Genomic DNA, 144,179 nt, shown 5'->3' on the forward strand with positions numbered 1-144,179 from the left:
ACATTAGGAAAGTAAATTAAGCACAATGAGATGGGGAATGACTCCGTAATAAGAACAAATGTAACTGCAGTCAGGAAATCTTTCCCCTAAAGGAATAACATTCATACCAAGAATGCAAAACAAATCAGCTCATGCAAAAGTGGAGCAATCAGCTCATTCTGCAGCATACAGATAAGTCCAGTCCCATAAACTAAGGCTGTGTGACCCTACTGCATCCTCATGGCTTTAAGCACTTCTGCGTGAGGAAGGAGAACCATCCGCAAGAGACGAGGAGGGTCTTGGACCTCTCGCTAGGAAACACTGAGTTCAGTAGGAGTTAACTCGGCATGTCATCCAGTTCATGGCTGAAATAGGGCAGGGTACACCTGTACACACAAGTGGAAAGTCCGTCCTTCCTTCCTTCCTTCCTTCCTTCCTTCCTTCCTTCCTTCCTTCCTTCCTTCCTTCCTTCCTTCCTTCCTTCCTTCCTTCCTTCCTTCCTTCCTTCCTTCCTTCCTTCCTTCCTTCCTCCTTTCTTTCCTTCTTTCTTTCCTTTAAGAAACAGAAAATCCAGCTTCAGCTATCTGCTCTCCTCCAGTCAAAACGTGTTTCTGTTATTGCCTTCAGCACAGGACCTCGTGTTCAATCACAGCCGCTACCCTTCAGGTGTGTTAATCAAGAGGTAAGCGGCTCAATGCATCTTCCCGTTGTTCCCTTCTTTTCTCATTGCCCCCCGTCACAATGGAGACATCTGCAAAAATTGTTCAGAGTTGTCCAGGGACCTTGGATCCTTTCCTCCCTTTAGTTTTGCCAGGAAATATTTGTCCGATCGGGCGGTTTCACATATATCATTTCATGCCTTTCATCTGCAACAGCAGCACCAAGGATTTGTTCGGACAAAGCCTTTTGTGTGCAAAGCTCCCATGGAAACTTGTCGGCTGCAGAAGATTTTAAGACAAGGCACTTCATGAACTCTATACAGAAATAGAAGCGAAGCGCACAGAAAAGAAGAAAAAGCTCGTTCTAGATGGCTCCAAAAGAAACATTCCTATATCTTGACTCAGTTTGAAAATAATTAAGATAATCTGGAAATCAAATTCAAAGTCTAGCAGGAAAGAAAGGCTCCCACTGCTAAGAGAAACAGCCTTGCAGGAGACACTGGTGCATAGCACATAATAAGGTGTGATGGTGAGCAACGGGGTTGTTACTGGGACATTAAATTCAGCGTTAATAGACAAACCTTACATTTTCACACATTTACAATTCTGCTTGCTTTCTTTTTATCCTTTCCTGGCTCGTCTTGTTCTCCTCATACACATTGCAGACAGCTCTGCTGTCATCCTTGCCGACGTTTCAAGGACGTCTCATTGAAGACATTGAGAAAAGCAGCCCCTCGCAGCCTTCCAGGAAGAAGCATCAGCGACTGGCAGTGGCCGAGCTCACGGCATCCCATCTCCAGCTGGATCCAAACCCTGAGAAGCAACATCTGGAAGCAAGATTGCAGGAAAACTTCTACAAGCTACCTCAGGCCGTTTACTGCCTGGGCCCTCCTTGGTTTTACCCTTCCACCTTGCAGTTTTGTTTAGCCTTTGTGCCCCTTGTTCCCTCCTCAGCAGCTTTCCACAGGTCCTCCTCTTCTGTTGCTGTTCACACCACAAACTTGCTTAGGGAATTGCATTAAAAACATATTGCTTCTGTAAATTATCAGTGTCAGGGCCTCACTTGGTGTCATCTGTAGTAGTTCTTGAAAATTAATCGCTCTAAAGCCACTTAAGGCCCTGGAGGATATGAATCGTTGTTCTTATAGTGTAAGTCCTTTGAGATAGGGACTACACCAGCAGTAGTAAAAAATACATCTAAAGAGATGAAAACGTGTTGGTAGAGGTTATATACAGTTTGAATGTTTAGGAGGAAAGAGAAAACTTTTGGGCCTTGAAATACAAGACACATGGCTAGGAAAATAATCAATCGTGGCCCCTGGTAATGGAGTGTGGAAAAGGAGTGTGTGATTTGGGATTTTAAAAGGCTTGCAGAAGAAGGTAGAAGCAAAGGGAAGGATCTCTGTGGCTGACAAGCAGAGAGAGACCAACGCAAGTGTTGGAGGGAAGGGAAGGGAAGGGAAGGGAAGGGAAGGGAAGGGAAGGGAAGGGAAGGGAAGGGAAGGGAAGGGAAGGGAAGGGAAGGGAAGGGAAGGGAAGGGAAGGGAAGGGAAGGGAAGGGAAGGGAAGGGAAGGGAAGGGAAGGGAAGGGAAGGGAAGGGAAGGGAAGGGAAGGGAAGGGAAGGGAAGGGAAGGGAAGGGAAGGGAAGGGAAGGGAAGGGAAGGGAAGGGAAGGGAAGGGAAGGGAAGGGAAGGGAAGGGAAGGGAAGGGAAGGGAAGGACAGCTGCTCTCGTGTGGGCTGGGCGGTGGCTGCGGCACCGTGCGATCCTTCACGAGCTGATGGGTTTGTCATCTGCTGCTTTTGCTGCTCAAGACATACCACTCGCGAAGCAGAAACGCAGTATGGCACAGAGTAAAAGCCATTATTCAGTTTTAATCTGCTGGAACATCAGTGTTTGGCAACTGCGAAGGAAAAAGAGATCAAGAAAAATATACTGTAGGCTGCGTCGGATACCTGTGACACTACTCATTGTTTCTCCATTTAAAAACAACAGCCCAAGTGCAGGATTCAGATTTTTTTTGGTCTGCTCATAAGTCTTTTCCCCGACGATGTGTTTTGCTTTTCCATCTTAGTCCTCTTCTGGGTGAATCCTGCCTGTGTGACAGATCAGCACCAGCCGCTGTTGGTATCAGGAGGGACCGAACCAAGGGCTCTCGTCGTTCCCTTGCTCTCCATCACCGTTCTCTCTCTTGCTTTGTTTCTCTTTATGGTTCAAAAAAGAAAAATCACACAATCAATGATATGCCAACACGAGATTCACTTTACTACCCACCCTCTGGAATTGCAATGAAATTGCAAAATCAGCCTTCAACAATATTTGATTGATGGCCTTTGAAGGCTGGATAAAAAAGTCAATAAAGTCTCATTTCTTACGAATGTCTTCTCTGCTGCTTTTTCATATTTGCCCTGTGGGATATTTGGCAATTTTTCACACAGCACATAACCGAGTTGACTTATCACACGCAGTTCTTTAAAATAACACTGGAGGAATTTGAGGATTTTACTTAACACAATATGGTGAAGAAATACATCTCGGTTCTGTTTGCATTAGCGATAATCCCCTAACATCCCAACGGGTCTGCTCGGCTGCAGCTGGTAATTTAGCTGGAGTTATTTAGGCAATAATGAAGGTTTTTAATCGTGGAATTGTATTTGGAATTCTTTTTGGAGAAGATCATCCTTTAAGACCCTCTATCAAGATGAGCAGTGCCCGGAGTTAGAGAAATGTCTCACGAAGGGGCTGAGAGGGTTCCCAGGTCATCTGGCACTGGCGATTGGCACTGGTGCCTCCGGTGGAGTCACAGTTTGAGAGGAGGGAGCAACTCAAGCCACAATTATCCAGCCTTTTGTGGTCAGCAAAGACATGAAAGGCCCCGAGGATGGCCTTTACCATCTCTATGGGACACTACAAAGCCCCTCGCTTCTCCCTGGGCTTCTCTTCTGGAGGGAAGCCAGGAGCTCGGAGCAGCTTTATGGCACTGACTCTGCCTGTGCAGCAGCAGCCACGTCCTCAGCCCTGGCTCCGTCTCTGTTCTGGGCTCGTTTGAGGGATTGAGTGCTGTTTACAGTAATAAATAATGAGCAAGAGGCAGCCTGCAGGGCAGCCGGCGCAGAAGCAGCCTGTGCCCTGCCTTTGAACAGCATGTGGAATCACAGCCTCCTGGCCCTCCCTCCCGGAGCTGGTGTGAGCCCAGCTAAAGTAATTATCCTAATTGCTCGCTTTAAATACTCCAGGTGCTGATCATGGGTGTGTCTTACACATGGAAACATGACATGAAAAAAGAGATGAAGCAGCTACTGTTGTAATGAACGTAGGTAATCCAAGCATGAACCCCCCATCACAGCAGCAATCCACGAGGAAGATGGACCTACAGCAGCATCAGCCCCAACACGGGACAGGTCTTTGTCGAGGACCCTCCCGAAGAAAGCCCACGTGTCCAGACGAGGACTTTCAGGGTCCACGTGCTGAATGGAGCTGGATATAACGCAAGGGGCTCCCTGCACTCAATGGTGAGGGGAGCTGGGGGCAAAAGGAGGGCAGGCGTGGTGATCCAGAGCAGCCCTACAGCCCTCAGTTTCCCCGTTGCATTTCTACAAGGGAGCAGAAGTAGGGCTCATTAGCCCAGCCTTATTTATACCCATCTGAATTCAGACTCGGTGCCTTGCTGCTGGAGGCCGAGCACCGTGCACGTATCTTGCAGGGAGCCCCTGTCTGGGGCAAACTTTAGGAGTTCCTAATTAAAGCTCAGGTTTGTGTGACTTCAGCCCTGCCAGCTCATTCGTGCTTCTCTCCGTACCGTGTCACCGAGATCCAGCAGTGTAACAATAGGGACCCTAATCTGAATTTTACTCATTATGACAATTTCGGGACATCGTGTATCTCCAGGAATATATCACTCTGTGTGACTGGCAATGGCCTGATATGAGTCAGTCTCTGAATCACAGGAGATAAAACTAGAAACCGAAGTAAACTGTTCTCTGTTTTTCAACCATGTAAAATCACTTTTCTGACAAATCACATGAATTTATTCTTTTATTTCATCATTTTCCCTCTTCCCTCTACCAGCTCTTATTAGACCCAACTGGAGCACATCCTGCCCCAGGTGTGGCTGCCGGTGCCTTCCCCTCATCCTTGGGCGCTGTGGCTCAGTGGTGCAGAGCAGAAGACCTGCGTGCAGGACCAGCAGGGGTGCTCCCGAAGGGCACGACATGCTTTGCTCTCCCACGTGCTGCAGCACTGCCCAGAAGGGTTTGCCCACAACGCTTCAACCTCTGCCTGTCCCACCCACACAGGGCGAGATACCTGGGATGGGAGCTGTCCTGGACATTTGGGAGACACGGATGTCCAGGTAGAGAAGAGAAATCATAGAAATAGAGCTACAGAAGGGCTGAGGCTGGCAGGACCCCCTGATGCCCCCCTGCCCAAGCAGGGACCCCCAGAGCAGGCTGCCCAGTAACACGTCCAGGCGGCTTTTGGAGCTCCCCAAGGAGGAGACCCCACAGCCTCTCTGGGCAGCCTGTGCCAGGGCTCCGTCACCCGCCCAGCACAGCAGTGCTGCCTGGTGCTCAGAGGGAGCCTCCTGGGTGCCCGGCTGTGCCCATGGCCTCCTGTCCTGGCACTGGGCACCACTGAGCACAGCCTGGCTCCGGCCTCTCTGCACCCAGCGGGAGGCACGGCCTCTGCGGCCTCACCTCAGGGAGCCCCGGTGAAACGGGGACGGTGCAGGCAGGAGCACAAAGCCCAGGCAAGAACCAAGTGCCGTGTGGGAGCTGGAATTTCCACCTTGCAGGGAATTCCCCGGTTTTGCAACGGGCTTTTAGTCTACGCTGGAGCGAAACCAGCAAGTTTTGGCAATTCCTCCAAAACCCGACTTTGGAAAGGCAAGCAGATCCTTTGATGCCTGTCAGAGTGTTTGTTGTCATTTCAACAACCGACAGGTTTTTTTTACATTAAATGAATTTCCAAACAACGCGCTGCCTCACAAAACGCTAAGCCAAGCATTTCGCTTTGGAAGGGCTGAAGCAGAGCATTTTATTGCTTTTGTGCAACTCTTCCTTCCTGACTTCCAGGATCTTATTCAGTTTTATTTTAGCTTATTTTTTTTTTTTCATTTAGTTGTTCCCTTAAAAAAAATTCCCTTGATGGGGAAATCATACTTTTCCTGGAAAAAAAGAGCGGCCCATCAGCTGCATTGCTACGGCTAAGAAATAAAAGCAATTTTATTGCCTCTGCGGCCACAAGCCCACCCACAGCATGCCTTGAATGCCTGAAAAACAGCTCCATGAAACTTAAAAATCCCTTTTTCCTTTCTCCTAGGTCTTCCTGAGTACTGAAGCGAGATGAGGTGATTTGCAAGGCAGAAGAGGTGCCTCATTCAGTCACGATTTGTCCCGGCTGGGCACCAAGCAGCCCTCGTGCACCTGCCCCAGCTCCCCTGCCAAGGGGAAGGTGGTGAGGGACCGCAGCAGCCAGTCAGGCTGGGATCGCCTCAAAGTTTAATAATGACAGAATTCAGCCTCTGAGCAGCTGCCTTTGACAGGCAGCTAAGTCCTGGGCACGAGCAAGCCCCGATGGCTCCACCAGTCAGAGCCCTGCCAGAGGAAGAGCATTCCTTCAGCCACGTAAATCAAAGCTCTCGCCTTTCTTGCCTGGGTTTGTTATTTCTCCTAAGCCAGACCAATCTGGATTCCTGAAAGCTGTTCTTCTGACCCGCATAAAGAAGGTGTTTTATCTCTAAGAGGATGGTGATGGGCTCCCTTCTCTGTACACCCATGCTTTCCCCTTTGTGCCTGCACTAACTGCCTCTGCTCGTTTCATTGTTCATTTAATACCCGCCGCCCCTTTGCTGCTACCTGAAGTACACTTCAAAGCTCCTAAACACGAGCTGGGTGCACACAAATTTCGATGCAAATCAAAGCGGAGAGGAATTCCAGAAAGCCATCAAAGAGCGGCAGAGAAAAGCCTCCCGAAATGTCATCCCTCCCGGCAGGCAACCACGATGCCCCGTGGTTTCCCCAGTGCCTGACCTCAGGCTGCTCCCAGATCTTTGGGTGAGCCAAGTCATGGTTAAAGCCTTCTGTGAAGTAGGAGAACCAAGGAAAGTGAAATAGATTTTTTATTATTATTATTTTTATTCGTAGTCCATCAGCTCGGCGCAAAGGTTCTTTTTTCTCCTGTTGGTCTTGGAGTTGCTTCTCGTGTCTCCAAACCCTTTCGCTTGGTTTTACTCTTGACTCTGCCCGTCCAGCGCTCAGCATCCTTCTATTTCTAGTGTCTCGGGCTCTGATGTGTGGCCATGTAGGGAATCCTTTAGGGGCCATTCCTGACACACGTCCAAGCCATCACAGCTGTCCCTCTCCACTCTTCACTCGCAGGGCAGGTCCTTGCCTTAGCTGTTTCCCTCATCACATCATCTTTTATTTTCTGCAGCCCTGGTCCTCAGAGCCCTTTCCAGGCTGCTCGCTTCCCCATCGCCGCCTTTCCTCCTGCACCCTGCCCCGTTCAGCAGCCTTGTCTCAGGTGTGGGGGTTCCTGGCTTCAGCAAAACTTTGGGACTATCTCCCATTTCTTGAAAGTTTCTAGCCCGGTGTTTCTCCTGGTGCCCATTTCACAGCCTTGTGTGTACTCCAGAGCCCTCAAGGTTTCCAGATGAATCCTGGAACGTTTTTCATCTCTCTTGGTTGGAGAGAGGAGCATTTGCAGGGTGGACTATTCATGGCAGGGGGGTGGAACTGGGTGGTCTTCAAGGCCCCTTCCAACCCAAACCATTCTGTGGTCCTATGCTTCAGGCTTTGCCTCTTCCCGTTTTCGTCTTGACACGATGTCTACTTTTACACCAGTTCTCCTTCCAAACTTTTTGTTCTTTTGCCCCCACCTCATCAGGTACTCACTCTAGACCTTTCTCCATCTCCTGACAGGAGGTCAGGAAGAGCTGAGCTGGGAAAACCACGATGTACCTGACCGGCACAGCTCCTTTGTGTGCCGTGGCAGAGCCGTGACCACCTCGTGCCTCCCTGGCCTTCATCCAAGCCCCAGCCACATTTCAGGAGCCTGCTCATCACCGCCAGCTCCATTTCCACAGGCTCACCAGCCCAGGGGCTTTGGGGGGCTTTGGGGGGCTTTGGGGGGCTGCTGGAGGCACGCAGCTGGTTCCCATCACGGGGTGAATGCCTTACACAGGCTTCTCGATGAGGAGCAGCGTGGGCTCGCAGGTAATTTTAAAATCCAATTTCGGCATCGGCTGAGCGAGTAGGAAAGGCTGTCAGGGAGCTGAAAGGCTGGGGAAGCGCTCTGACGCTCAGAAATGTCAGGGATTAATCGGGGGAAACCTGCACGCGGGACGCTTGCTTCCGAGTAATCCTTTTAATGAAAACTGGTTATATAAAGTAATCCCAGCCCTTCCTCCGCCCCTGACCCCGGTCACAATTAAAAGACAGGCAGAGGGAGCGAATGCAAGCCAGCGAGCACTCTGCGCATCACTAATGGGTCATCCTCCTTTAGGGACTGACCGGGCAATCCCGCTCCCGGCTCCCCTTGCCACCTGCCGCGATGATTAACGGGGAGGAGAAACCCGCTGACCCAAAGCTAAGCCCGTTACGGTAAATGGGAGCTGCTCATCGATCTCCCCCGGCCCTTCCTCCGGCAGCAGCGCGGCCGCCCAGGAAATATTTTTGGGCTGGGAAGGTGGGAAGGGGAGGGTGTCTCCGGGAGCTCCTTCCCGTAACAGGCCCCGTGCCGTGGGTGCAGCGGGGTGATTAAATGGGTGATTAAACTCCCCTGAGTGCACGGAACAGGTTTCACCCTGCTCCACTTCTGGGGAGGGCTCAGGAAGGGAAAAAGGCTCCTGGAAGAGCTGGCAGGTTAGGGGCCAGAAGGACCCGGTGCCCAGGCACATGGTGCGACCAGCTGTGCGCCGAGCTGGAGGCCAAAGGTCTTTTAGGGTGGCAAAGCTGGATTCTGGGGCATATCTGCACCAGGTTTACATGGACGTGAGCTCCTTCCTTGCAACATCAGCACGAGGCCCAGGCAGAGGGCTGGGCACACAGGGGGTAAGCGGTGGAGCTGCTGCCTCTGGCTGCACGCAGCAGAGCCCCTGCTCCTGCTCACTGGGACTTCGGGCAGAGTGCAGCTCCCTCCGAGGCAGTACAAGCAGTGTCCAAGGTCATTTTTTTAATAAAAATGTGACTGCACATGATTAAAGTGTTCCTTGTCCCCGTAAAACCAGCAACGTAGCAAAGCAAGTCCATGGTGACCGTTTTAATGCATGAGATTGGGAATTATTTTAGGGCATCTCAGGAAGATGTTTTAAAGCAAGCTTGCTTGTTTCAAGGACTAGAAAAATAGGGTTTACTGATAGCTATGCAAAATAGCTAATGGAGTGGCAGAGGGACCAGGACTTGATCTCTCACTGAGCTGGACCCCAAATCTCCACCCCTCAGACCACTGCCCACCCTCCCAATTAATTCGGGCTGATCGGTGACATCAGAGGCTGTGGTAAGCAGGGTACGGGCAGACGCAGATGGCTGGCTGGCGAGGCAGATGGACAGACAGCAAGTGTGAGCTGGCACGCCTCATTTCCTTTAAAATCTGGCTTCAAATTAGGTTTCTGTGCTACAGCAGCAGTGATTTCTGCGGTGACGTGAAAAGGGAGCTCTGGGGCTCGCTGCAGATCTGGGATAACTGAGAGCAAAAAGTGCCGCACGTATCTGGCAGCATGGGCCCGTGCCCAGCACCCAGACACCATCCTGGCTCCCCTTTGACACAAATCTTGGTCCTCAATCACCTAATTGGATAATTATGCCAATTATGAGGGTGAGGGAAACCTCTCAAGCTCATAGGTGTCAGAGCGGCCTCCTGGAGCCAACCGGTCGTGGCACAGACACCAGCTCGGGAAGCCTTCTGCATCAGGGATGAGATTCACTCCTGGGACACACACCCAGGGGGAAATGCACGGAGCTCAGCGGGGTTTTCCCCAAGGAACAAGGTAAGGAGGAGCCAAAACTTGCGGGAGGAGGCAGTAAAATCATCTCTGCTCCCTGCTGGAGGATGGGGACGCAGTGAGGCAAAGTGGGGGGCAGGACAGGGATCTGGCACTGCCTCTGCTCACCCAGCCATCCCCAGCAGTGTCTCAGTTCGGATATGAGAATACGTGGGACGTGACATCAAAAGCCCTGATGAAGTTGAGGTAAATGACAACGCTTGTTCCACCTTCATCCACAAATCCAGGCACTGCCAGGAAGGCAGCCAGGCATGAGTTCCCCTAGGGAAAGCCCTCCTGACTGCTGGCTGCCACCTTCTCCTCTGCACACCCAGAAATGCGGCCCCAGAGAGGTCACTCCGTGATTTTCCAGGAGCCAGAGCAGGGTGGCCAGCCTTTGGTCCCCCTGCTCATCCTTTGGGCCTGTTTTTTTGCCTGCTTTTCTCCCCGTGTCCGTAACCTCACAGGACCTCTATCACCTGGGGCCAGCAGAAACCTCTACATGAGCTACGGTGGGGATCAGGCCAGGCCCTGCTTCTCGGTGCCTTCTTCCTTGTACTGCTGCTGGCCGGTGGGGAGCCTTGGGGACAGGCCAGGTCTGCTCCCCATGCTGCCCATTTATCAGCACACTCCTTCGATCAATGTCCTTGCACTTCAGCAGGTCAGGCATGTTTGTACAGATGCAGCAGTCCCTTTTGTGTGCCAGCATCGTGTAATGTGAGCTTCGTGTACTTACAGAAGGACCCACCCCGTATTTAAGAGGTTTTTTAAGACAGAGGCAAGGGGACCAGCACAAGGAGTGAAGCAAAACAGGGCAACATCAGCACAGCCTCCTCATCCACCTGCCCTTTTCCTGCAGGGATGTTTTATCAGGTTAGACTTGTAGTCACGACAATCTCCTTTCCCTCCTCATCCCAGCCGAGTGTCGTCCTGCAGCTCAGCATGACGCAGACCCAAAGGACCCACATGAGAAGATGCACTGGGAGAGGAGGCACAGTGAGGCTGTGAGACTGCTGGGAGAGCAGAAGCTGCTCTAAGCTGATTACAAGGGTTTGCTTCAGCATATACTATCTAGTAAGAACTTCTTTTTTGCATTTTGACGATCAAATTTCATCCTCCTCTCCCTCAGCAGGCAGTGAGCTTCATCTACCAGCTGCAGCTCCCACCACCCATCCCCAAGGGAAGACCTGGCAAGGCCGGGGGCATCCAAAGCCACCAGGGCCCACAGAGTTTTTGTGCCCCCGGGGTTTTATATAAATTATCTCCTCCTCTCTCCTCTTTCCTCTCTCCCACACCCCAGTTAAGGTCTCAGAGGCACAGGGACAGAAGCACTCACATTTAAATACCTACCAGCAGCTGAGGAGGCGAGCTGTGCGTTAGGTGCCGATGATGCTGTGCCCTCAGAAGCTTCACCACGTCAATGCCCTTGCATTTTTTCTGTCTCTCCAACAGAAAAATCACTTCTGTCTCTGTTTTTCTACCTGAGAAAGAAGGGGAGGCTCTCCAGGTTTGGCAGCAGCCTGCAGGGCCCAGAGGATCCCTCCAGGCTTCCCCAGGCAGCAGCTGCCTGCCAAGGAGGGCGTGAGGTTGGCTGCACGTTGGCTTTCTCTTGGCCAACTCTTGCCAAGAGGAAGAGAGGAAAGGTCTTTGCTAGACCAAAGCAGAGCTGAAGGCTCACATCCCGCTGTGCCAGCCAACATTTTCCAGACCACACTTCCTGAAGCGAGCCATGCAAGCACGCCTCTCCGCACGGGATCCTCCCATACCCGCGGGGATCAGGAGCTGGCAGGACAGAGCTCCCCGAGGGCAGGGAGGCTGCTGGGCACCTTCACAGGCAGCAAGTCACCACTCCTTCCAAACGCCTTCGTTCCCAGAGGCAATGAGGCGCTTTGTAGTGTTCAGCCTCTCTCTCTGAGGCTTCACCACTACGCGAAGGCCCTGGAGGCCCGAGCGGCCTCGATCCCATGGGTGACAGCTGCACGTCCAGTGGTGATCACTGTGATCTGCCTGCTGAAGCACCAGGATAGTGGAAAACCAGGATGATGGGGAGCTCAAAGGCTTCGGTGGCGAAGTAACAGCTTGCCAGAGGACAAAAATAAAGTCTGAGGCAGACCTCGTGTCTGTTTGTTGAGGGAAGACCTTTCCTTGGGGTGTGGGCAGTCAGGAACCAGAAGATTCATCTGACATTTCTTAGTGTAAAAGCTGTTGCCTACTTGCTTCACAGAACACCCCCAGGTGCTTATTCCACTGCAAGGCAGGAAACACGGCTGCTGGGACACCCACAGGGGGCTGGGAGTGTTCCCCTTGCTGGGTCCTCGTTGCCTCGCTGACATTTCACCAGGAGCCGCGCGCTGTTAATCCCACATGGCTGTGTGCTGTGGTGGCCCTCTCTTTTGCCAGGTAACATCTGAGAGCCTCATGAAAGAGCCAAATACCAGCCCCTCCTGCCCCTCTTTCATAGCTATGGCTACTTGGCCATCAGCGCTGGCCATCAGTCAGGAGCTGTGAAGTATTTTCTGGTAGAAGAATCAAAATATTTCCTACCTATAAAGTCAGAGTCCTCTGGTAACAGCAGGGTACTTCGATCTTGCCCTGTGCGTTTTTAGGGCATTAATTTCTGCCCTAATCAACTGCAGTTCACGTTCCTTGCCATCTGAACACAGTAACTTGCTCCTTCAAACTTGCTCCAGGAAAGCACAAAAATCACCGTAACCAAAAATCACCCGAACTGACCAAAAGTTCTCCTCAGGACACAGCAAGATGATGAACTCTCAGCATGGCATGCGATACGTTGGCCTGGTACTGGCAAGGGCTCACATTTTGCTGTCGCTTGTCCATAACGGAGGTGGTAACATGCCAGGAACATCCCCCCCAAGAGCTGGGCTCTCATTAAAAGCTCGTGCACCGTCTGAAGGAATTAATACCCTGTTGAAAAAAAAGCTTAACGATAATCATGAGTACTCTGAAATTTCGCTCTATCCTTACAGTGATTCATCCTTTTAAGTCTTGCTCATCTTTTCTCCTCCAATTATTTCAGGTGGAAATCTCTTCAGTCGTTTTCAGGAAAAATATTTCTATCAGATTTGAATGTGACCTCTGCTTTAAAGAGGAATTTCAATTTGACGCAAAAGCTCTCCAACCATTTTCTCTGTGCTCGTCATCGTTGTAGATATTTTAATCCCTCGTTCTCTTCAGTCTAATATTTCTGCTGTCTAATCGTTTTTGTTATCATTTTCCAAACCCTAAGGAGCTGGCAGTACAACGCACTTGCTGTGAAGCCCAGAACTGAGTTCCCGATGGATCTAGGTGATTTTAAAACTTATGAGTTGTGCAAGTACCTTGCTTCCTCCAGCTATGCCTTCCTCTACATTAAAAACCAAACTTCATTTCTCATTGATATCCATTCAACGTGCTTGATCAGGCACAGCCCAACTTTCCAAATTTTGTCTAAGCTTCACATTAACAACCTTCACAATTTTCCACTTCACTGGTCATTCCTTTATCATTTAAAAAATTAGAAAAAAAATCAATCATAACTACAGAAAAACAGCAGAAAGGTGTTTTTTTTTTTTTTTTTTTTTTCCCTCCAGGTTTTAGTATAGCATAATAAATTGGTCATCAAATTAGCTATTGCATTGTAAATTTTTTCACAATCATGAAGGGCACAGGGCTGTTCCTCTGAAATATGTTACTGTAGTACGAGGACTTTAATAATGTATCATGAACCACATATATTCTTGGCAGCCTCTTGAATAACAAAGGCCTTTTATTTTGCTCTGCAAATAAGCTTGATACAAGTAATGGCCAAAACACGGTATCTAGAGGAATAGAGCTATTTTAGAAGAAACAAAGATAAGAAGTCTTTAACACTCCTGAAAGATCTTGATATTTCCTCCAATTTAAGCACAAAGCCCCATCGGTTTCAGTGGTGCAGCTGTTAATGGCCTACACATACATTTTGATAGGACGTATAACCTAAAATCTGCCTAAGTTTATCCATTTCATTAGTACAATATTACTGAGAGGTTTCGATTGAGAAGTCTATCCGTCTTCCTATCCACTTCTCCAAGTAGGGTTTGCAAAATGGATCTCATCAGAGCACTCGCTGAAGCATGAAGCATCCAGGCTTCACCTCCCCAAAGAACAGCAGCAGCAGCTCCTGACTTTCAGCCCGCCTAGAAACCGCTGCCTTCCTTCCTACCTACCTGCAAGGGAGGAAGAAAGCTTTCTCAGAGTGCTATATACATTTTCCTCTAAATTAAGTTAAATTAAATCACTGCACCTCCTGTTGTAAACACGGGGTACTAAGGAAATGCGTTCAGACTTCAGAGATCACCCCTGGGTTAATATCAATGCTGAATATTAGTAAAGACTTTTTAAAAATGAACAGTGGTGATACTTTCTCCCTCCTTCAGCAAGACGAGTCCCTCAGACTGTTGAAACAGCTGTATTTATTCTATCATTTAAGTACAAGTCGGAGTGCTTTCGTTGTTATCAGATACGATCCTTCACATGTGCTAATATTAACTTACGACCGATAGCGCACAGGGGTGTGGGAGATGGATGCGGTCCCTTTGTGCTATTTCAGAACACGAAGGGTTCTGCTTCATCTGCTGCTCTCATCCTCATGGCCATCTATTACCTCCGAGAGAAAATATCATTTCTGTCGAAGAGTGAAAATCAAATGTCAGCCTCTCCAGTGCATTAGCAGACTGTCCAACAGCCTGACCCTGCAAAGAAGCATCCTCTTGACTCCAATCAGCAGAGAAGAGAAGCACACACATAGCAAGGCTGGGGAATCTGGGATTAAGAACCTGCTGCTTTTTTTGTTTTTGACTAATATGCACTACAATCCCCGAGACAAGGCATCCCAATTGCTCTTTAAGCAATTCTCCTCCGCAGTTTTCCACTACCCTGACACAACAGAAGTGTCCTGGAATGGACTGATGGAGCTCCAAGAATTCGCATGGAAATTAAGGCAGCAGTTCTGCTTGGCTTCTGCAGGACTTGCATTTTGACAAGTTCACATTTTAAATGCCAAGCAGTATGCACAGATTTGCTTGGACAAGCACGTACGTGTACATTATTCATTTCAACAAGAGGGAACTCTACATCACTATTCAAGCTTGCCAAGTATTTTAACCAGAAGCTACTGGATTTTCATATATTCATACAGTATTAAGTACCTAGCTGCTTTTAGAAAACGTGCTTACGTTTAAAGCATTTTCAAAAAAAATATATGTATTTTAGAGTGGTTTAACTAATAAAAGGAGTCCTGCCTCAGCCCATTTCGTTTTCTTGTATTGTCACAACCATTCCCCATCTGAGCCTGCATTACTCAAGCGGCCAGCGTTTTGGAAAAAGGGAAGCTTCATTTTGTGAATAAAGATGACAACACGCTCCTCGTAGCTGTCTTAAGTTGATGGCTTTCAAACACTTTAATTTTAATAAAAAAATTGTTTCACTATAGTTGCCTATTTATCAACTTAGCAAGAAAGAAGAAAATACCCAACACCCTAGGCCACTTCTTTTCACAACGCAGACAAAATGGAGGTGCAGGAGTTACCTCGTGCTTACTCTGAGAGCACACCCAGGGCCCCACACACGTTTCTGTGGTCACACTCCAGGAACGCTTCCACTTTTCATTTAAGTATTTGGTACAGACAACTGCATCCTTCTCAGAAGGGCTGAAGAGTAGTCACTGAGCATTTGAAGAGCTCAAAATCTGAAGTCAACATGCTACTGAATCAAAACTGAAGTGATAAATCCCACTAGGAGTTTTTACTCCCTCCCTCCTTTTTATTTTTTAAGTAAAATGGAGTCCTTATTAGCTTCCAGATTAAGAAGTATTAATAATACTGGTTACAAACCCAGTCACAACCCTTAACACACCACCGAGATGCACTACAATATTCTTTTATTTAGTTTACAGAGGAGTCTATCAGTACAGGTTGCAGAAAGAAAATGTTTAGTGCTATTTACAATTTGTTTTAAAACTCTGCTCTATACAAATTTAATTCTGATCAGTATGAACAATATTTTTGTAAATCTACTGCATATAAAGCATTTCATCAAAGCAGTAACAATGGGTAAAATAACCTGATTACATTTGAATGATGCCAATCATTCGAAAAAACGATTACACGGAACATCTGTAGGAGTTGTGGACACTTAAGTACAGAACACAATGTCAACCTGTGACTTTCTTTAAAGGCTAAAGCTATTTATATGGAATATTGTTCTATTATACTACACGCCAATCTATATTTAACTTCTATAGTTATGTATTTTATAAGATTTTTATTAAATATATTCTACACATATTTGTAATTTCAGCCAGGAAGAATTCCTCCCCAGTGAAAAAAATATAAAATCTTTTATTTTTTAATTTTTTTATTATTATTTTTACAGGTTTAGATGAAACTAGCTCATGCTTTAGTGCTGTGCAAATTTCTTTAGCATATCAATGTTTAAATTATTGATATGAAATGAAAGAATGGCATCCTTTTTTAATTACGTATGCCTTCAAAACTCAGCTTTTGATTTTAATACAATTGCAAGCACTAATACCAAATGCAGATTACATAAAGAAACAAAACTAGTACTATGGCAGAGGTTTTTCTTTTTGCTTTTTAAACTTTAATAATTCTTTTGAAGTCTCTAATGAGTAAGCATGACACTGGACACTAAGGTACAGATGAGAAAGTGACTGAAAAACACCAATTGCCAATATTCAAATACATAAAATTGATTAGTAAATGATGTTTTCTAACATTTATGCACAATAATAAAAGCCTATGAACTACAGGAAATTACCCCTCCCATATTAAGGCTAGGAAATGCACTCTCTGCACTTGTTTGTGCTGTCTGAATTAAGCACTCACCTAACGCACGAGATAGAGTGCACGCAGTAACGAAAAAAATTAGTTTCATCAGCCCTCTACAGAGTGCTTTTAAATTACAGGCACATAGTTTTTTTGTTTGTCGTAGTGAAAATATATATAGTTAGACTCGGTTTAGTTAGTATTCTGTGCCAGTTCGGCCACCAAGGTTGACTCAGGTAGAATGGACTTAACAGTTTTTCCTTTGATTTGGCCAAAAATGAGATTTGTTTTAATTATAGATATACTATTTTCCAGTGTTGCATTGTAGGTTATTACTAGGTGTCTCAAATATTGTTAAAGATTGTTGATAAGAAATATACTGTCAACCATATTTAGTGCAAATTGCATCTAGAAAGCTTGACTATAGTTAGACCCGGTTAATGGACATTTCTCTGGCAGCAAAATGATTCCTGCTATGGAAAAGAACACATTAATTTTTCTGGAGATCAAATTTGTTCAAGAACCGATGTATTATAAGATTATTCAACAAACAAAAAGCAGGAATTAAAAAAAAAAACAAAACACAATGAAAGTGTTCATAGATCTTTCTCCTTAAAAAAAAGACTAATGAGACAGTGTTCGTGTAATATTTCAGTTCCATGGATTTACAGACAGGCTCTTCCTACAGGTGTTTGAAGCAAGGTAGGGCCTCTTCTATTCCAGCAGCATGAAAGACAAAGACTATATTACATCACACTTAGCAGGTAAAGCTAACAAGGTTTACAGGATTACACAGCAATTGCTTTCTCCAGTTTTTTCACGGTTCCTTTGACCTGCGGAACAAGAAGAAAGTTTTGCTTAGAAGCCGTTTCTAAAATGATTAGGTGGTTTTGTGCATGAATAGACTTGATTGAAGAATGTCTTACTATTTTTAGTGAAGATATTTATGTATTTATCATTATTATCCCCATGCATACATAAAATAACAAAATGATGAAAGTAAATCAAGAACATCTTTTTAACAATAAAAACAGAGCTTTTAAGCTTTGAGTAATTTTTTGATATATATATATATTTATTTATTTTTTACAGAAACGCTAAAAAAGAAAAGTAATTTCTTAGTCTTCTACAAGGAACATGTACAAAAGCATTCCAATACATGCTTCACAAGACCACAAGGACTTTTCTCTACTATGAAATACTCAAAGCCTGTAAGATATTTGACTATTTTGCCACATAATTGAGTGAGAAGTACCTCTGTTGCACAGCGTACCTTGAGAATTTGGTTCTGGCAATGTCTCTCTAGCCACCAAATGCATCACTGTTGTTTTGCCAAAAGGAAGTTTTAATGCTGCAAAAGGAGAAAGGGAGATTTACTAATATGTTACAGTAGATTTCTTTCTTCAAAACACCCAATTGAAACAAATGTTGATTGGATTAGCATCTGTTCAAAAAGTTCATACTGTTAGGTTTGAATTGCTTATTAAATAAATCTATAAAAGCATTCTGACTAAAGCTTTGCAGATTAGTCTTAGAACCTGATAATAATCACTTGAAACGTGGTGTTCTTGGAGGTCTGAGATCCCTGTTATGAAGTTTAGCTTCCTTCTTCTGAGTAAAAGCAGAAGGCCAAGACTCAGGTGCTTTAACGTGCCCTTATTCATAAGGATGGAAAAAACCAGCTAGGTCAACCAGCGAATTGTTAGTTCTAAGACACCCAGAACATAAAAACCACTGCTGAAAAACAGATTCTCCTAAAACATACTTAGATCCATGATGTGGATTTCTGAATGTTTGTTTTAATGAGTTCTTTATTTTAGTTACATTTCCTCGTGCCTCATCCTAAGACTAAACAACTTTCTTGATTATTTTTCTGAGAAATGCAATGTAAGGATGCATTCTTTGAAGCTTGTTCCCCCATTTATAAGGGAAAAAATGATAAATGTAACAAGAACTTAAGCCTAAGCACACAAATCATTTTGCCTCGACTAGAATTTTTCCTCTTAAATTCAATTTACAACTAATATTTTCACATATGGTGCACCAAATCATTTTAAGTGAATAAATGAATAACGAAAGCCCAATAAACCTGAAGGTAACTGAAGAGAAAATCCTTTTACTCATTTCAATCACTACAGCATACATCCAGCATTCAGTAGTAAAATCCACAACGTAGTATTTCCTTACTTCTTACGTTCAATACAAGCCCAGCTGCAACAATGCCACTAACTCATTTTTATGGCCTATGTCTTTGAAAAAAATCAAGTCACGATTACAGTACTGGTGTAAACATGGAGGGACACACAGATAAACTTCTCTCACGTAGCTGTGCTGTGGGAAGAGCTGTCTAGGAAAAAAAAAAATCAGATCTGAACGTCACTTAGTTTACCTGAAGGACTGCCCTGTGCCTGCAACTAGAAGCTATTGATAGCTTAAAGTTTGGCAAGGATGAAGTATTTTGGGTACTTGATTCAGAGTTTCCATTGTATCACAGAAAAGAATATGTTAAGAGCCTGTTAAACTCAGTATAAAAAGTATTCTTTTCATTACAGAAACTCTTAGACCCAGGACAGACCAAGATTTTATGAACTAATCACATTAGGGACATCTTATATAATATCAAGACACTCAAGGAGACTTGATTAGTGAGCTGTGGAGATTAATTATTTACAGTAATCAAGTAAAAAGTATGCTAATATTTTAATTAATTCATTTCAGCTAATAGTTTGCATAGTTCACACAAGTTCTTATTAGCAATTTCCAACAGTTGCTTTCTTTGGAGCAAGAAAGAGAAAGACAGAGAGCACCTTAACCTATGCTCAGTAACCCTTTCCTTCTATCATCTCTGCTCTTTCATCCCTTCACCTTACTTAAAGCAAAATTATATTTAATTCCTTTCTCATCTATGTAATCCTGCTTTTATTTCAGAGTTTTTACCATCAGAATTTTCTTTTCACCCTCTTTTGGTGTGTGCATGCCATGCAAGTAAAGCATTGCCTACTGCCACTACCTAACAAGACAAATAGGGCTGTCACCTCCCTCACTATTTCAGATGTATCACTTCAGGCACAACCTGCAAAGCATTTAACTCAAGGGTAAAATTTCCTGTTGGAGGCTGAACAACAAACTCTGCCCCGCTTCCTCCCCAGCCCTTCGCACAGGCAGGAGGCAAGTGGTGGCTCCAGCACCCCAGGCAGAGGCACGGCAAGCTCTGCAGAGACATCTCAATCTCCTTCCCGCTCGCAATGCCATTAGCTCAGCTCTTCCTGTAGTGACAGCCCATTCAGAAAGGTGGAAAAAGAAATGGTTTCTCTGAAATACGTTTTTTTCCACTCAAAAGCCAGTCTTTCCTGTTTACCTGTCATTTTTTGAGGCGTCTCCCTTTAAAAGGGTCTCAAATCCTATCCACGTGTAAGGTTACGACTAGAGCATTACAATATCATTTTAAATGGGATTGAAAAGGGTCTCCTCTTTAAAAAGCGCACAACAAGCTGTTTCCTTGGAAACTCTTGTTTCGCTGGTTGATAAAGCGACCTTCAGTACACAGTAAGTCCAAATTCCAGTCAATATTTCCTAATCACCCAAAGCAAATAAAGCACTGTGTGCTACAGCAGTTACACAGAGCTGCAAACAGAAAAGCCTAATGGAACTGTATGATGACAACACAAGAAACTAAATGTATCTGGTATTTAACAAGAAAGTTTTTTTTCCCCTTTCTTTTAAAAATAGCCAGCTCACTTGGGGTTATTGGCAGTAACTTTGAAGTCCTAAAGTCTTTTCAGGCAATCATGAATCGCCGTTGCCCTTTCAGCTGTTATCTTACTCCAGATAAATTTGTTCAAACTGAAGCCAGTGTTTTAGGATTTATTTTTTTATTATTATTAAAGCAATGCAGCAACAGAAAGATCTTTGAGAAATATTAACATACATGTCTGATCCTCGGGGTAAAATCATGATGATTAAATTGCAACGCATGAATGATTAACAGTGAACTAAAAAGCCCTGAACTCAAGTAAGTGTCCAAAATGCGGGGAGGATCTGAGCTGATGCAAGAGTCAACAGCACGCAGCTATTATTTTTCAGCCTTACTTGTTAAACAAATATTCAAGATTGCTTCAGATTTAGACAGGTATCAGTAAAGGAAACAAGCACTGGTAGTCAAGAACAACACCTAGAGATGATTAGTAAAGAAAGTCCCATTTAGCTGTACTTGCCTGGAAAAATGTATGATAAATCTCATGTCTGCAATCCCAGAGATGAACCAAAATTTACAACACTTGTCTCAACTGCTTCCTTAACTTCTACTAGCCGTGCTCATTGGCACCAGGTAATTGAAGAGATAAGAATTACATAGTTCTCTCAGCTGAATTGACGATGATCTTGTCAGTATATACAGCAGGATTAAAAATTGATTTATATGGAGAGTAAACCCATTTAAACCAGCCAACACCAGTAACATCAGAAAGAAAATCAAGGGCTGAATCATTCCAGTCATTCCTTAAGGGAAAGGCCACCGTAAGCAGTCAAAAAATACTCCTTTCAGGTTCAGTTGGACTTCAGAAACAATTCATTAGTGATCCTATAATGGGCAGGGACACCTCCCACCACACCAGGTTGCCCAAAGCCCCATCCAGCCTGGCCTTGAACACCTCCAGGGATGGGGCAGCCACAGCTTCTCTGGGCAGCCTGTGCCAGGGCCTCACCACCCTCTGGATGAAGAATTTCTTCCTTATACCTAATCTAAACCTACCCTCTTGGTTTAAAGCCATTCCCCCTTGTCCTGTCATTATCTGACTGAGCAAAAATACGCTCTCCATCTTTTTTATAAGCCCTCTTTAGGTATTGAAAAGCTGCAGGGAGGTCTCTCCAGAGCCTCCTCTTCTCCAGGCTGAAAATCCCCAGCTCTCTCAGCCTGTCCCCATGGGAGAGGTGCTCCAGCTCTCACCATCTTTGTGGCCCTCTCTCCCCTGGACTCACTCTAACAGCCCCATATCCTTCTGGTGCTGGGGGCCCCAGCCCTGGATGTAGCACTCTAAGCAGGGCTTTATGAGGGCAGAGCAGAGGGGCACAACCCCCTCCCTCCACCAACAGAGACAAATCCCTCATGGTGCTCATGGCTGGGATTGACTGCCCCAGTGCAGCACCGTCCACTTGGACTTGTTGAACCTCATCAGCCCACACGGGCCCACCTCTCAAGGCTGTCCAGGTCCCTTTGAATAATTTGCTTTTGAAATTGCTCAAAGGAGGCAACTTTGATTGATAAAGGGAAAGATTGCAACAAATTTGTGTCATATTTCCATCCAAGATACCCACCAAGGAGTGTAATTGCATGAAAACACTTGCCACAAGGGGGCATAATTGAATTGTATTTCCTTAGCATCCGAAGCGAAGCCATTTACTTTTGTTTTCACATAACTATGCAATTGTATCCCTGGGAGAGCACTGGACATCAAGAATGCTTCCCCTCATTCTCATTCATAGGGTGTCTTTCTTCATTGCACTACGGTTTGAAGCATTGTTTAGCCAATTACCATAATCTTTAGAAAATATTTTGAAGCACTTGAGACATTTATGTAGTAACTTGCCCTCAAATACAGTGTAAGAGAAGTGGAAAAAAATATTCTATTTAGGAAGACAACAGATAAAAGCAACATCACTGCCTCTTAATGCAAGAGGAGACTTGACTCGCCAATTGGTACATCCCAGAGTTTAACTAGTCATAACAAGATGGAAAAATATGCAAGATAAAATGCAATGTCATCCTGTGCCAAAGCAAAATAGCACGCAGCAAGGCACATTGTGATCTTCAACACCAAATTAGTATTTACTGCATCGTACAAAAAATCCCCTTTGCCTGGCTGTAACATGGATAATGGAAATCATTTTCATACCTCCTAGTGTCACATTGCCATGAAGAAACCTCCCTTGATAAATAAGCCGCAAGATATTTGGACTGCTGACTTGCTCTTCTTCCCAGTCTGAAAAGGAAGAGAATTTCCACGGTTAGGTTGTAATGGCAACATCTTTGGTTATTTCTCACCTTTACTTAAGAAGAAAACCTGGGAGAGGATTTTCTTGCATGGAACACTGCAGAGAGCACAGACTAAAGATACAGAAAGACAATTCACTCCTGAAAGTTATTCTTAAATGTATTATTTGACACTGAGCATTGGAATCCCCTAATTTTATGCCTATAAATATTACGAACTCACAGATCACATGAGCTATTTAACATACACACAAGCCCGCACGAGATACTTTTAAGAGCAAATTGCTTCCTGTTTACACCGAGGCTGAACGCCCACTTTGCTAAAATTGCCTTGATTTCTTCCAGTCCAGGGGCTCCATCCTGGAGCCACACTCATCCTCCCCAGTTCCCTGCCTAGCCCGAGCCTCTCTGCAGCCACACGCAGAGCCGAAGCGCACGTGATCGGTCGTCTGAAAGAGGATTCCCAGATCACAGAGCCCCAAGCCCGGCATGGGCAGCTCGGCGGTGCTCGATGCCGACCAGATTGAGCCAGCTCCGTGTCCAGAGGCGGCAGAGAAATGAGCAGCCCCCGACCCGACAGCGGCTGCGGGGAGGCCGAACAGAGGAGGCTTTTACGGGCGTATTTTTAAGGAACTTCTCCAAGAACAAGCTGGATATGGTTTCATGGGGAGAACGGTGATTCGGGAAAAACAAGCCTGCATTTTCCTATAATGCGTTTCCCATAACGCCTCGGCTGCAATAAATCATTTATAAGCTGAGATGATCGCTTCCCACTCCTTCGCTGCTCCCCGTCACAATGTGAAAAACAAATACATCTGCACTTTGCTTTCAGAATAAGTACCATAAAAACCTTTAAATGCTGAATTTAAATGGCCTCTCTCTGGGAGTAGTGTCTTCTGCTCTGTAGCTGACCAGCTACCTGGTAACAGCTGCTCACAGACGTGATTTTTTGCTGCTTTTGTAGTGTTTTTATATAAAAATGAATATTCAGCAAGGGATCAGGACAGACAGACACCGACCTGCTTACTGGGAACATACAATTAGCACACGGACAGCGGCAACCGGCCCCACAAAAGGAGAGGAACTGAAAAGGGGAGACAGGGAAGCATTTAAAACAGAAGGCAGTGCCGTGGGGGGCATACGAAGAGGCCCTGGTGTGAAGGAGAGCATGGGGGAGGCTGAGGAGAGGCCAGGGGGGGTGAGGCTGCTGCAGCAGGCCTGGGGTAGCAGCTGGGGTAAAATTCGGCAGCCAAAGCCATCTGAATTGCAATTATCTCCACTCGTTGCCTGATGCGACCGTCTTGCACGAGCCATTTTTGCTGTGCTGGGAAGACAACCAAGGATCGGAATTACCACACTGCTAGGACAAACTATTTATTTTTTGGAAGGTATTGGTTTCTTTCTTTCTTTTTACTCTATCGCATCTGAACTCCACAGAGACGAGGACTGTGAAGAGAAGCCAATTTACAGGACCGTAGCGATATAAAACAGCAACCAGAAGACAACAGACTGTTTTGGCACAGGTATTTCCTCACTGTTAACCTGCCAATTTGCCCATTCTTTTAATTTTTGCTTCTTGGCTCACAGTCTGAAACATTTCTTTCTGACACCTTTTCCATTTCCAAATTCCACCGATGATGACTAAAGGAAAAAATATTTACCTAGGCTTTTAAAATTTTTTGTTGTTTTTAAAAATATAGCAGATAACCACTGTACAACAAATATCTTTTAACACTGTCTAGAAGGAAGGCAGGGAAGAGGAATCCTACCTAGATTTGTACATGAAATTAAGTCAGCATTCCCCACTACCCGTCAGGAAATCCTTAATTAACAGCTGCATTACAAAAATTGGAGGAGAGTTTGGCCTTAAGCTTGCTAGGCATATGACTGAGGATCTCTCATGAATTTTCTTCCTCATAAGATCATGACAAGTCAAAATGACACTAAAAACAATCATTTCCTCTGTTTGACATAAACTTTTGTCCTCATTGGGATTTCTCAGTGCTGTGGTACAGAAGAGTGCTCTCACTCTGCAAATAGCCTGTAGGCAAGTAACATGTGAAAACCTACATACTTTTCTCAAGTAGTTTTTTCCTGTGTCTTTTACATTGACGTTATTCTTCTTTGCACAGGCAATTAAATATTCATCAAGAAGATTCAGAGCACTCCTGGGGGACACCAGGTATTTGAACCAATGCTTCTACGTCCAGTTCTGCTTTTTGTTTTCTTTAAAGATGAGACGTTGCAGACTGGGTTTCCTCCCAGACAGAAACTCCATCTGCAACCTTCAAGCTCCTCAGGTTGCAGTAGGAGCAGACCACATTAGAAACAAACTCACATAACAGAACACTAACCTGGCAATACTTTCATCTCTGGTGCTGTTCTGTCAACCTGTATTATGTCCACCAAAATCAGTGACTTTACTGGCCTTAAATCTTTACCAGCATAAAGGAGAGCTGAACCGAACCCACAACGCACGCTCATTCCAATGCTCCAACCACCCAATGCATCTGTTTTGCTGTAGTGGATTGAAATCATCTTTATTATTACTATTGCCTTCAGTATTCAGTATCACGTCACGAGCCTAAACTACTGAGTTTGCCAAAGGTTTCCTCATCACATGCTGCAGCACAAATCAAACTCATGAAATAACCCCTTGCTTCCGAGCTTAATGCCCTGCACACGAAGAGGTAGGATGCAGATGTCAGACTGCAAGATCACATGCTCAGGAATAAACTTGGGTAAGAGAAAAACAGCTCTGTCTTTACTAATTCGGACAAATGTAACCAAAGAACAACCAATGCCAACCACTTTCCAGGCTTGCATTAAAACATGTGCAGCAGCTCCAACAAAATCCTTCACCAACCAGATTTCTTGCTATAAAAGTGCTGAACATCTCTATCTAATACTTAGGACTACAACTTCTTCATTCATTACGTGTTTTATTAAACATGTAACGCTGCATCCCACCAAAACAAACAAACAAGTCACCCAAACCCCTGTTCCTCCTGATCTCAAAGATAGCAAGTTTAAGGCCTAAAATACAGCTTATCAGCACTAACTTTATGGCATAGATTGTCTGTCCTACCTCTTCGAGGAACTCACCACAGGAACAGATATCGCAGTGTTGGAGTTTGTGTAAATAGCAGGCTTTTTCACATCAAAATAGTAACCCAGATGAAGTCCTCTACCAAAGGAAGCATTTTCTTTCATCATATATAAGGCTATGCCTGTGCTTTGGCTATTTTCCCACGAAATCATACTCAGGGAAAACAGAAGGACTTTGTTTTTGTGGAACCATTCACATATGTGAATAAACATCTTAGTTTTCAATTCCATTTTCCTGGTTTGATATTCCCGCATAGCACCAAATACATTTATACAAACACCTTCAGTCTCCCGTCTTTTAATGCCTCTTAAAATCTTCCTTTACATAACACTTTTTTTCCTGGGAAAATATCATTAACACAGATCCTTTCCAAGATAAGGTAGTAAGTGAGAAGAACTTGAGGCTGAATACCATTAACGTATTCCTGTGACACGCCATGCTTTCCACTAACTGTCCTCACATAAAAGGTTTTGTATCTCCAACACTTCAAGGTCTTCCACTTATTACATCTGCTACCAAAACTGACCAAGAAAAGAATCTAAAGATAGAGAGAAAGTAGTAACTTCACTCTGAGAAAGCAAGTTTTAGGGGAAAAAACAGGAAATAGTCAAGACACCTACAAGTCTACCCCACCTAAGACACAGGAAGAAGGCAGGATGGCAGCTGTATTTCTATGTAAATCTCTGCCCACATACACAACGAGCGTACATAATCTGAATGTTGGTAACAGAGGCAGGTTTATTAGGACTTCAGCCTGAAAGCACAGGGAAGCTTTGAACTCGCCAGTAAAATGCCAAAGGCACACAGCTACTCACCCATCGGCCAGTTGTCATACACGTGCTTCGCAATATCTGCAGCAGAGTCATTTGGTGAGAACAAGAACTCTTTCGTTTTCCCGCTCACCAAGATGAGGCGCAAATTTATCTGTAAAGAAAACGCATTATTAGGAAGGTAACTGAAAAAAAAAAAAAGACTATTTGCTTTTTTTAAATGTTATTATAAGCTGTCATGTTTTGGAAAAAAGATTTTTCTAAAGTGATCTGACAATACACTTTAAGATGGTGTTAAATATAAGGACAAAGAGGTCAATAAAATGTTGTTTGTTTATGCCATCTAGGAAGATTAGATTCTTACGGCTGATGTTTCTGACATTAACCACCAGAAGATTCCAATAGATAGTGATCAAATCAACTGCAACATTAAAAAGCTTTCAGCAGAGTATAAAAGAAATTCCAGCCAGAAGCACTAGCAACATATCATCTTGAATAAAAACGAACGTGAAGAATTAACCTTTACACACAGCACTGAAAAATATACATCTGCAAAGTCTGTGTGCTCCAGAGTCAGTCTCCTCTAGTATGACATTTATCAGCCCAGATCTCACCCACTGCTCCTCCTACAAAACACCAAGGAACTGAACATCTTCCCTTGGTCCCAGCCGCCACAGATCTCTCTTTCAAACCCAAAACTTTATTCCATTGCTGCCCTGATGCTACAAGTAAAACTGCTGAGATCCACATGCAATGAAGTTACAGCACATCGCAGTGTATCAGCAACTTCCTTTATCTAACCATCAGCATCTTCAGCTACAGTTGTCCTCCCTTCTATCTGCAAGTTACTGACTGCTTTTTTCCATATAGCATCAAAATAATCTGTATAGAGACACTATGACACGAGTTACAATGCAAAAGAGATTAGATTCCAGTTCTCAAGCAACCACAAGGCCACACGATGTCTTTGGGTAGGCAGCGCTTCCCAATGTCCATGACAAGGAGTCTACGTACCTTGTGTTTTGGCCTACAAGCCTAAATCCCATCAATTTTTAGCAAGACTTGGGCAACCCAACTGCTTGGATGCTTTTTTTCTAGATCAGACTGGGAAAAAAAACCTGCATCCCTCATTCTAGAAAACTTCTAGAAAACATTCTCACTGGAATTTGGGAAATTCTTTGTCTGGGTCAAATACAAGAGGAAAAATGTACAGTGATGACCAAATTTTCAAGACTTTTGCAGGGTTGAATACCTTGGTGCTTCATGTCCACATCCCAAACAGATCATTTATTCCCTCTTAAATGCTTTGGCTTGGGTTCATCCCACCTATCTTTATGAATCTAGTGGAGGCATCCAAAATTAAGGTCTCCATCATCCTGCACATTTCATCAAAGAAAATGAAGAGAACGATCCCTCCAAAAAACAATTCAGCATCTACTTCAAACACAGCAAGGGTAAATCCACATGAAAGGGCTCAGTTCCCCTCCCATGCCCCTGGTAACCTCCATCAGAAAACAGAAGCTGTGCCGTTAGCCCAGGGAAGATGCCAGGTGGCTGCTTTTTTTCAGAGGAAATGCTGCCACCACCGTCACATCGTCCCACCGCGTTATCCCTGCCTGTCACGAGAAGCCTCCGAGGACTGAAGCTGCAGGAATGCTGTTTGGTCACAGAAACTCATTCAGAAAATTCGGAACTAGCCCCACCGACTCCAAAAACCCAACTGCAACTTCAAATTTTATGCCTAAATTTAGTGGCAGCCAGAGGATGCCCACTTGTTGCTTTGCTTCTATTGTGTTTCAGCTGAAATAGCTTCCCCCCCACCCTCAGCAGTCCCCACCTGTGTATTTACAGCCAACACTTCCACAGACGATTTCTTTGGTCGGACTGCCCACGAGGAGCTCTTCAAGCTTTCTCTAACGAGATATCCATTTTCCCATTCACCCCAGCTGCCTGTCTCTGCATGTTTCAGTCTTTTTTTTTTTCCCCTCCTCCAAAGAGATGACTGTTTCGGAAGCGTACCCAGCGATGTCTCACCAGCTGCTTGTTCCACCACCACCAGCATCTACTGGGAACACCCCCTGTGGCTGTGTCCCAGGAGGGCACACACCTCCTTCAGAGCTCACCACACCATGAGCTTGGCTACTTCGTACCCTGACCTACCTTCATCCACACGATTATTTAGGCTCTGAGCCTGTAACACCCGAAAGCTCCAAATTTCACCCCATTCCTACTGCTCCACGTCTCCCAGAGAAAGGAAGGAGGAGTCCAGGTGGAAAGAAGTTGGCAAAACCTTACGCTGCAACCACAAAAACGGTTGGGATCTCCCTCATGTCTGGGCCTGAACCCTACAAAATCACCCAGACGTTTCTGCGTCACGCTTTTCCTTCTATAATGAGAACATTTTTTGAACTTCGCATCATCCACAGGTTTTAGCAGCAACATCCCTTGATGTTTGCCTTTGCCACAGAGTCAGATGAAGCAAGAGTGATCAGAGAATTAATCCACAGCGACTCCAATAATGAGTTCCCCCTCCTCTCAGTCAGGCCATTTATGTTCGCCCCTTTATACACTCATTTTCTCTACTAAATCCCAGTTTCTCCTATTTAACCAACAGTCTACAATCTGGCATCGCATCGGCTGCTATGCACATACCCAGATGAAACTGTAACAATTTCTATTTAGAAAATCACTTCTTTTCATCGAAAGTCAGCCTGCCATCATCTGGCTTTCAGAAGTGCAGCGCGCTGCCTTCCCACTTCACTTTCTCTATACCTCATTATCTTTAATTATCCTTTAAGCGTCAATGCATCTCATTACAACTCCGATACACTGCCAAAAATTTCGGAGGTTTAGACTGCGTCACAAGCTGTTATTGTACTTGGGAATGGGCTGCCTGTTTAACAAACAAACAAACCAACCCCAAATATTCAGCAGCAGCGTCTGCTGTACACAGTCGAGGATAAAACGAGGAAATTTCTTCTCCAGCAGCTTGCCTTCCTCTTCCCCTCCTCCCCCCATGTCTGTGTCCCCGCTCTAACTAGCTCTTCATCCCCCCCAGCTTGCTCCCTGTCGCCCAGCTGTCCCCCAGCTCTGATTTTCTGCAGGCTACCTGAGGATTTGATCTCATTTATCAGGGCGGAGCTCATCTGTGGTGGGGATTACATGTTTTGAGGATGAGAACGCTTTCCTAGGCAGCGAATGTTTCTATCACCAACCTATCAGCTCCTTAGAACTGCGGGATCTGCATCCTACAAGGAGATGATTAAAAGAAAAAGGCTATTAGTAATGCCCAACACTTATAATTATGGCAGAGCACTGATACAGAACTGAAGTTATTCTCCAGCTAGCACAACGTTAAGGAGATTTCTTTTCTTTTTATTCTCGCTACCCTGTTTTGAAACTGGCAGGCACACTAAAGTAAACACAGAAAGGAAAAGTATATCACAGAACTAGCCCAAACTAATGCTGCTTCCTGGGAAGTTTGATTAAATCATACCTCCACAGTTAATTAAAAATACAAAAATCAATATAAGCACCAGGAAAAAAGTGAAAAACTTTAATTCCTTCCCACCCCCACAAGATGGATAGCCCAATAAGTGATTTTTTTTGTTGCTGCAGACTATATCTAAAAGACTATCATCTTTTTATCAAATGTAAAGGCAAATATCAACATGAACAAATAATTTTACAGCACACACCACAAAGTATGTCTAAACCAGGGGAAGAATACATTCATTAAGAAACAAGAAGTCTCACCAAATATCAGAAGGAGCCCAAAATAAATCCTTAAATCAGTCCCGCAGATGTTGCATCAAGTGCAAGGAAACAGCTGCTCCAATAAAAGGTTAAAGTATTTTCTTATTTATAGTACAGCATGCCCCTGACACGTTTAGTCTGCATGTTTGTCTATATATATGCATATATATAAGATATATTTATCTCTGTATTTATATTTCTTAATCTTGGCTCGAAGGAATCTTAATCTTCAGTTGAACATCACGTTACCTCAAAGGGTTTGAAACACAGAATCCCCAAACTTGCCTTTAAATTTAGAGCCTAATCTTATTTCCCCTCGAGAGCACTGCGAAGTGAATTGCTTGTAACTGCTGCACTTCTCACCCCGTACGCCTGAGAATCCCACTTCAAACAAACTAGAGGGGATCTGAAACAAACCTTCTGGCACAAGGCCACTGATGGAAGTCCATATCTAAAAGGAAAAAAAAAGAGCACGTGCATGTAATGGAAGGAAGGAACAGACAGGTCTTGGTTTGGCAGAGAAGTTCTGACTCAGAAGCAGCCAATTTCAAAATTTCAAGTTCCAAAATGACTCCTAGGATACAGAGTAGCTCAAACCACTACACCTTATGTTAAAAGTCTGCAAGGAACTTGTGCCTGTATCATCTGAGATCATATGCCTACAGCCCCTCTGCCTTCCTTACTGTAAGAGCCTTGGTCTGAGATACTCGTCTGATTCCCTTGGCCCTGACAAGTTTCTTCTCTACAGGGGATGTAACAAGAACTGTCCTGATTTATTTATTTTAATATTTTCTTTAGGACACCAAAGGGAATTCCAACCTTTTGCTACAGCAAGCTGCATAAGGGCCATAAACTCATATTTACGCCTTACAGCACCAAATGCAAAGATTATACACTACAAACTAAAATAATAGTAATAAAAAATGCTTGTGCACAGAAGGGTGTATTAACAAATGCTGTGCAATTGCATCTTTTGGAACAAAATTTGGGTCATGTAGATGCAGATGTAGAAGTTGTGTTTTGTGTTACTGAGTTTGTGCAACTGAGTTTGTTCATGTCACTGTGCTTCTAACTTTGCAGCCCAAGTTAAAGAAATGGAAAGCCTCTTAAACATCAAGGAATGAGGGATTTACAATCATCAGGAAATAGTCTGTTGGCTAAGTGGCTCCCATCTACTCAGTTAAACAACTTTTATCAGTTTTATGCTGCAGCAGCAGGTTAAGATTCCTCCCATCTTACGATTAAAACACAGAGGAGGAAGAGCATCATATCACCGCATGCTATACAACCCCAAGTTTAAACTAATTGCTTTTGTTCAGCTGTTTTTAAGATTGAAATACATACACAAGACAATTTTTCCTCTTTTTTTTTTTTTTTTTTTAAGATGTAAAATTTAATTAAAAATTAAGAATGGACCAGAGGGGGAAAGGATGAGAAAGCAGCACTCAGAAGCTTCACTTTTTAAAACCCAACACATTTACTTCCTAGCTCAGGTTCATAATTGTACAAAAGCAGCTTGTTCTCCAAAGGTGAGCCGAAATTTCTTAGTGACTGCAGCCCAAAGAGCTGCCTGCTAGCTCCCTACCGCATAGCACCATGCAGCACCCTCCACTTGCTGACTTCCACCCCATCCACTTCAGGGGCTGAACCAAGCCTGAACTGGAGCCTACGTGAAGCAGCAGCGTTACACGGGCCGTGTCAGGACAATCCTGCAGGTTCTAGACTCCTGTTCACTTGTAAGGTAGATACCATCTCATGTAACCCCATCCATAAATTGAGAATTTCAGTTTTTACGCTCCAGATCCTGGCTGTCCTATTGAGTGAAACTTCCTTTCCGTTCCCAGCACAACTTTATTCTTGGCCAGGGTACATCCACTGACACCAGACCTACTTCAGGCTTCAGTTATAACAGCGGGGTTTTGTCCCCTTAGGGTTTGGGTGGTTTATTCTCCATCTGCAGATGAGGACACCTTGCTAAACCAAACAAGCAAAGGCTTTCCTCATTAGCAGGCGGGCTTGGTGTGATCACTGCCTTCAGGGCTCCGAAGCACATCAGCAGAGGTTTAGGAAACAGGGCTCGGTTAGCCCGGAGGCTTGGCGGGCACCTCTGAGCAGCTTTCAAATACCTATGGGGAAATCGCTGACGTGATGACCGTTTGACTGAGGTACAAAACAGAAGATCAAGAGACAAGAGTCTTGGGAACAACAGGTTTTCAAATGAGATAAGGAAAAAAAAAATTGCCCTGAGGACATCGAAGCAGTGAAAGAGGTAACCTGGAGATGCTCTGGAAGCTCTGGCTTGGGGATTTTCAAGACCTGAATGACAAAGCCCCAGGCAACCTCCTCTGAATTCAGTCCACATGCAGAGGTGACCTTGCTTCCAGCAGCAGGCTGGGCTGGAGACCTCTCAAGGTCCTTTCCACACTGAGTGCTTCTACAATTCACTTCCATCTGCATCTGCTTCAGCTTTGATTCATCTTCCTTAAGTATGCACGATTAGAACTGTACACAGCGTTTCAGAGAATATCATCAAGAATTTATGAAGTGGTAAGAAACCTTCCTAAATCTATTGCAAATGCCTCTCCGTTTTCTGCACGAAGACAACAACTGCTTCACATTTGTATTTCAGTAACTTTGCAATACTCTTCTCCAGTCCAGACAATCCCGTGACACAGAACTTCTAATCTGCATTACACTACCTTAACCACCCGTTATGTACAGGATATGTTGATATTAATGCAATTAATTTTGTTCCTATTAATTCAGCCTTTGAGATAACCCAATCTTTTCCATATGATGGCACGATCCTCTCTGATGCCTCCAAGTTTTCATCCTCAGATTTCATCAGCATCTTACCATCTTCACCCAAGTCACACGCTCCATCAATCCGTCTTCCCAGACTAATCCTCTCCTACACGACTTCAGCTACTCACTGAGTTCCAGACTTTTACCTCTTCTGCGTTTTCCTCATCTGAAAAACAACCTTTCCAAAGAGAACTGGATGATGAATCTGTCATCATCGAACTTTGGTAAGTAAATACACATTGTGAATTTGAGTTGTTTTACACTTCTCTGCTCCTTCTCAACGTCCTGCTTGAAGTGGTTATTTACCTGTCAACTTCGAAGGCTCTCCCTCCATCCTTTTACTCACTTTGCATGCAGCTATTTTATACCTTTAATGGCTTTGACTTGAAACAGCAAGCCTGCAGCTCTTCAGACAATGCTCCTTATACTGACCCCGCACACTCAGCCTAATCAGCATTTACACCCTTGGAATCCAAAGCCTTGGTGTATCAGAGATGTATTTGCTCCTGTTTTGTTTATTCTTCCATTTGATATGAATACGAACTGTATCAGCTCGTGACCGTTGGATCTAATGTCACTTTGCCACGCAGTCTGCTGAAGATTTCCAGAGCTTCTGGGAAATTTTAAGAGACAGACATCTAGAATAATAATGTTTGGCTAAGAAACTGCCTGGCTGTTAGACTGACAGACAGGCACACGAAGTGAGAAGAAAGTACAAGAGCAAGGAGGAGAACGAATGTGCTGCCTGGCGATGCAAGAGCTCTCAGGAAAGGAACAAGAGATCCTTGATTCTGGACTCGACTTGAAGGGTCTCCAGGCAAAATGAACAACTATTTCTACCCTTACAATTATTACCCTGCACCTACATTAAGTTTACTTCATATCAGGGCAAAGAAAACGACATATGTTATGGGAAGTGACATAAATTGACGTAAATTGTCAACGTGGCAGAACAAAACTCTGAGGTTTCATTGCCAGCTGGCAGACAGACCCGCGTAACTCATCCAAAGCTGTACCACTTGTGATGGCACGATGGCTCCGACACGGGGCCGTAGAGGTGTGAGAATACCCTGCATCACCCTACTCAAGATTAACGTGAAGTTCATAACCAGCCCCAGTGACACACTCATCTTCACATCACTGCGAAGAGAAGCAAATACATTTTTATGGGTAAACACTTGCACATCAAACAAGCATTGACTAAGACAGCTTTGCACTGCTAAGAACTAAGCAAATTTCAGAGAACGCTGAAGTGATGGGAAAGGAAACCAACCCGAAGCATGATCAAATTTTATTTAAAGGAGGAAAAAGCAAAACCCTATCAGCATTTACCTCGGGAGCTGTGACAGAGCAAGCTGTCTCTATAGAAACTGTGGCATTCTTGAACTAGAAGTCACAGTGCTCGGACACACTACATCCATGCCCTCACTTCAGCTCAAGTAACACTGGAACAATGGCAATACATTAACCAGCGTCCTCCAGTGAGTTCAAGGGCTGCCTTTTAAGAAGAAATATATAGGACTGTTCTTCAAATTAAGTTAATGTGGATATTGTCACAAATAACCAGTAGAATGCAATGGATTCCAGTGGAAGATGGAGATTTCTACGTGCACTTTACCAGCTAATACTTCACAGGATCACAGATGGTTTGGGTTGGAAGGGACCTTAAAGCCCACTCAGTCCCAACCCCGTGCCATGGGCAGGGACACCTCCCACCACACCAGGTTGCCCAAAGCCCCATCCAGCCTGGCCTTGAGCACCTCCAGGGATGGGGCAGCCACAGCTTCTCTGGGCAGCCTGTGCCAGGGCCTCACCACCCTCTGGGTGAAGAATTTCTTCCTTATACCTAATCTAAACCTACCCTTTTCTAATTTAAAACCACTCCCCTTGTCTTTTCACTCGACCCCCTGGCAAAGAGTCCCTCCCCAGCTTTCCTGCAGCCCCCTTTAGGTACTGGAAGGCCACCGTAAGGTCTCCCCGGAGCCTTCTCTTCTCCAGGCTGAACAACCGCAGCTCCCTCAGCCTGTCTGCATAATCCACTCGCACAGGGAAGATGCAGATAAAGACCTGCTCTGATAACTCATCAGCCAGAGACAGGGCAATTTCATCGTGCTCATGCAAAACAGATTTCTATCGTGTTATGACAGAATTGCCTAATTCCACTGCAGTGATAAGATGTACTTACAAGATACAAAAGACCACGGTTTAGAATTAGGCTTCAGTATAAGTAGGTAGAAAACCAGGCACAGAGAGTCAACCACACGGCACCCAAGGCTGCTGTTTTCAACACTCATCCTTTCGGGGCGCTGTTGGAATAAACACATCTGCACTTTGAAATAAACTGCCTAAAACACGGAACGGAGAAACCAACGCAGTGAAAATTACCATGAAATTCTGGTAGAGATCACTGCAGCGATCCCTCCAGCACAGTGAACCAGGCACTGCAAAACACTGGAAGTAATAACGCCGCATCCTGTCACGATGCATACGAGAAAAGCTGGTGAGTAGGAGCGAGAAGACAAGATGCTCGTTTCTTTTTTTTTTTTTTCCTGATCTTTATCTCCCTAAAAATGCCTCCTGGTGACACACATCCCGGCATTTGACTCCAGGCTTCAGAAGAGGGATCAGTGCGTGCCATCTGTGTGACCTTCCTGCCGTGCTTTCTCAAGAGCTGCCACTGGATAAGGCCATCACCTTGCTTTCACCTTCTGCTATCAGCTGGCGTTCAAAGCTCACAGGTTCGCTGCAGGTGAATAATGATAACACTACAGTTTGGATTTAATTCTCGTATAATTCAACACTTCGTAGATTTAAGGAGTGTTTACATGGTACTTTTAAACATTATCTAGGACAGCTCAATCTCTTCTTTAAGAGGAGATCTAAGCCTGAATGCTTATTTTGTGAACTAACAGCTCAGATTTGCAAACAAATATTGCTCTAACCAAGGAAGAAACACAACTCAAAGGAAAGCCCCAAAGACAGCTGCTTCTTCAAGTCCAAGGGGCAGACGGGTACCTTCCACCCTTCTCAATCCATTATTTTCTTCCCATCTTTAACCAATTTTGTGGGTCTAAATTTCCATTTAACTCACGTTCCTAGAAGTTTCAGATGCAGCTGTTCCATGGTTACAAAGGATAAAGAAAAGCTAATGACGGGCTGGGGAAAGCATATTAAATGCTCTGTTTGTGCGCTGTGAGAAAACAGAGGCAGAAATCTGAGTTTCCTGCTGCTGCATAATGGGAATTTGACCAAACCATGCACGCCATAACTGGATTTGGAGGTATGAGGATTTTATAACCAGAATCGGTCAAGAAGACAACACACACAGCTCAAAGTAACCTTTCGGTTACAGTCAGCTACAGTCTGAGCAGAATTTAAGTTCAACAACAAAAAAAAAAAAAAGTGAATGTGAAGAAATCATTCCAAAATGTCCCCCAAAATAAATTGGACATTTCATGGGAAATGCTATTAACTGGAGGCAATCAAAACAACGATAATAGCCAGCAGCACACGGCCATGGACAAGGGCTAGCTCTACATGCTAATTTTCAGGAGAGAAAAGTGAAGCTCTCCGAGCCAACTTCATTATTTCTGAGAGGAACGCTCACTCATCTGAATGCAGTATCAGGGAGACGGATTGACAAAAATAATAACCAAAGGAGGCAGGCAGGCAATTTACCAGTAAAAGGCAGTATTCAAACTTCCCGTAACACCCCACTGATCTTTGCACTACACGCTGGAGTAAGCACGGATGTGTATATTGAAGCCTGCCACAAATCAAGGGATTAAGTTGTTGGTCTTGTGCTTTCCTCCCTAGACGCAGTTTAAAGGGGTATAGTATATGGACTATAATCCCTGTACTTAATCACAGAATGGGTTGGGCTGGAAGGGACTTTAAAGCCCACCCAGCCCCAGCCCCCTGTCATGGGCAGGGACACCTCCCACCACACCAGGTTGCCCAAAGCCCCATCCAGCCTGGCCTTGAGCACCTGCAGGGATGGGGCAGCCACAGCTTCTCTGGGCAGCCTGTGCCAGGGCCTCACCACCCTCGGAGGGAAGAATTTCTTCCTTATACCTAATCTAAATCTCCAGAACCTCCAAGTACTTCTCACAGGGCTGTTCTCAGTGAGTTCTTCACCCCGTCTGCATTCATGGCTGGGACTGTCCTGACCCAGGTGCAGCTTCACCTGACAGCCAGGACTTTTCAGATCTGACAGGGAGAGGCTTGGCAACTCCATCTGCCAGCTCCCTCAGGACCCTGGGATGCACAGCATCAGGCCCCATGGGCTTTTACACATTTAATGTATTCTTATATACAATAAACCATGTTAATACAACAGGTATTGCAAGAGGAAACTGAATTTTAATTTTAAAGTTATTCAAACTTTAAACAAACCCGTTGGTTAATCATTATTGCAGAACTCCTAAACCTTGCTCTTCCCCCCCTACTCCTACTCCCCCACAGGAACAATGCAAGACAGCAACAGCAATTAAGGATCACTTCAAAATTAGTGTCTTTTTGTGAGAATACACAACTAACTAACCAATTTACAGAATTCTTCGGAAAAATCTTTAATCTCCATTTATTGAAAAAGAGAAGTGAGGGGACCACCCCTTAGATCCCTCCACGAGCATGAAGATTCCTGCCGTGATAGTTCTCCTTGCAAACAAATCAATCTCCATGCAAAGCCTAATAAGATTTGTTACTCTTCAAGCCTCAAAAAACAAAGCATAGTGACAACCAAGTGCAAATCTGTTCCAAACCAGACTATAGCAAAAAGACAAAAGCCAGAAAACGATCTTCTGAATCCAATTCTGTTTCCTGTTGTGTTTTTTCTCGCAGTACCTGTTGCATTACATGGTTTTGACGCAGCTCACTGTACTGTACATAACACACTGTGACTAAACACGGAGATTACAGCTGATATAGGTGCTACAGCTTGAAAATTCGAAGAAAAAAACATCACTTCCTAATGACAAATAAACAGTGAGGTGGTCCCCTGGAAGTCCAGGCGAATATCATTCCCAGAAACCAGCACTAAGTTATTAATAAGACCAATGAATCAACGAAAACCATCCCTAAGACTATCAGGACCTACATCCCAGTAACGACGCCAGTAACAGGAGACAAGTTTGCAGTTTATCACTGTGAAGTCCTTCGGGGATTCTGCCGACTCCTCCTTGTGTGATCCCGCATCTTGGACAGCCTGCACCTACTAAATTTTTCAAGCCTTGGGAGCGAGCATCAAAAATAAAATGGAAAAAATCTTCAGTATTTTTAAGACAGGACAGAGGTGAAGAGCTGCACCTTGAATTAGAGACGCATTACAGCTCACTCGTGTGGAAATACCATAAAATTAAATTTTTATTATTAGCTACTGATTCCTAGTTTCTCTGGGCTGTGTATCGTGGCAGTCAGCCAAAGTTTTGTCGTTCCAAAGCACTATCTAAATCACTGAGCTGTGATAATTTAAGACAAGAGATAGAGCATTACATATATATTTTTTTCTCTCTGATGCAAAAGATGGTTTAAATTTTAATCAAAATGGATGTTTCACTGACTGTACATCTTGTTTATTCTTGCAAAAGCAATCACCTTAGATATGAATGAGAACACAACCTTTTCTAATTGTTTTCATCCTAGAATAGCCCAGAGAAAACACTGAATCATGTGGTAAGAGATGAAGGATTGCGATGCTGGTGCCAATTTATTCAGAATAAAACTCTTCAGGAGCAAACAGCTTGACCTTGACCTACGTCTGCACTTTTCAGCTCAGAGTGATGACCGCTCTATACCTTCGATTTTTCCCTCCTCAAGGAATTACCCTTAACCTTCAGCAAAAAGGTAAAACACGGTTATGTAAAGCTTAAATATTGCTGTTCCATTTAAACATGGTGGCAAAACTTCATCCCCAAGCTACGCCTGTTGAAGTCAACTGACTGAAATTAATGGCAGATAACACAAATCAGGTTTGATCCAGTTATTTATTGTGTTAAATACTAAAAAGCACAGCTTATCCACCTTGCTGTTACTGCCCTCCCGACCAGCTGGCAGCCTAGGAGTAATTCTTTGCCTGTTTCCATCACGGAGAGCACTTGCTAGTCCAGACTATCCACTAATGACTGGCCAGTTAAAGCTGCCCTCGCATTTTGGCCTCCTCCTCTAGTATCATTAAGCCTTTTGTGGAGTAAGAACCACACAGTTCACCAGCTGTAAACTTATTGCCCAACTTCCTTGGTAGATGCAGTTCCAGATGCAGTACCTCGGTGTGGCTCTGGGGAGCTCTGCCCACCACAGCGGCCAAGGACATCCAAAGGGAACTGGATCCGCCTTGGCCAGGTGCTGTGAAGTCGCAGTAGGTCTAAACCAACCTTTTTCTATCTGGGAGAAGACTTTTCACCCAAAGATAGTTAGATTTCAAAGAGGGAAATAAAATAATATTAATAATAAAAGCTTTTTAGAGCACACATTTAATATCTTCTTAATATCTTCTTCCTTCCTCCATTTGTCTTTTTAACCAGAGTCTACGCAAAAAGCATCACATCACACAAAAAAAAAAAGCTTGGTTCCAGCCCTCCAGGAAAAAAAATATCTATAAAACCCACTAAATTCAAGAACCGACTAATATCCAGGCATCTTCTAAGCACAAGTGTCATTGTGGTCTAGGATCTCACTAAACCCTTCGCATGAGGGGAAAATAGCGATGCCTTCTTGAAGACATTACAGTCTTAATTGGAAGCGATTATAAGCAACACCAGTCAGGGCTCTTTGTTCTTCCTGCATCAACAACTACATTATAACGAGCCATCTGCTCTGTGTCAAAGCAGTGAGTAAGGTTGGTTTCTGCGAATCTGGGGCAACATGTGTTCTAGCTTGCATCTTAATTACGGCTTGCAAAACCCTATATATGGACAACTACACAGGCATGTTATTGAGAGCTCCCCAAAGTATCTGTGCCTCTTAAAAAATATAGTATTGCTTCCCTGAACTAATTGGTTTGAATCTAAATACACAAGCACCTGGAGAATTTAATAGGCTTCTTTCCTCACACACTATGAGAATAAAATCAATTCAGACCCAAGTCGTATTTACAAACCCTTAACCCTCCCCTCCATGTTTCTGTGGTCAATACCGCCAGCAGATGCTACTCACCAGATGAGGACTGGTTGCAAAACAGCCAGCGCTCACCTACGCCAGAAGAACATTTCCTGGCCTCTTGCCATGGCAGGTCACTTGGCCTCCACAGCTTCCCTGAGGTATGGAGATGATCCGTCTCTCTCTCTTGTTTCTCATTTACCCAGATTGTCAGCTTTTTAGGACAGTTCTTGTTTTGCTTTACACATAACACTTCTAAGCTATAGCTCATTTACAGAGCAAATGTTTTGAAATTAAGGGTGTTTCACACCCTTTTTTTTTTTGTTCCACAAATCCTATGGTGGGTTTCCAAAGAGGCATGACTGTCTGGCAAGATACAATCAATAATGGACCACGTTATGAAAAACCTCACTGCTTATGACTAACAATAGTTAATGGAGAATTACTGCCCCAGACAGTTCCTAAACTTTCGTAATTATTTGAAATAAAACATGACTTTGATGTTACAAGAGAGAGCACACACACACCCCCAAAACCAAACAAGCCAAAATGTCTTTTCTTACTGGGACTCTGCACGGAGCTGTGGACAGATGAGTGTTTCGGCTATGATGACTAATCCTTAACAAAACCGATCCTTAACAAAAAGGGTTCAGAAAAAAATCTGTACTTGTCATTACAGCAAAGAAAGGTGCCATGTCGTCACTGATGCTGTCACAACCTTATGAAGGTTGCTTCAGCTACGTGTTGGGCGAGAAAAGGCTTAGCAAGCTCTCTGCCAGGAGATGCACCACCCTTTAGCATGAATCTTTCAGGGCAAGAAGCACGTAGGTATTATTGACTGACTGACAGCGCTGTGTACACAACCTGATGTTAACACTCACGCAGCTCAAAAGTTTCTAGTTATCAGCCAAGGGATTTTCTTGCTATTTACTAAGCCGTAATTACAGCACAGTAGCAGAATTGTTGATGTAACTATTTCTTACAAACTTTCAAGAACATCCTCACGCGACAGCACAGAAAATCCAGCTGCTCTACGCGAAGAGAAGGCAAATCCACGCAGTCAGAACTATTTCATTCTTCCCAGTAGTTTGGGAGACAAATCCTTACACAAAGCTGAAAGGAGGATGTGGCATTTAGAAGAAAAGTGCGTTTGTCACACAAAACAGCTATCAAGACCACTATTGTCTTAAGCTACCCTCGGCCTGGGCAACTATTCAGCTGAAGAGTCAATCCGCATCAACCTGCGACTAGCGATACTGTCACGTAGTGGTGCCAGCGCCAACCGTGCCATCATCTGCCTTTCAGATCAACATCCTCGCTCATAAATTAGTTTTCAAATAACATAATGAATTCTCATGTGCATATAACTGTATTTCATTGATTACCTCAACAGGCAAGACTGTTTACTTAAATAAACAGCCTCTCAAATTATACAAAGTAAGCGTTGCGTGAATACTGTGCAGCATTTATATTACAAGCCAAGGATTTGTATGCTAGATGAGCCTACGCTGTGCCAGATACTGTCTGGAATCTGAACATCCCCACGTTACAACCCCGAGCACCACCTGGCACAGTTCAGTTCTTAGTCTAGTAACTGTAACCAGTGCGCAACAATTCATTTTGTTAACTGAAGACACCAAGAGAAAGTTTGAAACCACTACAAAAAAAAAGAACTAAACAAGGCAGCCCAAAGAAGAAAGACAAATTAAACCAGAAGATGTGGAACAAGATGACAGGCTACAGAAACCTGTGGAGCCTGGAAAGCGTCTCCCTCAAAGAATAAAACCAAGAGGAAACCAACAGAAACAGCTCCAGTCTGCGAAGACCACAGGAGTGCGGGAATCACAGCAAATAGAAGAAAATGAAGTACAATGGTGGTGAACATGGCCTGAGACTGATGGCAGGCAGCTGTAAGGTTTGTAAAGTTTAGTGAAGCCTACAAGGCTTTAAATCACAGAATCATCTAGGTTGGAAGAGACCTCCAAGATCACTGAGTCCAATCTCTGAACTAGCACTAACCAGTCCTCCACGAAACCATATCCCTAAGCTCTACATCTAAACGTCTTTTAAAGACCTCCAGGGATGGTGACTCCACCACTTCCCTGGGCAGCCCATTCCAATGCCTAACAACCCTTTTGGTAAAGAAGTTCTTCCTAAAATCCAACCTAAAACACCCCTGGTGCAACTTTAGCCCATTCCCCCTCATCCTACCACTGGGCACATGGGTGAATAGACCAAATCATGGCCAATTGGTTATTAAATAAATAAAAGGTACCAATCATCTCAGCATCTCGAGTTGCAGACCTGTTAGAGAAATATCAGTTAAAGATACGTAAGACACCATGTCCCTAATAAAAGCTACCCTAAAATGCCCCTGTGCCAAAGGTTTTGAAACTTTAACAAACACCCAAGATTATACTCGATCCTTACAAAGAGGAGTTTCATGTTTTAAGAACTGCAGCAGAGAACTGCAGAGATGGCAAGCGCAGCTTGTTTTCAAAACCCATGGTATCTCGGATCTTCCCGCTGCACGCCTCAGAGGTAGGATTAAGAAGTTTAATTAGCTATTCAGGCAAGTCCTGAAGCAGCTGATCACCTTCACCTTCCTCCCCAAGTGCGTCAGTGAAGTCATCAGGGTGCTATTTGCACTCCAAAGGCGAGACCATTACTGTGATTACCTGCAAATTCTCAAATCACAAAAGCCTCGGTGTCATGTTCTCAAAACCAGATGGGAAAGGACCGCATGTGTGCTCCTATGTTAAACAGCACCAAGCTCACCGCCTTCACCCATCCAAATTCTGGAACAGAGAACTCTTCCTTACGACTTCCTCCATAATCCATCTCCCTTTCTTTAAATGTGAAGAGAAAGGCATTGTTCGTAGTAAGTAATATTACATTAAGGAACGTAAGGACTTCATTCCATTACTTACATTGCACTTACACGACCTACAGTGGGGTTAGTACCAGACAGAACAGAACAACGTGCTCAGTATCGGAACAAGAACAGGCCTCTGGAAAGTCTTTTATAAAAAGCAAAGCAAGAGATGATCTGAAACTTCAAAACAGGAATTGAACACAGGTGCTTGTAAGAAAATAGATTAAGTAGTGGAAAAGTGACTAGTTCGAGCACTTTTTTTTTTTTTTTTTTTTAAGTGTTACCTGGAATCGATATATTTAGTCATCAGACTGCAGATCCATTATAGAAAAATAATTCACATTCAACAACCCTATGAAAAATTTAGGCACGCTACCTCTAGAACTGAGCTTTATTAATAGTGTGATTCTCCCTACAATATTACTAATTTGCAGTGTCCTAAAAGGAAAAGAAAGCCGAGACAGTTCTTCAGTCCTACCTTCTAGCTTGCTTGTCAGTTCACAGTTCAGACTTCTGAGGCTGCTGCTGTGCCTCCTTTGCAAATTATACCTCTACCTTTCCTCATTAAAGGCTCTGCAAACTAATATTAAAAATACATAGAAATAAAAAGGGAATGGTCATACACTATCAAACACTTCATAATTCTTAATTACAATATTACTTCTACCTCAGGAAGAAAACTCCCTGCTGATGAAACCAACTTGCAGGTGGATCTCTGTACCATGTATCTGACCATACAGCAAAACAAGTCAACCTGACCACATCTCCCCTGAATATGAAAGTTTGCACAAATTTTAGTTTTGCCAGGCCTAAATTTTTAATGCAGATTTTAAAATTAGAGTGAAACAGTATATAGAAGAGTACCGCATCAGTTTGTGACGTAGAAATGAAGTTAAAGAAACAAAACTGGTGAGAATATGATCAGAAGTTTAGAGCTTTTCCTTCCTCTTTACATTAAGCTGAAGAAATACAAAACACCATTGAAGGTCAATCCAAGAACCTACCACAGCCAGAGTCTGATCTGAACACAGCCCTGCTCCGGATACCTCAGAGAAAGGAATAAATCCTGGACAGGCTGTCTCAGTTCCACACTATCACAACTGGAGGATGTTTTCCTGCCATTAATGACTATTTTTTTTGCTCTTGAAAATTAACAGCCCTGTTTGACACTGACGTGACAATCATTTGCACAACGATTCTTATTAAATTACATCTTTTGCCTCATTAAAACAAGCCAGTAAGTTCTACCAACTACTTCAAACTTGACATCTTCTCAAACTTCCCTTGTACGGCGAAGCACTGTAGGATTAAAAAGCTCTTAGAGGTTAACTCCTACAGCACTTTCCCATCATTTTTCTTACCTCTAATGAAGGATTAAGCTTTTTTTTAAAATGTCCGCTAAGGTAATAATTCAGCATGTGGCCAACTCACGTTTGATCTATTTTAAAAGACTGCATTTAGTCAATAAAGTGTCATTTTACCCCCCAAAAAAACAGTATTTTCACCCTTGCATATATATATACACATCTAAATTTCATGTTTCTTCTTGAATTTATTGGCTAATAATTTGTAGAAAATAATGTGCTCTGAGTAGTTAGCATTTAACAGTAAATATAATTCACAGTGAAATATTTCCATTAGAGACAAAGTTGAAATCAAAGCGCACAAAGTCTAAGCTGCAGGAGTTTTTGAAAGAACCCGACTTTGATCTTTAATAAAATCCTCATAATCAATACAGCAAAACATAGGGAAGGGGGGAGGGAGGGCAGGAACAAACACGTTTATTCAGGACTGTCCAAATTGCAACACAAAACCAAATGTCTCTTGCCTACTAATTATTCCTTTTGTGGTTTGGTAACAGCACTTTCACAGAGGGATGGTACTTGCGGTAAGCTAAATGAGTAGCAGGACATAAATCAAAAGAGTATTTTCGCCTGCTTCTTCCTTCAGAGAGAGAGCAGACGCTCCTCAGCTGAAGGCTTCCAAAGTCTCCAAACAAAAATACAACGGTGATTAATCCTCCCCTGTTATTACGGGTTGTTTCATCAAGGAAGGAAGCGTAACTGACATCACGAACCGCAGAAGAGACACAGCCAGAGTGATTTTTAGTTCTTTTCCCCTCCTCAATCAACCAGCTACACCAGGGACGGGTACGACTGCAGACAGCGCTTCCACCAAAAACGCCCGCGGCTTTCATGCGATTTCTCACCTGCACAGAAGCCAGTGGCAGATAAATGCTATGAGGTACAAACGGGGAGAAAACATCATCCTGTAAGCAAGGCAGCAAGATGAATAGGCTTAGTTGGACATACCACCCCTAGAAATGGGTACAGAAGGATGCTCTTACAGCTTGCAACCAAGAGAACAACCTTCGGTTACTCAGTGGTACTTCAAGAACCTGGACATATCTCTGTGCTGGCCTTTTATTCACTTCTTCCTATGTCAGAGCACGCTTTGTTACTAGCCCAAACGCTTTATTTTTTTCCCTTTGCACACATCCAACATGAAAGCAGCACCAAAGGCAGAACAAATATTTAATTTCTTGAAATAACACGGCTTTCCTCCACAAAGGCAGGCATGAAGTTTGTGAACTATAAATAATTAATAGCTTTTCACAGGTCAGATCTTTTTATGTACAATAAAGGGGTAGCAGAGTTACTCTATTTTTATTTTATTTTATTTTATTTTTTTTTATTTTTTTTTTTTTTACTGTCACAATGATATCAGCTGCTCTTGAAACAATTTTAGGGTTGTAGCCAATGCTGACATGTCCAGAAAAACATTTTTAGGCAGGACAGACCCAGATTCACCGCACTACTAATATATAATATTACCAGGAAAGTGCTGGTTCACCTGACCAAGGCTTCCCTTTGAAGCCTTCTGCCACTGATCACACAATGCTCAGACTCCCACCTCTGAAGCTGAGATTTCCTACGCTGGCTCTCACTTTAGATAGCACTGGCTTTGGTTGTCAAAAGCAGGACCAGAATGAAATGACCACTTCTGAGAGCAGTGAAAATACAGGCAGAAAGGAGGCACACGTCCGTGTATTTTAACCAAAAAGGCTCATTTTTATCAAGTTTAAATAACTGTATCAAGCCAAAGAGAAAAACAGAAGGTCTAATGGTAAGGCTTGAGTGATGTACCACGTGTGCAACATTCAGAGGTTATAGATGCTCAGCCACCTCCCAGTCCGAGAGGAAAATTCATCTATTTCCAATTATCTTGGCAGTCACATTAGCCCAAGCTTAACACATCATTCAGTCCTTCCTGGAGATGCTGGATCTTCAAGGGAAGCTTCACGAGTTGCTCCTTGCGGATGGCATTTCAGCTGATAGGTTCCCGATAATTAATTTGCCGGGCAAGGCTGCTGCCTGCAGATCAGGTTTATTCCCTCCTTCAGCTCGCCGTGAATTAGATGCAAACGACACAAAGAAGGAAAACCAACTGAAGGAATCAACCAGCCACCCACAGCAACACAGCGATGAATGCCACGCCGGGGAAATCTCGGTTTGAGCTTTCCACATGGCATTCAGGTTCCCTCGTGAATCACCCTATGCCATTAGCTGCGTTTCTCCCCAGGTGGGTACGTTCACACTTTTTGGGAGCAGAAAGCACAGAGCGCTAGAGAACGCATCACATCACCTCCCCTGTACGACTGCGACTTGTCAGGAAGCCAGAAACTAATTTATTTCTGAAAGGTGAGCAAGAACTGCTAATAAAGCACTCGGATGACTCCACTTCATCCCTTGTCTTCTCTCAACTGCTGTGATCCTGGGTGCTCTCTGCCCTCCCCGCCTCTTACAACACTTCAGCCTCTTTATCGCTGCTCTTATCTATTTGCTTACTTTTTCCTCTTTTAGCAGCGTTTTCTGCTTACCAACACCCAGCCCTGGGTGACTCATTTATGTTCATATATCTACCTGACATTATCCATCAATTTAGTCTCCTACATACCTGAATACTCGTTCCACCTGCCCCTAGCTTGGTCCAAACACAACCCAAAGCAGGCTTGTATTTTATTTCAAACTCTTGCCCTCTCCGTTCTCCCACTGCTGTGAGTACCTGCTAACCCTATTTTCATCTTTCATGTCCATTTTGCAATTTTCAGGTTGCCTTGAGTATCTAACCCCTCATGAACAGACACTGTGCAACTCCTCGTTACCAACCTATTATTGTGGTCACAGAGTATCACCTACGTGCTGTCAAATTTCTTGCAAATATCACAGAAAAATTCAGGATGGAAAACGTTAACCTTGCAGCTGGCGTACACAGGACTCTTTCTGAAGAGCACAGGCAGCACGGGATAAAGGCCAAACCTTCTCACTGGATCATGAGGTGCATATGCAGGAGCAGCTGCCACTGAAAGCCAAACAACGAAGTTGAGCAACCTTTTTTTTTTTTTTCCCAATGAACTAGGAAAGAAAGTGACAGTGAGGGACAGCATTACGTTTGTGTCTTTGCTGATTGGTTTGGAAGCATGCAAGAGGGGGCAGAGATAAGGATGCTGCAGTGACTGGAAGATGAGATGAGGGGAATTCAGCTGGAGGAACAAGTAAAGAGAACGTAAATTGCATGTAAAGAGAATAATCCAGGAGAAAAACCTGGACTAGAGAGGGTTTTGTACAAAGCAGGCAGCAGATTGTTGTGCCTGTGGGTGAGGAGGAGCTGAGTGAAGCCATAGCAGGAGAGATGGAGCAGAGCTGTGTGCGCAAGCACGGCTGAGCAAAGCACCCAGCACAGCGTTGGGAAATCTCCTCAAGAAAGCTGGGAGTGGAAAGAGTGAAAAGGAGTTCACGAGTCAAAGGAGGACGCAATAAAGATGCTGCAGGAGGAACAGGAAAACAATGTTAGAGCATCCCTGAAGGACAGGCTACCTCAGGTCCATTATCATCCCGCAGCTGTCATTTATTGCCATGTCTGGTCCCGAATCTACAACCAACAGTGAAACAGACCCCTCAGCTCATTGACAGGTTAGTAACAAGCGTGTTACTCAGCGAGTGCTGGACAAAAGTAAAAGCAGTTGTCATAGAGGATATTTCTCTCAATCTGGGCACAAGGAGGAGGTCTTCCAGATCCAATCTCACATCGATCAGTTCACTCTAACCCCTCTCGGTTCTGCATTTATGTTCTCTCTATCACATTTTCTCCTTGAAATATTATCGTGCGGTTTTGAATTTTACCTCAACCTAGATTTAGCTGGCGATTATTTCAAGGTAGCTTCCCAACAACAAAGCAGTCCTTCAGCTTCAGAACTGGGCAGGTTTATCAAGCATCTTGCCTTTCCAGCGCGTTGTGCTGGCCAGCCAACAGAGCTGAAACATGCACCTCACTGAAGTCACAGCGGGTGGTTTGGTTCATCACGGAGCAGCAAAAGGAGGAAACTCCTTCACTGACTTCTGGCAAGGTAATTTCCCAAGCAAGGAACACAACAGACAAAAAGAAACTTGAACACAAAATGGGTTGCAAATTTAGGAAAAGGATAGATTTTATATGGAAGATGAATGCAAGAACAAGCTGGGCGCTATTCCAGATGCATACCAGTGCCAAGTCAAGGGGCCCTCGGGCAGGCCAACTGCACCTCCAGCTCGGTGTGTTCACAAATTTGACAAGCGAGCCTCTGCTTCCTCCTCTAGGTCACCGATAAAGATATTAAACGAGCCAGGTCCTACAACAGAGCCCCGTGATGGACCAGCCTTGTGCTTAGCACAGCTGGAACCTGCAAAAAGCCCCGATGAAGCAAGCTCTGAAAAGGGAAGCTTCAGCACTTCAGCGAGGGGCACAGCACAATTTCCAGCTGGCGCTGTGGTAATCTACAGAATCTGCACCATTATCTGAGAAAAAAAACAAACAACGTACATCTGTTTCTCGACCAACACATGGCTGCCTTCATTACACCTGAATTCAGGCAGCTCTGCCCACAGCTGGACTGTGGAGTTTAGGACTCTAAGGCCAGGCAAAAGTACAAGGAAGAAAAGCATGTCTTATCAGAAGATCTGCAACAGCTGGTATATAAAAAACACTCAAAAAAAAAAAGAGATTCTTTTACTCAGTCATCCCTTGGCAATGGAAATTAATAAGTTCAATAAACCATCCCCTGGATCCGTTTACAAAGAGAAAGACATTGCAGGGAATAGATACCTGTTCAGAAAATCATCTGGGGTTTCAAGTTTTTGTTGTTGCTGTTTTGCTTTTGTGTGTTTTAAATCATTTTGCTCCTGTGACTAATAAGATAACTAAAAGGTCAGTCTACAAACTCATTAAATCAGCATCATCTTTCCCCCTCATAGTTTATATTTATAAAAAATATATAATACTGTTTTCATTAAAACGTGGATCTTCTGAAACTTTACTTCCCCAGAATACTACCCAAACCCTTTATCGAGCCTATAAAGCTTTACAGTTGGTCTGGGTGTTTTATGCTGTAATTTTAATTTTATTTCCAGTGCTGAAATTCCACCTTTGAGCAATAAGCATGGATAATTTTTTCAGTAAATCTGCAAGGATTGAAAAAGACAGTTATAAGCAGTCGTAAACATTCCCTTAACACGGAAGCACTACAAGGCATGCTTCTCTTCATTCACTCATTGCACGCTTACACTTCGTACTAGAAGAGAAAAGCAAAAGGGCTGCACACAAGCAGTTATAAACCGAAGAATATCACCTAAAATGCTACCAAATCACTGAAAATACTGGTCAGTAATTTCAGAACCTGCTGCAAGGATGACCCTGCTTGTGAACATGCACATGTAGGCACTGTACATTTCATGTGGTGCTGTTTTTACGTGAGAAGCACAGGTCTCTGCGCCTGGGCTTGCAGGGTGAAGCTAGAGAACGGCAGTTTTATTTCACCATGCTTCAGAAAACTGAAGTGGTTTTGATAAAAACAAAGCCAGGGGAACTGATATTGAAATAAAAGACTATTTGTTAGACAGAACTAGTGAGGTATACTGATAGGCTGCACATCCTTGGAAGTGAAGCACAAGTTGAGCATTTGCCCAGCCAGGGACAAGCCCACAAGCGATGCCCTCTCCTCTCTCTCCTGTAACTAAAGCAAAATGCAGAAGCTGGTTCCAGCAGATCATCTTCCCTTCTAGCAACTACCACCAAATCCCACCGGGATGTGTATTTTAGAGATGAGAACCTCTCTCATAATACACATTTTCAGAAGTTTATCAAACACAATGCAGCTTTTTAGAGAACTTAAGGACATTTAAGTTCTCTAAGCTTAAGCACGAGACATTTTGGTAGTGCCTATGGATTTCCCTTGTTCCTTTTTTTGTTGTTGTTGTTGTTGTTTTCCTTCATCACTCTGAACGCCTAAAGTTAGGAACACCACCAACAAAAACACATTAAACAGAGCATACCAGTACACAAGACAGAGGTCAATACACATGCAAGGAACTAAAGGTTAACTTTTGGCCCCAAAAGACCAAAGGGAGAACATAACATTGTGCATACATTGTTAAACTACCTTTTTTCCTGCTACGAGTAACAAGAAAAGATCAATCTTGCCCTTGTTTGTTATTTTTGCCTTATAGAAATCTCATCACTCACCCCTACCCAAAGTTTCAGCCATACAAGAGGCTGATCAGCATTTGGGGAGAATTCTGTCCTTGTTCAGCTGTGTGTTTGTAACTGAAACATCTTGCTATTTTATAAGTGTCTCTTAACCCCCCAAATAAATGCATCTTTCATCTCATTTAGTTATTTAGAGGTGACAGTAGGAAATACACAGACAAATTGTCCAGCTAAGCCAATTTTTCAATAAATATTTAAACAAGCAAAACTGTTCCATCTACAGTGGAATGCAGAAACACTGGGTTATTTTAATAAAACTTCACAGGTTGCTCTTCAAACTACTACGCACAGGCCGACTTGCTCTACACTAAGAATATAAAATCACTTAGTTACTTACAGACTAAAGTGCAAGGAATCCTGAAGCAGTTTGGTTGAAAGGTCTTATTCAAAGAGCTAAACTACCAGTGTTTTGAAGCATCTTGATGTTCACAAGCTGCAGCAAGGGAAATTCTGCCTGCACACACAGATGAAGTCTTCGGGTAGAGCTGGTTTAAGCTTAGCACAGGTTGCCCCAAGGGCAGTGGGACTGGCATCCTTGGACACACAGAATTCAAGTGGATGAGGCTTGAGCAACTTCTCCTGCCCCTGAGGACAGCCCTGCTTCAGGCTGCTCTTCTGGACAGCTCTACTTCAGGCTAGAGGACCTCCTGAGGTCACTTCCAACCTAAATTGCTCTATAACCTATAAATATGGACTAGTCAGACCAAAGTATTTTTAGTACTACAGATTTTTTCAGTGTTCCCCCGATCCCCTATCCTTCCATACAGCAGCACTGGTAGGAAGATGAGAGTCTGATAAACATGGCATGAGGAATGTAAGAAAGGATTGATGGCCACATTTACGTGTAAAAACTGCATCAAAAAGGCATTAAGGTTAAATAGCTTTGTTTCCTTAATTCTCTCATTGGTTGTACCATTTCATCTGAAATTTACAACAACCAGCAACAACTATTTTAAAGTGAATGCTTGTTTAGGCATTCAGGTGGCCTTTACTATAAACAACCAGAACAAAACAACAACAAAAATGCTTTATTTCCCTGACAAGCAACTAATCCTTTAAGCCACGTTCACTGTCGCTGTCCTACTTGGAAATTAGTATTGTCTCAGTACGTCGGCGCTTACATAAATGCAAGCACTTGGGCACCTCCAGCATTCAGCAAGTTTGGCTTTCTCTAGAGAGCATCTTTTATATCTACACTTTTGTGACTGCAACCGATTGACAAAAAGGGGCAGTCCCAATTTCTACCATTTTTCTGGGCTCATTGGATGAGTGGTTTTAAGGCAGACAAGGAAAAGCTTTGGGAGAATTTCTGCCAGATTGCTTCTCCATCAAATCATTCGTGACCCATTCTTTTTTTTGGCTGCACGACCAACAACTAAATCCTACTTTTGAGGATATGGTGGAAACATGGCCATGGGAGGGCAGGTGTGATGTGGCTAGTCATGTCTATGTAAGGGCTAGATGGAAAGTGTGCGTGGGGTGAGCTGACATCACAATTTTGTCCCTGGTTCATTAAAATGTTTGAATGAAGACATTAGTGCTTGCCGGGGCTGCCCCCCTGCCAGAAAGACAGATAAACGGGCTGTCTTGCAATGACATGATATTGGCAGGTTTTAGCTACAAAGCTTCCAGGGAGACTTTGAAGACAGCGGCTGGGGCAAAGGAGATTTTAAAAGCATAGATTCGAGGTCCTTGATCTTCCTAGAGTAAGCCTCTGCTGAGTTGGGCCAATAACCTTAAGCCAAAGCCAGCCACGTCCAAACAGCTGAAGCTGGATGTGATTAATTCAAGCGCAGGTTATCCAACCGATACGTGAGTATAAGAGCAGGCATTTCGAGTATTTTGATACGACAGCTTGATTAGTATCCCAGCTGCCCTCATACAATAGCTTCAAATTCTTGTTCCCCCTTCTTGTTCATATCTACACGCCGGAGTCACTGCAAACGCCCCTTCACCAAGCTGCCCCGAGACAGAGCAGAAAACAAAGCTCAACGGGACGAGAAGAGGCTGGAGCCTGCATAAACGACACCAAACTCAGGGGTTTTGTGCTTTTCAGCAGTGCAGATACCTCTTGCTAACTCTGCAAGGCAGAAGAAACACACAAGGATTCCCAAATCCAGTGGAGCCAAAAACTTTCCCAGCCCAGGCTCAAACTGACCGCTCCTGGAGGGCCAGCAAAAGGAGGTTTGTCATCCTAAGGGGGATGAATCAGACCCAGACGCAAGGTATCTGATGGAAATCCAAGCCAGAAAATACAGCGCCTTGTTGCCTTGGGTAGTTTCCCCGCTAGAATCTCTCCTTGATTTTACATGAGCTTTAGTTTGCAATTTTAAATGAGCAAAACTCCTGTGGGAGGCAGGAGGATGAATTTCCAGAATTACATTTTAAAGCCAGCTCTAAGCGGCAGTCAGCAAAGAACTGGTTTCTAATTTTAAGCAATTTTCTGCAATTGATGATTTTTTGCCTCAATACAGTTTATTTTGCTGCAAACTGCTCAGCAAAACAGAATGATTAACTGACCTGCAGCAATTGTCTTCCCAGATTTTTTGCAAATACCGATTTTTTACATAAAGACCGAATCTCGGTCTTATTTATCACAAAGCCAACTTTTCAAAAGGAAGTCAGTAAACCCAAAAAAACCAGTCAACTCTACCGGGCTGTCATTATCATCCCAAAACACTCATCCGAAAGACTCGAAAGTTACAAAAAGCTGCACCATCTCGCAGGGTCAGACGAAGTAAGAGGGATGCCAGACGGATTAAGGCGGTGCTGCTTGGGTTAGATGTCAATAGGATTAGAAAGGCCTTCGGGTTGCGGCTAGCAGGCAGACCCACGAGAAGGCACACGTCCCATCTGGGGGAGCAGCTCCAGCCCTACACGGCAGAAGATGAAAGCAGTGAGGCAGAGGAAAGATCTCAAATACACTCCTCGGCCAAAGACTAAATTTAAGGAAGTGTCAAACAAGCTAAAGGAGTCAGATTAAAATGAAAGGGAAAAAAAAAAAAAAAAAGCTTTTGTGTCAACTCACAGAAAGGCCACTGTGTTATTCTTAAATGCACGCCTCCATCCAGGCAACAGAGCAAAATGGACAGCTGGCTAAAACCCATACAGAAAAAAAATAAATAAGCTCCTCGTGCATTTAACAGATGGTGGCCCAGGTTATGAAATTGGTCTTTGCTTCAAGTCTCTGAAAATAGGCTTTTAACTAAACCAAGCTACAACATTTAAATAGCCTGAGAATACTTCTCAAATGAAAGAGAGCTAAGTGTGTATTGTAGTGCATACACTAATACTGGGAATAACACCGTGTTTCTACAGATTATATCCTAAACTACATTTCTTGTGTCTGAAATAATCCGCATCCTCTGAAAAACGAAAAGTTTGGGGGTTACCGTCTTGTACGTCCAGCCAAATGAGAAAACAGTAATTGCAATACCTTCACTTTGCATCACAGGGTTTGGGGTGGGGAGGAGATTTGTTTAAAATAATTCTCTGCAACTACTTTGCAAAACATCTTTACTTTATCACACAGCACAGGAAAGAGCAAAGGTATCTGCCTCAACACAGCCCTCTTCAGCACTTCTCGAAGCCTTGCAGGGTACGGACAAGGTTTTGCATTTCATATTTTGATGTGGCAAGCTGAATGTGTGCAGAATGAAGTCCTAGCTATTTTCCATCACCTGCAGCAGAACTAAATTACAAGCTACCTATGACAGGTGAGTTGACAAAGTAGAGAATCACTTCAAAACAGATAAAAACCCGCAAAGTGCCTGTGAGTGTCCTAGCTACAAGCACGCCTCGCATCACCTTCACTTTGGAAAACCACACTCAGACAACCTACATCCTCCAAAAGACAATTTCAAGAAACTTCTACTCAAATCCGGGCTTAAGAAGCAGTTCTGTACATTTTTAGATGTCCTCCAAGTACCCACACAATTAATAAGTTGGGTGACAAACGTCTCAGAGCTTTATTATAAAATCACAGCAACTCCAGCTTCTGTAGCCTAGAGAAGATGTGCACATCGGAGTGGACAGCAACCTTCTTCCCCCAAGTCTTTACTGACATTTTTGCTTCACACTGGTGACACGCCAAGCTAAGCTATTAGTTATTCGCCCCCCCCTCTGGACCTGCTCTAACAGCCCCACATCCTTCTGGTGCTGAGGTTCTCGTGGTTATTTTCCCTTCTACTCATTAGAGAAAGCAATCTGCTCGTCTGCTTGATTACAAAGCTCCAGGAAGGAAGAAACAGCATTAATTCTTGAGTTTTATTTCCCTAAAGGAAAAAAAAAAAAAAGCACAGAGCCACCAAACCCGAAGTGTTTCAGCAGAACGGCCCCTGCTTGGTGGCCACCTGACAAATGTTTGGAGCCACAGTCACGGAGAAGTAGATAATTCCCCAGAAAAATAAACCCCTAAAAATTAACATTGAATAGAGCATTATGCACATTCTACTCAGAGAATATGTTACCACTAACCTAAAAATAAATAATTCATCAGTCTTCAAAAAGGAGGGAAGGAATCAAACAAGGAGATACACATGTGTGGATTTGGCACTACAATGCTTTCCAAGGCACCGAAATCCAGAACTAGGGCACGGCTTTATCCCCCAGATCATTTTCAGCTTAGTCTGAACAATAAAAGTCTTTTGAATAAACTGCCTGCATTCAACAATCGTGACACACGCATCCCCAAACACCAGACACAAATGTAAGAGCTCGTGTCTCCACAGCAGAAAACAGATGGACTCGAAGGAAAGGACATGCCTGTGGGCTGCTACCTCTGCTTTAGTCTTCGGGGCACAAGACAGCAGGTGGAGCATTGCTTCCCATCCATGCCACACGCTAGAGCTTTCAAAGGAACACTGTAAATACTTCAGCAAAGTCTCCTGGCTCTTCAGGTCAAGTATTATTTCCAGGGTTCCCGAAATAGCAGTTCTAATTCGCAAATTTTTGATTGATCCCTCGGTAATGAAATCTAGCCATCCAAAAGAGGTCTGCCAGAAGCCCGAGCCCAGCGATTAGTCTTGTCATACGGATGGAGGCTATATTTAGATGAGTGCCTATTTAGGTAGGCACTATATAAAGACTCCTCCACTCCCCATGAAATTCCTCCAAAAATGAAGCGCCGCTGCAAATATCAGGCACTGCCTTCTAGCACACGCACAGCAACGCGTCTTGTCTCAGCACTCGTGACGTAGCTTGGCCACGTCAAGGCTTTCTTCTTCTCCAAATACTACAACTACTTATGCTGGAAAGGCTTTACGTACAGTCATTGGGATTCTCCTGGACCTGTTTTTGAAAAAAACAGAACTAAACAAGTGTTTCAAGGATTAAACTGGGCCAAGAGCGAAGTGTTAATATGAGACACAGCACAAGGGCTTCATTCACACTGTGACTTAACTTTCACAACGCACAACTCTCAAAAGCAGCCCTCCAAAACAGAAACATACCATGTACTCCTCAAGTCATAGAAAAGAAGTTTAGTATACAACAGAAATCTTGCTAGGGAAGTGATAAAGTTTTCCGTATTCGTACATTACGTAATGCTGAAAAACCTTCATTATTTAACCACGTATGCATTAATTTCCAAGCTACTCTTTCTCTTCTGCTCTGAGGATATGAAATATCTTGCAAACATTTCAGGCCAAGTGTCAAGAGAGACCCGTCAAGCTCCAAAGAGTGAGCTGCTTTCATTTAATCTAGCATCCAAAAAAATTTGTGACTTTCAGAGACTATTATAAAACCTTCAGTATCATTAAAACAAATTTGTACAGATATCTTTTTTTTTCTCCTGCCACACAAGCATGATTACACTCTTATGTACTGAAGACATATTGCATTTCTGCTGGGATATTTGGCGTAGACCATTCAAGTCCAATTTTATACCACAAATTACAAAGCTGATGGATCAGACTTCTGACAATTTTCAAGATTAATCCAGTAGCGTGCAAATTCTTGTTTGATAACTTAAATTACTTTTAAATTCATTGTAATACCATGTCTCAGCTTCCTTTTTTTTTTTTTTTTTAAAGGAGTATTTCTTCTGTGCTAAAAGGAAGGAAATGGAGTTTGAATACTGGAAAACTTCCTTTCTAGCACTGTACTCACAACCATGGATACAAAAGTTATTGTAGGAAGTAACAGAAGCAGTGGAAGTGTGATTTACTGTAAAAAAAAAAAAAAAAGTTTATTGATTGTGAAGCATTACTTAATGGACACGAGCTAGGAGAAGGCAGCCTACCAACCAAACAACATGAAATTGTTGCAAACAGGACTGCAGAGCCCCAGCAGCTCCTATGAGTTACCTGAACACACACCTCTGGTGTTGCTTTCAGGTGTTGTGAAGTCCCCATACACTGCAGCTGCTCCTCCACAAGGGCACGGGTCTCCCCCACACATGGGGCTGTCTGGACACATCCATCAACACGTGCTAAATGGCACTAAAGGCCACATTGAGGCAACTTCATCAAGTGGTGGAAACCTTACTGCTTTAGAGACTGGATTCAGTAATGCTAGATTCACTTCTACCAAAAGGTGAGAGAACACTTACACATTTTTCCACCCAAAGTAACGTACTCTATTATCTTTCTCCGTTCAGCACCGATACTGAAAATGCAAATGCAAGTTAAGGGATGGGTTTGGGCACACTGGTCTGTATTTGGCATGCAACAGGTAGGTGAGGATGCCCATCAGAAAACTGCTCTCACCTGACACATTAAAAGCAGCACGTACTGGAATTTAATCACTAAGAGTACAAACCTATGCATGGTAAGAATAAAAATCATGAGCTGGTTGCTGGCCAGCATGCTTGCATGGCAAACTACTGCCCATAAACAGGCTTTTACACTGTGGTGTGCACTGCCTCTGAGCTCACTGCTAGAAGGTTGTGTAGTTGTGATTTGGCTCCCCTCTGCGCTGCTCTCAGCTGCTACCACCACCCATCCTACCAGCTACCACGGCAGCTCAAAATGCCTACAACACCAAGCGAGTGCCATCTTCTGCAGCAATCCAGCCAGAACGGTTTCTAACAGCTCAAAACGCTTCCTCTTCCCTATCCCAACAGCCCGAGGGACACTCTAGGGTTAGCCAATACAGCTTCTGGCAGAGCACAGCGAAACAACTGCTGTCTTTCCCCCAAAGTTAAAGACAGAACAAAAACGGGAGGTTACTTCCTGTAAGACTCTGAAAAAAAATATTTTTGTAGATGAAATTTAGATTACCACAACAAATAGCTATGGTTCCTCCTGAAAACTGCACCACAGTTTTCATAATGTTGTACATCTGATTTCGCGAGAAAAACTATTATTTGATACAAAGACTGCAGAAAATGATGGATTTATTCAGGAATAATCTGTATCTTAGGCCTCCTGCAGAGCAACATTTAGCAAAAGATAAAAACTATGAAACTATACTGTTGATGGCAAAAAAGACCAAAACCTTAAATGATCTCCCTGTTAAGCACAGTAATTTTCTTTCCCTCTGGGCTTCACCTCTATATGCTGAGAACTAGAAGATAAAACAAAAGCAGGATTTTAGTTTTTTTTGGCAGAAGATAACAAAGGGAAAGAAAATATCTCCTAAACACATGCTTATTATAAATAAAATACATAACCTAGGATTTTTTTTTTTTTTAAGGCATCAAAGTCAGGACTGATATGCAGCAGCAGAATCAGCTGCAAAGGCAGGAAAGTATTTACCTTCACTCCACCTTATCTGGCATTACTCAGCACTCTTTAACTACTCACTCAGGCAAATTTCAAACCCAGCTGAAGAAAAAGCAAGCACCAACCAGCACATCTGCAGATAAAGGCACTGACCGATAATCACCCCTTTCTCCGTCGATAAATCTAGCAGCCTTTCCTACATGTTGTTTTCTAAAAAGAAACTTAACGAAATCAAGGGAGAAATTAAGAATGAAACTAAAACCTCACATCACTGAACACAGGGAAGTGCTGCATATCACAGAAGTCTCAAGGTGAATTCGGACTTCTCATCCAAAACATGTTAGAGCAGCACAAAACAGCAAGGCGCTGATCCAGGCTTTGCACAAGGAGTGGGTGCTGAATAGGAAAGGGATACTGCGATGGAGAGATGCCCACGGTTCTCGAAGAAGAGCTGATTATCCATTTATAAAATACGATAAATGGATAGTTAAATGCGGTGATTTAACAACCAGTGGGCAGCTAAGCACCACCATGCCATGCTCTGCCATCTTGATCCTGGTATTTATGCTTCTGTATTTCATTTCAGAAGTGGGACAGTTCTCTCCTAATGCCAGTTTTCCGTGTATGACATAATTAGCACTACAGTAACTCCACCATACAGTTTATTATGCACATTTTGCCGGCGTTATCCGCTTAAAACACAAATTGAAAAAGACAACTCAGCTTAGAAGCGCTAGCCTCCTTCTGGAAAGAGTTTTACACCCTTTATAGCCGACTGAGGGAAAGAGAGAAGGCACGCAGAAGCCCCAGCACCCCAGCAGACACGAGTGGTGAGAGTTCCCTGCAGAACCGTGTGCTTCAAGCCTCCTTTTTTACAACAAAGGTGAAATGAAGGTGAAAAAGCAAGCTTGGAGGTCTCCCCCACCCCGACTTTCATGGATATCCCTGCTAGCAAAGCAGCACTGAGCCCATCACTGGAGAAGCATACTCCTCTTCTACCCCTGATAAGGGAACCACTTCCAAGCTACAACAATTCTGCAATACCCGCTGCCACCTTCCCCGGACCCCTCACTGCGATCCCACTGGATTTCACCTAGCATCCCAGCCACTGCAATGGATATTTTAAACTCCCAAATAATTTCAAGCATATGGAACTGGAAATGAAAGATCCCCATTTCCAGATTCGTATGAAAGCCGGATTCTTATGGAACTGTACTGGCCAGAAGCAACCAGCAGACAGAAGCGTTGCACTCTCTCTTTGACACGAGCACCTGGTCATTTTGCCATTACTCATGAAAAGAGGATCCTGAAGATCCTACATGGCTCGGTAATAAGCTGTTTTCTTGGTGCCAGGATCTGACATATTACATCCTGAAGCTTTGTTCCGGTGTCTAGATGGCTAGAAATACTCATTAGTGTCGTTTGGAAAAAACCTTCTCTTCCTCAGTATTTCACATTTGAAGGGGACTGGCTGAAACTCACCTAAAACAGTTACCAAACCTTCAAAGTCAGTTGCTAAAACAGCGTTTCTTAGAAACCGCCAGCACAAAGGATACACATTACAGCATACTTGGGTAGAAAACCTACCAACATTCAAGTCAAATAGGATACATTTTTATGGCCTAAGGTAACACGCCTGGCAAGCGCCAGCTTATGAGCACGGGCTTCCTGACTGCGGGTACGGGCAAACTACAAGGACTCAAAGAGGTATTGCCAAACCATCCGCGTAAAGGGGAAAGCAGGGCACATCCGTAGCTGTTCAGGAGAGGGGCTAAACCACTGACCCCACTGTTCCCACCATGCTAACCAGCGACAGCCTCTGGCAGAGTTTTACCCCCTGTGCTCCCCACACTGAGTGACCGACAGCCAGCCCCAGCCCTACACTTAGCAAGCCAGAAAATTAAAGCAAGTGAGAGCTTCGGAAGCCTTCGTAACAGACAGCACAGCGCTCTGTTGGGAGAAGAGCTTCTTAATCATCCTTACAAACATATGATTATCCTGCTCTGCCCTGCGCTGGTGTGGCCTCACATCAAGTACTGTGTGAGGTTTTGGGTGGCACGCTAAAAGAAGGACATAAAACTATCAGAGAGCACCCAAAGGAGGGCTACAAAGATGGTGAAGGGTTTGGAAGGGAAGGTGTATGAGGAGGTCCCTGGGTTTGCTCAGCCCCGAGCAGAGCAGGCTGAGGGGAGGCCTCATGGCGGCCTGCAGCTCCCTCACGAGGGGAGCGGAGGGGCAGGCGCTGAGCTCTGCTCTCTGGGGACAGCGACAGGACCCGAGGGAACGGCATGGAGCTGGGACAGGGGAGGGTCAGGCTGGGGGTTAGGGAAAGGGTCTGCACCCAGAGGGTGCTCGGGCACTGGGACAGGCTCCCCAGGGCAGTGGTCACAGCACTGAGCCTGCTGGAGTTGTTGAAGTGCTTAAACAGCACTCTCAGACACATGGTTTGGTTTTGGGGTGGTCCTCTGTGGAGCCAGGAGTTCAGACTCCATGACTCCTGTACTCCCTTCTAGCTCAGGATCTGCTATGATCCTACACAGTAAGATATGACACTCATCACCACTGACATGCTATAATACAGCTATCGGAAGCTACTAATTGTGTGTGATTTTACACTAATTCCAGTATTAGGGAATCATACTGAACTAGTGAATGGGGATTTCCCCTTCCCCCACTTTAAATCTTTCAGTAAAGCTTTCTGAAAGTTTTGAGTTTATTTCCAGAAATACCTGCGCAAATATAAACCACTGAAACAAGTGAGCCCAGTGAAGTCTGTTTCCATTGGGGATCAGTGCTTCAAAAATGAGAGCTAAGCTCTTGTTAGCCCACCCCATGACCGTTATATCTAACGTGCTCGTACTGATTAAAAGTATATTCACGCACAGCCAAAGCGACAAATATTCAGAGTGGATAAATCCTAAGCAATGTGTTGTACATCAGTTACAACCACAGAACACTACTCCAAGAATTAAGTTTAGTTTTATGTTCATACAAATAAGACCTCTATAATCAAAAAAATTATACTAAAAAAATGCTGCAACGAGGCATTACAGGCTTTTAAGAAGTACACGGCCTTCTAGCCAGCCACTTACAGTATCTGACAGATAAGCATGTCTGAAGAATTGGACAGTATTTTATCTTAAAGGAAATACTGTGAAGTGCAACTATCTTCGAATAATTATGTTGAAGTAACATAATCTAAAATAACTTTCCTGAGGCTTACTAACACACACCACGTATATCCACAAGCAGACTGACACTAATCTACTTTTAAAAAGGCGATTTTTAAATTTATACCCCCAGCTACGGAAGGTTTTTGATTAACACTGAACTTCACTATTTTATCACTAGCCCATTATTTCCTTACATTCAAAATGTGAGCCAGATCCCAGAGCCAGATTCAGTAGTACCATCTAGAATATATGGTAAGTATCAGGAACAGATTATAATGCCGTGGATCTCTGCCAGACCACGAAATATTACCGTATCGTAACTCCACTGAGGAGATAGCAACCAATGCTACAACATAGGACTTTGAAGTACGATTATTTTTGAGATGAAACACTTCATTCTCTTCAGTCCCTGAAAGAGAAGTCACATTTAGTTTCCTTGTGTTTATTTTGAAGTTGGGACTGCACTTTTATCAAGTGCTCCAAGTTTCTTACGCAACGCGAAACAACGCGTGTTGCGTAACGAAGATCACAGCAAAGCTTCCACACGAGCTCAGGACACCACTTTATGAAAAATAAATTAAAAAATAAATAATAAGGAGGGGAAGAAAAAGGAGCTAAGCATTCATTCCCAGGCAAACTGCCCATCGATTTGTAGATTCAAGTCCAGATCCTCAGCTTCAGCTAGAGTGCTCCAGCACACAGCCACCTTGGCTTCTCAGCAGCGGTGCAGGCCACTGACAGAAATCAGATCCCACTGAGGCCCTGAGCTGGTGTTTTGGTGGTTGAACAAACCCATCAAACCACAGGCAGGAGCCTACTTGGCTAATTTGTATGGATACACACAACTCAAGGAGCTCCTTGCTTGTTTCTGTCTCCATAACAACAGTATTATGGAATAAAATCTCAGCTCAACACTGCCACAAAGTCTCCTTTTAATGGAAAACTCAATCACACAAATAGGTTTCATTTAAGAACAGACAACAACAAACACACAAACCCCCAAATGTGGGCCCTGCCACCGGCAAGCTATTTTCAGATGTCTTTAGCAGAAAAGCAGAAAAGTTACAAGACACCGATGGCAGTGTCACAACTCTACAATCAGCTGAATCTGCACTTCACAAAGTTTCTAGCTGTGGAAAATGCACACCAACCACACTTCCAAGCCAGATTTCAACACACTTGCGGAGTCTTAACACACACAGAAGGGTCTTCACAGCAGCTGCTTTCCGAGCAGCAACTAATTTAGCCTCTGTTCAGGAGCTAACCACAATCTCTATTACTGACTGCAAAATACCCCAATTTCCACAGACATGTCAGAATATTCAAAAGCAACAATGCGTAAGTATTTCTGCAGGACTATACATTGTAGGCCCAGTACTCCTACAAGTCAGAAGGTCTTCACTTGCTCTTTAAACGTTGCCCCCCAAATAAAGACCTAAATAATTGTCTCTACGTTCTTAGAAAGCCCGTTTCACAAGTTATCACACCCAACAAATTTCCCTTCAAATACAAAAAACATAGTATTGAAGCACAGAAAGCTATTTGCAGAACCTCAACTGATGTCTCAATCGTATTTTATTTTTTTTTGTGGGTTGTTGATTCTTCATTTTCCTCCAGTATCATTTCCTCAGTATCATAGCTTGCAATAGTCAGTGGCACATCTGTGAATTTGTATTTCTTTGGAGGTATACCCAGTGAAAAATGATCTACTCCTTGCTTTAAGATATTCTGCAAAGTCTGTATATCAGACACCATCAAAATGAATAAAGCTGTCCTTCTAGCAGAGTTCATAGGGTAATTTTTAACAGTAATTCAATTGTTATTATTAACTGCTAACTGAAAACCAGAGCTCTAAATTAAGCTAAAACTGGTGAAGAGCTGGGGTCTTGAAGTTCAGATCTGACACGACAGCAGCGACATTAAAATTGCTCATTGACATTCTGCTCACCTCTGACGGCTTCTAAAATGAAAGCATCTCCCTCAGTCACAGCCCTGTAATAACTATGGGGAGCTGAAGTTTATGCATGCAAAATTGTGGCAGGGAAGGCTCGCTCCTTCTGTGGGCTCGGTTAATTGCTGCAAGACACAGACAACATCGAGGAGAGTATTGATCTGCAGCTCGGCCTGGCCCCGTACTTGGGCTGAGAAATAACCAAGTCAGTAGACCCAGCACTGTACAAAGCAAGGGCTGAAAATAAGCCATCCGATCACTTCCACATAAAACCACAAGAATGATTAGTCACATTCCAGATATTTCTGGATTCCTGCAAAGTAGAGTAGCACTCGGGCTGAGTCACAACTGAGCTCTCCTTTCTGCTCAGGATTGCATAAGCATATGCAGGGACATCACCAAAAGTTTGCATTTTGACTTCTACTCAGAACCGACGCCGAGTGACCAGAACTATCCAACAAGTAAATCCCGCCTGGTGCAGATACCGTGACCGCGGCCTCTGACGTTCACAGAAGTCATCCTTAGAAAGGACTGGGAGTTAAAAACAGAAAAGCTTGCCCTTAGTCACTCTGTTTACAGTACCATAAAAGCCTTGCCTATCAAGTCTGCTGCAAGGGCGGTATCCAGACTGGCTGATCTCCTACCACAGCCTTAGGCCAAGCCAAGGAAGAGAGCCATGGGCCTTGAACGATCTCAAACAAAATACCAATGGGGCAAAGTTAAGTTTAGATATGCACAAACAGCAGTCACACACTGAGGTGAAAAGCAGGCTACAGGTACCTGACGTTGGCCCTAACTCCGCATCCCCGACTTGTCCCCACTCAGGCCCTGACCTCGCTGTCAGCATTCCTCAGATGAATTCTGGCAACTGTGTTGGTTTTTGGTTTTAAATGTGTAGAATTCAACATTCCTTTTGCTATAATCAGATACTCAGTATTTGTGTGTTTTGTTTTGTTGTGTTTTAGTCCTGCTGAAACCTGCCAGCAGCTACTACTGGCTTCCAGCAATCCAACAAGGGAAGCCTCGAATGGCCCTCAGCACCCATTTCCTCCACTATTTCATGGGATCACGCAACAAAAGCAGAGCCGAATTTGTAACCACCCAGAGGTTACAGCTACCTGCCCCTGAAGAAAATGAAGGCCATACAAACACTGTTAGCCCCCTGAGTTCTTCATGAGGGTATGCAGAAAGGCTACCAGGGATGTAACAAGTTTCAAAACAAAGAAAAGGTATCTACCGAAGGCAGAAGGAAAAGCAGTCAAAACAGAACCGAGATGCGTGGCTTTTTACATTTTGTTCCAATACATTAACATGCTAAGAGCAAACAAAGCATTTTCTTTCTATGTTCAAAGCATATTGTAGTGATAAAGGACTTATTATTCATAGATGAAAGAATTATTTAGACTGGATGACGGACGATAAAACTCAGCTGCCATACCACCAGCTACTCCTCCGAGCCCCTGCTGCCTGAGCCTTACTCCAGGATGCCACTGTTGCCCTACTGCTTGTAGGATCAGCTAGAAGTCCATCCTTTTCCTCTGTTAGCCTCCTCCAAAATGGATTTTATTGTATAAATGACACACAAATGTGACAAGTTACGCTGTTCATTGCCATTCTGCACTAAACTTCCTAAAAGGACACATGTACACACGTTGTCACTAAAGATGGTGACACTAACAAGACAAACTGAGCACAGTTTGTTAGTCTTCCTCCACCTATTGCCCTCGCCTAATATTGTTCATGTACGTCAGGATTTTAGGCCGTGAACCCCATGGTCCTGCATGTCCGCAACTGTCTATCACCAAACATTCAGTTTTATTAAAAAGATCTCCGACATAAAACCTACATCTCTTAAATTCAGCGTACGGATTCAATAGCTGTACATAAGAGAAGTGAAAACCTTCAACTGTTGGAGAGATTTGAGCACTCAACGCCACCCAAAAAAAAAGAAAACACCACGGGCCAAATACATTACACTTGATTACTACTCGACACAAAAAGAATTTGAAATTCGATATCCTAGAGGGCATGCAAAGAACTGCACAGGAAGGAAGTGCTGGCAGAGCCTTCCCGTACCTAAATAAAATGCACCAATACAGGAAACGGCAGGCAGCATAATAGTCTTTAGTCACACAGGCCCCTTACCGTGAACTTCCAAGACCCCCGAAGAATTATATGTGTAGGGGGAGGCATGGTAGGGCCACACAATGGAGAGATTCAGCTTCCCAGATTGTACTGATAACTCCACCAAAATAAAGGGGGTTGTTCAACTGAGCAGTAACTGCTGGGCTGGGCCTAGTGGTGGTGGTGGTTTTTGGTGTGGTTTTTTATTTTTTTAATAAATCGCTTTCTTTGATATAGTCAGCTACAGTTTTTAAACAAGTAGCAAACCATTTTCATTCGATTAACTTAAAAAAAAAAAAAAAACACAGCATCGTTGACTGCAAGTCCATAAAGCACCTCACGTCTCCTCGTTGTTGGAAAAGAAAACTTGCCAACAGCTCTGCTGTCATTCACTCCAACCGGAGCTGCTACCAGATGGCAAAACCAACAAGTTATCTGATGAAATCATTCAACGTATTCAAATACCCTGGCTGCCACAAGTGCCAGTAATTATCAAGGAAATAAACAAAATTAAGCTGTAGAAATGCAGAATGGCCTAGTCCTCAATAAGTAAAGAACCTACACGAGTACGGAGGTCAGTATTGGCAGGTTTCATTCCAGGAGGGGAGGACAGCCTGTAAGCAGCACGGATTGCTAAGGAATAATGCAACACAAACTGACAATGCCCGGAATGTGGTGTGTCACCATCCAGTTTATTAGTGGAATGCAAATGATAAAGTACTTATGGTAATTACTTCAGAAGTGATGTTGAAAGGGTTAGCAGGTAAAATCTGCTGGAGCTTTGGAAAAAGTCAAACAAGCATCAGAGAAGAGAAGGCTGGATCAAGTTGTGTCTACCCAGCAGCACAAAGCTTGCTGAAGATTTGATAATTCGCTAGGAAATTATCTATAGCAGGTCCTTGATGTTTCCAAGGCAGGACAGGAAGGCTGCGTTTTAAGAAGCATCAATTATAATAGTTTTACCGTTATTATGAGAGGGTTAGTTCATGGATCTGACGAACACTTTGAAACGCAATTATTATAATACTTGAGCAATTCAGAGCAGATTTAGGAAACGTGATGGAGCCTTCGTAACGTGACATCCCCCCACAGCAATGCCAGCTCGTACAGAAATGGGGAATATTTTTTTTTTTTTGTAGATGCAAATTACAGAGTGGGTGGATAAGAGAAATGCAAACTGCAAAATCATACAGTAAATAAAAACATATATAAACAAGGTGACAGCCTGGTAAGTGCTCCTCTTTAAAGAGCAATCAAATAACAATCCCATTTTCCTTCCTGGACAAGCTCCTTTGAAATAAGGAGGACGGTGATAAAAAAGAGACCCAAAATGAGTTTCCGAGTGCTCTTTCTACAAATTAAATTATTGATTGTGTTTAGTGATTTGAATTTCTACAACACACTTCAGACCTGAAGAAACTGCCGCTAATAACGCCGTAACTCAGCAGAACGATCCCGTGACAGAGCTGAACACATCCGTCCCTCCAGTTAAATGATACTGGCATTGGTGACATCTTCATCCAAATGTCTTTGTAATGACTCAATATTTAAACATCGCTCTGCCTAACAAGCTTCTTCCTGACTCGGGGAAGCAGAGCATCTCCAGGCCTCGGTATCCCTGCCGGCAGCATCCTCATTACATCACAACTACGGGAAGAAAGAGTTGCAAGAGGAACGAGCTGCGAGTTCACCTCTGGAGATCTGTGTATTGTTATAAAATGGAGTCCTCCGACACGACGAGCGTAGTGGCAGCACCACGACTGCCCGGCAGGCAGGACGGAGGAGAGCCGTGGAGGTGGCACGGCGCTCAGCCCAGGGTAAGAGGAAAGAAGAGCTTCGTGTCACAGCCACGGGGCTCCTCCAGGCAGCTCTGGGAGATGTGCTTCCAGCTCTGTGCAGCTGAGGAGGGGACTTCTGCCATGCAGAGGCAGACAAGTGCAAAAAAGAAGGGGTTTCAGAGTGTTCTCACAGTCAGAGACCCCAAAAAGACACGTATGGAACTAAACAACTGAAAGGATTTAAACACGGGGGCAGCAGCCTCGTCACCACCTTTTCTCCCATAAAGACAAAATATGTTTTTAGTATTTAGGGAGGGGGGTGGGGAATCTTAAAGCCGTGCTTGACCACCCTCTGTATCTCACTGGTTCTGCTCTTTTGGCAAAACCCGCTCATCTTCCCTGCAGTAGAAAAGCTGTGAATTAAACAATGAAATTAAGCAACTAGCACGATTTCAATAGCCTGTTTGTCCTACATATGCACCACTAATTGCGTATCGATGGCTGAAATGAGGCTCAGTTTCTCTATCACCACCGCCACGGCAGCTCACACTCACAAAACAGAATTTCACCCCGAAAATAAAACGCACAGACCCGGCTGCTGCTGTCAAAGTGCCTTTAAATGCGAACGATCACGGGGGGGAGGGAAGTGAAAATGTTTTGCCGTAAGAATAAAGAGCCAGCATATCAAACCACTGCCACAACTTTTTTTTTTTTTTCCGCTCAGCTAAGTGATTTATGGAAATACAGGCAAATCGGTGCAGCCCTGCTGAGCAGAAAGGTTACCTAACAGACCCGATCGCCCTCCCTTCACGCCTAGCTGTGCCTTCCTATTTTAAATGTACCCACACGGGCTGAAGTACAGTCCGCCATAAGAAGTGCAAGGAGTGCCCTTGAAAAACGTCCAGATTGCAGCTAGTGCACAAAGGCTCTCCCTGTGCAAACAGGGCACGAGAATTCCTTTCTCCCTCTTGACCCGGCATCAGGTGAGGGGATTAACTTCCCAGCAGCATCAGAAGGCACGGCGTCGGTAAGAAACGAGCAAAGTTTGGGAGCCGAAAAAGAAGGCTGAGAACCGATTTCACAGCTGGTTTAGGGGAGGGGGAAAAAATAAATGGCTTGGGTAAAGCAGTCTGGATGCTCTGCTTTGAATTTCTCTTCCCCAAAAGAGTGGTGGGCAAGGCTGAAGAGCACTGCTGGAGCAGGCAGGCAGGAGCAGCCGGAGATGAACTGCCAGCGCCAGGAGACCGGGCGGCATCCACACTTGCCTGGCCACACGGCAGACGACACTGCAGATTTCCCCTCCGCTCCCCAAAATCAAAGCCGAACCAGCATCGGGGAGTAGGGGACGAATTATTAACCGGGAACTTTTTGTTCCTTAAATACGCCACCGAGATTTTTCACACACCCCCCTCCCCTTCCCACACCCCTCTCCTTTCCATCCCCTTCTGCCAAAAGAGGCCTTGGGGGGGGGGGGGGGACGCCAGGACTCACCATATCAGCCGGGACTCCGCTGGACATCTTGAGCTCCCTCCGAAAAGCCGATTTTAAATTAAAAAAAAATAATAATAAAAATAAAAAAATAGACGTAAAGGCAGCAAAAGGTCCTCGTCACCACCGGCGGTGCCAGGTAGGGCCGGCAGGACCGCAGGGCGACATGGGCTGCGTGCGGGGCTCCTTCTGCCCGCACACCCCCTTTTTCTTGCCTTCCTTCCCTCCCTCCCTCCCCCCCCACGCCTTCCTCGCTCTCCCTGCTCTTCTTCCTTCTCCCCCGCCGGATAACGACGGGGTGATTCACGGCCAGGGCTGCCGCGGCCCGGCCGCCTCCTTCATTAGCGCCGCGGACACCCGGCGGGGCGGGCAGCTCCTGCGGTGGGGGGGGGGGTGGGGGGGGGTGGGGGGGAGTCCAGCTGGGTCCTGAGGGGATAAAGCCGGATCCCGGGGGGTTAAATCGAGCCGGATCCGCGGGGCCGAGCTGGATCCCGGGGGGTCACCGCCAGCCCGATCCCCTCAGCGCTCCGCGGGGACCCTGAGGGGCGTCCAACGGCCGCCGCCTCGCCTCGCCTCAGCGCTGCGCTCGCATCGCCTCCTCCTCTTCCTCCTCCTCCTCCTCCTCCTCAGCCCTCCCTCTCTCCCCCGCCTCTCCCCCCTTCCTCCTTTCCCTCCTCCCTCCCTCCCTCTCAGCAGCCGGGGGTGCCGCTCCCTCAGCGCGCTGCCCGCCCGCGGCCGCCCCCCGCCATCTTCGCCTCACGGCGCCAACATGGCGGCGGCGGCCGGGCCCGGACAGGGGGCGCGGGGGGGGGGGGGGGGGGACACCGACCCCCCCCCCCTTCTTCTTCACCCCCCCCCCCCAATCACGCGCCGCGGCGCCGCGCGGCATCATGGGACTTGTAGGCGGGCGGGCGGGGCCTCCGCCTCATGGCCCCGCCCCTCTCCTTAGCAACCGTTGCTAGGGCGGTAGATTATAATTAATCATGATCGCTATTTCATATATATACAAATAAATTATTCTATTTTCCATCCCATATTAACAAATCGAAGCCTGCACGGCATTCCTCTGTAAAAACTCCCCGTCACGGCCATTGGTTTATTCCTCATCCCAGCCCCTCAGCATGCCATAAAGGCCGTGCCCCATGAAAAATGCTTCCCACACGGACAAAAAAAAATACAAAATAAAATCCCGCTCAATGTGCACATCTACCCAAGGAATTAGTGCACCTTGTGAGAGGGATATGTGGAGACGCGTTCGTATTCCAGCACTGTAAAATTGTCCAGGATAAAAAAAAAAATAAAAAATCAAAAAAATCAAGTAGACAGAGCTTGTGGCAGATGCTGTCTGGTTCCTTCAGGGACAGTTCTCATGTAAAACCACAGGAAATTAAGACAGAGTTGTTCCCTTTAATACGAAAAGTTGGAAGCTGTCTTTCCTCTTTATGACTTCCTACTGAAAGCAACAAAGGCAACCCCACTGTCCCCTCTATCAAATTTATCATTCTTTTCTTCAGGAAAAGCTACAGAATAGCATGAGGCCGTTGACTTTAAAAGGTAGATCTGACAGCAAACATCCCAGCTGAATGCCCAGGAATAGAGTTTGGGGGTCAATAAAAGAGACCTGTGCTATCATACTGTGTGACTTTGGGCACGTCATTCCCCAGGACCTCTGCTTAGAGAAGTTGTTGAGTTGCTGTCTGTGGAGACAGTCCAAACCCAGCTGGACATGGCTGTGGACAACCTGCTGTGGCTGATCCTGTCTGATGCACCTTCCAAACTCATCCCTTCTGTCACAGTGCCTTGGTGACTGTCCCCTGACAAATGTTTTTGTGGTACCATCCATAGTCGTCCCCAACTTCAGTCAGTTCTTCAAGCCACCAATAAGTCTCGTGTTTGTGGCAATAATAGCATACTGTTGAAACATTACTTACATTTTTCTCCAATCAGATATCCTTGAGGGACAGAGAAAGTGTAAGGGTTCCTCATTTTTTTTTGTATCTTTTCATAAGGCATCAAGTAATAATACTCACAGATGAGGGTCAAAGGGGTGAGCTCTAGAGGATGTCTCCCATCTGACATAATATGCCTCCCTGGGCACATGCCTCTGCCTGGTTATGGCAGTGACAGATTGAAGAATTATAAATAGGTCTCGCTGAACAGAGTTTATACTTAGAACATTATCAATAAAAATTCCTTATGGAATTTTAACTGTATGCCCAACAGCTTAAGTTTAGGTGGACACCCGAGCTCTGCTGTGAGGCAATTCTGCAGACCTAGCAGTTGCTCCAAGCAGACCACAGCCCCGTACAGGTGCCTTGAGATGATCCTAGGATGATTTAGGAGCTGCCCTGCCCATGCCCACTGATAGCGGGGGCAAGAGGATAGGCACAGTGTCTGCTTCTCAGGCAGTACAGCTCCCAGCTGTCTGCTCCTGTGAGCTGAAATTGGTGGCAACCCAGAGTGATGTCCTTGTCCCTGCCGTGACAGCTGAGGTGAAGGCAGGGCAGACAGCAGGGGTGGGTAATCTTGCACAGCTCGCAGCGTGAGCTGCCAAAGGTTATATGGAAATACCCTTCGATCGAGCAGGGAGAGGTCTGTGTGCCCAAGCACGTCAGGAGAGTTAGGGCACCAACAAGCACCGGCAGACTGGATGAGGGGTCGGCCAGGCAAGGAGGCAGCAGCAGGGTACATCCACTCCGTGGGAGATGGCTCTTTTGAATTATTTAGCCAGATGAGCTCATCTGTGGTCCATAAAGATAGGCACATCCATAGGGCAGAGCCATAGGACAGAAGGCAGAAGACGCAGAACCTAAATCAGTGTGACAGTGTGTTTTCTGTTTTCCTACCCCTGGCTTAGCAATCTGCTAAAAGCAGGATCAGGACTTCAGACAAATTTGAATCCACAATTATGAGTGCAGGCCAGAATGCCTCTACATTATGCTCCACACAGTACAAGCACATAACAAAGACAGAGTTTCTGTCCTGAAAGGTTCGCAGTACTGTGTTTACTCTACAGTTGACATTTGTATCACATTTGTGTGATTTTTTTTTTTTTTCCCCAGCTCTCAGCTCTGATGACACAACACAAACGAACGGAGGACCCAGCACAGCTGGTACACACTGGAGATCGTTTAAGGATGATTGTGTGCTGGGCAAATGAATAAAAAGAAAAGCTGTACAAGGATCCTCGTAGGAGTAGTGCGGGTCCGTGTACTGCACGTGACAAAAGGGATGAATTCCCACCAGACTTGTGGAGGTGAGGTAATGGATTTGAAATACAGTGTGGTCGAGTATAAACCAGAAAAATATCTTTTTCTCTTTGGCTTGCATTAAGAAAGGCTGTTCTGATAGCATTCATTTCACGTTCACACGGAGAGGAAATGAGAGTTGTGGTCAGCAGCAGTCGGCTGCAACAAGGGACCCTGCAAAAGCGCAGCTATAGCCTGCATATGGGACCAGCTTGCAGCTCAGCACTGAGCAAGCGCTGCAGGCACACAGAGCTGAAAACAAACCTTTCCCACATCCAAGGATTGAGCAAAAGGGGAAGTGCTGTTTGAGAGAAATGCTAACAACATGGAGAGTTGAAAAGGCTATTCTGTTTTGGGGACCTAGCCCTGTACTCAAACACACAAATCTTTCCGCTAACTCTCCCTAGCAGAACTGGCATGTGAATTTAGCCGGCCAGGCACAAAATCTTTTATTGGCATTGCTTTGGCAATTTGCAAAGGAAAACGATGGAATATACTGCTGATAGTTTGCTCCTCATTTGGAAAGCATAGCATGGCATGACTGGATGAGTCGAATTTTGCAATGCTGTATTTGCATTGATAGCATTTGTACCTGGTCTCTGCGGGTGGGTTGAGGCTCGATTTTAGTGTTTCATGACCATCAGTACTAGTTGAAACCTGACTCTGCACTGAGACATGCTAAATAGGAATAAAAGGTCTGTTATTCTAAATCAGATTAGTAGTCCAGCCAATGTGATATCCTGTCTCCAGCAGTGGCCAGCATCAAATACTTCAGAGAGACACACAAAACCCCGCAATGGACAATCACGTTATAATCTGCTTATCTGGTTAAGTTTCCACTGCTGCCAAGGATGTAGGAGAGACTGGTTTATGCCCCGAAGCACAAAACTTCATGTCCTTTATGTCCTTAATAGCAGAATAACCCATCAATAGCATGTAAAAATGATTGCCATTTTTTGAAAGAGCGGTGCTATCTCCCGTCAGTTGTTACTGCCCGGGCTTGAGAACACGTCGAGCCTACGCTCCAAGACTGACATTAAAAGCTTTCAGACCCATAATGTACTCCGGTGTTTTTCATTTGATGCAGGCTGCGAACAGGAGCATCTTCAGGAGAAGGAGCACGCAGCGATGACAGAAATGAAATTTCTCCCAAGGCAAGAATATCCATGGCTTCTCGTTCCCCTGCAGGTTTTTCAAGCAGCCTGAGAAGGTGAAAGGCTCCCGAGACAAAGGGTTTAATTCTCCGCACTTTGGCCATGGGACAGATCAGGATTCCTTCCCTCTCTGGCAGCCACAGAAGCAAGATACCCAGGGCAGCAAGGAGCACACAGGGCTACTCAGCAGGGTATTTTTAATACCTTTATATAAGCATGTGGACTTTTTTTTAACTCTTGCCAAGCAAAATTCACATTTAACTTGGTGCCTCTGTAAAAATCTCAGATTTTGTGTTTGCAAATATATTTTTTTTCCTTACTAAATTGATTCTTTTCCATTGATTTTTGCCTCTTTGGTTCTTCTGAGTCAAGCCAAAACAGTGTGGGTGTCCTACCAGCCCCTCACCTGATGTCAGCAGACTTCTAGGAATAGCATTTAGTGGTTCTCACCTGCCCCAGAGCCAGTAGGGATAGCAAAAGGACCTTTGAGGTTTTGTAGAGTTTCTAATACTGCTGGCTATAATTGTGGTTTATTTATTTACTTTTTAAGTTACTTGTCATGCTGATCTTGCTGGAAAATGAAAACACACAGCTATTTTAACTCGCGCTGTACCCCTGAATGCCGCAATATGCTTTAATGATTTATTCCCCCACTTCTTGATGTAGTGTCCACACACAATTCAAGATGACTGGCAACAAGCAGGTAATACCAGAGGTTATTCCTGGCTTGGCCCATGCAGTGAGAGCTGGTAGGAACAGCGCTCTGCCCGTGTAATGGGTGTAGCAGTAGAAAAGGAGATAGGACGTATCAGTGTTCCAGGTACTGGTGCCATAAATAGCACCGGGGAAATCCTAAGAGGGGGTGAAGATTGACAGAGGAAGGTACAAAGGTGGAATGAGGAGGAAGGAAGAAGAACGTGAATGAGAAGAAGAAGTTCCCATGCGTATATTAGAAAGTGCTCAAGTCACCAGCATTCTGAGGTGGTTCAACTACCCATAAATCTATGAACTAACAGATACATCATCTAGTCCATATAGAAAAATAACCCTGAAGACAATTGGAAGAAGTTCCTCTTTTTTGTCATAGATAAAAACACAGGAAGGAGAAATTGTAGCAGAGAAGCATCCATCCTGGATCCACTTCCTGACGGCAGGGGGAAGCTAAGGAAATACTGAAATAACACTCAACTTCTGTACTAGAAACTTGAATTTAGCGAAGGATTTACAAAACATAGCAATAAAATTGTATTTCGTATCTGGAAATCAAATGTGTGAGAATTAAAGATTCCTATACAAATAATCAGAAGAGTGGTGGCGGCAAATATTATTAAAAGCCGCTGGACAAGAAGGATAAGATGAAGAAACTCCAAGTGTGCAATGCGAAAGTAAATGAAAGTTCTTCAGAAAAAGGAATGAGAATCTGTGACCTTGGGGAATGGCTGTTGCAAAAAATGAACTTTGCGACAAAAACTGTCGGGAAAACAATTAAAGAAAAATACACAGAGTACGTACACATACGGAGAAACATTGGAGAGAGGGTAGTAAAAGACCACCAGAGATCACACTCGGTCCAACCAAGGATGCAAATGGAAAATGGCTTTGTAAAAATGTTAGAGAAGGCAGCTGAAGCTCGTGCTGCCTGCCGGCCCCCAGCTTTCCCCTCACTCTTGCAGGAACCGCCGAGCCTGCGGCGCAGCGCAGCCCATTAGCCAAGACCTGGAGCACCTCCGCCTTTTATCGTCCCTGCTTCCTGCTGACTCCAGCAGGTTATTTTTTACATTAGCACATGCAGAAGGTTACGTTCATTTAAATATTATTTTTTTTTCCGTAAGGGTCTCCAGTGGGAAGCTAACCATTAGCGAGCTCCCGTTATAGCTCATATTTACTATTTATAAAATTAGTACCAAAAATACTAAATCGAAGCACAAAAGTCTTCTTGCTCATGTGATTTCCGAGCCTGTTGTCAACGCTGCTTTAGAATTCTTCGGGTTTTTTTAATTTAAGGATCTTCATATGTCCCTAATTTAAGGCTGTTAATTATATGTGTGTGTGTGTGTGTATATATACAAGCATATGTTTATATAGACTCTATATGCGCCCATGCGTATTAAACCTCTGAACATTTTTCAAGCTAACTGTAGCACTCAAATAAATTGCACTCAAATCTGATTGTACGCTACTTTAACTGAAACAAAACCCGTCTCGGCATTTGTGCTGAGGACATAATTGTTTTTTACATACATTACGCCATTGTAATAGAACATTTAATCTGACTTCTTTTCTATCGCTCGCTGGTCTCCAAACCAGAATCAATATCTGAATGAACCACTGTCTAGGAGCACTATTTTTAATTGGCTAAAGAGATTGCCTGACCTTTGGTAACTGGTTACTGCTGTTGGGGAGGCTCTCCACGAGCAGCAGGGCATCGTCTAAATATAACGGGACAATGGCCTCGTGTCATCTATAGGATATGGAGACACCACCGTTTTGTGTTGCTTTTACTTTATTACTATACATGCTAGGCACAATCAACAAAGACTTCCTGAGGATGAATGTTGTCAGTATATGAAACACTGAATAACTGCTTTTTGTTTCACTGAATGGTCCCCTTTCTTTGGGATTTAAAGGGGAAAATACAGGAAAAACAACTCTGGGGAATGGAGTCTCGCATATAGGAGATTTTGTTTTCCAGTGGAGAGACTTTTGGCTGCACTGGGATCTTACATTAGTTTTATAGGAGTTTAACTCCGTTGACGTAATCTGAATTATTCCTCTTTTACAATAAGGTGAGAGAGGCACTGGGCAAATTAATAGGAGCATGAATTCCACATTATTTACAAGGTCACAGTCATCTGGGTCCTGAATGCTGCCAGTGTTGGGATTGATTTTTTTCTCTATTTTCACTTTCTCTCATCATGACCATAAAACCCAAGAGGGGCTGATTTAATTCCAGCCTCCCTTTCTCTTTCCAGTCCCCAGGCCAACATGTACTGTAATAGGTGTTTGTGTAGTATAGCCGAATACTCCCAAAATAGCCAGCACTAAAAGTCGTCTAATTGGTTTACTGTCAGCAAGAGACTTGCTAGAGACAGCAAGAGAGCAGCAGAATCCGAAAGACTGAGCAGAAAAGTTTCACCACGTTTGAGTTGGTAATACGGGTCTGTAGTCACCTGCTTCTGGTAAAGGGCTTCCTTGATTTTTATTAATTTTAGTTTTATTGATTTATTTAAATGACTCTAGCTAGAAGTTAAAGGAAAGGAGAATTCATCAGACCTCAGCTGTGGGTGCAAGCTATGGACACAGCAAGTTCATGAGAGGCAACAGTGGAAAAGTTTGTCCAAGTGACACCACATTTTCCGATTTCCTTTACCAGCCACTAAGAGCAGGATTCCACTCACCTGAATAAAGTCTTCTAGAAATGTTGAATATTTACCCTAGGCTACTTGTCTGGCTTCCTTCTGTCATTGGTGGAGCAAGGTACGTCCATCACCTTGGCATCTCAGGTAAGACTTAACTTTTCTTCCCTGGCTATTGGACAAGCCAGGACAATTATTCTAGATGATCTCAATTTTTAGCCAGATGAAGTTAACCAAAATGAATCTCTCTCCAGTCTCTCCCACTTCTCCCCAACAACATGCAGTTTTCAGCTCCACGTGCCATTTGCCTGGAAAATGAACTACGATTTTGTGCTGTGCTGCACCAACCCACCAAACCTTGGCATAACTCATGCTCCAAAGCGCTGAGATCCAAAGTCAGAGACGACTTGGTCATGCAGGACCTTCAATGTGAAAGTAAGGCTGGAATCAGTGGGTGCAAGCTGAGTGAATTTCCTAGCAGTAAGCACATGCAAGCACACTGGTTACGTACTTAAGCAAGTGCAAAATTTTGGCAGGATCCAGGCTTAAATATGAGCACCTCGAGGCAAGAAAATGTTCTTCTTTTGTTTCCTTTGCAGAACAAAACTTGCTATTGTCACTTAATTAACTCGCTTTTCAAACTGATGAATGGTGAAGTAACGTTGGAAAGGTTACAACCATGGCATCACTTAAAACACTTTAATGCAATGCTGGGAGAAGCCAGAAAGTGATAGACTGGCTGCCCTGCTGCGTCAGGCCGCTCAGTGCTCACAGGGTGTCCTTTGGGGTCTGTGGCACTGGATTTTTGTGGCTGCTCTGAGATTACATGGGCAGAGTCCACTGCATCCTCTTCCCAAAGGATCCTTATCTACAACGCTGAGGACACAGTGCAGTAGTTGATCATTAAAGGCTTGGTCAAGGAGAACAAGAACAGAAAGGGAAAGCTTGGGCAGAGCACGTAGAGATCTCTTCTTCCTAGCTTTAATAGGGCATTTAACACGAGTACATTTTCTAGCTCACTGTTGCAAATTCCTTTGTAGACGCAGCAAAAGGCAGGTCTTAAACAGAGACTGGTTGCACAGAATATTACAGAGTATTTTCAAGAGCATTAAGTGCGCCACCAAAGAGAGATCTTGTTCACTTCTCCTGCCCTTTCAGTGACAAATGACTGCAGTAAAATTGAACTCCTGCTTTTCCTTATTTATGAAACACCTCTTCCCTTTTGTATGAAAAACTAATTTTCCTGTGCTTTAAAAAGTGTCTAAGTGGCAGCTGAAAAAGCATGAGAAAGGTTTGCATTAGAGTGGAGGAACAATCCAAGTACTGTAAAACAAAAAGCTATTCAGTGGTGTTATTTTTTTTTTTCCCTAAAAGAAATGGAATGAAAACTGTCATCAGATTAAATTGTTCTATTCCTGATTATTGTATATAGTGCGATGAAACAAAAAAATGCATTTCCATTCTCGCTTTCATGGGCAATCTATGCCTGCAAACCTCTTGATAAAGAACTTATTTTCCAAGAAGCACATTTCTGCGCTCTGTCAGCCATCCAGCAGAGCTCTCATGCTGCTTTGACTTTTCCATCGCCCAAGAGTATGAGACCTTTACAAATTTTCTGGGATCCCAGCAAATTTAACAACACAAGAAAACTCTTCTAGGGATTGATTGTAGACGTACAAGGTTTCTGGCACCACGTATTGCTTGCTTGCGTAGATGTAACCAACAGGCAGAACCTACACACCGGTCTTGAGTAAGTGCCATTTAGGCAAAATGGATGTTACCCGTCATCCTCCCCACAGCTGAGACTGGAAATGTATCACAACTGGCCCCATTTCTTCAGGAAGGAACTGGTCTTAAAGAAGTCAGCTTAAATAAGATCAGCAAAGCCATCTCCAGCGATACCATCTGGTGACTCTTCATCACATCCAAGCGTCGAACGTCGCAAACATGAGTCAGGTTAAAAAAGGCATGAGAAAAACAGCGAGAGCATGGAAAAGCAAGAGTATTAAGTTAGAGTAGCTTGCAGCACAGGGAAGAGCAGCAAAGAGGAACATGTAACTAAGCAGTCCATGAGCTCAGGCACTAGGGCAGAACAAAATGCCATCGAAAAGTGACTGCAGCACTGGAAAGAACAGCATTAGAGCTGAATTTGAGTAGCCTCCTAACGCAAAGGAAAGGAAAACAGCTTTGTGATGAAATTTGCAGGTGCTTGCGTAGTTTAAGTTGAGAATATTAATAGATCCAGAGGAAAATTCACAATGTCTGTAAACAATACAAGAGATGATCCAGTATGTGGAATTTCTTTTGTTAACAAGAGATTCTGACCCTTGGAGATCTGAAGAAAAATGAGTTGAGGCAGAATTGCACGGGGCAGACCCCCTGGTGCAGCACCCTGGCCTGAAAACATTCCTGATAGAAGGCATCCCGTGTGGGCAGTCCCGGGCAAGGGGCTCGTCCTCCTGCCTAACACGGTGGAGCCCATGGAGCTGGGTCCACCAGAAGAGGCGGAGGAGCCCATGGAAGTGGATACACCTCGACCACATCAGACCTGGGACTGCCCCGGCAGCTCTTTGCTCTGTGCCGTCAGGGAACACCGACAGCTTCGCAGCAGGGCCCAGCCAGCTCCCTGCTCATTGTCTCTCAGGCTCCATCCCAGGCATTAGCCTGGAGCCACCAAACACCCGGCAATAAAGAACTTGTTGCTGATTCTCAGGGGCTGTGTGAGTGCTTCTTTCCCATCTGCCAGTCCTTGTAGGAGAGGTGGCATCCCTTCTGCACAGAGCCACGAGGAAGAGCACAAGAGAGGACACAGATCCCATCAGGCTGCTGCGCTGGGGTGACAGGAGGAGTCCCCAAGTGCCACCACCATGTGCCTTTAACATCTGTGAAAATAGACCAAGGGGTGAAAATAGGAGTGTGTAAGTGATTATAAGTGACTAATTTCTTATATTAAGAGTGAGTTTCTATATTTGAGTAATTGGTAACAACAGAGATGGAGAAGGCCGAGGTACTCAGCAACTTCTTTGCCTCCATCTGCACTGGTAGGCGGCCTTCCCAAGTCTTTTGTTTCCCTGAACTCATAAATGGAGGCTGGGGGATTAAAGTCCCACCCACTGTAAGTGAAGAGCAGGTTAGAGACGACCTGATGAATCTAAACAGGTACAAGTCTATGACACCTGATGACATGAATCCCGGGGTCCTGAGGGAACTGGCTGATGGAGTTGCCAAGCCTCTCTCCATCATAGCCAAAAAGTCCTGGCATTCGGGCGATGTCCCTGGTGAGTGGAAAAATGGAAACGTCATGCCCTTACTCTTCATCAATTAAAACAAACAATTGAACAAAGAGCACTACTCTTCAACAATTAGGAGATATTTCTGCTCAGAAAGAGCAGTCAGGCACTGGGACGGGTTGCCCAGGGAGGTGGTGGAGTCACCGTCCCTGGAGATGTTCAAGGAGAGGTTGGACGTGGTGCCTGGGGACATGGGTTAGTGGGTGACATTGGTGGTAGGAGGGTGGTTGGACCAGATGGTGTTGGAGGGCTTGTCCAACCTTAATTTTTCTATGATTCTATGATTCTACTTTCTGATTAAAACACACCCAATACACCAACACCACCCTGCCCGTTCTCGTCTCTGCTTTTTGTTTTGTTCTCATGCTCTTGTGCAGGTACAGATTGGGAAGATAACAGCCCAGCCCAGAGCTCAGCATCATGTGCTTGTTGCGGCTGTACCGGCACCGAAGCATCCCTTCCCTGCCTGGCGAGACGAGACAGCTCTATGTGCCTCCTGACACTGCACAAGGACGTGGAAGAGCAACCCTTGTACTTTCTGTATTTCTCCCTCTCTCTCTTTTTTTTTTTTTTCTTCCTGCTGTTGGCGTGCATCGTTAGCTTCAGTTTCATTTCACTGACTGCAACACCGTTCCTTGGCGGTAATGAGCACCTGGGCGACGCATCGCAGGACCACTGTATTGGGGGATGTCTACAAATAAATGAACTTGCTGACTTTTGCATTTAAGCCCTTCACTCAAACCTCTAATCTAAAGACAGGTGTTTTCTTAAAGTGGATTTATGTGCCAGCAAACGTACAGAAGCACTGGACATGTTGGTAGAGACGTGATCTCTAGAGACTGAGAAATTGAGAAGATGAAAAAGGTGAGCTCGCATGAGATACAGGCTGATGGTTTGATGGGAGTGATTTTCCCATTTCAAAAATATCTTCCAGTTAGTTTAACAGTATTTGATGCAATGATTTATAGGCTTGTGAACAAGTAGCTGAATAGTTTGGGCAGCGTGTGTTTCATCCTGCGCTGAATAGTTTGCATTAAGCTGCTGGAAGCGCATGCACATCCCTTCATCACCAGCCTCCGTTCTCATACCTTTTCTTTCCTTCCTCTGGCTATAATCCAGCAAACTATTTTAGCACATGCTTAATCCCAAAATCATCTCTAATCCCAGCCTGTGCATGTGTGGAAGCTAAGCACGGCCTGAAGTACTTTGTTAGCCTGTGCTGGGCCTAATCAGCTCCCTGGGGGATCCCATCCCCTCCAGGAAAGCCCACACTAGGTGTGCTGTGGTGTGGGGTGGTGTCCACCAGCCAAGGGCATGGAGAAGAGAGATCTTTTCCCTATGGGCATGAAGCCACGCATGCTGTGACCCCGGTGGTCAGGCTTAAGAACCCGTTGCGAGGACTAAATTCACGAGATTCGTTTGCTGTTCAGGTGGTCTGGTCTGAACACCAAGCCCAAATGGTCTGCTGGATTCCATCTTAGATGTTTCAGCACGGTTTCTTTCTCTTTGTGAGGTCTGTAGTGTGGTAGCTTTGGGTTCAGCCCTGGTTTCTCCCTCTCCTTTCCATGCAGCTGTGGAGAACAGGGACTGTCAGTCACTAGTGGCCCTTCTCCCCTGCAGGAGGTGACCGGATCAGCTGTAAATCCCACGGGGAAAGTCCCTTCCTGCTTGGGACCTTGGCTCACTGCTGGTGAATTTGCGTATGGCAGAGCAATATATGATGGATGTCATCGCTGTGTACTGACCAGGTAACTCCTAGGGAGAGCGCCCTTCCTCTTGCTGGGGAACAGCAGCTCTTGGAGAAGCTGAAGGAAAGTACTGATCAGATAGACAAACACAAAATATATATATACACAGATATACATTAAAAAAATATATGTGTGCATGAGTAAAAAGGGTTATTTCTTTTTTCTGAAATCCCCTACCCGTGAAAGCTAGGGCATTTGGGCATTTGGGGTTCATTGTAGAAGTACTTTTCATGTTTGGTGGAGTCTTCTGGTAAAAGGAGGGCATTCGGGGTGTTTTAGTTAGAGCTCAAAATCCTCCGGAGCCCCAGGGAAGTTTTATAGCTGCTCTCACTCTTTGTACAGAATCAGATATACATTGTGCAAAATAAAGCAGAGACGTGTACAGTTACTTTTATGATAGGTTCAGCTTGACAAAGTACATTAATAGAGTTTCTTTGTCCTTGCACAGGACAGGTTTGTTGTTCTTCAAGCACTTTTGTGAGCAAATGAATGTGTTAAATTAGGTCCTGTAGAGACTTGTTGGCAATTTTCAAGACATGGCATAATGAAGCTTGTTTCCAGCTCTGCGGGGATGGCTTCTTTTGTTAATCTACCAAATTAAGTATTGGGTAGGCTCGTTGAGTTAGCAAATGCGAGAGGAGACATCAAAACCCCATTCTTTTACCCTCCTGCTCCTGGCCCTCTGACAACCCCCTCTGCCCCAAAGGGGAAGCAGATTTGTGTTCTGAGGGGTGAGTACGACCCTTTTCCAAAATCAAACCCATCTCAGATCAAACACCTCCAGTGAACTACAGAGAAAGAAAGGCAAGAGCAGAGGGCCAGCTACGTGGGCAGCTGTCTTCAGAGGGACGAACCAGGTTTTGGCAATCCATCTCTCCTCTCACCAGACAAACAGCCAATGGGACTAGCTTGGATTAGATACCTGCCTCCTGAAAAGCTAAATTTAAATTTATTAGGTGAAAGGGGGACCCAACCTTAGATTTTTGATCTTTGGACAAACTGAGCAGATCCGACTCCCCCAGCAGAATCTATTGTTGCTTTTCAAGAAAAAAAAAAAAATGTTTTATGTCTTGCCAGATGGTTTTAAAAAGTGGTGGGCTCTTGGCTGGGATGTGGTACCACAGTCCTGCTGCTGCCAGCACATTCCTGCTCTGCTGAAAGGCCAAAAAAAAAAAAAGAAAATTCCCCCCCTCCAGCAGTGGGGAGCCTAGGGCTGAGAGCAGCAGCGTGCTCAAGAGATTTTGGCCAGTGCATCTGAATAAAATAACCTTTGTAATATTAGAACAGCAAAATACTTTGCTGCTTTTAGCACAACAAGGCACAGCAGCAGAGTGATCCTTGCTGGAGCACCGTGATACCTCCACAAGAGAGCCGTGCTGAACCTGCATGAGGTTAATTACTGGAAACACTCGCGCTACTGATGTGATTTTACTTGAATGTTATGGAAATAATGGTCGCATCTCTACGGGGCAAAGTCAATGAAAGGTCCACGGAGCAGAGCCCCGGGTAGCTTGTGTACCCTTTATAGCAGACGCTGGCAGTGTCTCCTTTAGGAGAGCTAAAATTCGGCTCAGAAACGCAGGCAATAAGAAATGCTCAAAAGCCACTTCTGGTACCCATGTATTTACGGCTTCTCATTTTGAAGCCAGAAAGCACTCGTGCCTTTTAACAATCTAAACACACACAAAACGGAAAATGCAATTGCTTAATTTTGCCATGAGACCCAAGCACAGGAACCCGTGAGGAGCAAACTCCACATTTCACACCCACAGCAGCCACACGCCCAGCCCAGCTTTGGCTCCTAGCTCTGTCCCCAGATGACTTCTGGCTTGGATGGCAGAAGTCTTCTTTTGTCACCTGCAGGCTTGTCCTTGGGCTGCAGGAGGAGAGAGGAAGGAGAAATCTGTGTTAGCATTAGGAAAAGTCTTGCTAGAAAGTGAGTGCGGGCATCCATCTCTCTGGAGGCAGCAGCAGAAGGTCCACAGCCACCCCTACACTCCCATCAGGGCATGAAAAAGAGAAGGCAGCGGCGGTGGGAGCAGATATTCCCAATTTTTTTTTACTTTTTTACATCATGCCCCCAAAGCAACATCTTCATGCTCAAAGTCATTGCCCCTCCTTCAGCATCGCCAGCTCCTGCCATCACCGTGTGCCCTGTTCGTGCCGAGGGAGGCAAGATACCCTTACACTCTCTAGCTTGAACAAAAGACTGATTGCTTCTGACACTGGATTCCTGTGCCTGATAAACCTCTGACTTTTCTAACTTGAATAAGTGGTGTAATTCATAGCGGACCTGATCGTGGTCAGATTGAGCTGTTGTCATCACAGCGTCGCTCAACGCCGGATAGGAAGGTGACTGGGAAAAGCTGAAATTAATAGCGCTTTCATATGGCTTTCCTAAAAGAGCCCGAAGAAAAAAAAGCTGTAAGTGCAGATGAAATATTGCAGTGTCTATATGGAAAGGATTCATGCTGCCATTTGCTCTCTGGTTCATTATATTTGCTTTCCCCCGCTCCTCCACCCTTTACTGTAAGGCAGTAACTTGTCAGAAAGCTCTTCTCTGTTGATGTTTCACCTCCGTTTCATCGGCCTTGACAATCTGCACTGACTTGGATAACATTTAGTCAAAGAAAATGCTGCGAATAAGATCAAACATTCCTCTATTTGACTGAGCGCTTCAAAGCAAACCAACAATATGTGAAATACAGTTCGTACAATTGGGTGTTCTTCATTTCGCTGGGCTCCTAAAGGCACTGCTTGTGAAAGGAGACACTGCGCAAATCCCGAGCGAGCATATGGCCACCCCTGTCCTTCCGAGGAGACAGCCTGAATCTGTGCGATCCCACTAATGATGGGAGCAGCGCTTAATGGCAGGTGTCACTCATCCCGAGGTACCACGCTCCTGGGATGTCTTGGTATGTCCGTGACAGACAGATTTGGTATTTTCTGGAGAGGGCTACGTGGCTGCTGGAAGAAAGCCCTAGCTGGGAGGAAACGAGGAGAGAAAAGGAGCGGGGAAATCAGATAGAGCTTTTCCAGCCCCTCTTTCTGGAGCAGATGATCCTCCTGCTCACGTATGAGCCGTGTCTGAAGCCGGCGGATAAAAGGGGGAGCCCCCTGTGCCTATGGGGGATGCCTCCCAAATAACTCCTCGCCCCTCTCGTCCTTGAAAATGGGAAGCCGAAGAGGCGCAGGGGGCAGCTCAGGAGCCCAGGCGTGTGCTGCTCTCACGGAGACCTGCTCTATATCTGCGCCTGGCCAGCGGCTCAGCCTGTCAAGCGGAGAAAAGGCTTTTTGTGCATTTCTGGTAATAGTCACAAGGTCACTCCGCGCGGGGAACGGGGTTTGGATCCTCTGCTGCAAAAGTCCTTCATCTTCTGTCAGCCGAGGGCCACACGAGACTGCAGGGAGGGAAAGATGAACGGGACACGGCCCCCGGGAGAGCTGCTGCAGGAGGCTGCCCAAGACATTGGGTCACAGCACACATAATGCTGCTCGAGTAGAGCTGGGCAAGGCAGCGGCAGTGCTCTAGGGTCCATGAAACTGCTCCTTGCAGCCTCCCCGGGATGGCAATGATGATGAACGACGCTGGCTGTGCTCCACAGGCTGCCCAGCCTTGGAACAGCCTCTGCACCTTGCTCCTGGATGCTGCTGAAAGCTCCCTGTGCTCCAGGAGCCTCCTGCTGTGTCTCCACGGCCAGCCCCCTGCCTGCAGCATCTCCCTTCTCCTCTCAAGTCAGGATGCTCTGGGAGAAGGCAGAAGGTGCAAGGCAGCCTGCCTGATGCCTTTCGTCCTGACCTCAGTGTCCAGAAAGGCAGGCATGAACGGACACACTCCCCAACATTAAAAAGCATGTAAAAAGAGTAAATAAGTGACCTGGAATTGTGAAGGAAGCAAGAGGAAACGCAGGGTTTGAAGTTAATTAGCCCTTGAACTGTCAGGCCCAATTACTTCCAGCAGGCTCTGACATTTCGAAGATTAATTAGGGAGTTAGCTGTCACATCCCACCAAGGGCCACCATTGCACTGGAGAAGAGCTACCTGCTCTCTGCACACAATGCCTGGAAATCTTGCGATGTGAAATTGTATCCAGAAGCTAATTGGGGACCTCTGGTAAAAGCTTTCGGATTATTTCACTTGTCCAAGGAATGCGGCGTATTTACGTGCTGAAATACAACCGGCTGCTCCGAAGGAAAGGTTTAACTGATAGGAGGAGGATTTTAAATACTTGAAGCTCCTGGGCAAAAGGCCTTTACATCCATCTGTTCCTTCTGCAACACTCTGATTACATCCAGTATGGATTATCGTAGGCTGCTCTACTCGCTGTATGTCAGCATGTGTCCTCCCCAAAGAGATCCAAGCATGTTGCAACACACCTGGCCCTGCGATCAGCCTCCCACCCCATCTCACAGCAGCACCCTCCTGGTGATGTCCCAGGTTCCTGCACCCTTCTCAACGTTTCCCCAGCCACTTCTGGTGCCCCCAGCTCAAGACACACAATGAAAAATATCTGTCTGCATTGCAGCCTTAGGAGCTTTTTTTCATAAGCAGCTCCACAGACAAAAAAAAAAAAAAGAAAACCAACCCTCCCTGCCTCAGAAGAGCTAACTGTAAAGCACTGAAGTGGAGAGTTGGGCAAAGGCTTTTTTTTTTTAAAAAAAAAAAAAAAAAGAAAAGAAAAGAAAGAAAAAAAGTGGAACAAAAACAAAAGGAAGGAAAAGAAAATGAAAACCCGTTTTAGACACAGAATGGTTTCTGGCTTACGGCCACGCGGATATTTTTAACGTGTCCATCAATACCGTCTCTGTGCACAACAGAGCTGTGAATCCGTATTTGTGCCTCCACTTCTCTCCCAACGACCGGAGGCTGTGCTGAAAAGAATAATTTGGTCTGAGCTACTTTTATTTTCCTTTATCATCAGGGCGTACTTATGACATGAAAGCCGGGCTGCGGAGAGTTGGGACAGGCAAAAACCTCTCTTCAAAGTCTCCTTAGTAGGTTCCTCTGAAGAGCAATCCGTCTCCTCCCAAAACAGGTGGATTCACCCTCCACCACCCGTAGGAAGACCCTACATAACCCCTCTGCTTCCATGGGGCCAAACCCTACAGCTCAGGGGCTGACTGTGGCCAGCACTGATGTTGATGGGAGCTGGATGTGGGCTTGCAGATGCCTTGAAACAGGAGGGATGGGCTCTCCTTTTCTTCTCCAAGTGACCTGTGCAAGGTGACACCGAGCTGGCAACCAGACCAGGAAGTGATGTGCCCCAGCCACAAGCCTGCTCTTTCTCTCATGCTTTTCTAACCATTTCCAACCGTACCAGGAACAGATGAGCTGAAAAAGAAATACCTGAGATTCCAGATGCCTGCTAATCTTCTGCACCATCAATACAGTAGCTGTAAATACCTGCTGGAGCCAACCCAAGGCTGGTTTGCCGTTTCATCTTTCAAGAGCTTTTTTAAAGCCAAGAGAAAAACTAGTTCCTCTACAGACAGCAGTTAATCATTAATGGTATGCACAAAAACATAACATACTTGACCCTTTGATGCGCTAGAAGGAGCAGGTAAGTGCGGGCTTACGTTCCCCCTAGACAAACCTGCCTCGCCGGGGGAAGCAGCCAGCTGAAATCCCCACCGCCCCATGAAGGAGGTTGCGTTTGGAAGGCAGCAGCCAGGTGCTTCAGGGCTGCTCGCTTGTACCTCTGCCTCCTAAATGCTGAGTCATTGATACGGTTCTCCAGCAAGGAACTGCTGAGTCAGCCTTATTTTGCTGACTCACTGACTTTTTTTTCGGAGGACGGCGGGCGCGGGGCACAGCAGAGGAGCTGGCAGGCAAGCAGGACCTGGTCTTCAGCCTGGTCCTCGCACATGGAGATGCTGCCAGAGGGACGTCCTGTCAGGGTCTCTCAACCCACCGAGTCCCTTCAGCTCCTAGGGTTAAGGGCATGGTAGGGTGCGAGGCACCTCGCACTCCTCAACCCTTTATTTTCAAGCAATAAATGGGGCAGCACGCCTTCGTTAGGTTTTTTGCACCGACACTTTCAGAGAGCATCCTGTTTCACCAGCTTTCCCATCAAGCGCCTTGCAGCTCTGGGCACATCTTAAAATAATTAAATAATAAATAAAAATAAAACATACTGAATAAAAAAAGGGAGTTCCATTTGCCTGATTTGCCGTAGGGCTCGGCCAGCCCCCGGCTCCCACAGTGGCGGTGCCACCTGCTGGCCGCAAGTTGCTTGGGGCCAGGGGCTCGCCAGGCACTAAGTGTGGCTGCCTCGTGTGTCTTGGGTTCGCTTTATTATTATTTTATTTTATTTTATTTTATTTTATTTTATTTTATTTTATTTTATTTTATTTTATTTTATTTTATTTTATTTTATTTTATTTCATTTCAATTTCATTTCATTTCATATTTCATTTCATATTTCATTTTATTTCATATTTCATTTCATTTCTTTCATTTCATCTCATATCATACCATTTCTTTTCCTTTTTTATTTCATTTCACTCTTTCTTGTTCTATTTTATTGCATACCAGGCCGCACGGTCTGGGCGTCACGATGCCAGGCAGGGTGAGCAGGGCGGTGTGGGTGGGAGCTGCCGCACACCCAGCTATCAGTTCCCAGTGGGAACTGGTAAATATTTGGGAAGAGGAGCTCCTTGCAGGTGTGAGGGAACATGCTGAGGGGCTGGTTTTGGGGTGGAAGGGGACAACGCAGGGTGGGAGGATGCTCTTTCTGCTCAGACCAGCAGGAAGGGAAGGTAGACAGCATGGCCATGTGAGCATGATGGGCACACCTTCACCTCTAGACCCCATAGGCCACAGGGACCACACAACGCACCCATCTGATGGGCTGTGATCCCCAGCAGCTCTTGTCACCAGGACTTTGCCGTCCAGCAAGTGACCTGCCCAAAATCTCACATGGAGGCAGGGTTGCAGCTGGGGTTGGCACAGAGGAGGTAGGAAAACACACTAATTCCAGAATTAGGAAGTTTTGATCCTCTGCAGTTTGCAACACACCTTACACCCAGAGTCTTGCTGAAGGTGGTGCGATGCATGGAGCTGTAGCTGGGGGGTGAGGAACACTCTGGCACAGCAAATATTGCAGCTGCTTATTCAGAGCCAATGGTTCAGAAAGAACCACATTATATCTTTGTCTCTAAATTGGAGAGATGTGGATTTGATGGATGGACCACTTGGTGGGTAAGGGATTGGCTGGATGGTCGCACTCAAAGAGTTGCGGTCAGAGGCTCAATGTCCAGGTGGAGATCAGTAATAAGTGGTGTTCCTCAGGGCACTGAGTACTGGGACCAGCACTGTTTAATGTCTTTGTCAGTGACGTGGACGGTGGGATCAAGTGAGCCCTCAGCAAGTCTGCCAATGGCACCAAGCTGTGTGGTGTGGTTGATACACTGGAGGGAAGGAATGCCATCCAGAGGGATCTGGACAGGCCTGAGAGGTGGGCCTGTGTGAACCTCATGAAGTTCAGAAAGGCCAAGGGCAAGGTCCTGCACCTGGGTTTGGGCAAGCACAAATATGGGCTGGGTGGAGAAGGAATGGAGAGCGGCCCTGAGGAGAAGGACCTGAGGGTGTTGGTTGTTGAGAAGCTTGACCTGAGCCCGCAATGTGCGCTTGAAGTCTGGAAAGCCACCTGTGTCCTGTATCCTGTTCCCTCAGAGGGTGGTGAGGCCCTGGCACAGGCTGCCCAGAGAAGCTGTGGCTGCCCCATCCCTGGAGGTGCTCAAGGCCAGGCTGGATGGGGCTTTGGGCAACCTGGTGTGGTGGGAGGTGTCCCTGCCCATGGCAGGGGGTTGGAAATGGGTGGGCTTTAAGGTCCCTTCCAACCCAAACTATTCTGTTACCCTATGAAATATTAGATGGTAAAGTGCATATAGGAAATCTCCTGCAATCCAGCTGCCGATCCTCTGGCAAGACAGAGAACCCTACAGAGGGTCATAGAGGGATTGTGCTGCCATGGGGGTGGTGAAGAAAAACAGGCTCCTTCTTCCAGCCTGCCTGGAAGTGATGCTCACCTGAGCAGTGCTGGCATCATGGCACACACTCACGAGCTGCGCCTCCGGCAAAACATTGTATGAGCCAGGTTCAGGCCTGGAGGGCGGTGACACCTTAATTTTGATGGAATGATATCCAGCACAGAGTCACAAGACAGAAAACAGGGGTGTGGGGTGGGTATAAACCGTTTAATGGCTTGCGTAAGGTGACTGAGGAAGCTGCAAAGAAGAACTTGCCATTCTTGGCTGCTTGCCTGGGGCTTGTGTGCAGCTGGGGAAAGAAGAAGTGAGAGGAAGGGCTGCCTGCTGGGGTGCTCGAGGGAGCCATGGCTTTGCTAGAAGAAGTCAGAGATGAAGTCTGAAGTAATGGGGCAAAAAAAGTCACAGGGCATTGTCAAAGCCCTAGCCATAGAGCAGCCCTGCCTAACTGCATGTGGCAGGAACATGCGGTGCTGAGGGGACCTGAGCTCCTTTCCAAGTTCTCCCTTAACCTGCACTGTGGCCATGGGCAGGTCCCATCACCCTGCCTCCCTGTGCTCCATGGTGGCCTACTCAGATTTCATAACCCACACACCCTGCCTATGCATTTGAACACAGTGCCCAGGACCTCTGCTGACAACAAGCTGCTGGTGGGGCCTTCTGCAATGTCCCTCAGCCCAGACGGAGCGGGGCGAGCCCCTTACAGCCTCACTCCCCTCAAAGTGTTTTATTTTGCACATCTCCTACTGTCAGCTCACTCCTCCTTGCAGGGTTGGAGGCCTGGAAAACCTGACTCTGGACATAACCCTCAAATCCTGGTGACCTACTTCATCATGCCTCAGGGGCCAGGCCACGCGTCTTTACATGAGGAAAGATGGCTGCTGAAAAAATAAAAAATAATAAATAAAAATGATATATCGGCTATTCTTTAGTCTAATTTAACTCCTCAGTGTTTCATCAGTCACCCTTCCCTCCATCATCCTCCCCTCAGCATGTCCGAATGGGTGGCTGGAAGGACTCTTGCTCCTTTCTGACTACTGTCAGTTCTCTCTGCTTATTTTCTGCCCTCAACTCTCCTGCTTCCTGAGCAGATCTGAGTTCAGTTAAAAGAAAACACAGTGTTTTACTCCATTTATAAATATAGCTGGTGGCACAACATTATTGCTGTGGATGCAAATAATGACTTTTACTTCACTTTTTTAACATCTGCTCAAGCCCCTGGCAGTGACAGAAGAAATGATCCTGCCCCCACCACTCCTGGGCCGAATGACACATTGCCTTGAGTATACCTTGTGTGATACGAGTGTGGATGGGAAAAACAAACATCACACCCAATGCTTAGTGCATGGGCAAAGCTTTCCTGCGGGCACCCTGTAAAAGGTGTCACGCAGCCTATCTGCATGTGGAGGAGGCCCTGGTTGTCCCTTGGGGCTGGGGCTGCTGCCCGGGTCGTGAGGCTCCTTCCACTGCAGCAGGGCCCAGTGGGCTCCAGCCAGATCCCCACAGGGGATATTGAGGTTCCTCCAGAGGGAAAATTGTCAGAGGAGATGGGTGCAGCCAAGCTGACACGGACATCCAATTCTTGCTTCTGTGAACCAGGGAATTAATGGGGTCATGACCAGACTGGTTTGTACCAGCTATCCGTACGAAACTGGATTTAACTGAGAAAAGTCAGAGCAATCCCGCAGGCTAGGTAGACAATTACTGTCCTGGAACAGAGATGTGACTGGGGTCTAATTCCCAAGCCTAAACCCTCTGGACTTTTTTTCTTCTGTGATAAGGAGATTAATTGATTTTATTGTCTGATGGATGTTGTAGGCATCATCAGCATCCAGGATCTCCATTCAGTCAGAGCTTATCTCAGGCACCCCTGCGGGCTGCCAGAACCAGGACAAGAGCTCGTTTTTCGGAGCCATGAGTGGACATTTCTCTGCTCTGCAGGTCCCTTGTTGAAGGCAGCACCTGCAGCTGCCAGCAGTGACCACACGTACCCACAACTGAAGATCACTGAAGGGTTTCCAGCCTCTGCGACCACCAAGAGAGGCTCGGGGACTCCACAGAACACCATGCCCAAATCTTCACTCTGCAGCCTGAGTGGTTGCAGAAAGGTTATAAATTTTTTCTTTCTTTCTTTTCTGGTGCCAGCATTTACCCTAAATAGCTTTTCTGCCTCTCTAAGGTATTTGCAGAGGGCAGTGATGGCTTCTCTTGGCTTTGGGTACACCACAAACTTGGAGTTTCTCCTTATGATAGTCCCCATTTCCTTGGTCAACTGGTTTGCCCAGTACTCTTTCTTTGTGGGACACTTGCTTTTGTAGCTAACAACAGCTGTTCGCAGAGCACTTAAGCAGACATATATAGAGAGAGTGGACAACATCAGTCTTTCTTGTTTGGTTTTCTCATGGGCAGGAACTCGTAACCCTATAACATAATCATTATTATTGGCAAATGGGCCCCTGTGCAGTCTTTCAGGTGAGAGACTGACAATCAGAGCCACTAACTCTAAAATGTTCCTCTATCCAGGACAAGCAAATAGACCCGTCCTTAACACCATAACCATTTCTTACACTTCTATATATAATATGTGAAAATTGACTTTGTTGGCCTGATTTGTCTCCTCATGGAAACGTACCTAGCAAGTTATCCTAGATCTTCTGCAGGATCAACCCTGTTTTGCTATTGCAAATATTTATTTTGGTATAAATATGGGCATGCTTATCTCCAGGTGTGCTGTCTTTTTGTCCCGCTGTTGTAGTTCAATCTGCTTTTTATCTTGTGCTCTTTTGGAGAAAGTGTTGAGGCACAACTTAGGTTTCTGGTGAGCTTCTCAGATCACCATGTTCCTGATGTCTCAAGAGGAACCAGATCAAGTTCAGACTAGGGGTCGAGGTGACCGGCACCTGCAGCCCAGCTAGCTGTGGGATGCAGCTAAGGGATGAAGAGCAGTTGTTAGCTTTGGCTAGCATGATGTGAAGGAGATCATCTCTTATGGAAACACACTTTGGCAATCTTATCTACTGAGAAGGAGTTTAAAAAGTCTCTTTTTTGTTATACAGAGATTTCTTTTGATTACTAGTGGGGAAAAAGGTGATTGCGGGTGAGAAGTCTCTTGGGCTGAATAAAAGAGCATAGAAGGATAGAAGTGGGGAAATGTGATTGTTTGAGAAAATTGTCCCAGAAACAGGCTCATGAGAGGAAAAGGAGTTTAGAAAGAATCAGTAGCTGTAGGTTTTTGTTTGTCTGTTTGTTCTTAACAGGTAAGATCTGTGCCTCATCTACAGCAGCTACACTCAGAGGGAGAGTGAGATCTCCTTCTGTGAGATCTTCTCCAGTTTCTACTTCTGCTCCTACACCGTTTGTGGTAAGAGCTCCTGGGAGAGTTTTACTTCATATCAGGTGAGTCTGGGACCGTCAGTGATTGCTGGGCCTTGGGCAGGGGGGTTTCTGGTGGAGCAGATAGAAACCCTGTGCCCAGGGCATGTGCCTAGTAGGCCAAAGTAAGCAGCTCTGCTCTCACTATGTACACCAAGATGCTTGTGGGAATGTGGATCTGATATCTGGGACTCATATTCAGTCAAGTAAGGATTAAATTCAGCTAGCTTATCTGTTTCAAGGTAACCTTGAGGAAAGGTCTTTTTATTATATTTTATTGAGTAATAGTCAAGAACAGGTTTTGGTGTAATACTCCTGGAATAGCAGCATCTGTAAATTTTCACATTTGAGCAAGTCTTTGCATGATGTTAAATCTGTATTATGTCATTGAACAGAAGAGAGTAAAACTAGATTTCCACTGTAAATTTAGTCAGGATGAGGGCCTTGTCTGCTGATGAGTATCTTAACTCAAGACACTGTGAAGGCACTGGATTTGCAGACAGTTGTGAGTCTCCATCAAAGGTTGGGCACCTTGACCCCTCTCAGCTTGAGCATCTGAAAATAGAGTGACCAAGGCTGGCATTCATTTCGTGCACCGTTACCCCTCCATATGGCAGGCACCTCCTTTGTAAGCAGTCCTGTGTCTGTCCACAGCCTGTGCAGAAAAATGGACACAAATGGACACCAGAAAATGGAGAGAACATTGGCTCTCCTGACTTCAGAAGGGCATTAAACTGTTAGAGAGCACCCAAAGGAGGGCTACAAAGAAGGTTAAGGGTCTACGGGGGAAGATGTATGAGGAGTGGCTGAGGTCCCTTGGTTTGCTCAGCCCCGAGCAGAGCAGGCTGAGGGGAGGCCTCATGGCGGCCTGCAGCTCCCTCACGAGGGGAGCGGAGGGGCAGGCGCTGAGCTCTGCTCTCTGGGGACAGCGACAGGACCCGAGGGAACGGCATGGAGCTGGGACAGGGGAGGGTCAGGCTGGGGGTTAGGGAAAGTGTCTGCACCCAGAGGGTGGCCGGGCACTGGGACAGGCTCCCCAGGGCAGTGGTCACAGCACTGAGCCTGCTGGAGTTCAAAGAACATTTGGACAATGCTCTCAACCATAGGGTCTGATTTTTGTGTGTTCCTGTGTGGAGCTGGGAGTTGGAATTGCTGGCCTTTGTTGGTCCCTTCCAAACTGGGATCTTCTAAGACCCTATAATTCCATCACAGTGACCGTCAGAGGCTCTATAGGAAGCCTACCGACCTTCAGACAACAGACACAAGAAGGAGAAAGAAATGTGACAAAAAACTGCACACACCTGGCCTTGGCTTAGTACAGCAGTCAACTTGTTGATGTCGGCACAGCCCTGTTGGCCTGCCAGTGTTGGATTCAGTGGGTCCCACGAGCAAGTTGCACTTAATATTTGCTAAACAACCTGGCCAAGAATGCAGGAGCCGTAGGCAGGAGCACTTGAAGATGAAGTGCCTCTTAATGTGTTTTCCTGTTTAAACAGAGCCATGCACTCACAAAGCACAGCCAAGGCAAGAAGCAACAGCCCTTGGCAAGCAAGCCTACCTGCAGCATGCTCCTCACGCGTGTTTGCTCAGTGGGTTTGAGAAGCGTACCAAGCATATTGACATTGCAACGCCGTGTTCGTCTTGTGTTGTCTGCAACTGGAAGCGAGGATGACAATCTAATCACTGGACCCAGAGCTACTCAAACCCACGACTTAGATTTTCTTTGCAAATAGCTGGCACTCAGAGGAGCTAGATTAATCTCTGGGCAAATTTAGAATGAAATTGAATTGTGGCAGAAATCAAAACTCCAATCACAAAACAAACCGAGGCAGAAGCACCTAGGGGAGAGGAGGGACCTTAAGTGGCTCAAAAGCCCTGGCTGCATGCAGAGAGGTATCACCAGCACAGCCCAGGAAAGGCACCATTTTCAATGGGTAGACCCCAAACAGCATCCAGATGTCAGTGCAGAGGCAACATTTAGTCCACAGGCTGAAGAGTCCTTCCAATATCTCCATGTCATCCTGCTTTTGAGAGAAATCCAGGTACCAGCAGGATGGCCAACCACCAGCATTTTGCCGTCTCCTTCCCATCATGAAGTTGACTTAAAATCCTGAAAAAATAGCATACTCAGTATCCTGTGCTGGGACACAGCAGTTAAACCCCTTTCACAGCCTTCTTGGAGTCTGATCTTCAGTGCTTGGGGTTTCAGGCTTTCTCCCTCCACATCTAAGAGAGAAGGAAGAAGCTGGAAAGAAAAATCGTGATGCTGCTAAGGCTGCACAACTGCAGCGTCTCAGTCATTAGCAAAAACTTCAAATGCTAGAATTCAAAAGGAAAAAAAATCAGATTGACAACTTTGTATTAAAAGTGCTAAATACATTTTTTTTACTCTTATTATTCTATTTCTCTGTATGTGACCATACTTGTGATGACAAATCCTGCCACTTAGATAAGGAACCAGGCTTTGAAGCCAGGACTTGAATTAGGTTTTGGATTTTTTTTACTTTTTTTTTATTTTTTTGGAGGGAACTCCGCCTGTTTGGTTTGCTTCTTCCCACATTAAAAAGAAATATCCTCAAACCAGCAAAGCTCTGCTCTTCCCTCAGTTCTCTTTCAATTCCAGCTCATTTTGGCTCAGTGCCTCTTTGTCACCCAACGCATCGCCCACAAAGACGAGAAAAAGAGAAATCCATTCAATTAAAAAAATAAAATAAAATGAAATGTGCTTTGGAGGGCAGATGTCAGAGCCAAGCTCGCCCCATGGCTCTTAGGGATTTGTTAACCTTGAGGATTATTAACAGAAAATTCATTTCCTGTTCCTACATAGATTTCATCTGCAATTTGTTGAGTTGTGTAGGGGTTTTTTAATTTTCTGAAAATGTTTCCTCTTCTCTGCGTACACTGAGAAAATTCCCATTACATCGCCCAAGAAAAAGTAATATCTCAATTAAAAGATAAGATGCTGCGCTCCTTCTCCTCTCAGCGCAGAGTGAAATGTGCGGCCCCATAGTGGGGCCACTCCTTCCAAAACACACATCTTCTTCAGGGCTTTGTAAAAGGGGGGGGGGGGTGGCTCTGTGTGCAATGTCTGTGTGGTTTGCTTCTTTCTGAGAAATAATTTACAGGCAGAAAAAGAAAAAAGGAAAAAAAAAAAAAGAAAAAATATATAAATAAAAAAATATATAAATCTTTCCTTTTGGTGTTCATCCCCGCAAAAATGAAGGCTGTGCATGGTTTTACCAGGCTAAGGCAGAAAGAAGGCTTTACAATGCTCCACCACTTGCACAGCACCACCGTTCCCATCCCAACCTGTGGGGAAATTCAGGGCAGAGGGCCCCCATCTCAGGATGCTGCTCTCCATCCAGCATGAGCCCCCCCCCCCCCCGGCTCCTCTGGAGCACATCATTTTTGCTAAACCTGATAAAACCTCTGTTTGAGGACAGTGTATACATGTGGGCATTTTTCCAAAGCCGCCTCCTTCGGCGTACAGCAAATTAAATTCAGTGTCAGCCCTTGGTCTGCTTCCCTCAGGTTTCTTTGAAAGCCCCAGCTTTTGTGTCATGCCTCAAACTGGTAGCGGTTTACTGTAAAACTTAACAAGCTTAATTTGGTCGGTTTTCTTTTTGTTTCCCCAACACTCTGGCTCAGAGCAGTCTTTGCCATGTCCCAGAAGAGGCTGTTTTGAGCAAAAACATGGCAAAATAACATACCCACACAAAACTGGCTGAGGTGAAAGTTTTTCCACTGCTTTGGAAACCTTCACCAAAGCCCACCACTGACACGCCATGAGGTTCCCCTGGACATCCAGGGCTGCAGAAGACCTCCTGAGGACATGGGGCCACTTGGGGCATGTCCCCTGGGAAAGCACCCTCCCATATATTCACTATGTGAACGGCTGAAGTGCCATTGCAGGTGATATTCCTAATGAGGGGAAGTTCGTTTAAGCTTGGAGAGGAGCCAGAGCTTGTTTCTCTGTCCAGCGACCACTCTGGCTTAACTGGAGCTGTGCGGAAAAGCACAAAGCCAGAAATTATGATGGAGACAGGGACTGCAGGTGAAGGAGGAGGATATTCATGGCTCTCACAGGTCCACAACTCTCTCCCTACACAGATCAATAAAAAAGATGTAGAGAAAAAGAAAAAAAGGAGAGAAAAAAAAGCGGTGTATTCCACTGAATGCTTCGTGAAGCACCAGCTCCTGTCTGCATTTCCTTGTAACAGCCCTTGCTGAGCTTCCTCCTCCTATTCAGTTCCTTTGACCTAGGCTTCATTTTCCATTATTTCCTGATACTTTAATGCAGTAGCACAAGGTGGAGCTCTGTGTGGAGAGGCACAGGCCATGAGGGACCAGGGCAGAGCAGATGCTGAGTGCCCCATCTGCAGGCACTGCTTCAGGAGCAGACAAAAAGTCACAACTATGACAAAAAGACACAACCATGGGCTGGACCAGGGCCCGAAAATTGGGAAGTGCACCTGAAGGCGGTCTGGGAAGGGGACAGGAGCATCCCCTCGGTGACACAGGATGCCTCTTCCAGCCGTGGCCACGCTGAGACCTGGCTTTCGGTGTGGTGGTGGCCCAGCCACCTGTGCCCCAAGCAGCTCGGGCTCCAGCTTTTATCTTTAGGAGAGGGATTTTGCTAATTTTATAGGCTGTCGAGACTGATGTTTCTCTGACAGCAAAAATAGTGCCATTAAAAATGGATCGAGCACGTGACTCGGAACTTGAAGTGGGCTGCCTATAAAATTTGGGATTTGTGCTTTAATCTGGCGAGGCTGGTTTATAAAGGAGCTCCGCTTCAGATTCCTGCTTTAATCTCTTTGCACAGCCAGCGCTGAATGCTTACAAATGCTTTTCTGACGGGCTCTTTGTTTGCACCCTCTCTCCCGCATCCCTTAGAATCACAAAGTGGGTTTTTCGATACCCTCTTAGTCACCTAAAAACACAATTTGCACTGAAATTCAATATTTGCAGTCTAAGAAAGAGCTGTGACACATAGTAATTAAAGCCTTATTAAAAAAACTCCTTTATTTTTCCAAGGAAAATTGCATTCCTCTAGTAATATTTATGAATAAGCTCTAACCATCACCAAAGAAAAGTGCTTATTATTATCTAGGCAGGCTCGATATCATCCCTGAGTGCTCAGGCTCAGGTGTGCCAGACCCTGGCTGGAGTGTCCGGAGTCCTCCCCGGGCAGCAACGCATCCCGCTGGAGGCGAGTCAGAAAAAGGCTGTGCCAGAGAAACCTCGCTTGAACCCTCCAGCCCAAAGTCATTCCGACATCTTGCGAGGCTGGATTTGGAAGCCAAAGTCCAGAGTTGAGACGGGGCTGATGGTTGCTCCCTACCTTAACCTTCCACTCAGTAACGTGCCGAAGAACAAAGCACGAGCACGAGGAAGCGTCAGCAGTGTGACTCGTAGCAAATACCCACCTGCTGATGAGCAATTTAATTGGAGCTCAATTACACGCTCCGGAAGCCTGGTTCCCCGGGATGCAATTACCCAAATTTCCCCCTCCAAAGGCGCTCCACCTCGCACGGACACCCCGGGCTGGGCACGGTGCCCACTGTGGAGCTGGGGTGCCCCCAAGCACCATGCCAGCTCGCGGGGCTCAGCCGCCCGGACCCGCTGCCCACTGACATTAACACAAGCTGGCTGGGCCCCCAAGCTACTGCAATTATATTTGGCGGAGGCTTTATCTGCCATGTCCGGTTTGTATTTAGGACGGGTTGTGCAACGTGTTCCCGTGCTGCCAGGCAGGCACTCGTTTCCTTTGACACCGACGGCGGGACTCACGGTGAGCGAGGAGCTGCTAAGGTGGGCAGAGCCTCGCTTCTGGTTTCACACCCGCTGAGAAAAGCTGGGAAATGTGGCAAAGGGATTCCTCTTCTTGGGGGTTTCCCTCTCACGTTTCAACATCACGGCCAGGTGCAGCCCCGTGCTGGTGCAGCCCCGTTTTGGGAGGACATCATGCAAACCACAGGTGGATGATTTAAGCACTGGACACTTCAGCCCTTGTCTTAAATGTTTCTGATACGGTCTTTGGCAAAATGTTTTAGCAGCGATTTCCTCACTGTGTAGTGATTTGTGCCCTGATCTCGCTCTTTCAAAGCAAAAGAAGCAGGAATATTATAAATGTAGCTGCAGCAAGAATAATTCCAGCATAATTGTTTAAAAACAATCAGTGTTGGGGCATCCACCATGAGCAAGCAGCCGGTATTACTGGAGGTGAATAAGGCCTTATAGTGCTTTTATCCACACTCTACAGGAAGACTCGAAGTGATATACTCACAGATCACATCACAGCAAGCTGTAATGCACAGTGTTTGCCATGAAAGCATGGGGAAGAAACGTTCCTGCTGTTACAAGGTCAGCATTTTGGGGGCGAGGAGATGGTGCCTGGTAAGAGCAGGGTCTGCTCTCCCTTCTGCCATGTCTCACCAGGAGCCTTGCGAGGTCCCAGCTGAGCAAAAGCCTTCTCCACCTTCTCTCCATCACCGGCTCCGTTCTCTGTAAGCACGGCCAAGGCCACTTGCAGCACCAACCTCCAAAACCACCAACTTAATGCCACAGCTTCCCAGTCCAGCTCCTCAGAAAAGCAGGCCTAGCTCCACAATCAGCCTTATTTAGTGTGAAAGAAAAGAAAGAGAGGAAAAACAAAACAAAACAAAACAAAAAAAAAACACAAAGACTATCAGTTGCTGAAGTCAGGTTTACGTGTCCTCGATTTCTAAGGCAACTGCCTGCAGTTCAGCCGTGACACTGGTGCAGCCACAAGCCCTCGTACCAGCAGCCACCAAACACCACGGTGGAGATGTGGCCGGCCGCCCCAGAGCATGGGATGGGAACTGAGGGTTTCCAGCACCACCAGGCAGTGGGTCCAGCCGTGTTTTTTCACTTAAGTCTTAGGAGATCCTTGCTGCAAATGCAAGCTGAAGTTTCTTGATACCTCCAGGGAGTATTTGTCCATACCTTTCCCCCGAGGCTGAGTATCTTTAATCCTTTATGTCCTCTTCCTGCTGTCTCATTTCCCAAGTCATCCTCTTCATCTCGTTCTCAGCAAATACAGTCTTTAGGCTTCTCGAAAAGCCAAATATTGAAGCAGAAATGGCTTTTTCCCTCCCAGTTCTGTGGCTACCACATCACTGCTTGCTGGGAGCTTGTTGAGGAGGCGAGGGCTGGCCACGCGTGGGTCACCTTCAGCAGGAGCCTACTTGGTGGCCAAAGTACAAAACCGAAAGTCTGGGCTGGCCTTTGAAGCTAGCCCCAGATTAAATGATTCTGTGATCTACAGTTTCATTGTTCACATGAAAAAAAAGATACTGCAAAAGAACAAAGAAGAGTAAATGTTGTTGCTGGTTGATTTTTGACAGCAAGGAAAAGCAAAGCGGCAGTCTTGACTACAGCTCTGAAATGATTCAGTCTGATGAGCCTGCTGCTGGTTTTGCCTGGGAATAACAAAAACTGCAAAATATAGCTGAGCGTTGTTTATTTTAAACCTAACACCAGATTTTCCTTTTTTGTTGTTGTTGTTGGTTTTTTTTTTTTTTCCCCTCATGAGTTTCCAAGTTCGCACAGGCAGCTCCTGCCTCCCTGGCTGCACCCCTACCAAATTTGCTTTGCTGTACGGAAGCGGAGCCCGTGCAGGAGCTCCTCAAAACCCATCTCCCTGCAGGAGGCTGTGCTTATTCCAGGCGAGCTCCTTGCACCGTGGGGCTGTGGCGTTTCTGATTTGCTGGAGGAGGTCCCGGAGCCCCGTCTGCCTTCCTGCAAGCCGAGGGAATCCTCTCCACCCCACCAGCCGTGGCTTCCCCAGCACCAGGCGCAGCAGCAGCCGCGCCTGATGTGTGCCATCTGCATGCTGCTCACGTCGGGCTTCTGAGCTGAGGCGATCAGCTGGTGGTAGGGAGCCCGCTGCTCTCTCTCAGCATGGACCTCTAAAAATATTACAGCCTGCCAGACGCTCGGGGCTGCGTTTTTTGGGGTTGTAACTGGCGTTTCTAATAGTTTCACCAGGGCTGAGGATTTCATCTCAACGAGATCGCCTGGCCGGGTCGCAGCTTTGGATTGGGCGCCCTGAGGGCAATTCCAGAAGCGTGTCTGTGCCCTGTCCCCGTGCCGTGGGCATGGTGCCAGCCCCAGGAGCATTGTCACGGCCTCACAGTGCTCTGTGAGCCCGGCAGGGCTCCTCGGGGGATGCTGGAGAGCACAGGAGGACCGGGGGACACACCGAGGGGACATCTGCCCGAGGAACGTGTCCAGTGACCCATGTAGAAATGGTTACGGCCAAGCAGGAGCCCACAAGTCACAGCAGGCCTCTTCTGCGTGAGGGGGACACGCAGCCAGAGGGAGACAGTTCCCACACCCTCCCTTTCTTTCCCTTTTACTATTTTTACCCCTGCCAAATCGAGAACAAAGCCAGCACCAAGGGAACGCAGCTCACATCTCTCCAAAGCGATGCGCCAGGGAGAAACCTGTGCAGGATCCACACACCGTGAGGGATACATCTATATTTATATACCTAAATCTACATCAATCCGTGCCCGGGAGGTCTCCGTGTGGCATGGCAGCCCCCAGGACGAGCTGACCAGCTCCAGCCCAGCCCCTGGCCCCAGCAGCAAGGGCACGGGGACGCGCCTTTGCTCATAGGACAGCACCGAATCCAGCTGGCAGGCAGCTCTCCAAAACCCCACTGCAACCGAAAAACCCTCTCAGCCCGCCCACTTGCTCTGCTTGAGCATCGCCTCAGCATCTTACGAGGCTTTATTGATCATTAGGCAGGTAATGAGGAGTGAAATTGTCCATCTCCCCCCTCCCGCACCTGCCTTTCAGGGAGCGCGCTCGGGGAGCCGAGGCGATGCGATATTTTCATTTCTCACCCACTCGTCTCGGACACGCACACCAAGTGACTACGGCACAAACAGCAGCAATAAGAAGCAAGCACACAGTATACCAAACCCACAATCTGCTTTTTTTTTTTTTTTTTTTAGCTGCAGAGTTGTGTTTTAAGCCGGGTGTTACCCGGCTTACTCACCGCCTTATTTTAAAACCCGAGGAGAGCGGAGGAGCCCCGTGACTCACCCCGCCGCCCCGCTCCTCCCTGCTGGCCCCAGCTCCGAGTTCAGCCCCCGGGGAGATGATGCGAGACCAGATTCAGGGCACAGAAGGTAAATGATGGAGTGCGAGCAAACATCCGAGCTCAGTAAAACACCAGCGTGTACGGAAAGTGGCAGGAGAAGGAAGGCGCATGGGTATGGCTCAGGCTCGGGGTTGGATACCCAGGCTGGGAGCAGAGTCACCGAGGGCTGCAGGGAGGAAGGCAAATTTCGGTCCCCCTGCAGCTGAAGGATTTATCGCTCTGCCTGGCAGCGATGCCCGCAGAGCACTGGCTCTGGCGAGATGCCTGCCTGAAGCACAAACTGCGCCCCTCTCATCCTTGCAGGGCTGTTCCAGGTTCACCCGAGGAACCTGCCAGCGAGCAATGAGTTTGCTGCCCAGCTGAGGTCTTTTTATTTTATTTTATTTTATTTTATTTTATTTTATTTTATTTTATTTTATTTTATTTTATTTTATTTTATTTTATTTTTATTTTTATTTTATTTTATTTTTTCCCAGGTGATCTGGCTGCGCAGTCCTGGAAATAAAACCAAGCCTGGTTTTATTTCAGGGCTCACCCGCACCACATCTCAGAAGGTGCAGGGCACCCAGGGCACGGTCTCCATTTGGAGTGACCCAGGGGACACCAGACCCTCCGGCATTTTTAATATCCTGGTGTAGACTGGCTTTGTAAGAGGGCTACCAGCCTCTCCCGACCTTCTCATGCTGAGCAGATGTTCCTGCTCTCTCGTTCATGCGCCGCAGAGGCTCTGGGTGATGGCTGCCACTGTTCGTTCAGGTTTTTGGATTCCTGCACATGCAGCAGCTCCTGGCTGAGCTCTTTAGTTATTAAAACGGAGGCTGGGATTTCAGCATTAGCTTTTCCAAAGCCCCTGGGAAAAGCTGGAAGTTTGCTGCGAAAAAAAGAGAAAACCACCGAGGGGGACGTTTTCTGGTCAGACAGGAGCGTTCCTTACTGCTAAGCAAATCAGAGACGCCTCAGGGCTACTCGTGAGTGCCTGCTTTTGGGTATTTGCATGGGTGGCCGAGAGCAGGGACGATCCCAGCCAGCTGCCACGCCTCTGGGGGAGCCAAACGTGCCGCTTATCTGATCTCACCCTGATCTAACATCCCGCATGGAACCGGCTTCAGGTCGTGGGGCTTCGCGTCCCCGGCCAAAGGCGCTGTGCAAGGTTTCCTCCCCAAGGCTGGACGTGGTGCTTGGGGACATGGGTTAGTGGTGACATTGGTGGCAGGGGGATGGTTGGACCAGGTGATTTTGGAGGGCTTGTCCAACCTTAACGATTCGGTGATTCTCCTCATCCCCTGTCCCTCTTGTTGGCGTGCTTCGTGCCAAGGAAGAGGAGCCCTGTCCTGGGCAGGCAGGGCTGGGGTGCAGGTGTGGGCACGTACCTGCAGGGCTGTGAAGGCTTCCCACAGAAGCAGCAGGAGCTGTTTATGTGTGATTTCAGACCAGAAGGAGGGCCGGGCTGCTCCTGCAGCGTTTCCGAGGCGTTTGGCCCTGGGGACAGCCTGCGGCTGCTCCTGAGAGCGGGGACAGCAGCACCAGCTGCGGCTGCTTCCCCTTTCGTCCCCTGCTCAGACCCGGGGCAGGAAAATCCCTCCAGATTTCATTTCTTCTTTTGATCATCATTTTGTTTGTATTGCAGTTTCCAAGGCTGGCACTGCCCTGGGGTCACCTCCCACAGTCAGCTCTCCGTTGTCTCACGCCGCCGCGCAGCCTCACGGGCTGGCCAAAGCAAAGACCACGGAGGGAACAACTTCATAAGGCACAGCAGCCCCCGACGTGTCCAGCACGGGACACTTGGAGCATCCACGAGCTGCCCATAACCCCCAAATTCATCTTCTGTACGTGTGAGGCCAGGTGAGATGGCTCTCCAAGCACCCTCTCTCCACCTCCTGGGGTTTGAGGTTCAAACCCCAAGATTTCTGCCGTCCTCAGGTGGGTGATTACCACCCCACCTGGTCCCAGGGCAGCCCCAGCAACACCTCGAGGTCTGCAAAGAGAGAACAGCGCCAGCTTACCCGGTGTGAGACCCCCTCGTGTTGGATTAATGCGTTGTTGAGCATTACCCATGTAATCAATCGATTTTCAAATCAAATAATCAATAAAACACCCGAACAGGGATCTCCAGACAGCAAAAGCAGGAGGTGGGGGTGAGAAGGAGGCGAAGGTCCCAGACACAGCCCCGGGGTGGCTCCCTGCTGCGGGACGTCCTCGCCTGGCCCCGCTGCATCACGGCGTGATGAGAGGCTGCCAAAACGTGTCAGAGCAGGGCGGGTGGGGACGGGGCTCTGCTCGCTGCTGGTGTTTTTCTCATTTTTGGCAGCCTGAGTCATTCCAGGCTCATTCGGTGTCTCCTTGTGCTCCGTCACTTGGGTTTGCTCTCTGTCGTTACGGCTATAATTGCGTTTATGATATCTATTTTTTGGTTAAATATTACATAGTAAATACCCACGTTCAGTCGTCACAGTAAGAAACACTCAGATTTTCTCTCCTGTCTCCAGCCTGCCCCGGAGCACCCAGCAACGTGGGACCTGAGAGCAACGTGTGAAATTGGGAAGCGAAAATCAGAGCATCACCTCTGGGCAAGCCCCAGGAGCCACGGGTGTAGGTCCTCCTTGCTTCCCTCCCCGTAGCCACCCGCTTGTGCCTCCACCTGCAGGAGGCATGAATATTCCCCGTGCTGTTTATTTCTGCAGTCTCTCATCTCTTCGGCATTTTAGGGTGCTCAAAATGATCTCCAGATGCACTGAGATACGAGAATACCCTCAGCAACAACACCCACAAGGGCAGCGGCCGCGTCCCGTGGCCGGGACTGGGATCTGTCCCCTCGGGCACGTTGCGATTCCTCATCCCAGGTAAGGACAACACCTCGCCTCGGGTGGGCAGGGGACACGAGGCAGGGATGGAGGGAGGAAGGAAGTCATTAAGGACAGGACAGGAGGTGTCCCGTCATCATCGCTGCTGCTGCTGGGCGGAGGTTGTCCCATAACCATGAGCACGGGGGACGTCGTGTGCTCGTGAGCTGTCCCACAGCCCCGGGGCAGGCAAAGCCCTCCGGTGCTGCTTCGTTTTGTGGCCAGTTCCCATTTCTTGAAACCTTTGGGACGGCAGAGCCAGAGCTGGCTGAGTGCCTGCCCGTCCCCACGGCAGGAGGGGACACCTTTGGCCGGACAAGGAGGAATTCCCAACGCGTGGCTGCAGCCTGCCACGGAGGAGAAACCTGCCCTGAAAAACACTGGGGGGCTCCAGGGTGTCCAAACGGAGGAAGGATTGACCCGAACAGCAATAGGTGGTCAAACAGCAATAGGAACTCGCCCACGAGAAGGTGCTCGGTCATTTCATGACACCCCGGGGTTTGCATCACCCGGGTCGGGCCGGTCGTGGCCTGACTAAGCGAGGCCAGGCCCTATATTTACTGCAATTTATATAAATCGGGAGAGATCTCGTGGGAGACAAACAACCGGCCTAATTGCTCCGGGGACAAATTCCTTCTGGCACACACACACACACAAACACACACGTCCGATAACATCAATTACCTGGCAAACAGACTGATTCAAGGGCTGTGGGTGTTTCCAGAGGTGATAAACACGACGGGAGGAGGCTGGAAACATGCTGGCAAAGGCAAGGAGCTGTAAGGCTCTGCATCTGTCAGGAGCACACACTCAGGGGAAACGGAGATGCCAGGGTGTCATTCACGTGTCCCTGCAAGCTTCCAGCATCATAAAAGAAAGCTCAGACCTCCATTTAAAAAAAAAATAAAAGGAAAAGAAGAAATCAAAGCTAGGCTGTGCTAGCTAGGATGTCAAAATCTCCTGTGATAGCAGGGAATACACTGAATAAAAACCATTTCGGAGTGCTTGGAGCCCTCTCCTCCACGAGCCCCTTCCAAGCCTCTTCAGCCCCATCCCAGTCTCTGTCCGTACCCCACCCCATCACCGCAGGTGAGTCCTGTGTGCCTTGGGGTGCAGTAAAAGGGCCTGGTGGCAAAGGGGCCGCTGGGGCACAGCACTGTGGGACCACCAAGCCGGGCAGGGCACAGCAAATAGGGGCTGTTTGGAGAGGCTCGGGGGGCAAATCTCCCCCCTCGGTGCTCCCTTTGCCCTCAAAGGGCAAGCCAAGCAAATTTTAGTGCAGAGGTGCAAGCATTGGCATCCTCCTGAAAGCAAAAAACCTCCTTTAGGGGTTTAGTAGGGTTTTTTAGGGGTTCATTTCGGGGGTCATACCAACACCAAGGCTCTGCAGACCTTCCCAGGAGCCGTCCTGTTGAGCGTCTCACTCGCTGCAGGTAGGAAAGGGGAAGGGTGAAAGGGGGAGGAGGAGCCAGGCAGGAATTCAGAGCACTGCAAACTAAGCCTAGAGAGAGGCTAAAAAAAGGGGAAATTTTAAATAAAGTGGTTGGGAAGCAGTAGCTACAGGGGTCCTAGAGGAGTCCTTGGGGAAATAAAAGAGGACGGAGCCCGTGTTACAGCAGCAGGGAGGGCTGAGCTCTCCGAAAGCACTCCCGTGGCTGTGAGAGCTGGATGCCAAAGCGAATACATCATCGCCCACACTCAGAAGCGCTGCAGCAAACCACAGCACCACGAGGCACATCCGTAACTGAGGGACGGGCGGGCTGCAGCTGGGAAGGACCTCCGGTCTTCAGGTCCTCTTCCCAGGAAAGAAAAACCTGAAAACCCTGCGGCCAGCCCCAGGTGAAATGGAGAAACCGAGTGGCAGGCGAATGGAGCTAATTGCTCCTGATTGGAAAGGACTAAAAATAAATCCTGGGGGAAGACCTCGGCACATGGCATGTCCCAAGGGGATGCCGACTCGGCGGTCCCAAGCAGAAACCTCCCTCATCGCGGCTGCTGGGCTGTTCCTGCTAACCTGCCTCCTATTTACTGCCTCCAGGGCTTCGGCAAGGGGCGTTAGGACTGGAATGCAGAAAGGAGAAATGCGGGCTGAAAAAAATCTCCCTGACACAGCAAGACGTGCCGAGTGTGTCCGCGGGGAGATTTTCCGACACCATCAGCGGGCACGGTGTGGATTGAAACACTTTGGGACCTCCCTGCCAGGCGCCTGGGGGCTCCTGGGACCTGTGTGTGGGGGCAGCAGGGATGCAAAATTCCCCCTGAGCATCCTCGGGGCAGGGATGCTGCCACCGAGCAGGGGGAGATGGACTTTGAGCCCCCAGATGTGCTGAGCGGAGAGGCGTGGGTCAAGTGCAGTGGTGGCCACGCTGGAGCAATGAAACTCAAGCACGTGCCCACCCAGCACAAACCAACCTAAAATTAAGAAAATTTAAAGAAAAGCACTGTGGACCTAGCCCTGGTGATGGACAGCACATTTCTTCCCGTTCTCCTGTCCCCAGGGCTGTCCTCTCCGGTACCCAGCGCGGGCACCCAGGCTGGTGCCGCAGTGAGGGGCTGCCATGTGCCGCCTGTCCTCTGATTCCCTGAGCCCAAAGCCCCGTGCAGGCTCCTGCCTCACCTCAGAGGCTATCACAGGAGCTGCGAGGGGCTCACCAGGCAGGAGGTGGCACTAAGTCCTTCTTCTCAGAAGGTTTCTGCCTCCTGTGGGCTCTGTGCTGGCTGCCCCTGGGCGAAACCCCAACCTGAGCTACGGCCTCCTGCCGTCCTCCACCCAAACCAGTGCTTGTGTTCCCCAGAGCAAAACCACCCCAACAAACTCTTCCCATTCCCTTAAACAACACCAGAGTATTCCTGGAACCTGTGGCTGTCCAACCAAATGGTCATTAATCACAGGAAATTAGGGTGGGGACGGTTCGGTTTCAAATCATCGGTTTTGTCCCGAGAGGAACAACAAGAATAATTTTTTTTCCCCATTAGCACCCCCCAGGCTGTCCCCCAGATCCCCCCAGATTTTGCTGCTGATGCTCTGCAGGAGGCTTCAGGTGTGGCATCAAGCAGGATGAGGGGAAATCGGGGTAGGGTGGGTGTGACAAGCGGAACGACAATCCCAGGTGGAGCTGGGACGATTTGCTTTAAAAGCTACTATTTAAATTCATTTCTAAAATTTTATTCAAGGGATTTATTGCCCACTAAAGCACCCCTCAGCCAGCTCTCCCCTGCCAGCAGCAGAAACGCCCTGGGGATGGCATAGGACCACCAGAAAACCCTAAAAGCAGAAGCAGCACCTGGGGACACCCGAGCTGAGCCCCTCCATCCTCTCTGTGTCATCCAGGTGCTGCGGTGTTTACAGCTCTGATTTAATTTCCTCCTCCATCATACAGCAGTGGTGAGCCAGGGGAAGCTCCAGACAGCCAAAACACCATTTCTGCACCCTTCCAGGAGAAGATGCCGTGCCGCAGGCAAGAACAGCTCATTTCCAGAAAGCCCCGTTGGCCCCAGAGGAGCGTGCCCATGCCGGCCCCTTTATATCCTAAATAATAAACAGTACGGAGCGGAGACAGCAGAGGGCAGCTCCACCCTGCCTAACGCACGAAATATTGTGTGCAAGCAGCTGCTGTTTGCATGCTGCATGAGAAGGTGAGGCGGATGATTTTGCAGCCAGAAAAGAGCTGGGATGATGCTCCTCATCCCATCCATCAATCCATCCTTCCATCCATCCATCCATCCATCCATCCATCCATCCATCCATCCATCCATCCATCCATCCATCCACCCATCCATCCATCCAGAAGTGCTGGGGTCTGTCACATCGCTGGGGCTGCGAGGGACAATCTGTGGGGTCCTGCCCTGCTGCTGGGGGCTTGATGTGGCCCCGGGGATGTCCCCCTGCAGCCCTGTGTCCTGGGGAAATGCTGGGCTCGTCCTGGTCATGACTCGCACCAGGACCCAGCATCTTCCCATCCACCTGATTTCCCTTCCAGCGACTCCTCCAGCTTTTCTCTTCATGCCATGAAGAAGCAAGTCAGAGACCTTCCCTTTTTTATGGGGTTTTATCCACAAAACGAGCTGTTTCCACAGGAGCATCGCAGCCCAGTGGCTGAGCACAGCTCCTTAAGCTCCTTCCCCCCAAGCCGCAGCTCGCCCTGAGTTACACGCCTCCGGCAGAAGGTGGGCAGAGGAAGTTTTGTAGCTCTCAAGCATACAAACGAGCACTCAATAAATAGAAATCCTTTCCCAGACATGAAAACGGCGGCAGCAGAGTCCCCGGTGCCCCGGGGCTGTTTGCTCGGCTGTGCAATTGGCAGCGTGGATCCGGCTTTGTGCTGCCCATCTCTGCTCCAGCACTTCTCCTGCCTGTCTGCTCGGCTCTGAAACAACCAGGAGGCACAGCCTGCTGCTCGAGGTCTCCCTCTTCTCCCTCCGTCCATCCCTTTTGGCTGATCCTGCTGGGTTTGAAGGCAAAGCGTTGCTCCTTGCCTCGTGTGAGGGCACGGCCCTGCACCCCTCTCAGCGCCCGTGGTGCAAATACCCCGCTCTGCAAATACCCATTCGCACTCTTCACGGTTGTCTGATGTTGTATTTTACAAAACCAAGGAAAAACGCACTCGTGCTGGACCAAAAATGGGAATTTCCTGTCAGACAGCCCCTCGACAACATCCCTGCTCGCACCGCAGGCCCCGTTCCCTGCGCTGGGCCTCGGCGCTCCCCCAGGCCGAACACAACCTCCCTGCCCCTCCCTGGGGAGGCTCTGGAGTTATTATAGGATAAAAACCCTTCCCAGCAGGCTCCAAGAGGGCAGCCACGCTATTTGGGATTGACACAGCCTGGGTGGGTGGGTGCCAGCCCCCTGCTGAGCCCCGTGTTCGGGTGCCCTTCACCCACAGCTCAGCCCCAGCCCCTTCAGGCCCACCTCATGCTGTGGTGTCCCAGCAGGAGCATCAGGGGGGTGCCACCTCTTGGCATCTCGTCAGGGACAATGTGGTTATTTGGGGTGTCATTTTGGTGTGCTGGTGCACCCATCCTGCCTATTGGGGTCACGGAGGACAGCCAAGAAATGAGGGGCCAAGCCTCAGCTCCTGTAGGGCCCCAGTGCTCTGTGCCCCATTACAAGCAGGACGTGTGGGGAAGAAGGAGGGGAGCTGTACGCCGTGGGGTTGTGAGATACCATCAGGAAGACGTCGGGGCTCGTGGCTAATATCTGGCTTCTCGAGCCTGGCAATTAAATGCTGAGCTCCTCATCTAATTTCCTAGCACATTAAGCACACAGAACGACAGCTTAGTCTTTTATGATTGCTCCCGGGGGACGCGGAGCCATTGCGGCATCCTGCAAGATCAGCAGCGAAGGCTGAAGGTTGCCCTCGTGTCTCTGACAACCTCGCTGGGACAGCCAAAAATCCAGCAGCACCCACAATTTGGAGCCACCAGGCTTGTGCCTGCACCCTGCCAGCCGGCTCCCTGGCCTCGTCCTTGTGGGGTGGACAGCCCCAGAGAGACCAAACCCTAGATGACGGAGTTTTTTATGGCCATGGGAGAAGGAAATGGTCGTGTCTTCAAGGATTATGACAACAAAAAGGCTAATAGGCAAAAATCATTAATAATAATAATAATAAATAGGTATTTTCTTCCAGGGTTTTTCTTCCACACCCCTGGTGAGCTCCTTTTGGCCGTCCATCTCTCCTTGGTCTCTCTGACCTCTTCCTTCCCACCCCAGAGCAAAGCCTCCCACCCCTCTGCAGCCTCCCCTACCCCCTGCAGCTCTCACAAGAGATTCAGGGCTTTCCTCTCCGTCTTTCTCCTTCAGTCTCATTTCTGCAGCTATCAAGTGCTGCTTAATGCAAATGTCTTCATAGGTCAAGTCACTTCAGACGCCGAGCTGCCAGAGCTGAGAAAAGCAACAGGTTGCTGTGAAGTCTGCTCAGTTTCTATGGCAGCACCGAGAGAGATTTTCTATCAGGCTCCGTTTTTGAGATGCTGCCTCCAGAGCTGATCCCAGGCCCAGGCAGCGAGCGGTCCCCGTCTGACCCAAGGCATCAGGAGCCACCAGACCCATGGAGGTGGCTGCTGGAGCTGGCGGGGTCGGGAACAGAGCAGGGGACATGGGGCTGAAGGGCTATCAAGCAGAAATTTGGGACAGAGAGCGAAGGGCTAGGAAAACTTGGTGAGGGTGGACTGGTAGATGAACCAGATGAACCAGCACTCGTGCTCCTTCAAGTGGTCTCATCACCAGAGGACACCGTCTCAACCCCTGTGAGGTAACACGAAAAAAAAACTGTTTTTACAAAGAGGTGAGATGCTGAACAAGTGACTAAAGGTTTCATCCTACATGGCATTACGCCAGGCTGAAAGGGCATCATCAGATACTGACAGAACAGGGAGACCTTTGCCGTGCAAGGGTGGAACAAAATCTACACATTCAATTTGATTTCGTGTTTCCTATGGACAACCTCAAGCCCACTAGTGGTGTTTTGCAATGAATGAGAACCTGTTGGTGTCAGGGCTAGGAGCGCTGGGTGAGACAGCGGAGCTTTGTCCATACACTCATAGGCATCCTCCAAAATCTTGTTTGGAGATTTCTACAGATACCTACCTGCGACCTCCCCTTGGGTAAGGGCAATACTGGCTCCCTCCTTTGCCCTCTCTTCCTCTCTTTCCTTGAACACCCCCAGGGACGGTGACTCCACCATCCCCCTGGGCAACCCGTCCCAGTGCCTGGCTGCTCTTTTGGGGAAGAAATGTCTCTGCCGGGCAGTGCAGGAGCACCCCGACCCCACAGCACTCCCCAGCCCACCCGGCACACCCCATCCCATGGTGCTGAGCCTGCCCGCTGCAGAGGTGCCCAGAGAAAACACCCAAGGCACCGGCCTCTACCAGGCTCTGAAGTGGAAGAAAGCATTTTCTCAGCATTTTATTCCAGCTAACGCGTTCAGGCTGGCCTCACGCTGGGCTATTAACGCCGCCCCGGTTTGTAATTCTGCTTTCACGTCGGCTCCATTTTTCTCTTTTAATGCCGCTCTCTAGCCTCGCGGGTCTCAAACGTGGGACCTATTTTTCTGGCTGCTGTAGCAGAAAGAGCTAATTTGGTCCTTCTGTGTATAAGCAAGAGGACTGTGAAGAGGAATAGCGGGTGATTTTATCTCCGCGTACGTCCTTGGTCAGGCTGACACCATCCTGCTGAGGTGCCCATATTTTAAGGAGGACATCACAAAATTGGAGCGGGTGAAGAAAAGAGCCGTAAAAAAAAAACGGCTTGAGAGCTGAGGAAAACCACTTACGGAGGAGACTTCTGGAGGTCAGCCTCTGTAACTCGTCAGAAAGAAACCCGAGGAGTGATGTGATGAAGTGCGTAAGTACATGTGAGGAGAGGAAATTCGGGATGCTAAGGGGCACCGAAAAGTTCGTCCGAGAGAGGCACACGGCGAGGCAGTGACGGGCTCCAGAGCTGAATTAGGAATCTGACTTTTAATCAGGCTTTTTAACCACAGGGGTGTTCAGTGTCGGAGCAAGGTGGCAAAGTGAGTGGTGGGGTGGAGGTGAGTTTGGGTGCTTGTGCTGCATCTCGGGGCAGAGGTCCTGGGGGAATCACGGTGAGCTTGCCCAGATCCAGCCCGGGAAGGGACTGGAGTTTGGGGAAGGGTACTGCCCATCAGCTCACATCTTCAGTTCAGGGGAAAGCAACAAAATGTTGCAGTGCCCAAATCATCACAGAGATCATCAGGGGCAGGTCTGGAAGACAACACAGCTTGCCCACGGCTAATATATGTCTGCAGGCAGCGCTTCGGGCGCTGAAATCACATCCAGCCCCAAACGCCAGAGCTGCCCTGAGCACAATCTGAAAGTGCCAGGCATGTAGAGCAACTTTTCCCCTTTAAAACTTCCTCGGGTGCTTACAAATCCCGAAAGCAGGTAGAATATTTTCTCCCCCTGATGATTTCTTGCTCCTGAAGGATGTGTTTTGGCAGACAGGCACAGTCGGGAGGACTCTGTGGGCTCCAGGAGTCAAGTGGTCTTCAAGCATTCAGAGCCCAGCACAGCTCTGAAACCTTTCCAGGTTTCTGCAGCCTCTGCATGGTGAAAGAAACGTCAATACCTGTGAACGTGGCACATCCCAGGGAACCCTAAATCAAAGGGTTATAAGCTCTGCGAACACGGCCTTAAAAACGGGATCTGTCCATAAACAGCTCTGGCCGTGAGAAACAAAGGTTCAGCCACCAAAGCCATACAGACTTGCAGACTCTCCAAACTTTTAGCACGTTTGGAGCTCACATTTCCAGTCCCCTTCCCCAGGAGGAGATCGAGCTTGGCCCCAGCCTGAAGGACGGGGAGACCCGGCTGTTTGCATTTGCTTGATTACAACACGCCAACGTGGCAACCTCATTTTTCCTCGCCTTGCTGGGTCCTTGGCCACGTGTGGCTTATTGTGCACCCTCCTCGTGACTGGTGTTAGAAAAAAAAAAAAAACAAGCGGGTGCAGGTGGAGAGAAAGGCTGCTGAAGAGGATCTGTCTTATAAAAAAGGGCTGAAGGAGCTCGTGCTAACAAAGCACACGGTGCTGCTTCGCGTGGTGACTATAAATACATCCACGGATGCAGGGTAGGTGGCAGGGAGCGAGAACTCCCACAAGTCAAGCGGGAACGGATTTAGACTGGAAACCATCAGTGAGTTCCCAAATCACCCCAGAACGCCAAGCCTCTGGAGGTGCCACACAGCTGGAGAAGGGTCGCTGGCAGCGGTGACTCCATCCCAAAATTGGGCGAGGATTTGGATCCGGGGAGGGGAGCTGACGTGGCAGCGCCTGCACCCTCCGGGCAGCACGGCAGAAATGTCTCGTTAGGCACAGCAGAGGAATCGATATGCATGCTCAGGGCCCTTCCTACACGGGCATGAATTAAAGAAAGGCAAATATTTGCTTTGAGCGGCTGTGCCATATGCTGAGGAAATGCTAATCTGCGCAGAAGAGACGCAGTGTAAATAACCTCCCCTGCAGCACCTTGCTTCCGCCGAGCTTCGTCTTTCCAGGCAAACCAACAAGAAAACAAACCCGAGCGCATCCATTTTCCTCCCCTCTGTAGGAAATTCAGGCGAGATTAAGGCCAGCGCCTCAACGCTATCGCCTGCCAGCCCTGGGAGCAGCACAGGCTGCTTGTGAGGTGCCTGCAGGAGGTACTGAAGGGAAAGAAACTCACTGGGTTCGGCTCGCAGTACCTTCAGCCAAAAGCAACCGGAAAACACTACGATACCCAAAACCCTGAGGACGTTTCGAGGTGGGAAGCGAGCCCTTGGGATTTCAAACCCCAGGCAGATGTTGCCGTGGCTGTACGAAGCCAGCCCTGGAGGCCGGCAGGTTTTGCAGCAGCCAGGCGGGCGATGCAGCCCGTCAGCTTCCTTTGCTCACCGTGCGACCTCCATCCCCTCACACACATCCTCCTCCCCGGGAAGGACGCAGAGAGCCCCACTTTCACCACCACGCACACCGCGGGGCTGTCGGCAGCTCCTTCAGGCTCTCCCCTTCCCTTTGGGGCTGGATTTGTAAGCCCTGCGCGGAGTTGCTATGGTTTCTGTCCCCGTCGGTCCCGTTGGTATTCAGCGCGTCTCCTCTCACCTTCCCCGCGCCGGTGACCTTTCCTGCAGGAGGAGGAAGATCTTTTATAGTGTCAGCCCGCTCGGTGAGCCCAAAATACCTGCCACCGAGTGGGAGAGCACACCTGCAAAAGGCTGGCTGCGAGGTGGATGAACAGTGGTGGGTATCTCCAAACAAACTGGAAGCAGAAAGCCCAACCCAGTGCTATCGGGCAGCCCCTTTTAAAGCCGAGCGAGCTGAACTTTTCTCTGCAAAGATTTGACCTCTCCCCGAATCCCTCGATCAGCGATTTCCCCCGCTCACTCTTTCATCTCGGAGGCCTCGTGAGGCGCTGGGAACCAGCCGGTCTTCCACGAGGAAGTCGGAGAGAAAGCTCAAATAATCGACTCGGCCCCAAGAGATGTGGGGTCTCTTTGCAGCCAGGAGAGCTCCTTGCTAATGGGAGTTTGGGTTTTGGAAGCCTTCTGGTGAGCGAGCAGCTGATGATAGCTTCTCTGGAGCCTGGTTAGACGTTCAGCCCAGGGGCAAGCCATAAAAAAAAAAAAACCTGCCCAGCTCTGTGAGGTCTGAATCAGGTGCTAACACCGAACATCTGCTGGGGCCGCTGCTTGCCTCTCCCCCCTCCGTCCCTGTGCTGGATGCTGGAACATTTCGGGTTTTATAGCCCGCGGCAATGAAAGGCCAATTTAAGAGGGAAAGCATTGCTGACAGTGTTACCCAAAAAAGAGCAGGCTCTGCTCTAACCGCTCTCCGCCCAGGGTTTTGGTGGATCCAACACCGCTGCGACACGCTGAAACAATCCGCCTTCGGAAACGGAGCCAGGCAGGCTCTCCACACACATTTATTACTTTGTACACCCAAACTGCTCGTTGGACCAAAATTAACAGTGCCACCCAGGCGGGCGTTTCACAGACCTTTGGAAGGGGACGCGGAAACACAGCTCTGAAACCTGGTTTTGTGCAAGGGGAAGCCCAAGCCAGCCAAGCGCCACGCGTGCACACATCCACACACCGACAGACCTAAAAACTGGTTGCAGCAGGCTGTGATGTGCCAGTTTGTCACTCTCTGATGAATCACACAGCCCCTAAGTGAGGGTTTCAACAGGGGGATGTGTGTTGGACTGGTGTAGGGTCTTGCATTGCTATCACTGTCGGCCCGGCTGTCCTTCCCTGTTGCTCCTTGCTGCATCCTGGCTCCCTTTTTGAGGTAATAACCCAGCCTGCACGGGCATTTCTGCTGAACGTGGTGCTTCCAGCAGCAGCAAGGGCCCTGCTGCCTGCAGTATGAAGCTGAGGAACGGGGTAGTTACACCTTGGGAAGCAAAACGCTGCTGAATCCTGCACTGCTCCTGGGCAGCCGAAGGGTGTGGGTTATCGGCATCCCCATCTCTTCCCTCCTAGTGCTTGCCTGTGCAGAGTAAGCTCCTCGGGCAGCAGTGGTGTGAGACCAGCGAGAGCCTCTGAAGTGCTAATCTGGCACCGGCCACGGAAGAGGCAGAGCTTTACGTGTTTCTACTGCAGTAAAAGCAAAAAAAAAAAAAAACAAACAAAAAAGAAAGCAAAGCAAAACAGGCGCAGCACACAGCTTTCAGGAGGAAGAACTGACAGGCTGTGCTGTGGCCAGGCTTTCAAAGCGTTCTCTCTGTAAAGATCCAGTTATTCCCTGGGAGGAACAGACTGGCCCTGGGAGGAATTTAGCCCCAAATTACGAAGAGCCAACACGGCTCTGTGCTTGCTCATCTTCCAGGGCACAGAGAGCTGCTCCTTCCACAGCCTGCGAAGCCCAAGGGCTGTTGGTGCCAAGCGGGCAGCTGGGAGGAAAGGGGAGCTTTTATTCTGCCTGCAGGTGAAGACGGAAAAGCTGATATTCTCCCTGCACTGACCTCCCTGGCCAAGAGGTAACTCGAAGATATTCCAGCTCCCCACATCTGACGTCTCAGCAGGAAGCCAGAGGGCACAGTCACCCCCTGAACTGCACAGCAACTCACAGCCAACGCGCTGCTTGGCATCCAGCTCACAAAATCACCACGAGTTTCAGAGCTTGTGTATTCCTCTGTAAATCTGTCCTGTCCTCATTCCTTCCATGGGAAACCTTCACCTGTCAGACTCGCAGCCCAGGTCTGTGAAAAGCGTGACAATTATGCTCCAGAGAGGACTTCTCTGCTAGGGTTTATAACCCCTCCCTCCTCATCCTTGCACGTGGGAAGGGAAGTCACAGATAAGAACATAAATGAGACTGTACAGGTTATTTTCCCCTTAAATCAATTGCATTTGTACATTTGAAAGACATCTTCATTAAAAAAAAAAACAAAACCAAACACATTACCAGTTGAACAGTTCTGCAACATAAACAAGTGCAAATTCCATTGCCTGGTAAAGCTAGGAAAGGGCTCAGGCCTAATTGGAAGAACTGGAAGTCCACAGTCACGTAGTTTGAGGACAGCCTTGATATGAGTGTCTTTACTGTATTAAAGTCCTACTTAAATAACAACAAGAACAATAAGGGTAAGATCTAGAAAGCAAAGTACGGGGTTCTACAGAAGCATAAAAGTGCACGGTATAACTTAAGTCAAAGTGCCTACTGGCCAAACGGGTACAAACGATGTGCAGAGATCAGGTACGGGCTGAAAGCAGCCAAGGCCCTTCTCTTTTCCTCTCATTTCCATCAGGAGAAGTCAAAAAAGCAACATCAGTCCAGCCTGCAGTCACACCGATGCCAAACGGGGGGGTGTACGAGCCCATGTCGTGATGGCAAACCGATCCTCGTCTCCTCCGTGTAAATAACAATTAATCCACAGGCTTCGCTCTGGAAATGTGTGCGGAGAACAGCAGCAAGGGACAGCAGCGTCGACGCCACATCCAGGGGAGGCAGAGTGGGCTGCTCACCAGAAACACAGCACGTGGAGCAGGGGGTGCAGCGAGCCCCCAGCTGATTTACTGATTCTAGCCATGAAGGATGACTGTTAGGAGGTAAACAACACCGCTCGTCATTGGGAAAATGAAAAGATCTTTCTCAGAAGTATTTTTTCCCTTCCTGTTTGTCTGATTTTACTATTTCAGACATAAAATATATGTATTTTTTTACAGTATCAGCCCGTTATTGTGTTCGCTCCCTTTAAAGGCAAATGGAGTTTAAAGGATCTTGTCACCAGAAGGGGGGCAGCACAGGGAGGGGAGGCAGACCTTTTATTAAACCTTTTTTTTTTTTTTAAAAAAAAAAAAAAAAAAAAAAAAAAGATTTCCAACTCATTTTGCAAGTGAAAACAACAAAAGCCATAAAACTCTAGCAAGGGAGAGCTGTCGGTGAGGCTAAGCAGATCCGAACTCCGCCATCCATTTTTCGTACTTCTCCAGGTCCGCAGCGGAAACAGATTTGGAGATTTTCTTCAGAGCCAGCTCGAAGTCCCCCTTGGTAACCGGCATCTGAAGCTCCTCTTTCGAAAGAGCCCGAATCTCTTCCGGAGTTAAGCCGTTAATACGCCGCCGCATCGCCATCAGAGAGGCATCCCTGGAAATACAGGACAAGGTTTGGGAGCTGATTGCCAGCAGCACGTGCTATAAGTTTGTGGATTTCATCTTCAGCACAGGGCAGGGCACGGTGGGAGAGGAACTGCACCCGGGGCTATCTATTCATCCTTTTCTTCCCCAAAAGCACTCTGGATTTCACAGACCCCTCTTTAAGATTTAAGATTTTCCCCTTCTCCCTAGAGGACAGCCAGCAAGTGCTGTGCAACAATTGCTAACACCACGGGACCATCGGTGCCTGTGGCTTCTCGTGCTCTTTCTGCTCCTCCTCTCCTCGAGAACACCGCTCGTTTCTCACGGCACGGCCCACATGCAGCTTGAAATTACCTTCTCTCTCCCCCCAGTTTTTTTCCCAGCAGGGGATAACACAGGCCTTGGGGAGAACAGGTCATTTCACTGTTGCACCGTGTGATACACACCGGGTTTCCAAAACCACAGAGTCATTTCACAATTTCAGCAAAGTAGGAAGGGAAAAAAAAATAATCCCAAGCCGCGTTCTTAAAGGATCAGTTTCTCCTGGCAGGGACCCCATCTCTGCAAGGGACGGACAGCTCCTACTGGTAAGCTTTTTCAAATACCTGTCCTCCCCCAGAAAGGCCTGATTTGTCAAAAATTGACACATGTTGCACAAATAGGATGGAAATGAATTCAATACTAATGCTATACGCTATCTGCTATACCCCGGCACCTATAAAATTCCAGCAGAAACCAAGACACTGCTGCGCTGGGGCTGTCCAAGCATACACCATTGGGAAGCCCCAAAGAAGGGGAAAAATTCTAGGAAAAAATCTTTTCCATTGCACAATCACAGAATTGTAGCTCTTCACTTCACAGGATTTAAGAAAAGAATCCAACCCTGTTGTGCACTGCATTAACAAACATCACTAAATGCAGACAAGGGTAACACAAGATTTCCTCAATTTTTTTCCTTTATATCTAAGCAAACCCGCTCACCTCTCATGCAAAACACCACGGTTTTTAGAGTGCTCAACAAGATAGCAATGCACGTTTTCAGTGAATAGATCTGGGCCCCAAAAGTAGTCGCTGTTAGCTCAGCTTCAGCTGTTGTGGGCACTGCCTTTTATCACGCAATGTAAATGACGACTTGCCAGGCAATTTTATTTGCAAATTAAGGGGAAGGAGATACCTGCAAACATTAGTGATGTCAGCGCCAGAATAACCTTCAATCTTCTCAGCAATTTCTTCGAGGCTGATATCAGGATCCAGTTCTACTTCCCGGAGATTAATCTTAAGCAGATCTGCTCTGCCTTTTGCTACAACACACAAAAAAATATTTGTTTGAAGCCTTGCAAGAGTAACATTAAAAAAAAAGAAGATACGAGCACAACTTAGATTTTTCATACAAACAAAAGGCTTTAATATAAGGAAAGGAAAAAGAGACAGAGCAAATCATAAATCTTAGCAAAGTGCACAATCAAATACAGTAGAGTACGTGTTTTAAAATTGGATATTAAAAACAGCATACTCTAGAGACGCCTTCCAAAGGCATACATCATTAAAAATGCCTGTTATGTCTCAGGTGACAAAGCATTTGGTGACACGCTACCCAAAGGCACTAAAGCACAAGGCTACAAACGTCTGCTGCTTCTCGCATCCCTTTGGATTCATTCTCTGCTCGGGTGTTTGATTGCATATTAGTCACACAGTTTCATTAAAAACACAACGAGGATTCTATTAGCAGAGCTTTAAACAACACCAAAGCCCTAACAATAGGCTGAACTTTAAGCATGTGTTTAAGCACTTTACCCAGTTGGGACCCCAGAAAGCTGCTGAAGCCTGATAGAAAACAGATACATTAAGAGGGTAAACACATTCATGTATTTACAACCCAAATGCCCTGGCATCCCACTTTCAGACCTGGGTGCAGCGCACACGCAGGGATAGCCAGCTGTGTAAGTGAGTACTTGCGCAGCCAATTAACCATTTTGCTTGTGGAGAGCACACAGGAGCGTGTGCGTTGGGGTACACACGCTAAAGAGCCCAGGCTTCTAACAGGGAATTCGCATTTGACAGCTCGGGCCTCGGTGTTACTCTGCATAACGGTGCTGAAGGAGGGACAAACGCTTTCCTGGCTTTCGCCGTGCAGGACCACAAAGCAGCTCAGCATCTTCATATCCACAGGGACCAGTTTTTACGGCTTTGAAAAGAGGACAGCCATGGCAGGGGAAGTAGCACTAGGAAAAGCTAAAAGTCTGAAGGAAATATCCACGCTTTCTATTCACTGACGCCACAAATTAAAATAAATAAATAAAAGCAGTGGGGAATCAGAAAGCTCTTCCAAGGCTGCTGGCATGGAGAGCTTCACAGACCCATCAGGAATGCAGGCAGGTATCAATCAGGCAGCTGGCACTGGATATAAAACGGGGATTTACTATTTACAGCAGTGTACACACGGCGTACCTGCAGAGAGCTTCTTGGCTCAGAGAATATTCATCTGATTTTTCTACTGGGATAAGCAAGCCCTGACAGTATCTCAAAAACAAAACACTGCAGATATATACTTGTCCCAAATTCTACTATATAGAAGTGTATATATGAAATCTCTCTCTTTTTTTTGCAATTAAACTGCCTGACCACATCAAACGCCACAAGGCGGTTACAAACGCATCATCTAGGCTTGCACGGAACAGCTCGACTTCCTTATACACAGGATAAACGCGCCGGCACAGAAAGCTGGAAATAAAACAGGAGCCCATCTTGTCTGTTGTCCAGGGTGTAATCTACTGTGTCAAAAAAACAATCTTGCTTAATTAGAAACAAGAGCAGGAGCTGATAGGATTTTAAACTAATTGGTCATAAAGACAGGCATCCCGTTAGTAGCTGTGGCTGCCTGTAACCTGCGCAGACAAGCTGTAGGCCTATTAAGTGTCCTTATACCTGCTCGGCTCAATCACAATTGCTGTCAGCACACACGCAGCATCTTGTTATCTGGAGTGCTCACGCAGGGAGACGAGGCGCCCGCTGCACGGGCGCAGAAACAAAGCCACGCAAACTTCAAGCGCTGGGGATCTCAAAATTAATAGGACAGCTGAGTGACAGCCAGAAAAGCCGAGCCGAGCCGAGCCGTCGCGGGGCAGGAAGGCAATCAGCCCGCTGCATTCGGAGCGGCTCGAAGCCTAGTTTAAGGCAAGCAAGCGGTGATTTACAAGGCACTGAGCCTGGAAGTGCAAATTCGTGGAGCCATTTCTTTGCATTCGTCTGCGAGGGCATGGGTGCGTTCGCAGTATTTCTTAACGTGTCCAAAGGGTGCCTTTGATGATCACTCAAGGACTGACTGTTAAACATTTAAAATAATTCCAGGCTCATTAAAATGAGCTCCCTTTCAAAATGTAAGAAGCCAGCAATGGGCTTGCAAAGCAACGCAGCAGCTCTTTGTTTTTAAGCCCCCAAGCAAGCTGTTTTTTTTTTTTCCCCTCACTCTTTTTAAATATAAAGCAATCCCACCAAACGATTAACTCCTAAATTTCACTGCTCATCACAAAAGCATCACAATTCCTCACAAATCCAGCAGTCCCAGAGCAGTCCTAAGGCAGGCTTGTAAAGGCCATTTTAAAGTAAAATGCTTGTTCCAAACGTACCTGTGGGTAGAGGTATGTAAATCCTCTTTTCCAGTCTCCTTCGGAGAGCTTCATCGATATCCCAGGGAAAATTGGTAGCAGCTAACACCATGACCATCTTGGAGGGGTCGTCGTTTTCCAGAGCACCACCTACCCCTGCAAGCACAACGGTTGGGAGAAATTTCACTCGAGATGCTTGCTAAGAAACATTGCACAAACACTGCAAAAGCTCAAACAAAGCTCAGCAACTGCTCCTTATGCTCCTAGAGCCACTTTCCAGACTTTCCATAGCTGAGATGTGGCACCATCACTGCCACAGACAGGGGTACAGTTCAATCTTTTGCTGAGTCAAGGAAGGGCTTTCTTTGGCAGTGCTAATAACACTGTATGTGTGAAATAATGTGTGTGTTAATAAATGTGTGTTAATTACTATGTGAGTGCAGTGCTGTCAGCCCCACCAACAACACTCTCTCTGACAAATCTGGCCACGGAGGTCACAAAATCACCCCCTGGCCTCCCAAATGAGGACTGCAAAGAAATGCTCACTTTGGGGCAAAAAGTTGCCTACACAGGGTGAATATTTGAGGCAATTATAAATGGTGGTTCAACAGCAACTGCAGTGCAGAGGTGATTGTCGAAGCACTACGCCACAAAATGTTCCTCATGGTGGTGTGTCGTGTCGCACTAAATGTGACTTAAAGGGTAATGTTAGCTGCCACCACAGCAAAATGAGATCTGGTCACTGGGTCCCTGAGCAGGAGATGCCAGGAAATAAGAGAAATTTGTTTAAATTGCATCAGAAATGAAGGCCTGCTTTAAACTTCTCAAATTCCCATTATCTGCTTCTCCTAGAGTAAGGTGCCTCTTAAAAAGGAGTTCTCAATTTTCCAGCAAAATGGCTGTTTTAGAAAGAAATAAAGCAGAGCGCCTTGTTCAGTTATCTGCCTTCAAGCACTCAGAAAACGCAGTCCTCCCAATTTGTCTTATTTCCCCCCACCCACAAAGCTAGGTTTTCCAGCTGGTTCGAGGTTTTTACATCCCCATCTGTAACGGAACAGCACCCCGGCCCCCAAATTACAGCTCAGCCTGGAATCTTTACCGTCCATTTGCACCAGCAGCTCCGACTTGACTCTGCGACTGGCCTCGTGCTCGTCGGACGTGCCTCTGCGGCTGCAGATGGAATCTATTTCATCTATGAAGATTGTTGTCGGAGCGTAAAACCTCGCCTTGATTCAAATGAAAGCACCGCTGTTAAGACCGAAGCAGCAAGCACAGGCCCTCATCTGACCACGACGCAGTTCAGGCAGAAATACCACGGAGATGACTTCCCCGCTTGCCACAAGAAAACAATTCAAAACCTTTGATTTACAAACTGCTTAAGTTTCTGCACTTCAAATTGTGCCCCTCGAGTCAGAGGTCTTTCAGTGTTGGTTGGTTTTCCTCAGAAACCAGCATTGAAAATGGGAAAAGGAACACAAGCACTGTTCAGGCAGGTTTTTTTTTAATGTTTAGGTTTTTGTGCTGGTGAGGGCAAGGCACAGGGAACAGAAAGGAACCCGGTCTACCCCAAAATAGAGACGTTTCAACTGAGAGAGTGCTAGAAGCAAAACGAAGATCCCAAAGAGGTGAATGACCCTGCAGAGTAGATCCTGTCTTTCACACAGCCTGCATGATGGACTGCGCTCAAAAATTCAGTGAGAAGCTCATGTCCATCACTCAGAGCAGAAACAGAACTCATGTTTGTATTGCTCCTAAAATAACAGCTCCCAGGCCCATCCAATTTCAAATTACTTATTACTATGGGCTTGGTATCCCATAACTAAATAACTGAATTTCTCTCAAGGTCACCTTTAGCCTGGAAAAAGCTCTCCTGAACACAGTCAGAACAAGATGGATACACACAGATTGTCTTTTGCTGTCTCGGTGCAGCGAGCTCCATGCTTTCAGAACCCTACTGAGGGGCAGGAAACCGAGAGAGAGGTCCCTGCTCACCTTGGAGCTCCCCAGAGCACATCATCGAGGACGTACCATTTCAAACAAGAGGCGGACAAGCTTCTCAGACTCGCCCCTGTACTTCGACGTCAGCGTGGAGGAGGACACGTTGAAGAAGGTCGTTCCACATTCTGTAGCAACAGCTTTCGCGAGCATTGTTTTGCCAGTGCCGGGAGGGCCAACCATCAGCACGCCCTGAGAGGTGAAAATAAAGGGAATGAACAACAAATGAAGCAAATTTGCACTGTAGCCCTCTACACTACATCTCAATATAATCCCAAATCTGTATTTTAACTGCTTAATGACAATTGTCATCAGTGGAAAACAAAAGAACACCGTATAATGAGAGCAGCATGAAAATGTTCTGCCGTTTCTTTGCCTTACCACTTCACCCGAGTCAGAATCACAACAGGCACCAGCTGCTGCTGCAGCTCTCACCTGGCAGGCAGGTGACAGATTTACAGCCTTGCTCTGAAACAGACAGAGCCCAGACTTGAACTTGGGCCCTTCCCGTCTCACAGGTGGCTGTACACGTGGATGAAGAGAGTGAAGTCATCATCTTTTTGGAACAAAGGCTGCTTCGTGAAGAAAGCTTCACAGAAACCAAACCGCTTTTGCAGAAAGTAGAGCATTTTTCTGCAGAACAACACCTTGCCAACAAATCCTAACCAAGTGCGTGTATGAATCTGGTTGATTTTTACAAGTTGGTGTTTTTTACAAGATGAGATGTTAGGAGGAAGTTCTTCCCTCCGAGGGTGGTGAGGCCCTGTCCCAGGCTGCCCAGAGAAGCTGTGGATGCCCCATCCCTGGAGGTGCTCAAGGCCAGGCTGGATGGGGCTTTGGGCAACCTGGGCTGGTGGGAGGTGTCCCTGCCCATGGCAGGGGGTTGGAACTGGGTGGGCTTTAAGGTCCCTTCCAACCCATTCTGTGATTCCATGATTGTCTCAGCACTATACAAGCAGGTTTTGAGTTGGATACGAGTGCTCTCAGGACCATGTAGAAACTGCAGCACGGAGGCTGGTTAACCACCCTGACTATAAAGCAAAGACAGGCTCTTTAAGCGAGCCACAACAAAAACAATGTAGGTTTCTGAAGATAACTGACCCATCATGAGGTCACTGCTCACTCTCAGCACTAAATCAGGATCACGTTTTTAAATAGTTACCTTTGTGAATCCTCTTTCCAACCCTTTCAGCACCAGAGCTGGGACAACACATCGTTCCAGCCCCTCACAGCACTAGGAAAGGCCGCTGGCGTTTTGAGCATGCTATGAAATCGCGGTGCTCCAGCAGCTTTTTTTTTTCCCCCAACGGCAAGGTCTGACTACAGGCTAACAAGAGCTTCCTCAAGTAAAGTTGTGGCGTGTTGCAGGGGTAATGAAATTAGCCGGAATTAGAATTGCACATCATAATGTGCTTGGCAATTAATATCTTACAGAAAACGCCACAGCAGTAAAGTATCTGTTAAATGCAAGCCACGGAGCAAATTAGATTTCAGCTGTTCCCTGCAACAAAAAATTTACTTCAAAAAGCACGAAGAATGGCCTGGAAGAGATCTATAAAAACAAATCAACCGGGAATGCAATTATTCAAAAACGAACTCTTCAAAAGCAATCGCCTGTCTGTATTCCATTTTCCATTAACTCTTAATACCTTTATTGCCATTTAACACTTAGCTAATGCAAGCTCAACATACATTCACTGGGAAATTAAGTCAGAAATGTTCATCCTTCCCCCGTGCAGCTAACGGCCCAATGTCACTCTTCAGGCTGCTCAAGGTTCCCTGAATTCCAGGGCAGCGAGCATGAAAAGTAAATTGAGGTTTTTTTACTCTACACGAGCACTCAGACAGATACGGATTTGAGTTGCTGCAGAGTCACGCTGATGTTGTGATAATATTGCAAGTACAAGCCTGGAGTGCCTGGGTGAAAATCATTCAGCCTGTAACAGAGCTGACTTATCGGCCTCTCAGAGTTTCAAAATGCGCTTATTTAATATTTTAAAACAAGCAGCGCCTCACTTCAAATCCCACTTCACCTGGGTTCAACAAACTGCACTTACTGCAGGACCTAGTGACCCCAGGGGCTAACGTCCTTTCTTTGTGTCCTGGTTTCAGTTTTGGATGCAGTTTTAGTCCTCCATCATTCTGGAAGGGCAAATTCCAGCTTCAGCCACACACCCTGCTCCCTGCTGAACCCAAAGCCCATCGCTTCGGGCCTCCTGCACAAGTATTTCAGCGAGCATTACCTAGCACAGGACAGTGGTGGCATTATCTACGTGCCTGACACAGGTGCAAAGCCCGGAGAACACCACGTTCTACAGGGATTTAAAAAGAAAAAAGTCAGCTATAAAAAAAAAAAAAAGCAGACAAACCTTGAAGACTCAGGAAAACAAGGTGTTCAGGGCTGCAAAGAGAAGCACATCGGATCAAGTTGCTCTTTCTCCTTGCAACTAGGAGGGGCTGCCACTTACTCACTAGTTAAAATCCTTGACGAACACAAAGGCTTCTTTATTCCTCCTCTAAGGCTCTGTTAATCCCAAGTATTCCAATAAGAAGCTGAAACACACCACGGGGAGTAAGTGTTTTGATGAAATCACCGCGGGGTTACTTCTTGTTGTTGTAACAATCACTAGCAGAGCAGTGGGAAGCACGGGGAGCGAGCAGGCCTTCTTGGAACAAAACAGTTCAGAGGAAAAGCAGGAGCAAGCCTTGGGACCCTCAGCAACCTGCAGCTGCAAGCACACAGCCCGGTGCTGGATCAGGAGGGCAGCTGGCTCCTCCGTGCCAGGCAGTGTCCTGGGAATGAACGCAGGGGCAAACTGCGAGGGCTGTTGTGGGAATTGTTCTCGGCAGCATCTGAACATCCCAAGCCAGATCTGGCTGCCTGTTCCCTGAGTTCCTGTCCTGAATGCCCAGGCTCAACGAACGCCTGCTGCTCCGCTGATTACCGCGAGCAGCAGCCTTCCCTTCAGAGCTTCTCATCCTTGTGGCACAGCCAGAGGTCAGCAGTAGGGAAAACACATGCTGTTCTACGTGAAAAATAAATTCAGGAGAGTTACAGCTTCACAAGCCCCCAGGGGAAAGGCTAACAATGAAGACTCTTCGTGGACTCATCAGAAATCAATTTGCATTTCAGGCTGAAAGGAGGAAATCATCTTAGCATTTTTTTTTTCCACGTCTTCAACCACCTCGCTTTCAGAAGTGATACTGGCCAGCAAGAAAGGATAACCCCATGCAAAGAGGAAGAGACTAACTCTGAAGGTGAGGCTGTTGTTTCTCTACCCACTGACACAATATTTGGAGAGGCAAGGCCATCAGCACTCTACATTCCCTGCAGCCTGCTGAGATACCTGCCTTAAAAGACAGGTGGCCACTGCATGCTCCAGGCCTGTTAGGTGGAAAAGCAGCACAGCAGCTCTTCAATCCCTTAAAAAGCTTTTGAAGGCAGGGCAGGTGAAGCCTCTGTAGTCTATGAGGGAATGGATCAAACTCCTCTGTGCCAAGACGAAGGGAGGGAGTTTCAATAGACATTGAAGAGAAGTATGAGGACCAAACAGGAGAAGATGGGGTTAGTAACGCAAGGTCTGACGTATGCTGCTGAGCCAGTGGACTAAAAAACTACTCATGGACACAGAAATCCCTACACATGCCATTTCTTTGGAGACTCCGGATGACAGACAACTTGCAACAGAGTCTGTCCTCCCCAGTTAAATTAAATTAATCATTAAATGCTTCCACATAACCAGAAGGCTCATCTCAGGTCCATCAGGAGCCCAGCCCAGCCCCATGTCCTTGCTGTTGCCTACAGTTGGTGGTCAGAGTAAAAAAGAGCTGCCATGTGCAGAATAAAACAGTCCCAAAACTGCTTCCCTCGGTGAAATGCTGAAGAGCAGCCGTTCTATTAAGCAGAGCTTCCCATTAAGCGTTTCTGCCTCTCTCAGTGCACCCTGTATGCTTGCTAACGCGTACAGGCTGACACACAGAAAGTATTAGCATCGAGAAGCAATCACAGAGTAAGCACAAGAGAATTATTCAGTGTAAAGCCTGCATCCATTCCCAGCTGTTTACTCCTGCACATTTTACGTGAATCATTATGAGAGGATTTCACGAAACAAATTCCTGAACTTTCCTGTTTGGCATTTTAGCCAGACTGCAGTCAGCCACACATGCTAAAACAGCAGACGTGCATAACTAGGGCTTGCCATTTACTCAGACACCAAATAAATCCCCACCTTCCAAGGTCTTCGGATCCCTTTGAAGAAATCAGGCATCCACATCGGAAGGACGACAGCTTCTCTTAATAATTTCTTGGCTTCTTCCAAATCTGCTATGTCATCCCTGGGCGAGAAGAAACTTTTATGAGATTCCCGTACAGCAATATTCCTCCTGCCTTTACACAAGGACAACCAAAAGCTTTTCACCCGCTGCCATCCCTTTTTAGCATGCCAGTGTGTGCCTCGTGAGAGCACTCCTATAATCCCACGACCTAAAACTAAATCCGTTTGTGAAAGGTAGGGGGAAAAAATGATTTTCCCGACTCAAGTTTCTCTGAGCTGCTTAATTAAAAATTGTTTTGGATAACGTGAACACCCAAGCAGTATCTTTAGAGATCTCTGGAGTACGCTTTTATTTCGGCAGCACTTGCAGTGGATGTGCTGCACCGTAACACCAGTTAGCAGCAAGAGCCTGACTGTCATCAAATTAATACACTGTTAAAACCAAAAGATCTTGCTTTGCTCATTTGTAGAAGACGGCGGTGGCTCCCTGTTTTAAAGGCTTAGGAGAAGAACAATTCCTCCCCCTTTCCATGCTGGCAAAACCACTTCAATGGAGAAAATCCTCATACCAATGAATGCTCGGATTCCTTGACACAATATCCCTTTCCAGAGCTTCAACCAAGTCTTTGTCGTAACCCGCTCCGTCAAATTTTGGGATTTCCCCATCACCAACACCTTCCTGGGGTATTTTCTTGCCCTAGGAGTGAAAGTCACACAGGCTCGTGAGGACATTTTGCTTTGCACATATCCTTTACCATTAAAACATTGCAGTGATGGCTGATTTAGCCTCCACTGGAGCCACAAGATGATGTGAAGCTTTAATGTAGCACCACGATGGGCAGCAAAACCAATGTTTTCACACCTTGCACACCATGAGAAGCCCCCAAACACCCGTGTTTGCTGGTTAAATTAGTGAACCCAATGCTCTTACCAGTGCTAAACCACTCTTTAGACGCCTGACACACTTCTTGGCCAGCCAAATGCATGAATGCAACTCGTGTAAGAATGGAGATGGTGCTGGGACTTCGTGCTGCACTGCAGCCTGGTTGAAGACCAGACCACTTGAAGCCTGTCTGGAAGATGCTAAACCTGCTGCATCCCCTGCCTGAGCTCAGCCAGGGGCACCCCACCACAATAGAAGAACACAAAGCTCTTACACCCGCTGTCTTTGATGGAGGAAAACCGAGAAGGATCTCTCCTGGTGTTTAAATAAAGCCTTCCTGTCCAGCAATTTCTCCTGCAAGCTATCCATTTCGCTTCTCTCATTCACAAGCAAGCTCTGTGAAGAGTTAAAAGGTTCGCAAAAGGTCATGTTTATTTAAGGACGGCACTGAAAGCCCTGAGCAAGCTCCCCGGTCACCCAGGCTTCTTTGAACTCCAGTCATTTCTGCAGCAAGCTGCAATCCATTGAGCAACTGAGTCCAATCCTTCCTCTGCCCCTGACAGCCCCCACTTTCTGGCTTAATGCCTCCACAACGCCAGCGAGCTTACAGGGTTGAAGCAATATTTTCACTTTGAAGCATCACAGCTCGTGCTCCTCCTCCTCTCAGGCCTCTGACGATGGAAAGTACCCAAGGAGCTGCTGCAGGACTCTCCAACTCAGCCTCCAAATGCCATCAGCGAGCAGGTTACAGAATCCCAGCTGGCGGCACAAGAGCAGCCTCAGCAAAGGGCTCAGAGGCAGCTGGAGACACACAAATAACCTCACGGAGGAGACAGGAAAAGGCAGTGACTGCACCCTCCTGCCCACCGTTTGCCCCCGAGGCCGGTGAGGGAGCAGATTTACCTTCCCCTTGTTTTTATTTCTCCCTTCCAAGTGAACACGGTGCTGTTCAGTGCTCCCAGCTCAGGGTTTCTGCACTGGAAAGCAAGCTGAGGGCTGTGGTTAGCCAAAAAGGTGGCGTCAGAAACGTAATGGCCTGGCGTAGAAAGGAAAGGGAGAGAAAAAGCCCCGTGGAGTTCAGAAGGCTTCAGAAGAGAGAAAATGCAATCCAAATGGAACTTTAAGAAAAAAATCACAGTAAAGCAAAAGGTATTTGCTGTCTTTGTTAAAATCTCTCTCATATCCCTCTGTAAGGAACTGATTTTCCTAGTGGAAGAGTGAAACTGAGCAAGGGCAGCTCAGAAGGCAGGGCGAGCTGGTGGAGGAGGCTGGAGCAGCTCAAACCCACGGCCCTGAGGCAGGGCTGCCTGCTGGAGGGGGGTCTTGGGGAGAAAAAAGGACAAACAAATAGATCAGCCCAGGTGATGGTGGGCTCTTAGTGTGGTATGGCTGAAAGAAGAAGGAAAAAGGGAGAAAAGGAAAAGCAAAAAAGGGAGAGAGGGAGAGAAAGAAGAGAGGCAAAAGCAACAACTGCCAGATGCCCTCCGCACCCCGTGCTGCTATAGCCGAAGGTGGCAGCTCAGCTGGGCAGCCAGCCCTTCCCAGCACTGCCAGGGAAAAGGGGACGTGCCAAACATAGCTGGACACGATGATTTCTGCTGATACATCCCAGCCTTTCTTCTCCACGGCTGCCGAGCTCCCGTCCTCCAGCAGAAATTGTCCTTACTGCCTCCGAGGGCATGGCTGCTCCGCACCGCTGACCACCGACCCGTTTCCGTGACATCCAACTCCTCTTGGGTCATCCTCCTCAATGGGATGACCTTTGTGCCAAGGTCATTAATTTAAGGGTAAAAGAAGAGTCCTGGTCCTGAGGAAATCCATGGGTAATTTGCCAATTGATTGAGACGTTCAGTTTAAACTCCTCTTGCTGCTTAATTCCTCCCCAACTCTTCTTCTACACCACACGCCCTTGAGATTAACTAATTAATTCCCATGTGGCAGCCAGGTAGATGAATTTCTTTCTCTAAGACATTAACTCAAACTCTGTTTGAGCTTTCTTTCACAGAAAATGCTACTAAAGGCAATACCTGTGCTCAAGCCGTTCATGTTCCCTCCGTTCTGCATTTGTTCCACAACTTCGCATATGGTTTAGATAAAATTAACAACTCCAGTTGCCTGGATCACTTTTCTTTGTCCCTTCTCAATACAGGCATGGTCAACACAACTCACAATTCCCCTGAGACTAGAGCAGACCCAGGAAGTTTTACTGGAAATCCCTGCTCCCAACCCTGCCATCTACCTACCAGTTCTTTCTTTATTCTGGGATGGAGATTAAAAAGCCTTCCAGTTCCAATTCGTGGAGGTCTGTACTTCCACCTACGTGCAGCTACCTCATCTCGCATCTTCTTTTCCATAATCTGCCTTGCCTATATGCTTCTGATGTTGCATGTTGGAATAATCGAGCAAAACCCACTCTTTTATGGTATTTTAAATCACATCTTGATCGATTTTAATATTCACTTCGCTGATAGAGCAGCACAGCCCTTCGCTATTTCATACCCTTTGCAGCACCCGTCTTTGCCCACAGAGGATCAAAAATAATCTGAAGACTACTCATAAAAGCATCCAGGTATGGTATTATGCAGTTTCTAAAAGACATACGGGGTAACATCCATGCCTCCTCTTTAAGCTGAGCTATTGAACAGAAGCGACGATTCTTGGAAATGATGCAGCAGAAGGTACCTTGAGAACCAGCCCAACAATTTCCCATGGAAATAAGAAGAAAGCAGCACTTGAAAGCAGTATTTTAGAAAAAGGAATGTGTAAATGTAAGGGTTTCGTGGATAAACACAATCCATATGGGTTTCAGGTCCAAATTATTTTACAGAGGCCATTTAAAAGGCCTTTTAAAAGGCCATTTACTGGCACAGTCAGGTTAAAACTCCTAATAGCAGGATGGATACAGCCAGAATGAAAAGACGATTTGGCCTGGGAAGGACAAACAGTGATAAAAGGCTTCACATACACAGGCAAAATACTCTTAAAATGTACCTCCTATAGCTGCTTGAAAAATATTAGAAATAAATATACATATTGCATGGTAATATTATAGCCAGGAAAGGGTACAACCTACTGCACTGCAGCAAACATCTTAGGAAAAGCTTTAACTGTTGTTTTTAACTTAACATAAAGCATTACTGAACTTTGTGATTCAACGTCTGGGGTGACCTCATTGCAGCTTTTCAGTATTTAATATTATAAAAAGATGGGGAGCAACTTTTTGCTCCGACAGACAATGACAGGACAAGGAGGAATGGCTTTAAACTAGCAGAGGGAAGATTTAGATTAGAGCTAAGGAGAAAATTCTTCCCTCCGAGGGTGGTGAGGCCCTGGCACAGGCTGCCCAGAGAAGCTGTGGATGCCCCATCCCTGGAGGTGCTCAAGGCCAGGCTGGATGGGGCTTTGGGCAACCTGGGGTGGTGGGAGGTGTCCCTGCCCATGGCAGGGGGTTGGAACTAGAAGATCTTTAAGGTCCCTTCCAACCCAAACCATTCTGTAATTCTACAAACACACTACGCCACAGAGGAAAGTTTCTCTTAGCTTTACTCTAGAATGAAAGCCTGCAACAGTTGCAGACCAAGAAAGAATAAATCTTAGAAAAGATTTATCAAGAAAGAATAAAAAGGGAAGTTAAACCTATTTTCATTCCTGTGTGTAAAATACGGGAAGTTGCTCTAACTTCTTTCGCTTCCCTTGCCTGGCTATTTACTCTTTCATTCAAAATGTTCTTCAAAGGAAAGCCATGGGTTCCTTACATAAATCACCAAACAACAGAAGAAATTGTAACCTGCTGTGATTTTTGCATATGTAGCTCGGACAAAGAAAGCAAAATAACCACCAGGTAGCCACAAAACGCAAAGAGAAGAGCACGTTTTTTGAGTAGACATGAGCAGCTATTTTCCTTCTGCCACCTAGTGACCGATTTATTCAGATGAGGGCAGCATTTAAGATGTGCCATGTTACACAGCCCTTCAGGACCTCCTCTGCCTGACAGCAGCAGTGTCACCAACCGCGTTATTCCCAGAGAAAAGTATTGTACAAGTCATGTTGTTGTTGGGCTCCTTATAGTAAACCCAGCAATGCTCATCCGAGGAAATCTTTGAGAGCAGAGTTCAGCTTAATTAGAGCCGAGGCTCTGAAGGCTGCCTCACACACACGCAGCTGCTGAACCTGTCACAAACAACGCCTCCAAGCCCCGGTGTAGCTGGCAGAACTGTGAGCAAGTTCACAGATCCTTACCAGCTCTTTATAGCTTGTAGGACATACCCTTGTTATCTTAAATCTTCCTGATGCAGAGGTGAGAGATTTCTGAAATGATTACGCTTTAACCGTGCGGTCACTCGGTGGCACTGCTGAAGATGTGCCTGGCCCTACCTGCTAGCGGTGACGAGGGCTGCTATTACTCACTGCTTTCCCTGAATATCAGAAAAGCAATTTATGATGATAAAAGAGGTCATCTTCTAAGTTTTCCCTGCGCTGAGATGCAACCTGCAATAGAAAGGCCACGAAGGGGCTAACCGAAGTCATCTGGAGGAAAACTGGACTAAATATTTTCTGATTTGTCTGCCAAGAGCCATACAATACTGAGCGTGTGCCCTGTAGGAAGGGGCCTCTTTTATCACTGTCTGTCAGGAAGGGAAAGCCACTACAGCACACTCTGGACTTGAATCACGTATCCCACAGACTCCTCGTGTTCCCAGCACTGACTCCGCAGCTGAATTGAAAAATGCAAGCTCCTCAAAAAGCAGTTTGCGCACACAGGCATTTTTCTCCGCCACAAAACAGTCCTTCCTATGTATCAGTTGCTTTGACATCCTTATTTGACAGTGAGTCGCTGTTTCTCCTTTTCTATCAGTTCAGCACTGCTTCTTTGTCACGGGTCCACAGAGGAAAGACTCCCCAACTTACTCCAATTCATTGCATTGTTGTTTATTTTTTTTCTTAAAAGAAGGACAAAGCCTTTCCAAGAAGCATCTTCCTAAACACCATAACAACAACAAAAGCTTTTTTTTCATAAACAAAAGAAAATTGAAGTTGCTCAGAGCTTGCTTTCGCTGCATCTCCTTCACACCAATTCCAAATATGTAATTTCAGACAACTTGGCACACATTTACATACCATCACATCACTGACAAAACTCTACTAGACTTGAAAACACACCCAAATTTTACTATGGCATGGCAGCAGCGACAGCACTGTGGAATTAATAATGTAATGATTGAAGGCTAGAGAAGAGCACTGGTCTCATTTCTGTACTTTTTATGTTGAAATCTCGGCACAAGACCTGAATTGACCCATTTAAAAAAAAAAAAAAAAAAAAAGAGGGGAGAAGGGACTTTACCCTGACAGATTAGGGTCAGGATTATTGTGGTTTCTTTTTCTATTTTTTTAAATTTGTATTTAATAAGTGGAACTACGAATGCTTCCATTGTCACCTGTGCATGGCAGCTCCTTCCCCCCACGTCTTACCTTGTCATCCCTGCCTCTAGCCCTGGGCTCCCTGTCGCGGCTGCCTGCGGATTTGTCGCTCCTGGCCGCCGGGTGCGCTCTGCCCGCGGGCCCCCGAGGCTGCAGGCCTGGGGAGTCCTTCCTCAAGGGCTTCGCTTCTCGGTTGGGACGTTTGATCTGAGGTGGGGCCCTAAGGATAGAAAAAACACAACAAAAAGTAAAGACAGCAGCGTTAAGGAGGAAGGATTCTAGTAGTTCGTTAATGGCTTTTAGTGATTTATCATCTGAGCTGACAAGCCCTGGTGTCTTAGCTCTTGATATCTGAAAACCCAGCAACCTATTTCTGTCTAACAATCAAAAATAGAAAAAAAAGCAAAACACAAAGTTTCGACAGTGGGGAATAAAAGAAAATTATCAATATTATTGTATTATACCGGGCAATACTGTTACACAAATCTTACAGCAAACCTGTACGCTTGCAACAAGAGAGGAAGCAACTTGGTAAAGGTGCTGGAAGCACAGTTTCCTCTGAATACATCAGGCATTACTCAGATGCACAAGTCCTACACAGCCAGAAGACACTGCTAGCAAAAAATAAATAAATGCTGGCTAATAACTCTGACAGGTCCCAAAACAGAAAGAGAGAATTTTAAAAACAACCCTCCTACCTCCAAATTAATTCCCCTGAAAATGTCAAAACGTAAAAAAAATGCCTAGAAAGCAAAAGCAAGCAGAGCCAAACTGCAAGCACCTGTACTTGCGTGCATCACCCACGGTATCAAAGGGAACTCAGCAGTGGCATGAGGAGGCAGAACTGGTTTTTGTGACGAGGTGTCACAGCCATTTTGTTCCAGGGATCAAACTTGAAACAGCAAACTGAAAATACGTGGCCAGCAGTGTCACCCAAGTTTAATTAGAGTTCCCTCCTGGATCTTCTACTTAGCCTTGCTCTGAGTAACTCAAAATTTGCTAACTGCAAAAAAATATTTTTGTGGAACATGACTTAAAAGGAGTACGTATGGATACGCAGCCTTGCATAAAACTGCTGCATTTTGCTTTGTATACATTTTCATCAAGCTCAATGGCACAGGAGAGTGGTTAGTTTTCCTTACTTACGTGCATAAAATTTAAATTTCAGCTAAATTTTAAATTCAGCATTTAAAAATGCAGATGAACTATGGGGTCCTTACCTCTACTACAGATACGAGAAGGAATTTATCTTGTACTTCCCATGGCATTACCACAAAATTCTGATAATCATTTCTACCACTCACTAAAGGAATCGTTAATACCATTTACATTTTTTAGGGTTTAGGGTTTTCTACAAGTGCAGAACAGCTTGTTTGAAAATCACGCAGCACATGAATTTACACACAAACTTGGCATTTCTTTCTGCTAACCCAGATCTTTCACTTTCCTTTTTTTTTTTCCCCTTTGAATATACGAGTACATCAACATCAAAATTCTTCGCTGTTAAAATATTAGAAGAATGTTGGCATATTAACCTTTATTCTTGTATTTTAATTAGATTTTTTTTTTTTCTTCCAACAACCTGTGTCAAGCTCTATTAGGGTAAAACCAGGAATCTCACAAAATGCACATGCAATTTATTTTAAGAAAACTATTAGTTAGTTAAAGTTACTTTTAGAGTGGTTACAAAAGGAAAACCAGCATATACAGCAGAACGTGGTTAGCAAAAAAATTAACCAGCTGATTAAATAAAGGTCACATCTCTAACTAGGGAGCAGTGTCTAACCACTGTGTCCTTCCAGCTCCTCCAGTTCCAGCTCTTTCCAGAATCCTCAGCCATAAATGAATTCAACTGCCTAAATAAATTGAAGTGGAAAAGTTTTCTCTCTGCATACAACAAAGGCAACTGTCACCAAAAGCTCACTGAGCTCTCCAGCAGACTCTAGCTCCAGGACTGACTTAGTCCCTCCCACCAGAATAAAAGCCTGACTTTCTTTAGAACTCCAGTAATAAATCTGACTGCAACTTATTTACATTTTTCCCCCCAACGAATTATATTTAAGCTTTATTAGAAGTAACTAGGGCATAAATGAAATGTGATTTTCATGTTACAAATACATTCAAGAAGAAAAGGCACTTGAAACTGTGGCAAACCAGTTTTATTCCATCCACCCTGCCTGAGCCTCTCATTACCTGTGTTCAGCTGGAACAGGAGGGGGCCAAACAGCGGGGTCTCTGTAAGGCTCATCTTGACAGGACACCGGGATATCTGCGGGTCTGTCCATTTTAAAGCTCTCTAAAGTGCTGACAATGCTCTTAACTTGCTCATATTCTTCAACTAATTCTTGTCGGACCTTCAGAAACACATAATTTAGAAATAGTTACAATTCCAACTTGATTTTTAAACCACAGAAAGCAGTTCAAAACATACACTGCCCTCCAGAGCTGAGCACTCACCAACCCCAGCCCTATCAGGCTGACAACGTCATCAAAAGTCAAATCTGTTGGGTTCGTCTGCCTGCTTGTGAGCGTCACGACCAGACTTGGAGATGGGACTTTTAATGACTGCTCCATAATGCGTGTTATTGCCCAGGTTTACACGTGCGTGTTGACACGTATGCACACATACACGTGGTTTTATGGTGTAAGAGCCCATCTTTAACATTTGCAGGTCTTTAACATTGGTATAAAAGAAGCACAAACTCCAAGGTTCTAGTTATAAAACTGAGTCTGTAAAATAAAATTCTGTAAAATTAACTGTGACGTGCACAGACCTACCACACAGTCGAAGCACAAGACAATTCTTTTTTGGATTAGGAAGACTAGAAGAGAAAAACAGGATCACTAATGCCCTACAGCATCAGTTCAAGTGATAAGTAAAGCACGCGAGCCAAGAACGAGAGGAAATTATGTCTCAAAGAAACCTGGTTGCAGAATTCTGCAGCTGAATTACGTACTTGACTTTTCCACTGCCACTTAGCACTGCTGCAGTGGCTTCAAAATTATTTACTCAATATGGGTTCACTTCACGTTTTCTGTCCATGAAGCCTGGGAGAAAAAATCTCTGAAGAAATTTGACAAGCTTTAAGTGATACGGCTTGTTACGAGACGGAGTTTTCCACGTTAAGGTCGCTGGTTCTTAGCACACGACAGCAGCCAAAGAAAGGCACTGTGCATCCTCGCTCAGAAAAACAAGCTCTCGGTGCATTAGTTTAAGATGTACTTGGATGCACCTAAGTGCTCTTGTATGGCATTTTACCCGTCTCCCACCTATCGCTCACTGATGCTTTCCATCCTGTGGGATCAAGCCCCTGAGAAGACATGCTACAGCAAGGGTATTTGCAGGCTGCACACAACCAGCACACCCCATACCCTGCAGGGCTGAACCTACAGCCAGGAGCAGAAGCCAGCTTGTGAGACAGCCGAGGGAAGACACAGACACCCAGCTGTGCTCACGTCGGGTGTGCACATGAGAAGGAGCTGGGAAAAACACTGCCTGGGAATGCTGCACCGAGGCTCCGCTCCGTGGCAAACAGAGGAAGGCAATCGGGGACAACATCAGATGTCAGTGATGCTGCCTGAAATCCAGACAGTCTTTGCTGTGCGTGTCCTGAGCAGATTCTGCTCAAATCAAGAGGAGAGGAGAAAGGAGAAAGGCCAGCCTGCCTCCTGAGGCGACAAATCTAACAGCAGCAAATCAGGAAGCTACTACAGAGCAGCATCACGCTTCATGGACACTGTTCCTGGTGGTGGTTACTGATGAAATGATGTGGCCACTAACCTGAGATCTTCTCTTCTCCGTGAGTGCCTAGAAAGGAACCACAACGGGCAAGCGCAGGCGGCTGTGTCTCATCAGCACGTGTGCAGAAGCGTGCCTGGTTTTCACCTGCTTATCCCATTTCTCCCTCACAATCTCAGGACGATCAGAATGGCACCTTTCCTCACCACCCCTGCTCTCCATATTTAAAGGGGCAGCAGTGGCTCTCTGCTTCTGCTGGGAAAACTTCAAGACGCAAAGCGCCGTCTGACATAACCATTTGCTGGGTGTGGGGTAGGGAAAAATGAACAGAGAGCGTTCAGAACCAAGCACGCATCACCTCCTCCTGGAAGTTACAGTTCTCCTAAAATGCTACCAGGTACCTCCTACGGTGATGTCTCATTCTGCTGGGTAACATTTTCCAGGAACTTCCCCCCACAAAGAAGAAATTAGGACATTTTAGCAGTGCAAAGAAATGCTTCTCTAGACTAAAATTTAAATCCTGTTTAAGGAGAAGAACATATATGACTATCCTCAGCCAGATGCCAGCAAGGATGGAGGCAAAAATGAAGGTTAAGCCTTGAGGTCTTGCTCAGCTCTTGCAACACCGCATTTAGTTCACCAGGAATTCTCCCTGCATCTGTACAAAGGTGCCCGAGGGCATGGCAGAGCAGCCTTCTTGCTCCTTCCCCATGGGATATCTGCATCCTTCCAAAGATGCAGGACACCCAGCTCAGGCAGGGTTGTTCTACCAAAGGCAGTCAATGCTTGACGTGCTCTGCCACCCTGCTTTGCTCCCTCTGCTTTCTCCTCACACCACCAGCACGCAGCCCGCTCCGGGAGACAGCCGCCGCCTCCTCCGGTGCTCCAGGCACACCGACAGGATTCCTCCTTGCAGCCTTCCAACACGTGCAGAGAAGTTGGTGGAACAACTCGCCACCACTAAGAACTGGTGCACCAGAGCAGGAAGGAGGGTGGTATCTGAAAATGCAGAGAAAGTGAGCTTTGGGTGCCTTGGGAGCTGAAAATTTAACAGCTGTTTGTTATCAAGACATGAGCAGCCCAAGCTCCGAATTATTCAGCCCCTGTCACTGACTTGGTACCTGGCAAGGCAACTAAAAACCCTCAGCGTACTCAGACAACGTAACCACAAAGGAAAAGCAGTTGACAAATTCCCAGAGGCCTTAAAGAGACTGAGTCAGATGAAACAGGTGCAGAGAGAGCTTCCTGTAGTTACGGAGGTGACCGAGCCTCTGAGCGATGAGCATGGCTCTGCAGGAGCCTTGGAAAGCTGCAAACAGGGAAATCACTGGGCTGGGCTCACCCGGCCTCCTTGCCCCTTCCCTCAGGTGTACGGGCTCCCAGATGGCTCCAGCTCAGGTTCTAGAGAACGCCCAAAAAATTAGGTTATTCATGTTAAAGTAATTTTAAGAGAAAGCAGGGGTTAACAGCTCACCACTGCCAAACAACAAGGTCTCGTTCTCCTTACTTCTACCTAACCACGCTCTACGGGAACTCTTCTGGATTCAATTCTGGAAGAAAACTACCCTAGGAGGGTAATAAACAAGAACGTATATAAATAAAGGAGAGTTTTGTGAGGTTAGCAAGCTACGCTGGCTCACGACCCTGCGATCAGAAGAACACCAGGACAGAGAATGTCAGCGTGCAGAAAGCACGTCCTAGCACATGGGTACAAAACAGAGCTGGGTTCACTCCTCCTTGATAGTTCCAAAAACAAAACCCAAAACAAAACAAAAAAAACATTTCTGAGTTCCTCTGTATTTCAAAATCTTGCAACTCCCGTAACCTTTGGGATCAACAGCTTTTCCTCATTATATTGCAGCCTGCACTTGGACACAACTTTCCGCAATGTGGGTATTTTATGCTCTGCTGAATGCACACAACATGTGGGGTTGTTTTTAATTGCATCGTGCTGGAGCTAAGCTAATCAAGTTTCTGCAAAAGCATTTTGCAAACCTGAAATTACTGCCTGCAATTAGTGTTAGCTGTTATCTCCATCCAAAAAAAAAAAAAAAAAAGAAAGTAATTCCCCCAACCACTCTGTCTGATTCCAAGGAGTCAAAGCACAGCTCCAGCATTCACGGATCTTCCCGAGCTGCCTGCAGAATATCCCTTAATTACTCACGAAGAAATCTGTGAAGCAACATAAGCACAGACTGACCGAAATGTGTTTAAGATTAAACATAAAAATTAACCTTTATTCTCTGAGCAAGACTGCAGTGCACCTCATCACCTGCTGCAGCGACCATGGGTGGAGAGGGCGTGTTGGTGGCTGCTCAGAGCTCTCCAGGAGAATCCCCGAGCTTCTGCCTCAGCTCCAGCGCCCTCAGACGCCCTGCAAGACGCAGCACGGTTACAACACGCAGCAGGTTTTGCTCAACAGCCTCTGGCCTTGTTGTGAGCCGGCGCTCTCCCCCGGGGGCACGCTCAGCTGTCGTTCTGCAGCTGCCGACCTGTCACCGAAGCAGCTCCTTCCTACAAGCCAGCTGTCTCGGGAAAAGACCACAGCAGCCAAGAAACTCTCTGGGAGTAAACAGGGGGAATGTCAGAACGAGTCAAGCTCACAACGGCGGTCAAGAGAGGAAATCTACTTTCTATTGTTGGTAAGCAGAGAGAGAGGTGAGGCGCTTTTGATTTTAAACGGGGCGACTCCCAGACAATTTTTTTTAACCTCAACCCCTCTGAATTTTCCAAAGGGTTTGAGGAATTCTCGTATCGTCGCATTGCTGCTTTGGCAGGCCGCGCGCTGACCTCCAGGATGCATCTTTTGTCCTTTTGTCATCCTGCAGATTGCCCCAGATTAATCACCTCCCTCCCCTACTCAGCGCTGGCTCTGAGGCCGGGGATGCAGCATTGCTCCAAGCGGAGCTGCACCATCAGGTCGCTCCCAGAGGAGCAGATGATACATGTTCACGTTCCTGCTCCTCCTAATTATCCTCTCCCTGCCAAGCACAAGAACTCCTGGAAATCACGGTGCCCAGTTTCAAAGCTGAAGCTGTCTGTGCTGTGGAAGACAAGCTACCAACTAGTCGGATCGTGGCACCGAGTTATTCTGTCCAGAGCAACCTGTACGAATATGAAAACGATGACACCGAGGCAAACAGAGGTGGATCAAGAGTGTTTGGGAGTCTGACCCCAAATCCCACCTAGTTCTGGTTCACCTCTGCTCTACATCCCTCAGAAAACTGCTGCAAAATCCTATGGAGTACACAAAGCGACGAGCCAGCTTCACCTAGCATGAGGGAGCTGCCCAGGACGGAGCACCCCTACGGAGAAGTGATCATATGGGGAGAAAATCGGTCAGCTGCAGTGGCATGGCTGTAACTGCACTTTGAGGCATGTTACCCTCACAGGCATTCTTGTTTTAGGAGGAAATGTGTATGCAAACACCTGAAACTCAGTTCCCAACCTGAGAAGTGAAAAGAAAAATCACCCTGTTCACAACCATACAGGAAGAGCACGCGTCATGCTGCCAGATTTCCTCAGCGTCCATTTCCCAGGAATCCTTCAGGGGGTTCGAGGAGGAAGGCAGGTTGGGAAGATGCGTACAGCCAGCAGATCCCAAAGAACTGGTTTAAATAACAATCTTTTCTTCTCCTCTGAGCACGCCGTGGATCACGCCCACCAGTTAAAGCTCTGCCTGCCTAGAGAATGCCAAACTCCACCACCAGCAGGTACCAGTGGCATTATCAGGCTCAACAGGGGACGAAGAACCTGAAGTAACTAAAGAACAGGTTTGTGCCATGTTCCAGATGAGACAGAGTTTAAGATAAGACCCATCAGCATTCATCCCCTTAACCACAACCTAAGGTTGCTTTGCTTCTGGTGCTACCTACAAGAGGACACAAGGGCATAAAAATATTCTAATTTTGTGCATTATTGGGTTAGACCTGAATTTTGCTAAATCTATGTGTACAAATTCTGGTGATAATATATTTTTTTTCTTTTACTTTTCTCATAAGAGGCAGTGTGCCTGACAGCTACTGCTTGTGCCTGGCAGTTTGGAGGCAGCCACTGTTGGAGCTGGAAAGCAGCATTAACATCCAGATCATCAGAGGCCCTCTTACTCTGTCTCACTGAGTGAGAAGGCACTGCAATTATTTATCTAGAGTGAGTTAGAAAGCACGTCTACCTCTCCAGATCCCAGCAGAAAAGGGGCAGTTATGGAAAAGCTGGCAGGGTTATCATCTGCTCCCAGGGCTACAGGGAGTCCCATCAATTTACGACAAGGCAAACGACCTGGGGATGAAGAACAGTATTTTTTTTTCCACCCCATGCTTCTTACTCTTTGGTCCCTGAGCCAAGGGAGGCACCAGTAATGGCAAAGCCATGTTCTGACCAAGCTTATCCACCACTGCTGAGCTAGGAAGCTTCAGAACCAGCACGAGCACGCAGCATGACAGGCACTGCCCCACCTGCTGCTGATCCTGCTGGGGATAGTTCTCTCTAAAGTGTAAGGGACGCTGTTGGGGCCGTTCTGTTTTTCTTTAAAATGGGGTAATTTCTGAGGAGGTGCCAACTTTAGATCCTCTGCTACGGAACCAGCTGCCTTCCCCAAGGAGTGATCCTGCAGACTGTTACTGGCCCCTTTCTGCTTGAGGCTTGTATGCAGTGTGGAGCATCCAGTCCATGCTGCACAGGCTTCCCTGAAGCAGTTGGAACAACACAATGTCGTGAGACTTGAAGTAATTTTCCCAAGACAAGAGCTGTTAAAAGCTTAATGGAAGAATCAATGTAATCAGAGGAAAGACAAAATACTGCCAGTGAAGCCGATGCAGAGCCACAGCTGCAGAACAAGGAAAAAAATCATGTTCTACCTTCATGCCAGCTACAACCTCGTCAGGAACTAAGGACATGAACAGGAGATGAACACCTCTGTGTACCAGAACGGCCAGGGGTGAGGAGGAGCTAGAATCCATACACCTGAATGTGAATATCTCCTGTCCAACCTTCAGCTTGTTACAGCATCAGGACAGCTAAGCTATCACTGCTGCTTGTATGCACACACATTTTGCAGGCAACATCTTCATGAGCAGACTTTTATAGTGCCGTGATAAAGACCGACGAGTAGAATGTGATTAGGAAATGATTGCTAACAGTTTTAGCTGTCGGTATTCAAAAAATGCCAGACACTTGAAGCACAAAATCATGACCAAAGCACCTGCTGCAATAAACATAAAAATTTGCTTCCACTTTAAGCGACGTTAGTTAAACACTAATAGTTAGAAAAACTCTCCTTGAAATCTTCTCTTCACCCACTGCAGAATTTTATCTTTATAAGGGGGTATGTTCTTTCAAAAATAACACTTTCACAATATGATTTTTTTTCCTGGAATATACCTTTACATATTTATCCTCTGAGTATTATTATTTCAGATGGAGTGCATTTTCTACAGAGAAAAATATACACATGTAGAAGGCTGATGTACGTGATACATGATCCAGATTAAGAATATTACCTGGGGTTTTGGAAACCTGATCTGAATTTGTACCTTGTAGTGTCATAGCTACCTACTACTCAACCACTCTGCTGATGCTAACCCATTCACTCACATCTTAAGTTTACTGGATAAAAAATAAAACAGCAAAGAGAAGTCTTCAGCAAAACAGTTTTGCCAAAGTACGCAATCACACACAGACAGACCAGTGAGTAGTGATGAAACATCACAAGAGAAAGCAAAAAAGGTTCAATTAGAATAAAATGATCCTTTTAAATACACCATAAGAAATATTTCCCCATAAATAGCAACCAAATACTGTGAAGAAAATGCTAAAAACTTGGTTGAAATATACATCCTCTGTACCACACAAGTTTGGGGATGTAGAATGTATTTTTCAAATTTCAGATAACAGTGGACAAGGAGCCTGATTTCACCTTACCTGTTGCCATTTGCCCTTTACTGCTGGATCTCTGATCGACTGGCAATGCCTCTGGATCTGTTGGATTACGCCCTGGTAATAGACCATCGAGGAGTCATAATTCCCAAGGAGCGCGTATTCTCGTCCCTTTTTGGCATTATCACAGATCTCTGCTAAATTCATCTTCACTCAGAAGTCTACAAAAGAACACACTCATCAGAAAAATTATAGACTGTGGAGTAATTCAGACCATGAAACCCCAGTTTTGTTATTTCTCTCATAGCTGAATTGTTGTTTGTTTTTTTTTCTTTACCAGTCATTTAGCTCTTGGAGTACCTCTTTACCAAATTAAGGTGAGGGATCATACACCACAATTCTTTTACAGTGATTAAAAAACAATTAAACACACAAAAAAATGATGCAGCTTCTTCACTGCCTTTGGTCCCAATCCTGTTAAATGAATGCAAGAAAATTAAGAGCCCTGCCCACGCTGAACTTCAAGGACTTAACTAGCCAAACTTCCATTCACCACAATGGATGAGCAGCCCTCAGCCCATGAAT

General features: G+C 46.4%; 2 protein-coding genes across 2 annotated transcripts; both read right to left on the minus strand.

Annotated features, from left to right (window-relative positions):
- Positions 1-15,518: 15,518 nt before the first annotated feature.
- On the minus strand, positions 15,519-69,225 carry UBL3 (ubiquitin like 3). The gene is made up of 5 exons (XM_084281750.1): positions 68,604-69,225; positions 26,356-26,464; positions 22,334-22,420; positions 17,716-17,793; positions 15,519-17,275 (listed from the first exon to the last, which is right to left on the minus strand). Exons 1-5 carry the CDS (start codon positions 68,628-68,630, stop codon positions 17,223-17,225), a joined length of 354 nt encoding a protein of 117 aa, XP_084137876.1. The 5' UTR covers positions 68,631-69,225; the 3' UTR covers positions 15,519-17,222.
- Positions 69,226-117,617: 48,392 nt separating this feature from the next.
- KATNAL1 (katanin catalytic subunit A1 like 1) lies at positions 117,618-143,801 on the minus strand (the record flags this gene model as incomplete). Its single annotated transcript, XM_084306402.1, has 10 exons — positions 117,618-117,816; positions 118,981-119,107; positions 121,433-121,567; positions 122,511-122,637; positions 123,440-123,598; positions 127,636-127,741; positions 128,250-128,377; positions 134,033-134,201; positions 136,175-136,335; positions 143,640-143,801. 10 exons carry the CDS (start codon positions 143,799-143,801, stop codon positions 117,618-117,620), a joined length of 1,473 nt encoding a protein of 490 aa, XP_084162528.1.
- Positions 143,802-144,179: the final 378 nt, after the last annotated feature.

Source organism: Netta rufina, assembly GCF_964035555.1.
Source record: "Netta rufina genome assembly, chromosome: 1".
NCBI lineage: Eukaryota > Metazoa > Chordata > Aves > Anseriformes > Anatidae > Netta > Netta rufina.

What these genes read in the sequence shown, in the direction of transcription:
- UBL3 (XM_084281750.1), bottom strand. Translation starts at nt 68,630, where the DNA reads ATGTCCAGCGGAGTCCCGGCTGATATG. An exon ending in GTATGACAACTGGCCGATGG is followed by an intron (nt 22,421 to 26,355) that starts GTGAGTAGCTGT and finishes CTTCCTTTTCAG; the next exon opens with ACTGGGAAGAAGAGCAAGTC. An exon ending in GCCAGAACCAAATTCTCAAG is followed by an intron (nt 17,276 to 17,715) that starts GTACGCTGTGCA and finishes CTTGTTCCGCAG; the next exon opens with GTCAAAGGAACCGTGAAAAA.